Source organism: Tinamus guttatus, unplaced genomic scaffold (genome assembly GCF_059628265.1).
Source record: "Tinamus guttatus ecotype Peru unplaced genomic scaffold, ASM5962826v1 Tinamus_guttatus_pri_ptg000898l, whole genome shotgun sequence".
Lineage (NCBI taxonomy): Eukaryota > Metazoa > Chordata > Aves > Tinamiformes > Tinamidae > Tinamus > Tinamus guttatus.
The window spans coordinates 203,048-347,226 of NW_028289432.1; the positions used below are offsets into that span (position 1 = coordinate 203,048).

Genomic DNA, 144,179 nt, shown 5'->3' on the forward strand with positions numbered 1-144,179 from the left:
TTCCCACAGGCAGGCTTAGCTTCACTAGAGAAAAAGGCAACTTCACAGGCAAGGATTTCAATTTCCCTTCTCTAACTTAACATTTCAGTGCTATTTTCTGCTGATACATAATGAGAAGTGGGACAAGATACTGCCACGAGTCCCTCACAGTGTAAATTATTCTATGATTCATTTGGAAGAAAAAAAAAAAAAAGAAAAAAACAGCAGCAGAGCAAGGTGAACAGCAACTTGAGAGGAATCCCTTGCAGACACCAGGCTCTGCTCACACAAAGGTGCCTACTGGGGACCCATGGCAGGCCTGGCCTTTGCCATGCTTTTGTTTCTGTCTGGATGGCTGCCCATAAACTGCTACATGAGTACAATAACCACGGCAGGCTCTTCGCTAAGATCAAGCGCATCCCTGTGTTAGCGTTTTGTAAGGCTTGGGCTTCAAAGTGTTTATTTGTAAATACTTAAAAATCTTTAATCTTGCCCAAGGGTAGTAAAAGTGCAGCAGAGCAGATTCTGTGGTCTGAATTTCCCCTGAAAGTACTTAACCATCAGGGCAATTTTGTATACATATCATCCTTTCTCCATTACAGTTCTCTTTTTCTGTCATTCTGATGTGAGAACTGATAGAACTTCAAACGCAAAGAAGTTCTCAACAGTGTTTCTGCCTTTTATTTCTCCTTTTTCTCCTCCCTTCCTCTTATCCCTCCTCAAGTGATGGTATTATAGAGAACAGGGAGAATTTTAATGCTTAAAAATCTTAAATATTTTGTTAAATATGCAAAATGAAATAATGAGAACTGATTTCCATTCCTATTCTATCAAGTTATGCTGGACTGAGCTCTAGCTCCAGCTCTGCAGTGCACAGGGCCTGAAAGGAATGTAGGACTGCTCTTTTTAATTGTTAAACACCATTAAAAAATTCTACCATCCAAAAATCCATCCATTAAAATCCTGCCATCCAAAGAGAGGTCTCTTTACTGCCATAATGTCTAAAGAAGTGCTGCAGCACATACAAGCTCTACATGGAATAATTTAGAAGTTGTTAGAATACCATTACAGTGGCATTACCGCAAGTCTCCTGCTGCAAGACATTCCTGTTCCTGTTTGCACAGTGAATACAATAATTGCTGGTATGGCGGTCAGCCTGAATTACCCAGCACAGGCAAGACTGTGTGGGCAGTTTTCTATTTTATTTTGATGCAGCATTTTTTGATAGGTCTGGCTGAGGTCCTAATCTCTCTTCATACATTTTAGGAAGACCTATGGAGCTGAGAACCCCATAAACTTCTTAGCTACATAGACATTCCCAACAAGGCATAATCTAGGACTCAGGAAATTTAACTTGAAGGACACATCCCACAATCCACCTTGAAAACAAAGCATTGAAAACCTGCCACTACCATGAACTAGAGAGGAAAACTTCTCTTCTGGAGTAGATACTAGAGTGGATCCCACGGTAGGTGGCTGGCAGTCACTGAGTCTCCTGGGATTCCAGAAGAAAAAAGCTATTTCACACACTGATTGTGCTGCCTGTGCAAACATATCCTCAGACCAAGCAATTTAGTCCAAAGCTTCATGTTTGACAGAAGGCAACATGCCTTTCTTCAGTCTTGTTCCTGAAGCAGAGTGGATGACTTGTAGACAGAGCTGTGGATAGTTGGGTTAAAAAAAAAAAAAAAAAAAAAAAAAACCACTCCTCCAAAGAGGAGACTTCCCCTTGCATTACTAAAAGTATAGCAATGTAAGACTCCAGTGTTTTACAATGTAAAGCTCTAGTGTCCTGTTCTTATTGTTATGATAAAGCAATGAACATCTTTTATCCTGACAAACTAGGAAGTTTCTGAAGGCACGTAAAGGCTGTATGTGAAATTAGAAGACTACACACGCAGGCAACATTATACCTGCATTATACCTGCATCTCAAGTAGAAATAGTAGGAGAAATGTTACATTAAATAAGTAACAATAACTCTGGGTCTAAATGGAAAATTGAGTTATTAAGGATTTGAATCAGAGGCTCAGGACACTAGTCCTCCCTAGAGCAATCCAATATATAGCAACATTATATTGACCTTATCCCTTTCATTCTTGGATTTTACATGATGAATCAGATGAATTGAGGAAAAAGAACAAAGGTTGTTCTTGTTAAACAGTAGATGGAAAATACCTAACCACATTCTTGAACTCATTTCCAACACTTCAAAAAAAGTTTTGACACCAGATGATTGCTTACTTTTAGGTGACAAGTTCTCAAGGCTACTTCATTATGATTATAGCAAATCCAGCTAAATTTAGTGATTACTGGACTGAAGAGTGATGACTGGAAATCATCTTGCCTGTTTGTGCATATGATCTGTGCAATTAGGGAATTGGGGCAGACAATTAGGAACTCAGGCACACAGGTCATATTCTCTTCCATTCTTCCCAGTGCTGGCAGCAATATCGAAAGAAATAGGAGGATATGGTCCATCAACATGTGGGTCCATGGCTGGCATCATCACCACAACTTTGATTTTCTTCGGTAACAGGAAGCCTTACACAGTGGCAGGCATGATAGAATCTGATGGGATCCATCTTTCTCAAGGGGGGAAGAGAGCCCTGGGACACGAGCTAGCAGGGCTCATCAAGAGGGCTTTAAACTAGATTCGAGGGAGGAGGGGGGTATCATCGGGGTAGCAGGTTATGGAGTAGGCGATGGCCTGCCATGCCACTTGCAACCGCCTAACTCCATAGCCTGTATAGGGCGCCCTAAGCCTGAAGAGGCTAGATGGGAAAATAAGAGACCTTCTGAAGGCCCGCGTGGTCAAGATCCAGCTGCCCCAGCTAGAAAGAGAGGCGCATTGGGTGCCCAACTCAAATGCCTCTATGTAAACTCATGCAGCATGGGGAATGAACAAGGGGAACTGGAGATGCGTGTGCGATTGCAGGGCCATGATCTCATCGCAATTACTGAGACATGGTGGGATGGCTCTCATGACTGGAACGTGGCCCTGGATGGCTTTAGACTTTTCAGGAAGGACAGGCCAGAAAGGCAAGGTGGCGGAGTTGCTCTTTACATGAGAGAGTAACTGGAATGTATGGAGCTCAGCATAGTAGAGGACAAAGCACAGATCGAGAGCCTGTGGGTGAGGATTAAAGGGCACGCCAACAGGGGCGACACTGTGGTGGGTGTTTACTACAGGCCTCTTGACCATTAAGAGGAAGTGGATGAGGCCTTCCACAGGCAACTGCAAGAAGCCTCACGATCCCAGGCCCTGGTCCTTATGGGGGACTCCAATCACCCTGCTGTCTGCTGGGATAATCACACAGACAGTCCAGGAGGTTCCTGCAGAACATTGCAGATAACTTCTTGATGCAGGTGGTTGATGAGCCAACAAGGGGAGGGGTGCTGCTAGACCTGATACTAACAGAGATGGTCTAGTGGGAAATGTGAAGGTTGGGGGCAGTCTTGGCTGCAGCGACCATGAGATGATGGAATTCACAATCCTGTGAGGAGGTAGCTGAACGAAAAGTAGGATTGCAACCAACCCTGGACTTTAAGAGAGCTAACTTTGACATCTTCAGGGAGCTCCTTGGAGGAATCCCCTGGGCAAGGGTCCTAGAAGGAAAGGGTGTCCAGGAGAGTTGGCTACTATTCAAGCACCACTTTCTCCAAGCTCAGGATCAGTGCATTCCTATAAGAAAGAAGTCGAGGAAGGCAGGCAGGAGACCTGCGTGGATGGGCAAGGGTAAACTCAATGGTTGGGTAAACTCAATGAGAAAAAGAGCACGTACATAATGTGGAAGAAGGGCCAGGCCACATGGGAATAATATAGGAACATTGTCAGAGAATGCAGGGATGCAACGAGGAAGGCCAAGGCCCGTTTGGAATTAGAGTTAGCAAGAGATGTCAGGGACGAGAGGAAGGGCTTCTATAAATACATCAGCAGCAAGAGGAAGGCTAGGGAAAATGTTAGTCAGCTGCTGAATGGGGAGGGTGCCTTGGTGGCAGAGGATGCAGAGAAGGCAGAGTTACTAAATGCTGCCTTTGCCTCAGTCTTTACTGCTAAGGCCAGTCCCCATGAACTACTGAGCCCGGAGACAAGAGAGAGAACGATTTTACACTGGTCAAGGAGAACTGGGTTAGGGATTATTTAGGTAGACTGGATGTCCATAAATCTATGGGTCTGGATGGGAGGCACCCAAGAGTGCTGAGGGAACTGGTGGAGGTCATTACTCAGCTGCTCTCCATCATCTTTGAGAGGTCATGGAGGGCAGGGAGGTGCTGGGGGACTGGAAGAAACCAACATCACTCCAGTCTTCAAAAAGGGCAAGAGGGAGGAGCCGGGAAACTGCAGGCCAGTCAGCCTCACCTCTGTCCCTGGAAAGGTGATGGGGGCAGTGTTGCAGCTTGGAGCGGGTCAGGAATGCCAGACAACAACTTCATAGAAGCTGGAACTGGCTTCGTTTATTAGCTTTTCATGCAGTACATTTATATGATTCTTAACAATTAGTGATGTAATTACACAGGCTCCTAATTGGTAGACAATGATCTAACTCAGACCCTTACAGCCCCCCTTACTTGTTTAGCTCATCCTTTTAGTTCAACAGCTCTTTTATTCCCTCTGACCTTGGTCTACTTTCTTATCTCCTAGTTAGCACTCCCTTTGTTCTTTCACTGAAACCTGAAGGCTGGAATTGAGCAGGCCTGCTGGGCAGCCATGTACGCGGCTCTCTAGCCATCCCTCTACAATTCCCCCTTTTTCTTTTGTACCAGCAAGGCCTGCTTAGTAGTACAGGACACTTCTTCCTCTCATGATGTTCTGCAGGCTCACACTTTCCACAGCTAGAGTACCGGCTGCTTGCCTGCTACATCTGATGTATGCAAGTTTGCTTCCAGCCAGGGTTTCACCCATTTTGCTGGCACCCATCTGGTTCCAGCATCTGTAATGATACAAGCATACCCTTTTTCCCAGGTTATCAAGTCCAAAGGTCCCATCCATTTTCCCATGTTCCAGTCTCTCAGCATCATCTTACACGGACCCGACTTTACTTCTGTCAGGGCTCCCTTTAGCCCAGCCCTGTGTTTGACCATCAGAGGGACTAGGCTGTCCTGGGGTAATCTCAAAAATTTTAAAACATATTCTGCTCTTGCCAATTTTTCTGCAGGCATAATTCCCAATTCTCCTCTTTCTTTTTTTTTTCTTTTTTTTTTCTTTTTTTTTTCCTTTTTTTTCCTTTTTTTCCCCTTTTTTTTCCTTTTTTTCCTTTTTTTTTCTTTTTTTTTCCTTCTTTCCTTTTTTTTTTCCTTTTTTTTTTTTCCTTTTTTTTTTTCTTTTTTTTTTTTTTCTTTTTTTTTTTTTTTTTCTTATAGCTGGCATTTCAGCGTTTGGTTCATATGTTCCACTATGTCATGGTCCTCAGGATGCAATAGTATGGTGAAAAAACAATCTTTCAAATCGATTATTAAGATGTCCCAATCATTTTGAAAGGTTCTCGATTTCCATTTCTATTTATGTTTGCATAGCTTCAATTTGGTTTCCTCCCCAGAAATTGCTTGGGATTTCTGTATATTAAGGAGGCCCCCGCTCCAGTAGCATTGAGGCTTTTACAATTTGTAAGGACTGTTGCAGGTCCTTCCGTGTCAGTTGCACTGGAGCTTGGCCATCGCTTCATTCTTGTTTCCCATGCTGAAGTACTTCCCTAGTCTCTTTCCAAGGATACAAGTCAGAGTACGGCTCCCAGTCCTCCACTGGTTGGGGGGGTGGGACGCCATAGTCTGAGTTATTCCTGGCTTTCCCACTTTCAAATTCTGCACTTTCCTGTTGTGCTTATTCAGCCCTCTCTGCTGATACATATATTATACAATAAAGATCTAAAGACCACACATACAAACAGCACAAACACAGTTTCCATCCAGTGGCACGACCTCACGTAGCTGTGCACTCCACTCGTGAGTTCCACTGTCTCATTTGCCTAATCCCATCCTCGTTGCCAATTAGGTTGCGAATGGGTTTGGGATTCGGCAATAATCACACAGAACAAAGTGGCTACGGCTATTCAGGTGAAAGCACGTTAAAGAAGCAAAGTATGCCTAATTACTCGTGAGGTAATACTTGTCGGCAGGACACTGAGACTGAACATTCTCTCGAGTTGGCAGATTAGAGGGTTGCTGACAGGCTCCTAACGCGGCGGGCGTCCCCGCAGAGACAACGTGGGTCTCGGTGCTAGGAGTCTCACCCCCCCCCCCTTTCTCTCTGCACTGTCTGTTTATGCCCGGTGCATCCTGCCACGTAGGGCCAGTACGTGCCAGCAGGCAGACCAGGGGCCGGACAAACTCCGCCTTCAGTCACATAACCTTCCCTCCTGGCTGCGCAGGTGCGCATGCCAGTAAGTGGTCCCAGCCGTCAGTCTGAGGGTCCTGCCTTTCTCATCTCCCTCCCTCTCGGATGTTTTACCTTCAAATTAATTTAGAGGATGTTTGCAGTTAAGTTGGCTACAAGCCCGGTCGAGCAGCCGCCTTCAGCTGCTTTTGGAGGAGGTCGGCTCTGAGCCTGGCTGAGCAGCCGCCTCCATGCTCCTTATCACTCAGCCCGGGCAGGCAAACATCTTTTTTCTCAAGGTCTTGGATTCTATTTCGCACAACAATTTTATGACTCTACAGATCATACAAATTTCCACCTTTCAACCATACCTCGTTTCGGCATCAATATACAAAGGATACAACACATAATAAAGATGAACATAGCAAACAGAAATAATAGCCCTAATAACGGTTTCTGTCCTCACTTAAAGCATTACAATTCTTCAACCCCCACTTTAAAAGACGGATTAAACCCCCCTGCACCTCCCTCCTGGCTGTTGTCAAGCCCTCAGCAACGTAAGTCTCCTTGATCTCATTCGCCTTTTCTTCCCTGGCCCCCCTTTTCCTTTTTTTTCAAGGTGATCTAACAAATCCTGGATCCAGCCGGGCCGTTCTTCAGGCTCGCTGGGTGCGGTCCGGAAGCAGGGGCACAGATGGTGCAGGCGCCACAGGCACAGATGAGGACGCAGGCGGCGGGGGTTGGCAATGGATCTCCAGACACCAGCGGTTTTCGGTGGCGTGGCGGTCCTGGTCCTGAAGTGCTCGCAAAGGCCCTTACAGGTACACTGCTCGCAGCTTCGGGAGGCTCACGATCTGGCGGTGGCCCTGTGATGTCCTTTGGGCAACGGTGGGGCTCAGAACCCCCTCGCTTCAGCTTGGGTCTTTGCAAGTGTCCCTTGTCTCTAGCCCATTTATACAGCTCATACAGCTTCTTCATGCTCACTGCTGCCTCCCTCTTTGCTAATAAGTCCAGCAGCAATTGTACAGCAGCTTCTTGCTCCATTTTCGTACTCACTGCTGCTTCTCTTTTCGCCTGCAGCAGCTGTACCACAGCTTCTCGCTCTATTCTTGCACGTGCAACCTGGGTCCCAGCTTCTCGCCCCCCAACGCTGACTTTTCGTCCCGGGTCCCGGCTTCTCGCTCCCCGACGCCGTCTTTTCCGTGTGCGCAATCACGGCCGGCTTACCCGCTCCGGTCCACCTTCTTGGTCGGATCACTCGGCTGCACCCGTATGTCGTCCTCCGGAATCCCGCACCGTTGTGCCAGGTCCCTGTTCGGAATCTTGTCCCTGTTCAGAATCTGGTCCCTGTTCGGGCGCCACTTGTTGCAGCTTGGAGCGGGTCAGGAATGCCAGACAACAACTTCATAGAAGCTGGAACTGGCTTCGTTTATTAGCTTTTCATGCAGTACATTTATATGATTCTTAACAATTAGTGATGTAATTACACAGGCTCCTAATTGGTAGACAATGATCTAACTCAGACCCTTACAGCCCCCCTTACTTGTTTAGCTCATCCTTTTAGTTCAACAGCTCTTTTATTCCCTCTGACCTTGGTCTACTTTCTTATCTCCTAGTTAGCACTCCCTTTGTTCTTTCACTGAAACCTGAAGGCTGGAATTGAGCAGGCCTGCTGGGCAGCCATGTACGCGGCTCTCTAGCCATCCCTCTACAGGGCAGCTCATCCTAGAGACCATCTCTAGGCATGTCAAGGAAAAGAAGGTGGAGTAGTCAGCATGGATTCACCAAGGGGAAGTTGTGCCTGACGAACCTGAGAGCCTTCTACGATGAGGTGACCAGCTGGATGGACGATGGGAGAGCCGTGGATGTTGTCTGCCTTGATTTCAGCAAAGCTTTTGACACCGTCTCCCATAACATCCTCATGGGGAAGCTCAGGAAGTGTGGACTGGACGAGTGGACAGTGAGGTGGATTGAGGACTGGCTGGATGGCAGAGCCCAGAGGGTGGCGATAAATGAGGCCGAGTCTGGTTGGAGGCCTGTGGCCAGTGGTGTCCCCCAAGGGTCAGTACTGGGCCCGGTGCTGTTCAACTTGTTCATCGGTGACTTGGATGAGGGCACAGAGTGCACCCTCAGCAAGTTTGCAGATGACACCAACTTGGGAGGAGTGGCTGACACTCCTGAGGGCTGCACTGCCATTCAGAGGGACCTAGACAGGATGGAGAGTTGGGCAGAGAGGAACCTCATGAGGTTCAACAAGGATGAGTGCAGGGTCCTGCACCTGGGGAGGAATAACCCCAGGCACAAGTACAGATCAGGGGTTGACCTGATGGAAAGCTGCTCCACAGAAAGCGATTTGGGAGTCCTGGCTGACAACAGGTTACCCATGAGGCAGCAATGTGCCCTCATGGCCAGGAAGGCCAATGGGATCCTGGCCTGCATCAGGAGGAGTGTTGCCAGCAGGGCGAGGGAGGGGATCCTGCCCCTCTACTCAGCTCTGGTGAGGCCGCACCTGGAATAGTGGGTGCAGTTCTGGGCTCCCCAGTACAAGAGGGATGTGGAGCTTCTAGAGAGGGTCCAGTGGAGAGCCACAAAGATGACTAAGGGACTGGAGCATTTGTCATATGAGGAAAGACTGAGCGAGCTGGGCCTGTTTAGCCTGAAGAGAAGGCTGAGAGGAGATTTGATCAACATGTTCAAGTACCTGAGGGGTGATTGTAGGGAGGATGGGGGCCAGGCTCTTCTCTGTGGGGGCGGGTGACAGGACAAGGGGTAATGGATACAAGTTGAAACCCAGGCAGTTCCATCTCCATGTGAGGAAGAACTTTTCCTGTGAGGGTGACAGAGCCCTGGACCAGGCTGCCCAGAGAGGTTGTGGAGTCTCCTTCTCTGGAGATCTTCCAAACCCACCTGGATGCCACCCTGTGCCACATGCTCTAGGTGTTCCTGCTGGAGCAGGGGGGTTGGACTAGATGATCTCTAGAGGTCCCTTCCAACATTAACCATTCTGAGATTCTGTTAAAGTTTGCACTGCTATGTTCTGAAGAGCAGAGATGCCAGACAGGCTAGGAGAATGGTCTCCCTTCAGAGCTTTGATCATAGGCCATAAACCTGATGGGCCAAGTATGTATGGGGAACCAGGCAAAATCTTCCCAGATGGGTAATCACTGTCTTCAGTAGGGAAGGGACCAAAAAACAAGCCCTCTCAATTTGTAGAAGCCACTCAGCCAGCTACATGGCAGTGTGCTCAGAGTTTGAAATCTGTGTGCACTTCTCACAGGAGAGTAGGGGAATTTAAACCAGGATAGTCTGCAGCTCACCCTCCTGTGAAATAGAACAATTCAGGTTGGAAGAGATGTCCAAATGTCACCTAGTCCAAACTCCTTGGAGCAGGTCTAATCAGGTCAGGTTGCTCAGGGCCATGCAAATTCAAGTTTTGAACTCTCTCCAAAGACAGTCCACAACCTGAGCAACCTGTTCCCATGTTTAGCATCCCTGTGGTAACTCTCCCAATATCCAATCAGAATTTCTCATGTTCCAATTTGTGTCCATTTCCTCTTCTGTCACCAAGCAGCTTTAAGAGTCTAGCTCCATCATCTCTGCATCCCCTGCAACTCCCTCACAGAGCTCAACCCTTCCTCCATATCTCCACACCTTATTTTTTTCTGTCCCTCTCCATTGCAGCACTTGAACCAGATATCCCTCCACATCTCCACAGTCCCAGCAAAATCTTAGTTCTGCAACTGTGTGGACTTTAATTCCTCCTGCTTGTTCCTCATGCTATACATTTGTGTACAGGCAGTTGAAATGGGCCCCACATCATGCTACTTTTACAGGGAAGTGTGAAAGCCTTCCTTATGTTTTCCCAGGCATATCTGCTCTGCCCCTTGTGCTCTCACTTCTCTTCAGGTTACAGTAACTCTCCCCTCAAGTACCTACTGTAAAGCCCTCTCCTCACTAGCTTAACAAGTCTGACCAAGTGTTGCAAGCCTGCCTTTGCAAAGAAGTCCCATCCCTGCTCAGCAGGGCTCATTCCTCAAAGATGGACCTGTGGCCGCAGAAGTCAAAGCCCTGCCTTGCCAACATCCACACAGCTAAGTGTTGACTCACATGAGACCACTTCTGCCTGAGCCTTTCCCCCTCAGTGTGGGGAGTGAGGGGCCACCACCTGGCTCCCCTGCCTTTTACTCCCACCTCCAGTGCTCTGCAGCTACTCATAATATGCTTCAGGTTAATCCTGGCAGCATCACTGCCACACACCTAGAAGAGCAGCATAGGGTAGTAGTTCAAGGGCTGGATAAGGCAGCTCCTCAACAGCCTCCTAAGACATCAGGTCAAGTCATCAGATTGATGCCTCCATCTCCCATAGGGGGGACTTCCTGCAACTACCAGATACTTTTTTACATGAACATGAGGAGCAGGCTCAGCTGACTGACCAAAGTCCATAGACTTGTATAGGTCTGATTTGTCCCTACCTCAACCCTCCTCTTATCGGTGGTTCACTGTTTGCTTTGCATTGCTTCTAGGAATAGGGACTTGGGGGCTGCCCTTACCTGTCTGTATATGAGAAGCGTTGTTGTTCAGAGCATCAGTAGCTGCAATAACCAGCAACCTGTGCTTAGGGTGGTGACAATCTCCACTTTTGCTACAAGCACTGCTGGAATCGATTAGGATGTCCAGACAACTGCCCAGAACAAACACCACCATAAGCTCCTCAAAGCATTCCACTTTCTGCCAACAATTCCTCCAATTGCTGAAGAAGAAAACAGAAGTGTTGGAACCAGCGCAGGACAACTGCACGGGCCTTCCGGGAGTCAAGCCGGATTACAAGACACGGACTCAATATGAGGTTAGGTCTTGCTCCGTTTATTAGCCAAAGTGCGCATATATTTATACCTACAAGCATCTGAGGGATTTCCAGGCTAGTTATGATTGGTTGCTAGGAGGGTTGCTAGGTCCCGGCCGCATAGGCTCTTCTCAGTTCTGCAAAGTTGTTTACCTGAAGCAGCTAGCTCCTCATTCCCAGCCGGCCACAGACAATTCGCTAACAGTCCCCTGTACATTATCAGCAAGGCGAGGGTGGTGCAGATCCTCAGCACAGCATTTCTCTACAATTCCCCCTTTTTTCTTTTGCACTAATCAAGCCTTGCTGGTGAGCGAGAATATCATACATCTAATACATGCAAAAGCACAGCTAAAGATACAAAGCATAAACAGTAAAGCAACTAGTAACATTAGCCTCGATTTTACTAATACATGCACCCATCCCCAAGTCCATGTTGGTCTGCAAAGTCTTCCCAGCCGAAGAGTCCGGCATCATGCTGCGCAGCGTCCGTTGCTCATTGATCTGTTGATGGACAGTTCAAGGACTCTCGATCATTTCAAGGCCAGGGTTGTGCAGACCGCCTGGAGCCGTGAAGTGTCCTCGATCTTCAAGCCATTCCTCTATAAGTTCTCCTTTTTTCTTTTGCAATAGCCAGGCTTTATTAGTAAGGGAGAATAGCATTCGCCTTATGCATGCAAAGGCACAGCTGAATAAGCATAGGACAAAAAGCATAACAATCAAAAGCATCAATCCTGTCTTAAGCAAGGATTTTAGCCACCCACCAGTGCCCAATAAATCAGTTAACCCATCCAGCCCAAACCCACGTCTTTCTGTATCTTCTGGGTGTGTTCCATCAGCTGTTGGATTTGCTGGTGGATTGCCTTAGAGTGGTCTTGTAGGTCCATGCAGCACATCCCTTCAAAATCTTCACATCCATGCCCGTGGGCTAGCAGCAGGAAGTCGATTGCAGCCCTATTTTGTAACACCGCGTGCTGTACTTGTGATAAGTCCCGTGCTAAATCAGAGAGAACCTGGCTGGTGGCATTGGCTTGTTTTACTACCCAGCAGGACAGAGTGTCTAAGTTCCTATGGGCTTGCGCCGCTGCCACCCCCGGTACGAAGAGGAATGCGAAAATTATCTCCCACTTAGACCAGAGGCGGACTTCGTCATTACAGTCCTCCGTCTGGGTTATGCTACGCGCCATTCGCCGAGTTCTTCTCTTGATGCTGGTGCTGTTGGGATGAAGCCAGGGCAAAGCCATACTCACTTGGCCTATCGTACATGGACCCCCTATAGGCTTTGATGGAATTCTGGACCAAGCCCGGTTGCCACAGATAAGGAAATATCCTGTGGGTAATCTTCGGGGGAGCTTAGGGCCGGTGGCTGGGGCTGATGCATTTTTCTCAATGTTCTTGCACCATGACTCCCAGCTACTGGCACTCCCAATTGGGTTTAGAAGAGTTGGATTTGAAACATTTTTATTCCAAGTTGCCGATGCATTAATAAAGAGGCAGTGGGAGGCATTGAGGGAATCTAATAGTTCCAGCTCCTGCGGTTCAGGCCCTATAGGCAGCCTATCCTCCCACCAATCATACTTCCTAAAAACATCAGAAACGCTGCCCAGGCTCCTATCTGGTGGGGTGGGCCCTTCCCAGAATGGCGGTGGTGTTGGGAGCGCAGACCTACTCGTCACTATTCCAATCTGCTGTAGCCCTCCCTTAAATCCATCCCAGGTGGATTCATTTAATGGCACTCCTACCAAACAAGTCAAGAAGGGCGCACTGGGTGTAGCCATACTGGCACAAAAGCTGGTAGTATTTAAAGCATGAGCCAGTGTCACCCAAACATTTGTACGAGGATCGAACAACTTTGGCGAATAGGCATCCCGCAATGCCTTCACTCCAGGATTACTAGCTAGAGTCAATTCCACAAGGATCAACCAGGCCCCCCAGATCCCTCCAAACACGATTCCCTGCCTTGCAGTCCATTCTCTGCTTCTTCGTTCTCGACGCATGGCGTGGTCTCTGTCAAGGGGTGGCAGACTTTGGGATGGTCGTTCTGTCCTGGTACGGCTTGGGTCCACCTGCTGGGTACCCACAGTGGACCTGTTTGGGTGGAAACACACATATGCCCTCGACCATTAAATATGACAGTGGTGGGGCCCTCCCAGATCCCCGTTCTAGGGTTACAATAATTAACCATCATTTCTTTAGTGGGAGTGCCTGCATTAACACAGGTGGCATGGATTACAACAGGCAGATCAACATTGTCCCCGAAGACACAGAGATGATTTAATACAAATAGAACCTTATCCAAACGCTCTCTTGGGTCCACTATTGAATTGAACTTTTGCAAATAGTCCTTGAGTGTCCTGTTTGTGCGCTGCACTATAGCCTGACCAATTGGAGAGTTTGGGAGCCTGGTGGTATGCTTCACTCCCCAGGTCATCAGAAAGCATCGGACAGACTCACTGACATAGGCCGGACCGTTATCCGTCTTGATGTGCTCGGGCGAGCCCATGACTGCAAAACATGTGGTTAGATGCCTGCAGACATGTAGGGCCCTTTCACTGGTCTGCGCTGTGGCCCACACAAACTTTGAGTAGGTGTCTATGGACACGTGGACATCTTGAGGCGTCCAAATTGAGGTACATGTGTGATGTCCATTTGCCACATCTCTAATGCCTTCAGGCCCCTGGGGTTCACACCAATGCCCAGACCTGGCCCATGATGACTACATTGGGGACAGGCCTGCACAATTCCGCGGGCATCGAATATAGTTATATCATACATCCGGGTCAGGCCCTTGGCATTAGTGTGGAACTGTTCATGAGCAATACGGGCGATTTCAAAACGATTCAGTGGCCCATGCTCGCACACCAAGCTCACTAACTGGTCAGCCTGATCGTTACCCTTCCCCAAACCCAGTGTCCATTGATGGCTCCGGACGTGGATGGCACAGAACGCTGTCGAGCGCCACCTCACAGCTCTCTTGATTTGTAGAAACAGCTGAAACAATCACTGATTACGAGTTTCTTTCAAAAGAGCATCCTCAATTTGCTGTACTACTCCGACGACGTACAAGGAATCCGATCTGCAACGAGTCACCTTCCACTGCTTGTAGGGTGTGGGCCTTCCATAGGTCTTTCTCCTTTCCAGGTGATGGTCGCCCTTCTGGAGGTTTTCCCTGCGTCCGTGAATACCGTGAGGCCATCGCACAGAGGTCTTTCTACACACTTTGATCTTCCTACCCACGAATAGCTGGTGAGGAAGTGGCCAAGCTTTCCTGCGGGCCTTCCGAAGTCACCTCCCCAGGGAACTCCAAGAGCGCTAACTGCAGCGCAGTGGAGTGCCACAAGGCCCATTCCAGATCCACTGCCTGCAGGGGAAGGTGAATTGCCGTCGGCTCACCCCCCGTGATTGCCAGCACCCGAGTTCTCCCACGGCAGACCATGTGAGCCACCGCTTCCAACCGAGGGGTCACGCTCTTGCACGGTTGAAATGAGGAGAAGATCCATTCTAAAACCCCAAGGTAGTCTTCTCCCCCTTTTTTCTTTTGCCACTGCATGATGAGGGCAAACACTGAGATTGGGTTGGAGACGACCATGAGGTGCATCAGGAGTTCAGGGCATTCCTTCCATTGTGACATTCGCCTGTGTGCACTGATATGATGTATTGAGTAGGCTATATGGATTCAGGTCTGTCCCGTTGCTTAGAGGAATACCTAACACCAGTGCATCAAATTGATCTGCTGTCCCACAAAGCCAACAACTCTTGATTTGAGTATAATTAACAATACGCCTAAGAAGCATAACATATCCATTAGTGTTAAAAGTAGCATCAGCTTCTATAATAGCATTAAAAGCAACATTACTTCCTAAAAGCCACAATATACAGCTAATAATGACAGTAACACTTCTTCCTCTCATGTTGTTCTTCTGCAGACTCACACTTTCCACAGCTAGGGTACCAGCTGGTTGCCTGCTACAGCTGATGTATACAAGTTTGCTTCCAGCCAAGGTCTCACCCACTTTTTCTGGCACCCATCTGATTCCAGTATCTGTAACGACACAAGCATACCCTTTTCCCCAGGTTACCAAGTACAAAGGTCCCGTCCCTTTTCCCGTGTTCCAGTCTCTCAGCATCACCTTACACGGACCCGACTTTACTTCTGTCAGGGCTCCCTTTAGCCCAGCCCCGTGTTTGACCATCAGAGGGACTAGGCCGTCCTGGGGTAATCTCAAAAATTTAAAACATATACTGCTCTTGCCAATTTTTCGTTGTTGTTTCAGTGTTTGGTTCATATGTTCCACTATATCATAGTCCTCAGGATGCAATGGCATGGTGAAAAAACAATCTTTTAAATCAATTATTAAGATGTCCCAATCATTTTGGAAGGTTCTCTATTTCCATTTCTTTTTATGTTTGCATAGCTTCAATTTGGTTTCCTCCCCAGGAATTGCTTGGGATTTCCATATATTAAGGAGGCCTCCGCTCCAGTAGCAATGGCTCCCAGTCCTCCACCGGTGGGGGGGGTGGGCGGGGGAGGTGGCGGGGGGGTGCCGCAGTCTGAGTTATTCCTGGCTTTCCCGCTTGCAAATTCTGCACTTTCTTGTTGTGCTTATTCATCCCTCTCTGCTGATATATATATTACACAATAAAGATCTAAAGACCACAGACACAAATAGCACACAGTTTCTATCCAGTGGCACGACCTCACGTAGCTGTGCACTCCACTAGTGAGTTCCACTGTTTCAATTGCCGAATCCCATCCTCGTCACCAATTAGGTTGCGAATGGGCTTGGGACTCGGCAATAATCACACAAAACAAGGTAGCTAGGGCTATTCAGGTGAAAGCACATTAAAGAAGCAAAGTATGACTAATTACTCTTGAGGTAATACTTGTCGGCAGGACACTGAGACTGAACATCCTCTCGAGCTGGCGGATTAGAGGGTTGCTGATAGGCTCCCAACTTGGCGGACGTCCCCGCAGAGACAATGTGGGCCTTGATGTTAGGAGTCTCACCCCCCTCTCTCTGCTCTGTCTGTTTATGCCCGGTGCATCCTGCCACGTAGGGCCAGTACGTGCCAGCAGGCAGATCGGGGGGGCAGACAAACTCCGCCTTCAGTCATGTAACCTTCCCTCCTGGGTGCGCAGGTGCGCATACCAGTAAGTGGTCCCAGCCGTCAGTCTGAGGGTCCTGCCTCTCTCATCTCCCTCCCTCTCGGGTGTTTGACCTTCAAATTAGTTAGAGGATGTTTGCAGTTAAGTTGGCTACAAGCCCGGTCGAGCAGTTGCCTTCAACTGCTTTCGGAGGAGGTCGGCTGTGAACCTGGCTGAGCAGCCGCCTCTGCGCTCCTTATCGCTCAGCCTGGGCAGGCAAACATCTTCTTTCTCAGGGTCTGGATTCTATTTCGCACAATAGTCCTATGACTCTACAGATCATACAAATTTCCAGCTTTCAACCATACCTCGTGTCAGCATCAATATACGAAGGATACAACACATAATAGAGATGAACATAGCAAATAGAAATAATAGCCCTAATAACGGTTTCTGTCCTCACTTAAAGCATTACAATTCTTCAACCCCCACTTTTAAAGACAGATCAAATTCCCCTGCACCTTCCCCCTGGCTTTCATCAAGCCCTCAGCAACATAAGTCTCCTTGATCTCATTCGCCTTCTCTTCCCCGGCCCTCCTTCTCCTTTTTTCTTCAAGGTGATCTAACAAGTCCTGGATCCAGCTGGGCCGTTCTTCAGGTGCGACAGGGGGGGTCTGGAAGCGGGGCCACAGACGGTGCAGGCGCCGCAGGCACAGGCGAGGACGCAGGTCGGGGGGTTGGCGATGGATCTCCAGACACCAGTGGTTTTCGGTGGCGTGGCGGTCCCGGTCCTGAAGTGCTCTCAAAGGCGGACGTGGCTCCGATGGCCACTTTGCTTTTGGCTTTCACATTGGATTCGAATACTAGGTGGGGCTCGGCTTTGAACCCATTCTCTCTGCACCAGATCGAAAGCTTGCAGAGGGTCTGTTCATCAGTAGCTTGCTCTAGGGATTGCACGAGCCTATTCACCAAATTTCCGTAGGACTCCCACAATCCCTGCTTCACCATCGTAAATGATGGGGCCTTTCGTTCTGACAGCACTAAAAACAGTGCCTGCTTCCACGAAGCATTATACATGAGCATCGAGTAGGTTAGCTGTGTGGCGGGGTCCCCATAGAGACCCCGTCCCATAAGCATCTGCACAGTCACACCATGCAACGGATCTCCCACGATGTTATGTGCGTTCACCACCTTTTGGATTTGTTTCTCCCACTCCCGTTCCCATAACAGATATTGCGGGGAGTGAGGAGGACCTTCGCTATCATTACTTCTTGCCATGTACAACCCAAGTCCTCAGCCGTTTTACTACCCCCAATGGTGGCGTCGCAGAGAGAGTCCCCTATCTCCTGCCACTCGGTGGCACTAATCATAATTTCCAGAGTTTGCAGATGTCCCTTCTCTTGTGCCCATCGTAACAACTCATAGAGTTTCTTCATACTCACAGCCGCCTCTCGCTTGGCGAGAATATACAATAGCAGCTGTGTTGCCGCCCCCCAGTCCATGGTTAAGGCGGTCTTCGCGGAGGGGCCCCGGCAGCTCAACGGCCCCAGCCCCTGGACCCCGTGCCCAGCACCCGGTCCCGGCGGTGTGGGTACCTCACACCGGACGCCGCTTCCCAGCTCCTCGATCCTCTGTCAAGCCGTAGCGACCCAGGATATTCCCCGATCCTCCGTCAAGCCGTGGCGACCCAGGATCTTCTGCCCGCCGCAGCACCTTCCTGCTGTCGGGTCCCCTGCCGTCAGGTCCCAACGTCCCTGCTGTCGGGTCCCTGTTCGGGCGCCAGATGTTGGAACCAGCGCAGGACAACTGCACGGGCCTTCCGGGAGTCGAGCCGGATTACAAGACACGGACTCAATATGAGGTTAGGTCTTGCTCCGTTTATTAGCCAAAGCGCGCATATATTTATACCTACAAGCATCTGAGGGATTTCTGGACTAGCTATGATTGGTTGCTAGGGGGGTTGCTAGGTCCCGGCTGCATAGGCTCTTCTCAGCCCTGCAAAGTTGTTTACCCGAAACGGCTAACTACTCTTTCCCAGCTAGCTCCTCATTCCCAGCCGGCCAAGGACAATTCGCTAACACTCCCCTGTACATTATCAGCAAGGCGCAGGTGGTGCAGATCCTCAGCACAGCATTTCTCTACACAGAAGCACAGTGTATCCCATGTCAGTCTGTGACCAGTATCGCTAGTGGTTTTAAGACAAGCTTTCCCATTCCCTCTTCCTGCCTAAATCAAATACAAGCAAGTAATGCAAATGCAAGGAAGCAAGGTGATTTATTCTTCAAATTAGCCTGGAGAAGAGGAAAAAAAAAAGAAAAAAGAAAAAACAATCAGACATTTGTTGAGCCTAAACTATTATCCACAAACAGTAAAAGAGTAGGAAGAGTATATATACTAAGTATCTACTTTGAATGATTTGTAATGACCTTGCTAAGGCATATCTGGCCACAAAAGGACAGGCTACAGTCACAGCTTAAGCTTAAAAATACATACATTTAAAATTAAAAAAGATGATGCAAGGATGAAGCCTTAAACAACCTTGAAAAAAATAAACTTGAATGGCTGTAGACCTATATACTACAGATCTGCCTACCTTCTATAGTGCCGCAAAGTTCTAATGAGGTTTTTGTTTCAATATTATTTTAACAACCCTTGTAGGCAAACTTAAATAAGTCAGAACTCCTCTAGAGGCCTGGAAGCAATCCTGAGCTCCCCTCTAATGACTAAGAGTTTCACCTTCATTTTTATAGCTTGAAACAGAAAATGAAGTTTGAAGTTACATAGAGGAAGCAATCCTTAGCTACCAAAACTCAAGATGCTTGGTTAAAAGGGAAAAAAAAAAAAAAAGGTATTAATCCATGGAGAAAAGCAGATACACCTACAGCAGGAAAATAAAATATTTTGAATATTTTGCTGCATAATCCAGACCCTACCTGAAAGCAAAAATGAATACTTTTCCCATTTTGGTTGGAAGAGGTATCCCAGCTTTCTCTTGAATATACAGTAGGTTTAGCAAAGTATGCCTTTTAGACTGCCAGCAATATACTAGAAATACCAGCAACAGCCACCTTTCTCCTTGGTCACAGATTTGTATTTCCATACACTACTACAAGAACTAGGTTGATTAAAAAAAAAAAAATCCTTTGCAGTCATCACAACAAATGCATTAAATCTTTAAATTAAACACTGTAAACCTCTGGGTTTGCAGCCTATGGCAGTTACCAACCATTCGAGACTCTTGACCAAGACTCAGATTTTCTGTTCCATGTTTGTCAAAGTGGCTTGTAGTGAAAATACAGTGAAACTATGCCCGGAATTCATGCTGGTAAGAAAGCATGACCAAGATCACCATCTGCTGTTTCCCAATAATACTTCTAACACTTCCAGAGTGCATAAACAGGCAAAACCAATTTACTTGACTGTAGGAAGAGTATTTGAATGCGATAAACAAAAGCCAACCCCTTGCCACCTAAGTGTCCAAAAGGGCATCCAGGCCTTCATCTGAGCTACTTGCTACACAAACCTATAAGCAAAATTTGCTAGAAAAGTCTCTTGCATTGAAACCTGGGGGGTGAGGGGGGAAATAAAAAAAGGCGAAAAAAAGCATTTATTTGCTTTGAAATGTATGTGCCTTATTTTTCCAGCATGCTAACCAAATCCATCTATTATTAATTGAATTCCACAGCACCACAGCTCCTCTTTAATTTTATGGCTCATCCCTAATTAAAATTCCAAATAAATCAAGTTATTATTTCACTGGCATCAATATTATACCGCATATTCCTCCTCTCTGAGGCTGTCACCTAAGTGTGCTCTGGAAAAAACCCAAATTAAAAAAAGAAAACCCCAAATTAAGTAAGTCACATGGTTAAATACACTTAAGGCACATGGTTAAATACACTTTTGGACAAGAGCCAAAGTGCTCAGCACCTTGACAAACAAAAAGCTAACTGGATAGCATGCACACCCACACTTCCAGGCTTTCTGGATTATCTCCAGGCAACTGGGCAACCTGGAAGGGACAAACCAGTCTTGATTTGTAATCAATTGCATAGATCTGCAAAGGGCTGCTTTTTACTCTTACCTCTTTTCCTAAGTGAAAGTATTACCAGTCTTCCACAAGCTCTCCTGTGGGAGCATATCTAAGTAACGGAGGCTTCCCGATAGAAGACGGATACAATGAGCTGGACTAAGACCAAGGCGAAAAGATCGTGGGAAAGTCACCAGCTGGAAGAACACAGAAGTAGGAGAGGAAGAACCTGTAAACAAGCTTATCAGTGCAGGATAGAGGACTGTGTGTGGGCCAATCAAGTAAACGTGTGCCCCGATATCTACAGCCAACCTAGTACGGTAGAAGACGCGTGGACAGTAGTATGCAACCAATTACAATGTAAGCGTACGCGTGGCTAGATGACTTAACAGAAATGTAGTAGATAAATAGAGTGCTGTAACGCGAATAAAGTGATTTCTGTTAGACTCATATTGAAGCCTTCAGGAGTCGTGTCTGGCCTCCCGCAGATGGTGACCCCGAAGTGATGCCGATTTCAGCGCATTTGAAGAGGGACACCCCGACGGGAGCACCCGGCTGGGGAACGGCTCGGCGGGACCGAGGTCCGGGACGGATTGGGTGGCAATCCGTGAAGATTTGAAGATTCGTTGCAACGGTCACCTGGTGGAGGTGAGCAGCCAGGGCAGGAGATGGGGCAGTCAGTAACTAAGGAAGAAAGTGCAATTGTTAAGCTCCTCCTGCATATTCTCTCTAAGAGAGGAATTAAGTATGATGAACAGACCCTCTGCAAGCTTTTGATCTGGTGCAGAGAGAACGGGTTCAAAGCCGAGCCCCACCTACTATTCGATGTGGAGACGTGGGAGGATGTAGGGCGACAGCTCTGGGATCATATCGCTGACGGGGATAAGCAGGCCAGGGACCTTGCTACTACATGGCAGCTGGTCCTGTCTACCTTATCGGATATGAAAGCAGAAAAGAAAGTGGCTGCCAGAGCCACGGCAGCTTTTGCGAGCACTTCAGGAACAGGACTGCCACGTCACCGAAAACCGCTGGTGTTTGGAGATCCATCGCCAACCCCCCCTCGCCCGCGCCCCCGCCCGCGCCCCCGCCCACACCTGCGCCATCTGTGCCCCCGCTTCCGGACCCACCCCCAGCGAGCCTGAAGAATAGCCCGGCTGGGTCCAGGAGGTGTTGGATCGCCTTGAAAAATTAGAGAAGGGGGCTGGGGAAGGAAAGGCGAATGAGACCAAGGAGCCTTACGTTGCTGAGGGTTTGACAAAACCTGGAGGGGTGGTACAGGGAAAAGCGGATTGTGATCCCCAAATTCACTGGAGGGATATGAGACTATCACTAGCAGAGCAAGGAGCGTTGTCAGCATTTCCTGTGATAGCGGGCCCCCCGGGACAGCCAAATCAGTGGACACCTTTGCCATTTGATTTAGTGAAAGAGGCATGTAAATCGGTACAGCAGTACGGCTTACACGGTCCACAGACTGTGACTCCGATACTGAGAAAGAGATTTGATTCGTCTTTTAAAGTGGGCATTGGAGAATTGTAATGCTTTAAGTGAGGACAGAAACCGTTATTAGGGCTATTATTTCTATTCGCTATGTTTGTCTGTATTATGTGTTGTATCCTTTGTATAATGATGCTGACACGAGGTATGGTTGAAACTGCTATGAAAATGTTATCTGTTTGGGTTCTTCACTACAATAGATTGACCTCTACAGATCACAGGGTGGCATGTATTGGAGGTGGAAATTTGTATGATCTGTAGAGTCATAAAACTATTGTGCAAAATAGAATCCAGATCTTGAGAAAGATGTTTGCCTGCCCGGGCTGAGCGATAAGGAGCACGGAGGCGGCTGCTCAGCCAGGTTCACAGCCGACCTCCTCCAAAAGCAGTTGAAGGTGGCCGCTCGACCGAGCTTGTAGCCAACTTAACTGCAAACATCCTCTAAGCTAGTTTGAAGGTCACACACCCAAGAGGGAGTGAGAAAGGCAAGACCCTCAGACTGACGGCTGGGACCACTTACTGGTATGCGCACCTGTGCACCCAGGAGGGAAGGTTATGTGACTGAAGGTGGAGTTTGTCCGCCCCCCGGTCTGCCTGCTGGCACACACTGGCCCTACGTGGCAGGATGCACCGGGCATAAAAAGACAGTGCGGAGAGAGGGGGAGCGAGGATCCTAACATCGAGGTCTACGTTGTCTCTGCGGGGACGCCCGCCGAGTTAGGAGCCTGTCAGCAACCCTCTAATCTGCCAACTCGAGAAGATGTTCAGTCTCAGTATCCTGCCAGCAAGTATTACCTCAAGAGTAATTATTCATACTTTGCTGCTTTAATGTGCTTTCACCTGAATAGAGGCTCACCGTAGCCACCTTGTTTTGTGTGGTTATTGCAGAATCCCAGGCCCATTCGCAACCTAATTGGCAACGAGGATGGGATTCGGCAATTGAAACAGTGGAACTCACTAGTGGAGTGCACAGCTACGTGAGGTCATGCCACTGGATAGAAACTGTGTTTGTGCTGTTTGTGCGTGTGGTCTTTAGATCTTTATTGTGTAATATATATCAGCAGAGAGGGCTGAATAAGCACAACAAGAAAGTGCAGAATTTGAAAGTGGGAAAGCCAGGAATAACTCAGACTGCGACGTCCTCCTCCACCAGTGGAGGACTGGGAGCCGTACTCTGACTTGTATCCTTGGAAAGAGACTAGGGAAATACTTCAGCATAGGGAACAAGAATGAAGCAATGGCCAAGCTCCAGTGCGACTGGCACGGAAGGACCAGCAACGGTCCTTACAAATTGTAAAAGCCTCAATTGCTACTGGAGTGGAGGCCTCCTTAATATATGGAAATCCCAAGCAATTTTTTTTGGAGGAAACCAAATTGAAGCTGTGCAAACATAAATAGAAATGGAAATAGAGAACCTCCCCAAAAGAGTGGGACATCTTAATAATCGATTTAAAAGACTGATTCCTTACCATACCATTGCATCCTGAGGATCATGAAAAATTCGCGTTCTCTGTACCCTCCGTTAACAAACAAGCCCCTATGCAGTGATATCATTGGGTAGTGCTTCCCCAGGGTGCGAAAAATTCACCCACCCTGTGCCAGCTCTATGTCTCGTGGACATTAACTGCCATCCGTCAGATACACCCTGAACTAATGATCTACCATTATATGGACTATATCTTAGTAGCAGGAAAGCATTTGGAGGCAGAAAGTCTGCTGACAGAGATGGAAATGCTCCTAGGAGCGGGAGGTCTACAGATAGCGCCAGAGAAAGTACAACAGCAGCCAGCTTGGCGCTACCTGGGCTGGGAGATTACCAGAACAGTTGTTAGGCCACAAAAGCTCTTTCTACAAACAGAAGTCACTACCCTAAACGATGTGCAGAAGCTCCTGGGTGATATTAATTGGGTACGCTCGGTCTGCGGTATTTCCAACGCGGATATAGAACCCCTCGTACAACTCCTTCGGGGGGGAGGCGGAGTTGATGCCCCATGTAAGCTTCCCCCAAAGCAAAACTAGCACTACAAAGGGTATCCAAAAGGGTATCAACCGCATATGCCAGCCGCTGCGACCCTGATGAACCAGTGGGTTTGCTCTTGCTAAACTACAACCACTACCCGCTGATGCTATTAATGCAATGGTTTGAGGATAGAGATCCCCTTCATATACTTGAGTGGATTTTTTTGCCTATTCAACCCAAGCGTACGGTGACAACTCGTTTAGAAGCTTTTGCATAGCTGATAATGAAAGGACGATCTCGGGCAGTGGAAATAGCAGGATTTGAACCCAGTTTTATCGTTGTGCTATTGGCTGCAGAATACCTACAGTGGGCTTTACAGAACTCTGTGCCACTTCAAGTTGCCCTCTTGGACTATCCAGGGCAGGTTAGAATCCACCTGCCACCCCATCATTTTATGGCTGCGGTCAAACTTGGACAGTTCAAAGAGCGCCCTCCTCGGCGATCCCCAACGCCAGTTAAGGGAGTGACTGTGTTTACGGACGCCAGAGGGAGATCGCAGAAGTCAGCATTAACCTGGAAAGAGGGAGACGTCTGGAAGGAGGTGGTGCTATCGGACTTTAGTGGTTCCGCACAACAACTAGAATTACGTGCTGTCTTCATGGCTTTTCAGCGCTGGCCGGATCAGGCCCTGAATGTGGTCTGTGACTCCCTGTATGTAGTAGGTATTGTTCAATGCATGGAACGTGCAATTCTGAAAGAAGTTGGCGATGCAGCTCTGTTTGCCCTCTTTAAAACACTCTGGCTATCACTCGACATATGCGAGGCGCCAGTTTTTATTGCACATATTCGAAGTCACACAAATTTGTCTGGTGATCTGTCAGAGGGAAACCAACAGGCAGATCAGCTAGCAGCTCCAGCATGGATGGGCCCCACGCCGGAGAAGTTTCAACAGGCTCAGCGTTCCCATCAATTTTTTCATCAGTCTGCCAAGGCGCTACGACGACAGTTTAACCTGACAGACAGCACGGCATGAGGGATTATACAAGCTTGCCCTGATTGTCAGCAATTCACGGATGGCCGCCTGACTGGGGTGAATCCCAGAGGTACCAGTCCATTGGAACTGTGGCAAATGGACATTACCCATATACCAGAGTTCGGCAAAAGTTTGGTCCTTCCAGGGAGAAAAGAGTCAGCTACACCTTTGTAGCTTTCATACTGTCTTCACAAAGCACATGTCTGATGTTCATGTTTTGATGAGTACAAAATTAGAAAGACAAGCAGTTAGTTAATGCTCTTAGATATTCTTTTGCCTAGGGGCTGGTCTGCATCTATGTACAGTCATATCTGCTAAGCACCAAATTTTCTTCTTATGAACCACAAAAATCAAGTCAGATACATATACCATTTTCCTTCACATTCAGAAGAATAAAATCTGATTTAGGGACTTGAAGAATGAGACATTTTGATCATTCCATTTTGGAACAAAAAGAAATACCCACATTCATGACTTATTTTTGGCATGAAATTTTAAACATGGAAGCCATATGATACACATTTACGCTGCTCATGTGAAACCGTTTTAAGCAATTGCTCAGAGTGGAGAAAGGGAGAGGATGTTTTATTCAAACATGCTTCTAAGTGGTGAGAGGCCAGTTTATTTGTAGGAATAAGAAGAAAGGTTGGCCAGGGATGAAAATAATAATGCTGATTGCTTAATGGATAAAAGGATTTTCAGGCCAACCATTAGAGGTTAACAAGGAACACGTGTTGAAATATAAGCAGCACCTGGGAAGGTGGTGGGAAAGGTAGAGAGGTGAAGATATAAGGATCACCTTGAAGACCCCCTAGAGGAGAAGGGAGAGAAACTCTGGATGGAGAAGAGGCCATGGGGCCTCTCGATTGTTGCCTGCTCCCCTCCGTTTTCCCACATTTATTGTCAAAAATTGAACTACAACAACAGATCCGCGTGAAGTAGTTTAGCAGCTCAATAACCCAATTGCTTTTTATTTAAAAGCCTTGCATGATTCTTCTTTGAAGGAACCTGAAAAAGTATGTCATCCAGCGTGCAAGCAGTTATCCGTCCTGAAAATTGTAGTCTCAAATATCTCCTAAACTGGTAGGAAAGACAGGGTTTTCTTTCATCTTTTCCCTGACTGTAGCCAGCTAAGGAAGGGCAAATGACATACTGTTACATGTCAGCAAGCAAAGGCACTACACTCTAGACAAGCATTCACTTGGAGAGAGGATGAGGGGAAACCAGACAAAATAAGATAAAATACTGATGCAAAGGTACATAAGGGGTTTTTAAGCAGCACACATTACACACCACTAGGCAATTGCGCACACACAGTGGATACAAACTAGAAAGTTTATTAGGTTAAAAACTTCCTTGAAGTAGCACAGTCCTATTTTCAATCCTAGCACAGACCAGCGCAATTATCTTCTATTTAAATCCAAACAACTTAATTGCTTCCTGGAAGCTCTTCTCAGGGTCAGCATAATTATTTCTATTGTATTATCCAACATACTAAATTTGCAGTTCTGATGAAAGGAAGTCTTACTCCAAAACACTGAAAATGTCAGTAAATATGTCTTCTATACAGGAGCATGAATTCATGTATAACTGAATGTGTAAATATTGTTGTTCAACAACCTATTGTAATAGGAATGGGTTAAGAGTAATGTTAGGTCTTTTAATTTGAAAAAAATTGTCAAACAAATCGACATACAACACTGATACATGCAATATCTATTGCAACAGTAGGATGAACTTGGACACTTAAGTTCTGTAAGTGAACAGCTTGTATCCCTGATCTGTATGCATCATGGACAGTGTTTTCTATCCAATTCAGTTCATTATTGTATACTCACCACCTGCTCAGAAAACTCATTTTTTCCACAAAGAGGAGGGAGTATCTACACCCACTGCTGCCTCTGATGTCTTTACTTCTTCTTCTAATGAACCAGACTTGAGCTGGACAAGAACCTGAAGAATAAGATAAGTATTGTTCATTTGATGTGGATTTTTATCAGAAAGTTTGTTTCATAATGTGGTCTTCTAATACTTGAAAACAAAGCACACAATCAGGAACAAAAACATTTCTACATGCTGTGTTCATAAACCATTAATCATGAAGGCAAAGGGAATGACTGATTGCCACTGGTAAAATTAGTTTCTTTTTTACAGCTGAGATTGGAAAGGAAGTGCCAGCCTGGAGGCAGAACTCCTAAATAAGCTGCATTAACTGCTTCGAAATAGTTTTTTTCAACTCCTAGTGTAACTCGACCAACTGACAGAAATTGTCTGTCGGCAGACAAAAGTGAGTTCAGCAATATTACTGAAATAAGTACATGTTGCTAAGAACCCAGCAACCTTCTGCTACTTTGCACTTAACTTTTGTCCAGCACAGTACATTTCCCTGTACAACTTATACAAAGCAAGCATACTTACACTAATATTGTTGAATAATTTGTTTTCTGTTTTCATTATCTGAGAATAATAGAATTAGGCTTGTGCCACATCATTCTAGGAATGAATAAGAAATAAAAACAAATATAGTTATACATGTGTGACTTATAATAAGCTCAAGAAAGATGAGTTCTTACTTGTCAGTGAATCACAAAGCAGACTAAACCTTTAAACCCAGAGACAATGCAAAGAGACCATGGAATTAACAATAAAATAACACCACCACTTCATGCATTTACATCTGTGAATAACATCAGATCACTAGGTCTGATAGTGCCCACAGAGAAGACTTAGGAAAAAAAGCAGAGAGAATTTGAAACTTGCTCAAGACATACAAGCTAATGGGAAAGAAAAGATTAGGATTCCTTAATTGCTGTTCCACAGTCAATCTTTCACCCTCTACTGCCTTGGATCATTTTCATAGCATGTTTTAAGCATGAGTTATATGGAAAAACCTTACCCTGAAGCTACATGTTGTGGATACATCATCTCTCAAGCAGCATGGCAAAAAATATTACAGCCTTTAAATACACCTACCTAGACAAAGATTGAGTCAACTATGCAAACACTTTTAAAGTATTTTTATGGCATATAAATGAAGCCACCACTAAACACAGCAGCACCCTGCAGGACTGGATCCATGGGTACCTGCTGCCTCTCTTCCATTTTAGAAGAATGTCACATGACACTGTTGGTAGCACAGTGTGCGCCTGTGCGTTAGACTCAAGACGCTATTAGATTTCAGAATTTCCATATTCAATGTAGGAGTTACCTACAATACTACTTTCATAGGCATAAAAATTATAGCACTAAGTTATTGAATAGAGCATGGATTTCCTGTTTGCCTTGACTTACTATCATATTGCACACCATACAGAGATTCAGAAATAAGCCACAACAAAAAGCACTGTACCTGTTTCAGAGCAAAAGCCACAGCAAAGTAGAATGCTCATACTGGTAACATGTCACCTCTTAGCTGTGCCTCTTCAAGCAGCTTTGCAGAGATTTTGCAAGACTCCAGGCTATCCTATGTAGAAGTTTCAATCCAAGAGGCAGTTGTTAATCCTGTGATCCAAAAGGGCCCCAGGCAACTGTAGAAGCCTGTGTTCACTGCATTCAGAAGCCCATGCACTGCAAGATTAGCAATGCAATTACTTTTACATCTGAACTCAGCCAGCACTTCTCAAGAAATACAACACCCAAAGAGGATATTCAGAGCTAGAGTTCAGAAGAGGGTAAAGATGCTTCCATTATTTTAATGTAATAACTATGCCTTGCCCTGTTTCAGCTGCTAAAGGAGATTAAAAAAGCCCCAGCAGTCTAAAAGCAACAGATATTTTTGTTTCCCAAGTTGGAGGAAAGCTGACTTCTCTTTCCTTTACTCTAGCATTTACATTAACTGGTTGCTTAGCAGGGCAGGAGGTAGAAGAAAAAGTTTGCAATTGAATATTCCAAAAGTCAGGATTTATATGCACACTTAGCATCATAGTCCTAAATAAACTACGAACTGTTGTTGTGAAAGACATAACATAGTAACAATAATGTAATTATTTTCAATAGGGCTCCATAGTAAAATCCAGTGAGTTTGCTCATACGCTATCTTACAAATCAATTCATAAGAACAATGCTTTTCATACTGGAAATAAGCAGAGTGGTCTGGACCCCAAACAAATTAATACTGGCCAAACTTAAGAACCAGCAGCAGCAAGGTTTCCAAAATAACTGCTGCCACTGTTCTGGAGAAGAACCTTCATATTGCTTTGTTATTTGGTGGCAATCTTTGTTCTTACTGTTCAAAGTGTCACTCCTGCAACACACAAGCCTTGTCTTTAGTGACAGGGTCTTTCTTAGGGTGCTTATGGGATACTTCTCTAGTCTACTGCAGAAGAGTCTGAAAATTTAGAAATATTCTGACCACCAAGATATGGATCGATTAGTGATCAATCTATACACACTTACATATATTACATATGCATTTTGTTGCCATCAAATAGCCTGCTGACATTTCCTACACTAAAGGATGACCATCTGTTTACCTTAGAGGAAAGAAGTGCCTTACAATGATTTAAAATATCCCAATGATTGACCTCAAAAGCAGTTCTGTACAAAGATTAAACATTAATTCCTCTGTTTATGCACCAGGAATAATCCCAGCTTTAAGTTCTGTACATTTTTCAGCGTTGGTCCCAAAGACAGTCATTCAAAAGAAACCAAGAATTAACCGGCTACAAACACAGCACTGCAGTTAATGCCAGCTCCATTATTTCCTGCATTCAGGTAGTGAACGTTGAAGCTATTTTTCCTGAGCTTCTTACATTGCACCTTTAGCAAAAAGATTGAGCTCGGGGGTGTCCCCTCTTAGCTTGAGGTTTTAGCATTTACCACTAACAGCAGAATGAACGAACAGATTAGGTTTTCAAAAGATCTCCTTCTATCTATATTGCACAAAGGGTTAATGCAAATTATTCCCTTATCGGTAGTGTAAAAACAAATTTGTTGTGGCTGTTGAATAACTGGATGGGTTTTTAAAAATCATTTCCTCTCTATTCTTATCAACTCACTAAAATAACGATGGGCCAGATTCTCTGTTGAAAACAGACAAGGCCAGAAGCAACAGACAAAGGTCTCAAACACCTGCCTTTTGCATATACCATGGATGCTCTCAGACAGCAGGCTATAGAAAGAATCACGTAAAGATTTTAGAGATATGAAGAGATGCTACCACAGATGGAATGAAGTACACCCCCAGAGGAGCACAGCTGGGTTCTGTGAAAGCCTTTAACTCAAGGGGAACATAGGGTGGGTGGATCAAGACATCTCAAAGTGCTAAACTTTGACTCCTCAAGGCACCAACATTCATGGGCTGATTGTAACCATTGATCTCCAGCTGTTACTAACAGCAGTTTCCATAGCTGCTGCTCTTAAGCCTTCTCCATCTACTGTCCCACTCTCCAAACACCACAGCCACATGGCTATCCCTATTTCCCCAACCTTCTAAGGGCTGCCTCAATTCATTAGAGCTGAGGATTTCAAAAGTACCATAAAATTATGGATGTGCTATCATTTCAGGCTGTTACATATGCAGCATCAGTGTCAATTTGAGTTTTATCAGTGATATTTTTCCCCCCTCAGCCAACAACATTCATCTTTTGAATCAGTAGAAAACTGTTTTTCTTTTTTCAATTTGAAGAGGAAGAGCAAGAGAAAAAGTTCGGGGATCTCATTTGGCTACAAAAAGAAAACTGTTCTAGAGAAACAGCTGTAGAACCTGCATAGCCTAGTTTCTTACTCCGTGTTGTCTGATCTAACACCACAGCTGAGCTCTAAGGTCAGCCTGTCTCTTACTGAAGTCATTCATTTAGGTTTCTTTTCTCCACTCTCTTGAATAGCTTTGTGAGCTACTTGTGAAATTTAGGTGCAATTGCAGAAACAGTTCAAGAGTTACTTGGAGGGAGATGAAAAATAAAAGAGCAATGTCTAGCAAAAAACATATAATGTATGCCTTGTTTAAAGCAGTCAGGCAAGACAAACAATTGCAGCCCAAGCAGAGAATGAAAAAATACGCAGAGGTTCCAGAGAAAGACTGTTTATCATTTAACCAACTACCTTATCAAATTTGTCTCTTAGTGATTATATCTAATACTGTAGATGTTTGCTTTGTGACATTAGCTATACAGAAAGTTATACACATTCACTATATCATATATGACTTTAATAATGCCTAAAATTTACATTAGGTAAGCCGCAAGAGAAAAATCTATGGAAATTGAGAGAGAGAAGGCATTTCAATCACTTATCATGTGGCAATATGAAAATATTTACCAATTTGTAGCATACTGCAAATGCTAGTAGATACTTTTTAACAGAGAAACCTATACCTTGTTTTTTCATTTCTACAAGAACTTCCAGAGCATCTGTCAAAAAAGAAGCAGTATTATTTGACAGATTTAAGGTTGTACCAGTAGTGACTAAAACATGTATTCATACATACCCCTTGTATTCAGAAAAGGTCAAACTTTTGTTTTTGCTTAGATGTTGCAGTAGCCACTCTATGCCCACTAGAGACAAATAACAGAAGCCTCCAGCTTGTTTTATAAAGGGAAAATGAGTATTCTTCCCTGTTCTGACAAAAATATTGCTAGAAAAGTCTTATAGAAATTCATTTTTGAAAATCAAACAAACTTTGAATCAGGAAAACAAAAAGCTATGGGAAACTTCAAGTCAAAGAATTTAAGTCTTCAGAGGAAAAGTGCTAGGAAAAGAGAATCCCTCCTGTAGTACCACAGGTGTGTAGAATCACAACTCTGTACTATTGTGGAAGGGAGGCCACTGAAAGAATCAACTAGGTAAAGCCTTCCACTATTATACACCAGAGTGCAATTCTCTGACATCTTTGACATTTATGCTTTGCTTGGCCCTCCAAAACCACACACTCAGCAATATCTTTATATATATGAAATATATGCACATAAACATATATAAACAAATACAGGCGAGAAACATAATCAAAATGCATTGCCTTAAGCACAGTACTTTCATAATGGCCCCTTTTTAAATAACATTGTCATCAGAATATGGAATGATGTACTAAAAAAAAAACCACACACACACACAAGTTCTAGAAGAGCAAATGAACAGAGCAAGTTGAAAGAAAGTCACTACAGCGACTGCATACAGACTCTACAGTTACTGTACACAGCACTGAGAAAGTTCCCCTCCTAGAAATGAACTCCATCTTTACAAGCTCAGTATATAACTCTCCAGGTTCCTTGAACATCCATCTTAAGTAATTGCTAAAATACCACTGACTCAGGATGCCGAAAAGCTCACTTTAAAAGTAAACAGAAGTTTCAGAGCTTTCCACTATTTCTTTTAAAAGGCAGATAATATCATTTAAACTAATGGAAGCATAACTCTGGCATCTAGCAGCTCCAAAACTTAGATACACAGCTTCCAAATCATTACCAACAGGAATTTTTGAACACACATTATTATTGATAAATGATTAGATATTGGACATTATATATATATATATATATATCAGCATAATAGCACACAACACTTATGGCATTTTACCAGTTGCAAATATAAATGTTCAGAAACAAGTCTTTGTTATCATTTCTTCAGGATAAAAGTGGCAGGGTGCTCAAGCTGTTTAATATTACACACTCTCTACAGGGTTCAAAGGGAGTTTTGAGTAGTACAGTACATCTGTTGGTATAAATATTTCAAGGGACTACAGAAAACTGCCACAGAAAAACTCATCAGTTTTCATTTCTAGGAATGACCTGATGTAACAATGCAGGGAAACATGCATCAGCTCTGTTCAGGTGATTTTTATTCATTACTTTATTGAAATGATATATAAGTTCAATAATAAAAGCATCCTCCCTGTACCTCCTTTTTGAGGGCATTTTGGTGGGGAACTGTTTCACTTTCAAGTTTCTTTTTTAAAAAAAAAGTCAAAACCTGATAATTACATCTTTAAGTTAATATTTTATAGATATCCTTGTTACTGCAACAGAGCTGCTTCAAGAATCTGAGCTCACATATGTAGAATACCAGTCAGTCTGAACAAATAACAATTAAATCTTCAAAATATATAGAGGCGGTTACCTGATCTTTGATAAGTTCTACTGCAGATGTTTCAAGGTCTGGCTCATAACAGTCTCAAATAGGGGCCCAAATCTAAAATCATGTAGATATGTAATTCTATTCTGTTCATGGTACCTATTGGAAAAATTCCATAAAGTTAATTGTATGATATATAAAATTTATTAAGGGAAACCAGGCCTAAATAGCTAGTCAGATCTGCATGTGTAATGACAGATACAGCTTCTCTGTAGTAGGTTAATGTTAGCTCAATCAAAACAATATTTTTGATTAAAAAGAAATGTTAATATGTAATTTCTATTTCCAGTAAAGTAAGCTGCAGCAGACAGGTAGTAGAATGGCCTCTACCAGCAGAATTCCCAGCTATTTCTTTCCAGTCGCAAAGTACAGGAGGTAACACTCATCTCTCCTTGCTAAAATACCTTCAACTCTCTCCTGCACTTTGCTCTACAGAAAAGGAGGGGTTGTATTTTATAATCCTATTTTCTTGCAATTAAAGCCTTTCATAGCTTCTGTATTTTAATTCAGAAAGCCTCCTACCCTGCCATTGCTGCATCCAGAACAGTTTAAAATTGTGCATTGTGGTATCTTTGAGCTGAGATGTACCCACCTCTAGCACAGTCTCCAGTGACACCTCCTGACTCTCATAATCTGACTGTTCAAGACAAGAGTCTCCGAAGGTTTGCAAATCCAAGGTAAAGAAGAAAACAGACATTTTAAAGGATTAACTGTGCAGATAGCCAAAGAATTAGGACAAACTCTCAGCTGCAGGCATAACCTGAGACAACTGATAAAAGCAAGATATAAAAGAAAACAAAATGTTACCTGGATTGGTAAAAGTACCTGTAAATAACTTTTCTGACTAGTTCCACATCAGAAGTGGTTTGACATAAATGCAATAAAGTTAAGTCATGTTTGAGGATCATTCCATTTTTCTTTAATTTTCTTTAATACTTTTAAAATATGGATCTGAAAATAAAAGACACAGCAGTCCATAGACAATGCCATTATCTGTATTTCAGGTACCAAATATGGAACATGGAGATTCCAAAGTGGAGAAAGATTGTTTTTTACCACAACTAAAAAGGCATAAAATTTCCCAGAGTAGCATGTTTAGTTATTCCCACAGGGGGAAATTCCCAGACTAAAATTGCACATATCACCTGGCAGTCATACTCAAATGTTGAATGTTGCTAAACACAAGTAACAACCCTCAGCACCAAGATGCACAACTGTGTCCTGTGACATCTCAGAGAAGAATGCACAAGTATATGTATGTGCATATTTTTTTCATGTGTTCAAAGATGCACAGAAATTTGAGAACATTTGGGATCCAAACCATATTTGTAAAGAATGTAAGATCAGACTCATTACTTTTTTTTCCCCCATTTCTAAATCAATATTTATTAAACTTAATCCCTTTTCACCTGTCAAACAAGTACAAAAACCATGCACAAAGAGGCAGGTGGTTAATTGTTGTTATGCAACAGGAGTAAAATGTGACCCATAAAAGTTTTCTTTAGTTGACAATTGTCTGAAAGGATGTAGTTAAAGTGAAAGGCTTTGTATCACTAAAACACCTGCAGATAATTAAGCAGCTGCAGAAAGTTCTTGCCTGATTTCTCAGAGCAGATTTAAGTTTCCTCAAAGAAAGGAGTTTGCATACACTTAAACTTGCATGACAAAAGCCTCTGCTAAGAAGAATGTAAAGATCTTGCTCTTCTATCAGGCTGGAAAACCTTAACTTTTTTCATACTCTGAGCATAAACATCATCTGGAATTAGATGTACATAAATTTACAGAGCAGATTAAAAGGTAATTACCAGCATAAGCCTTCTCTGAAGAGCTAAGTAGCTGTTAGGCTTTGCATTAGCATTCTCTGATAAAGATTTATTTGAAGCAAGACTTACAGAAAACCAGTATTTTTCATTAGACCACCTAATGGATTTGTATGGACACAGGTACCTCAGCTGTAAACAACTCCTATACTTTAAAAGCCTTCATTTTCCAGTAGAGCAGAAGTATTGTTTCATTCTACAAAGCCTCAGACATTCTGAACATTTTTGCTACAACACACCCACAAGAGGAAGATATAAGTTGCTTTAAGTCTATTCTGCATCATATTTTGACAGCTTTGTCCACTTGTTCCCCAGTGCTCACACCAGTATTGAGATTGATGATCATCCAAATACCTTTGTTGCCCTGAATTTCATTTCTAATTGCCATTTTTGTCTGCTGAAATTCTTGCAGCTTTATATCATTATTCTGTTAGCAGATACCACTTTCCTACCAGGAGAAACAAAGATAAATGTTACATTTTGTATCACACTGTGTGCTTTAATACCATTGAACTTTGCACATAAATTACTAGTGTTATTTAGATTGCTGCTAGACCTCTGGCAGCACAGCACTTAAAACAACTGCAAGGATTACAGTTGCTCATATCAATACAAGCATTGCATCATAACTTTTCTAGTATTAATATATACAAAAAAAAAGCCGCATATCTTTACCACATGTGCAAAACAAACTAGAGATAGCATAACTCTCACACCTAGTCAAAATAGGAGATGACTCCGCACAGAAATAAGATTTTTCTTTCCATCTCACAGGGATTTTTCTAATCTCTTCACTCATTAGAATTCACAGCTTCCTCTCCTCGTGGCTGTTGCCACCATTACTGCATTATTCTGAGAGCTCTCGAGCCAATGAGGAAGCTAGGGGGAAAGAAGCAAAGAATTATTTGGGTGGCAAAAGCTCTCAGGAGATATTGTGAAGTCCTGGTGCTGTACAGCTGCCAGAATGGAGATAGGTTTAATGTCTATAATCTCAAAAATAATTTTGGATGCCAACTGCACTGTTTTGTAAGCTCCTTGAACAAAAAGCATCATGCAAACACCACGTGAGAAGTTCTTGCTGCCACACACACTGTATAGGAGGTGGAAAATTTTGTGATTATTTATGACCTCTACAGATCACAGGGTGGCATGTAAAGGAGGCAGAAATTTTTCTTATCTGTAAGGTCATAAAAATCTCCTGGGGGAAGCAGAATCCAGACCTTGGGAAAGAAGATATTTGCCTGCCTGGGCTGAGCGATAAGGAGCATGGAGACGGCTGCTCAGCCTGGTTCACAGCCAACCTCCTCCAAAAGCAGTTGGAGGCGGCTGCTCAACCGGGCTTGTAGCCAGCTCCAGAGGGGGAGAGGCTCCTAACACGGAGGCCTACATTGTCTCCGCGGGGACGCCCGCCAAGTTAGGAGCCTGTCAGCAACCCTCTAATCCGCCAACTCGAGAGGATGTTCAGTCTCAGTATTCTGCCGACAAGTATTACCTTGTGAGTAACTATCCGTACTTTGCTTCTCTGTTTATGTCTTTTCACCTGAATAAAGGCTCGACGTAGCCACCTCGTTTTGCGTGATTATTGCTGGATCCCAAGCCTATCTGGAACACACAGCTCTTCAGTAATAGAGAAGCTAATTGCAGCCAATGAAATTTAGCAGGTACAACTCCAGCTCAGCTCTGATGACAAACAGATATTGTAGGGATTAAAGAGTCAATATTGAGTGCACTAATAAGCTAGTCAATACTTAGTCTCAAAGTGCAGGAATTCTTGATAAATGGCAGGACAGGTGGCTCTGCATGGAGGGGTTGCCTATCTGCAAGGACTCCTGATATATGGCAGGTCAGGACGTTCTGCATGAAGGGGTTGCCTATCTACAAAGACTCCTGATATATGGCAAGACGGGATGGTCTGCATGGAGGGGTTGCTTATCCAGAGGTGTCCCAGTCGGCAATAAAATATAGATAACATTGACATGAAAGCAGAACAGGAAAACGGGAGGGGGGACACTTTTGGGGTAAGAACGGTATAAAAGAGGGACGACCGAAGCGGTCGGGGTCCGTGGTGTGACCCCTGCATGGGAAAGCCCGGACCCCAGCTAGCTGGTAATACTTATTATCTTTCTCCTATTATTAAAAAGCACAAAATATCGATGGTGTTTGCCTCTTTCTCTGTCGATTCGAAAACCGGACCCAACATTTGGGGGCTCGTCCGGGATTCGAATACGAGAAAGAAGGAAAAAATAGAGAAAGATAATAGGTCAGGGGAGACCTGTGGTGGTAAGCTGACGGTAATCCAGGTGGACGCACCGAAGGATTGTCAGCTGGAGCCCGAGGGAGATGTCCCTCGGACTCCCAGAAAAAGAAAGGGTGGTTGGTTGGGAATACCGTTTCTCCTTGACGAGGGGAGACCGGTTTGGGAAGGGCGAATTCTGTTAATAATCGCCCTTACTGGTTTACTGGCAATTGTATTAATTTTGGTTTTAAGTGATGAGCTTGATACAATGGGACAAGGGAAATCCACCCCTTTGTCATTAATGTTAAATCATTTTGGATATGATAAGCATCGGGCACATGATTTATCTGTAGAAGTGTATAAAAACCGATGGGAGATATTTTGTAAAAGTGAGTGGCCAAGTTTTGACGTAGGCTGGCCGAGAGAGGGAAGTTTAGATTTAGAATTGGTAAGAAAAGTAAAAGAGGTAATAATGAGACCTGGGTCGGAAGGACACCCAGATCAATTTACATATATAATCAACTGGGAGGATTTGGTTTTACATCCACTCCCATGGCTGAAACCTTTTGTGGGGGTGAATGGAAAGGATGAAAAGGTTGATATTTACTTAATGAAAAAGGAAGGGAAAAAGGCGGTATTATCAGATTTGACTTTATATCCAGAAATATTGGATGAAGAAAGTGGGCATAATTCCCCCCCCCCGCCCCGCCTTACACACCTCCACCCGAGGCACGAAGGGAGGTGAGTAGTAGTGATCAAAGAAGGGAGGGAGGGGAAGGTAGGGGCCCAGCGTTTGGGACTCGATCTCACCAAAGGGGAGACGAGGGAGGTGTGTCAAGCACCTCTCAAGCTTTCCCAGTTAGAGCAACTGGAACAACAGGGCCTCAGGGACAGCGTATGTATCAATACTGGCCATTCTCTTCTAGTGACTTGTATAATTGGAAAAGTCAAAACCCCTCCTTTTCCGAGAAGCCGGGAGCGTTGATTATTAGAATCCATCTTGTTTACACATAACCCTACCTGGGATGACTGTCAGCAGCTTTTAAAAGTGTTGTTTACGACCGAAGAGCGTGAGAGGATCCTGACCGAGGCACGAAAGTTGGTGCCGGGAGAGGACGGGAGACCCACCGAGCAGCAGAACCTTATCGATGAAGGATTCCCATTGGTAAGACCACCGTGGGATTTTGAACAACCTGAAGGTAGGGAGCGTCTCCGAACATACCGGCAAACGCTAATGGCAAGGTTGCGGGCGGCGGCGCGTAAACCCACTAACTTAGCAAAAGTAAATGCTGTCAGGCAGGAAGCCGAGGAAAGCCCTGCCGCTTTCTTAGAGAGAATATTAGAGGCGTTTAGACAATTCACTCCTTTAGATCCTATGAAGGAAGAGAATCGGGCAGCTGTCATCTTGGCATTTGTAAATCAAGCTGCCCCGGATATAAGAAAGAAATTGCAAAAGATTGATATATTGGGGGAACAAGCTTTACAGGATCTTTTAAAGGTAGCAGAAAAGGTGTATAACAACAGGGAGACTCCAGAAGAAAAACAGTAAAGAGTGAGAAGGGAAGATCGGGAATACCAGGCGAAAGAAAATCGGAGAAATCAAAGGGAGATGGCTAGGAGATTTTTTGAAGCAGGGGAAAAATCAGAGAGGCAAAGAAGGGGACCGCCACCCCCCAGAGGAGCAGGGGTACGGTTAGGAAGGGATCAACGTGCAATTTGCAAAAAGAAAGGACATTGGAAAAATGAGTGTCCGGAAAAAGGAGAAAGGGGGTCACCTAGAGGACTGGTGGCAAAAGAAGATAGAGACTGAAGGGGCCGGGACTCGGAACCCTTCCCCGAGTCTTAGATAGAATTAGAAATGGAAGGGAAAAGTGTAAAATTTCTGGTAGACACAGGGGCTGAATACTCAGTAATAAATAAAGCAGCGGGGAAATTATCGACAAGGAAAACTCGAGTACAAGGGGTAAATAGGAGTAAGGTGTATCGGTGGACATCAGAAAGGAAAGTAGATGTAGCTAATAGACAGATCACGCACTCTTTCTTGTATATACCGGAGAGTCCGGTACCATTAATGGGCCGGGATCTCTTAACTAAATTAGGGGTAAGGATATATTTTGAGGATGATGGAATAAAAATCAATGACCGGGAAGGACGACCGATACAGGTCCTGACCGCTAGATTAAAGGACGAATATAGACTGTATGAAGAGAGGAAGGAAGAAATTGGACCAGAAACTCAAAAATGGATGAGGGAAATCCCAGAAGTATGGGCAGAGAATTCGGGAGTAGGAAGAGTTAAAAGGAAAACTCCTCTGGTCATGGAATTAAAACCAGGAGCTCACCCGATTAGGGTTAAGCAGTACCCAATGACCTCTGAAGCTCGACAAGGAATAGCAAAGCATATTAAAAGGTTACTGGAAGCTGGCATTCTACATAAATGCAAATCTCCATGGAATACTCCTCTGCTGCCAGTAAAGAAGCCCGGAGGAGATTTCAGGCCAGTTCAAGATTTGAGAGAAGTTAACAAAAGAGTGGAGGATGTGCATCCTACGGTCCCGAATCCATACACTCTGTTAAGTACGATGCCACCAGATATGGGATGGTATACGGTTATAGACTTAAAGGATGCTTTCTTTACCATCCCCCTGACAAAACAGAGCCAGGAAATGTTTGCTTTTGAATGGGAAGATCCCGAGAGCGGATACAAGGGTCAGTTAACTTGGACCCGATTATCACAAGGGTTCAAAAATTCACCGACTTTGTTTAATGAAATACTGCAGGAAGATTTGAGTGAATTCAGGAGACAGAATCCTAGTGTGAAATTGCTTCAGTATGTGGATGATCCGCTGCTAGCGGCAAGAACGAAAGAGGAAGTGCGAGGAAGGTACGAGGAAGTTGTTGCAAGAATTGAATAAACTAGGATACCGAGTAAGTGCTAAGAAAGCTCAGCTATGTAATCCGGAAGTAACATATCTGGGATATAAGATACGAGATGGTAGGAGATGGCTAACTGATGCCATGAAAGAGACTGTTCTTCGGATTCAGGAACCCAAACCTCCAAGAGAGGTTTGAGGATTCTTGGGGACGGTGGGATACTGCCGTTTGTGGATACCTGGGTTTGCAGAAAAAGCGAAACCTCTGTATGAGGCGAGTCGAGAGAAGCGGACTGGCAGTGGACAGAAGCTATGAGAAAATCCTTTGAGGAACTGAGATTAACCCTGCTAGAGGCCCCTGCACTTGCACTCCCGGACCCAGATATGTGAGCGAAAATGCGGGAGTTGCCAAGGGAGTGTTAATGCAGAATCAAGGCCCTTGGAAAAGGATAGTGGCGTCCAGTTGCCGCAGGGTGGCCCTCATGTCTTAGAATTATTGCAGCCGTGGCGTTAATGGTTAAGGACGCAGACAAACTCACGTTTGGGCAAAAGCTGTATGTAACGACTCCTCATTATGCAGAGGCATTATTCAAACAGCCTCCTAAAAGATGGATAACAAATGCTAGGCTGACTCATTATCAAGCCTTGCTTTTAAACCCAGGAAGAATTATGTATACATCCCCAATGACTTTGAATCCAGCCCCTCTCCTACCTAACCTAGAGTATGAAACACCTATGCATAATTGTCAGGAGGTGTTAGCTGAAACTACAACAGTGTGGGAAGATTTGAAGGATGAGCCGATGCAAGGAGGAAAAGTGTGGTTTACAGATGGGAGTAGCTTGGTTGAGCAAGGAAAAAGAAGGGCGGGAGCTGCAGTGGTAAATCAGAAAGGAGAAATAGTTTGGAGCCAGCGTTTACTAGACGGCACTTCGGCTCAAAGAGCAGAACTGAAGAACAAAGTGCTGGAGAAGGAGATTACGATACAGGAGGAAGAATGTTAATTCCCAAGCGGATGGGACAGAGGATGGCGCAGCAGTTACATAGTACCACACACTTGGGGGAAAGAAAAATGGGACTGTTAATAGAAAAGTTCGGGTTGAGATTCCAAGATCAGAAGAAAATATTAAGAGAGATAATAGAAGGGTGTCAAGCGTGTCAGGAAATGAAGCCATCAAGGGTCAGAAAGGTACATGAAGGTATAAGGGAGAGGTGGTGAAGCTGGAAGGCATTGGGAAGTAGATTTTACGGAAATAAAACCAGGTAAATATGGGTATAGATATTTATTGGTATTAGTAGACACATTCTCGGGGTGGGTGGAGGCCTACCCCACTAAGCAAGAAACAGCCCAGGTGGTAGCGGTCCCATATATGCAAACGGGACATTCTGTGGGACAAATGGGACAGTCGACGGGTTACAACAACGATTCCCTGCGTGCGGGATTACCCTTAGGAGCATATGAGGGGGGATCCATCAGGACAGGTACATAAGAGTACAGATTTACTATGGAATAATGGTACCGCTAAGGCCTTGCCAGATGGAGTGTTTTTAATTTGTGGGGATAGAGCGTGGCAGGGAATACCTAAGAATGCCTATGGGGGACCGTGTTATTTAGGGCAACTGGCAACGATAGCCCCGTTGTTAACTATGAAGCAGGAACAAAGAAGGCAAAAGCGTTCCCTTGGTTTAACACTGGAATGGAATGATAATGTACAATTAATATCTGTAACTGTGCGGGTCGCCTTAGCTATCTTTGTACCAGGAGCCGCAGCAGGAAATGCATTAAGGGAACTTTCGAAGTTAGCCTGTTGGAGTGAGAAGCAAGCAAATGCGACAACCGAAGTATTAGAACAACTCCTGCTCGATCAGAACAGCCTGCGACATGCATTACTACAGGACAGAGGGGCTATAGACTTCTTGCTCCTCGTGCATGGACAAGGATGTGAAGAGTTTGAAGGACTATGTTGTTTTAACCTGTCGGACCATAGCCAATCGATTCACCAACAATTGCGCTGGCTCAAGGAACACACTCAGAAGATAACATGGGAAGAAGGACTGATGGACGGATGGCTAAAGTCGTTGTTTGGGGAACTACCTGGGTGGATATCAGGACTGATAAAAGAAGGATTGCGCATATTTGTCATTCTGTTATTACTATTACTGTGTATCTGTATAATGTGGAAATGTGTAATGGGGGTAATGGAAAAAGCTACAAATCGAGTTAATTCTACACATATAATGTTCATGCGACAAACTCAGAAGAATCGAGAAAGGATTCTCTGATATGAACAAAAGAAAAAGGGGGGAATGTAGGGACTAAAGAGTTAATATAGAGTGCGCTAATAAGCTAGTCAATACTTAGTCTCAAAGTGCAGGAATTCTTGATAAATGGCAGGACAGGTGGCTCTGCATGGAGGGGTTGCCTATCTGCAAGGACTCCTGATATATGGCAGGTCAGGACGTTCTGCATGAAGGGGTTGCCTATCTACAAAGACTCCTGATACATGGCAAGACGGGATGGTCTGCATGGAGGGGTTGCTTATCCAGAGGTGTCCCAGTCAGCAATAAAATATAGATAACATTGACATGAAAGCAGAACAGGAAAACGGGAGGGGGAACATTTTTGGGGTAAGAACGGTATAAAAGAGGAACAACCAAAGTGGTCGGGGTCCGTGTTGTGACCCCTGCATGGGAAAGCCCGGACCCCAGCTAGCTGGTAATACTTATTATCTTTCTCCTATTATTAAAAAGCACAATATATCGATGGTGTTTGCCTCTTTCTCTGTCGATTCGAAAACCGGACCCAACAATATACTCACTTATCTGGCATGAGGTTAACTGAATTACCCGGCTGTTTACACCACAGAGACCTTGTCAGCTGGTCTGGCACTGAACGACCACCCCAGTTCAGCCTCTCTCAAGCCAGCACTAGGATCACACAGATGTTTGGGATTGCATGCACCAGTCCCAAACAGAGCAGAACTTTCCCCCTGCTGTGTTCAGGTCTGCAAACGCTACCATTTACTCAGCTTCAGTTCTTACAAAGAGACAAGGCAAAGTAAGGAGAACATTTCTGCCGAAAGCCCCTTTCCTTCAGTGGTTCCTGCCGGAGGCAAGGGGGCACTTCGACCTTCAAACGCGTCAGATGAAACTGTCCTGGGAAGAACACGCAGCCAAAAAGCAGTACAAAAAAAAAAAAAAAAAAAAAAAAAAAAAAAAAAAAAACCACCACCACCAGGAGACAGGAGGCGCACGGAGAACTACATGAACTCACACAACACCGGGACAGGCAGAGCGGCCGGACCACTCCTTCGAGGCACGGGACCCTCCCCAACCGCCCAGCTCCGCCCGCCCCCACCTCAGCGCCGCTCGCCGGGAGCTCTAGTCTAGTCCAGTCTAGTCCCGTCCCGACCCGCCCGCCCAGCCCAGCCCAGCCCAGCCCAGCCCAGCGCCGTTTCCCGCTTCGCCGCCGCTCTCGGCACGCCACCTGTGGGCGGGCAACTCCAGCAGCCCGGAGCCGGCGGGCGCGGTGCCAAACGCGCCACGCACCTAGAAACGAATGCTAGCACCGCCGCCATCTTATGCGCCGGGACCGCCCCCGGCTTCTCCCAGCCCCTCGGCGCTCGCGGCCATGGTCGCCTTAGCGCTGCGCCGCGGCGCGTTGTGCGGTGGGAGGGCCGCAGCAAGTCGGTGGCCTGTGGCCAGAGATAGCGGGGCGTGCGGCGGCGGCAGCGGCAGGGTGCGCGGCGAGGCCGCGGCGGCGGTAATGGGGAGTGCGTGGAGACGCGGCCAGGCTGCTCGCGCGTGTCTGCCTGGCACAGAGGCGCCTTCCGCATGGTGGGCACCGAGCTGCGCGGTGCTGAGGCGGTGCTGTCAGAGCGGGCAGCGGGGCTGGCAGCGGGTGGGCCCTGCGCTCTGCAAAAGGTGCCTCTGCAAAAACCACCTCGCAAGTGTCACCTTGCGCCCGGAGTGACCTGCACGGAGGTGCAAACCGCCTTCCTCTCACCTACCTACCTGCCTGCTCTGCACAAAACAGCTTTTCAGGTGCTCATGCTTTCCAGTGCTATTCTTGGCTATGAAGAAACACATACACAAAACCCTTTATTTATTTTATTTTATTTTTTTTAAGAAAAAGACCTTTTATATACATCACTTGGCAGTGTAAAGAAAATTGTCTTCAAAAAACCCACTTCTTCTGTTTTTTGACTTTAAAGCTATTACATAATATTCTCATATTATGACTGTGGGACTCCGAGTACCAGGTCTTTTTTGGGAAAAAATACTGAAAAGATGTTCAGAAGCTGGGCATCTGTATACGTCAGAAAAATGGTAGAGGAAAGGAGGAGGATTATTTTGCTTTCAACAGTAGCAAAGCTTTACTGGTAGTAGATAGATTTTCAGCTAATGGTTTTAAGGTAGTTGCTAAGAATTCCAGATAGCATAATAATTATCATAGTAATGTTTGTTTTTAAAATGTTTCACATTTCTTAATATTAATTTTTGCAAACTCCAGATCCTCCTTCAACAAATTTTACTCTGATGTTCACCATGTGTTGTCTAGACCTCATTGTGTTAGGGATGCACAAGTGTTTTATGCTTACGCTTTTATGTCTGTTTTGCTAAATAGGAACATTTGACAAAATGAGTCCATATGAGGAAAAAAAAAAGTTGTTGTTCTCTATTGTTGCTTGTTTTTTTTTTTTCTACCTTTATAATCTTCTTAAAAATGGATTTCCATTTGGGGGAAACATGTCTGTTGCTGAAAAAAAACTACTAGGGGAAAACTTTTTGCTGTATTAAAAATGAAAAGGTAGTGGCTTGTCCTAATATAGGGAGTGCAGACTATTACAGTATTACAGTCTTCTAACAACTGTGCCGTAAAGGCAATTTAATGCATCTAGCTCAATAAATATGGCAGATTTTTCCCTTTAGGTAGAAGATCTCTTCTTTCTGCAGCATATGTGGACAGCTCAAAATGGGAAAACAGGAAGGAAAAAAAAAAAAAAAAAAAAAAAAAAGAGCATAGCCTGGGTGAGAATTTCTTTCTTCTTTGTGGGGAATCACAAAGAAGCAGACAACAACCTAAAGGCCCCGCGGCCTCTTAGTCCAGGGTTTTTCCAACAACCTTCCCAGGTGATCCTTGTTAACATCTAATGGTTGGCCTCAGAAAATCCTTTATCCATCAAGTAATCAGCATTATTATTTTCATTCCTGGCCAACCTTTCTTCCTATTCCTACACATTTTTTAACTCCATTTGATTAATTAATTGCAAACCTAAAATCATTTTACACTAGCTCATGATCCATGAATGCATCAAGGAGTGCATTGGAGTAAAACACTCCTGAGATTCTGTGTCAAAATCTGCATCATGTTAAAAATCTGTCTTTTGTGTTCAAATCTATATGCAGAAACAAGTCAGAATTTGCCCAGCTAATTAATGTTTGTTTTCTACAAGTTGATTTTTTTTTGTCACAAAGTCTGAAACTTTAATGATTGTCATATTTTGGGGTTTGAAAATTGGAAAACTATTCCCTGTTAAAATTTTAAAAGGTTTAATTTATAATTGTAATGCAGCATAAAAAAGCACCTATTACATAAGTATTATACGTCATTACTGTTTGAGAAGGGTATTTTAAAAGAACATTTTCTTCATAGTTGTGCAGGAGGAAATTTTGAAATTTTATATTCTTTATGAGAAAAATATTTCAGATAAGTTTTACTTTAAACTATGGTACTGAAATCCCTCTTGGGAATTTCATAAGTAAACTCCTCTTTGACTAGACTACATGTCAAATGACACTCTGCCATCTTTGTGGTGAATATATTGCATGGAAAGCATTGTGGCAAAGTTTTTCTAGGCTAAAGATATAAATATGTTATTTGGTACCATGAGTGAAACTGTCTTAGTTAATCTCTTAATACATAGGCTTTATCTCCCATTTTTCATTCCTGAGTTTTCTATACCCTTGAATGATATTTGTTAATTATAACACAGATTATGGGGCTGCAAAAAGAATTAACAAGTGGAATTCAAGGGCTTTTGTCAGGCAGGAAGACAGACAATGATCAGAATTTTGTCTTTAGCATTATATGCATCGATTTATTTCTGTTACTTGCCCATATGCTGATAGATTGGTACTGTCAACATGCTTTACTCTATGAGCCAGAACCAGCTTATAACTGTAGCCTGGATCCTTCAGAGATTGTTCTACATTGTAATGCTTTACGGTCAATGGGATTGCTCACCTCTGTGAAAGCCTTTTTTGGGCAGGACTCACAGACATTAATGACCTGGGATGTATTTGAATCAATCACCTCCAGATGAAAAATGATTCCTATTTTAACTAACTTCCTAGGGAACAGAAATCCATTGTAGAGAAAAAGTGTGTTGTGCAAGCACTTGTACAGTCAATTCCTGGCTTCCCCCAGGCTTGCCAAGACCTTTTGTGACTCTTTGGCTCGCAAAGTTTTAGCTGCTGCTCTGCTAAAGACCTTGGTCCAAAGCAGATGCCTGCCGCATGCTCTCTGAAGAACTACTTTGCATTTTCATTTTGTGTTCACAGAAAACAAGTTAACACAGTGTCAGCTGCATTAGCATTTTCAAAGACAAGACAGCACCACGGACATCTGCTCTGTAGCTGTCAGTTGTATGTTTGCACATACAATCCTGCGGATAGTAACCGGTGACTGTGGCTAGAGTGAATTCCTTCTGTTCAGGGGATCCCCTTTTCTTTGGGTATTTCAAACACTGTTTCAGAAATGTTATGAGAATATATCTGCAGAAAAAAAAATGTTTTGATTTAGATTCCATTCCATTTCTCTGCTACAATGCTGTGGTGCAGTCCTGGACTCATTTACCATGTCCATATAAGACACTGTTTATTCTTCTCTATAAGAATAAGTGCATGTGATTGCAGTCTCAGTTTAGCATGAGTGGCTTAGGAAACCTCAGTGCTGAAAAGGGTGTGGGAAAGAACAAGATCATGTTTTGTGTACAGAAGCATACTTGCTCAGAAAAGAAAGGGGTGAAAATGCCATAATTTGCTATTTGTAAACTGCTGATTGGTAGGAAGATAGCTGTCTAGTAGTAATTTGGATTCCACTTATGAAAAAATAGATATTAAGGAAACAGGAGGCATGGCTGGATTAGATTCTCCAATGTTGCAGTCGGCTTGCTGCTAACAAGTAAAATGAAGTGACAATAAGTGTCTTAATAACAAGCAGGGAGATGATCAAAATCCAAGGTGATGGCAAGAAACAGGTGAAAATAGCAAACATCTTTTTGGTTAGAAAAGCTTGTACCAGCAGTGTCTCCTCGGCTGTCTGGGAGGAACACCAGGTGGCAGTGCTGCCTTTGCAGACTTGAGGAATTTCCAGTCACGCATTCTTCCATACAAAGCTGTAGGTCCTTCCAGAAGCTACTAGGGATATGGGTATTGTGAGAAATACGGGACATAAATTTGTAAGGCAGAATAAGCTTTCCTTTACATTTTTCTTGTGCCTATGAAATAAATTAAGGCTTTTATGAAAGCTAAATGTTTTCTAAAAAGAAAAAAAACATAAAATCCTAGATGCTGCTCTAAAGACTGATAAGTCACACTCCAAAGTGAAGTGACCTCTGCTCAGACTTAAAGTTTGTTAATTTGTTTACATCCATGAGGTCCTGCAAGATGCAAAAAATATTTTTTTTCTGGAGGAATTGAAGTTTTGTGAAAGTTAATTTTGTATGCAACACATATCTATTAGAATGTACATAAGATTTTACTTTGGCCATAACAGCGCTTGTTTTCTACACTAATATTAGCAATCAAGTTTTACTTCTAACAGTGCTAAAAGACTCAAGCATTTGCCCTCTTGCATTCTAGTATTTCTATCAGGATGTTTTTAGTTGAGAGAAAGCAATAATATGGATTATTGAACAGCTATTTACAGAATAAGCTTGGTTCACAGAAGGTAGCTGAATTATTTCAAATCGTGAATCTGAGAAAAGCAATCTGTTCTTTGAAGAAAGCAACCTGGGAAAGGATTACCCATTGCAAATTATTCATATTTAGAAACTCCCAGCAGAAACTGCAGTTTGTGTGTCAACAAACCTAAATTTCCAATTATCTTGATTTGTCTTTTATTCTTTAAGGCTTAAGCAGCTTTCATTTTTATTGTGATTCTTATGCCAGAGCTGATGGATAAGTGCATGTTACTTTTCATGCTACAGTTTTGATGGAGAGTTCCAGCTTTTCAGACAGCACAAAAGGTCAATCATTAAAATTCTGTGCAAGTGCTCCTGGAGGAGGTCCTAGCAGTCTTGGGATCCTATATTCTTGACATTGTATTCATTTGGTTTATATTTTACTTCAGTCTGTCATGGTTTTCTGAGGTGGGCTCTTCAACTTCATGAGCACCTAGACAAAAGAAATCCTAGGTTCAGGGCCTGAGTGTGGCCCGTGTGGTCTGAAGTATCTGCTTCTGGTTCCCAAAGGGAGATGCATGGCAACTTGGTGAATTTGGACAAATGGTTCTGTACTAGGTAGATGTGATCTCAATCTATGCAGTTGTTCATCTCAGAGTGATGTTGCCATGTTATTAAAAAAGCAGATTTCTGTGTGAATACTTAATTTTTTTTTTCAGCTGAGTGAGAAGAAGCTAACTTCTGGCTTAGTAAGTTTATGCAAATATCTAGTCTTTCTTTCATTCCTGTCGACTTGGTTGCAACACTTATTCTCTCTAACTAATAGCATGACTGGTTGTGTTTCATGTGGAGTGGAACCATGCTCATCATGAGCGGAGGAGAGAAGGGCAATATAGAGTCCTTCTTATAAGGATATTCCCACTGAAAATCCTTTATCACTAAAAGAGCTGTCTGCTCTGTGTTACAGTGATTATGCAGTACAGAATGGCCTTGGTGGCCACCTCATCTCAGTATCTTGCTTTGTTTTCATCAGAGCTGATACTTCCTTGGTTTCCTTGCCCCATATTTCATTTCCCTTTCATGATCATGGGATGTTGTCTGCCTTCCCTCAGCCAGAGAGAACTTGTGCATGTCAGGAATGTTTTCTTTTGTGTTTTGAAAAGCACCCCAAATGCCTCAGGAAGATTCCATATAAATACAAAATACTGGTATGCAGTGGACAGCAACATTTACCTAGGATTTTAACACTTAACTGCAAACCCAAGACTCCAGCATTTTAGTACAGCAACAATCTTTGCATGAGTGTTGTAATTTGAGAAAGTACCTCTAAGATCACAGTAGCACTGAATGTCATTTTTACTGTTAAAGCTGTATGCATCTCTTAGTATTCACCAGTGGTACTGGATCGTTTTTAAAATGATGGATAGTGATGCTACTTTTAAAATGATGGATGGTGATATCGCTTGTTCTGTGGACAGCGCGTTCGCAGCCCGCAGCCCTCGGAGACACTGCCTCCTGATTGCGTCCGTGCCGGTTTTGCCGGAGCGCAAGAGATGCTCGGTCGTGATGGGCTGCTGCAAATTGCGCCCACCTCGTGTTTCACTGAGGTGACCTTTGTGGAAAATGAATTGCAAAGCTCACCAGCCCAGCAGTTCTAGCATGACCAATGGGGCTCATCTGGAGGTGTAAAAGGAGGCCATTCCTGCATCAAAAGCAGCTGGAGTCTCCATAAGCAAAGGGCAAAGGGAGGTGCTAGGGATGCAGGGAGAATACTTAGGGTCCCTACTGCTGGAAGGTGCAGGGCTTGATGGATGGCTCTAAATATTACAGCTGGAGTGCCATGAGCATGCGTCTCTGCAGCAAGGCACGCAGCTGACACTAAGCTTACAGCCAACAGCTTATTCTTCCTGGGCATCATTGTCTTCCAGGAAGAATGCAAAAATAAAACTCCAAATTGTATTCATTAAATTCAACGTTTGGCTACCTGTTTAACGGTCAAAAACTTCCTGCGTGGTAAAATTGCTATTCTTATCTGACTGCTGGAACATAAAACAATAAAGTTAATAAGGTACTAGGCCAGTGCCCAATTTGATTAACTGGATTTCTTTGGATTGCTGTTTGTGTCTGCGGGGTTTATCAGAACAGTACTGCTTGTTTCTATGTTTTATTGTTTTACCATAAAATGAAGGAGAAAACCACCCCAAAAGCACTATCTAGCAAATGCTAAGCTTGAAAGGAAGTGTGAATTTTCAAGATAACTACTCTTTTTTTTAGCTGTAGTATAAAATCATCATGTTGAAAGATCCCTCCAATATTTTCTGTTCAAATATTTGACAAATAATAAAACAGTAACTGATAGTATTGTTTTTATACAATTTCTGAATGAAAACTACAGAAGATGTTATTAGGGAACCCCACATTAAACTTCATGGATATAGTGTCTATTCTAAGTTATATGATAGCTCAATAGATTTTCCTATAATCTCAGCTGATTAAACATTCTTTTTTTTTTTTTTTTTTCCCTTCTGTTTCCTGCAGCTGAATTGGCCACCTTAATGGACAGGACCTATGAGAGAAAGCTGCCTGTCAGCTCTTTGACAATAGCCCGGGTAAGGAATAAATTCCAGTCATAAAGTGATAGGAATAGGATATGACAATAGAATGCTTATGAAAGAGAGCTCAGAGGGGATAAATGATATCACCTCTGCTGGGCATAGTAAATGTCTTGTTATACTGTTAAATTGCTGTGTAAAACTGCTTTATAGTTACTTTGTGCTCATTAGTTAGTAACTGGGCTGTAGGCTCTTCAAAAAGGAAATAGATTATTTTTCTGTTCGGGGTGTTCAGCAAAGTGGAGCCTCACTGTGTTACTAGGCTATGTATTTTCATAATATATGTTCCCTGCTCTCTTATGGTTTCTGTCTTTGTCAGTAAGAGCTTTAACACCCCGTGCCCTCAGGCACTTCATAGGAACCCAGCCTGCTAAGGGAATGCAGTGAATTAGCACACTGCCTGTCTGTGCGCATCTTCCGGTGCTTCCAGGCTCCTTTGGGAATAAGGCAGAGGTGATTACATTTTGCTTCTGCAGTTTTCTCTCCTCACCTCAGCAGACTTTGCAGGACAAATGCTGACATTGGTTATTCTTAACTGGAATTAGTAACCAGAGCCATCCTTTGGATAGTTTAATCTGGGAAGTGAAGGCAGAGATGCAATATGTGCTTTGAAATTCTCTATGTAATTTTTGTTGTTGTTGTTTTACTGAGAAAGCAAAATAAACATGACATTTTTAAAATCAAATTTAAATTATCCCCAAAAGCTGAGTCGCCACCCTTGCCACCAGTGGCAATTACAGTACTTGGTACCAGTAACTGCAGAATTGTAGAACGTTTTTTACCGTCACCAAACATTGTCGATCGTTTCTTCTGAGATACTGTCCACAAGGGAAATGGATTTTCCTCTCCCCTTTTGTTCTTTAATCAGTTTTATTCCTTTTCTTCCTCATAGTCCTGCATTGGGCTAATGCTGTTTTCTTGAAAGGTAGCATTTCCAGACACTCAAATAGCCCAATACCAGACACTTCCCAATACCTGTAGCTCACAGATAAGATTCTCATTTTCTAAAATACCAATAAAGCTCCCAGGCATGCTATTGCCATGCTCAAAGATGAGATCTACACATAGACAGTGTGTGAGGAGAATGAAGAATCTGGAGAGCAAATCATCTGGAACGACTGTTTTTTATCTTCCTCTTAGGATAAAGAGAAACACTGATCTTGAGATCCTGCTGTTTATATATTCCAAGCTAAAGGCATTTTATGGGGGGGGGGGGGCTGTTAAGTGTTGCAGCAGCTTTATGCTCATGTCAGTTAAATCGACAGGAAAACAGGATTCATTGTTAACATAAGACAAAGTCTGGTTGAAATTTTTGCTTTGATTTAAACATTTGGTAGCACTGAAAATTTAATAACATTGCCTGGTGTAGATGAGGATTTAAAGGGAGGAAAGTTGTACTTGAAGCCCTGTGGAGGCTATATTCTTTTTATATATATACTGTTATTTATTTGTGCTCTGAGAGATTCTAGGTAAGACTGAGACTAGTGAAATACAAGATGCAAGATAGTATTGCCCCTGTGTACTTCAGAATAGGCAAGACAGATAAATGGTACTGGATTATATGGACATAATTCTCAGATGGTTTCCATATTTGTAAGATATGGACCTTTTCCAGATCATTTTTAAAAGATTTTACTTTTAGCAATGCTAGAGAAACCTGACTAGTAGTAAACAAAGATTTGAAGACCTCCATTACTATCCAAGCACTTAAATATGCAATACAAATGTACTCCATTTATTCAAGTGGCATTTTATTCTAATATCCTTTGTGAATGCTCCTGCTGAAGCCTATACTTTTTGTTTTTCAATCAGTTTGTTGACAACATTTTTTCACAAGAGGAAGTGGATCGAGCTGAATATTACCTTTACAAGTGTCTTTCCTCCAGATGTGAACTTTGAGACATACAAGTAAATACTATGAAGCCTTGACATTTTAAGGCTCCAACTCTTTCCATTACACTGGCTTAGATTTCTGTGTTTCAAAACAGGTGCATCTGCTTGTCTTGTAACTCAGTGCCAAGGGTCTTTTGAAAACTGCTTTTGTTTGAGCTGTTCTCTTTCCTGACCTCTGGCATTGACAGCAGTGAAGCCTGCTAGTGTGAGCCACTGAACAGCTCATACAGCTGCCATAGATGACTTAAATTAGGGATGCTGAAATCATAAGGAATTTTGTCTAGTTACAATTTTTCCTTCTGTTGCTTTTTTTCCCCCTAAGTCACAATATAACTAAATTGGCACTGCATGTGTTTGCGTGTGTAAGTGTAGTACTCAGAGAAGCTTCTAAGTTTGTTTCCTCAGAATGAGCGGACCTGGGTTGCTGTGGTAATGATCAAGTCAGCAAGATTTAAGAAAGTGTAGTTGTTTATCCACAAAGAACTGTATGTGTTCCAGATAAGCTGTGTAGTCCCCCTTATGCAAGGGTTTGGGGTTTTTTTTTGCAACTCTTTTTATGATTATTGAAGTATGTTTGGTACCTTTTCTGCTAGCATCAAGTTGAGTGCTTGCTTGTGTCAGGTCAAAACATTTCAATATTGACTCTGAGAACCTTGTAACACTCAGTACCAGTATGTTCTGTGTTTGATTAAGGAAGGAGACCTGCTCACTGACACTGAACACCTTCCCCATCCCCATTCCTTTTTTCCAAGGTTGCAAGATCAGTAACCAGTGTCCTGCTGCAGACAGGACACTGCAGCCCTTATGGCTTTAGGGTCCAGCAGACTGCTACCATGTATTTTAATTTTTAGAGCTAAACCTTGGGACTGGGACATTCAACCAACAGCAGTTGTAATAAAAAAAGATTGTGCACAGCCCTGGTTATAGAGACCTTCCACTTTTTTACTACTCTGAACACTGCATAAACTCAGACTGGTCTTGGCTCTCCCCAGGAAGTTTTCTCTTGCCATTTGTATCTTTCTTTTCACTATGTTTTTAGCAATGGTATTTGTTTAGTCACTTCCATTTACTGAGAAGAGACTTCAGATTCTTGAAATCAATGTTTCTGTGGCCTTGAGAAATGTACTGTTCTATTCCACTGCCAAGCAAAATCCACACCACTCCCGTGGTTTTAGTCTACTTACTCATTGGGTCCCTTCTCAGCCATCAGAGCTGCTACTTCGTTCTATGCGGAGGGACAGTTGTACTCTTAATACCAGGCCATTGCTAAGTGGACACGCAGGGGTCTTGGCCAGTTGCATATATTACTTTTATGGTGCAGGTTTTGGTACAGAGCAGCCCCTGGCAGCATATTCTTCTGTCAGTATTTTCCTATTCCAGTGAAAAATAGTGTAGCTTGCATTTAATCACCACATACTCAAAAAAGTGCTTCCAGGAGAGAAGCCATGTAGTTTTGTTTTCAACAGATTTAGCGTGAAGCAATTGGTAAGACTTACAGCGCAGAGGCAGAGTTTGACCACTGTAAATTCAATGTAAATCTTTATCCCACAGGAATCACACTGATTGACTTCAATGCAGACTTTCAGCTGCTCACAGTTTATTGTCTTCCAAAAGGAATTATTCCTCAGCATATAAGTATACTGTTCCTCAGCATACATGTTCCTCAGTGTAGACTGATACTGTAGCTCTGAACACTCGACATGTTTAATGAATCTTTGTTATTAAAAAGTCCAACAGAAGCCGCATGTGCTATCTTTGATTGCTGCCAATTCTTGTTTGTCAAGCAAAACTTACTTGGTTTACATTTTTTGCAGTGGGAAGAGGAAAGAAATCTTGGCACGTCACTGGTGCTCGCTGGTCTAAAGCAAACAAGCACCGTGGGGTTTAGCTCCCAGCTGTATGGCTATGCCTTCCTTGGTAAGCTTTACCTCCCTCACAGTCATCTTTTCACATTACTGTCCTTGCTGGCTGAATTAATTGGTATCTTTGCTGTATTAAAATGTAATCAAGAAAAGACTAAGGGGAAAAAAAAAGGCAGAAATAGTAGAAGGAACAATTTCAGAGTTACTGAATCTGAAATCTATACTGAAACTGAATCTATTTTGTAAGGCTGGGATGTTAGTACCGATTTGAATGCTATGCCCTTTATCACACTGTTCCACAAGCTCATTCAGGGCTCCCCGCAAGTTTGGATTGGCTGTTGAATGGAGGGAGACATTCTTACAGAACCGTAGAGTTTGTTTGTGGACTAACCGTGTTTTCTGAAAACAAAAATATGGAATCCCATAAGACAGTTTTAAGATTATGGACAATAGGCTCTCTCTTTCTGTTTGTTTTTGTTCTGTTTGCTTGCGGTCTTGTTGTTGTTGTTGTTGTTTTTGTTTGTTTAGTTACAACTTGTGAGCTTCTAAAAGTAATCCTAAAACCCCAAACGTTCAGAGACCACAGCTTGAAAAACACTATTTTTTAGAATGTTTACCGCTCATTGCAACACAAGCGTTTCCATTGTTAACAGCAGTACCTTTATTTTGTAACTATTGTAGAGCCCCAATTGCTAATGATAAGCCATATTAAAGAACAATTAGATGATAATATGTCCAGAATTGAGGAGGGAAGAAACTGGGAGAAGGGGTTGGTAATTCTTAAACTTAGATAACTTTTTTTTAACCTTTAGAGGAGTACGGTGCTGAGACGTTTTTGTCCTTCCCTGCAAGTATTTATTTGAAAATAATTAATTCAGAATTAATCATTATGCAATTGTTTCATTGTTGCATTATATTTTATTCTAGATGTTTCTGATGGTTATAAAAAGTGGTCATGTTCTTAAAACATAGCTTCAAAATACAATGTGTAGTGGCAGAATAAGGATGCTGATTCTAATTTATCATGACTGTAACACAAAACCACATAGTCAAGAAGGAAGATAAATATGAAAGCTAAATTGAAAGTGGATTTTTCATACGGCTGTTGTTTGTCATCCTGTGGAGATACTGATACAGATAGAGGAGCTTTGCTCCCCACTTGGCATTCAATTTGGAATGTTTTTATGTCATATAGATTGGTTGAGTAGTGGCTGATTTCAGCAATGCACTTCACTGTTGTCTGAGAGCAGTATTACTTGTCCCATGACATTGACATTCAGTAGATCAAAAGCTATTTACTGTTATGTCACGCATTTCACAGTCTTGCCAACGCTAATGGAGCTGACCTCTGTAAGAGTGAAAGATGTCTACAGACACAGTGTAGAGTAAGCACCTTAGCTCTTTTATTTTAGCTAAAGCCCCTAATCTGTGTCTGCGCACTTACTACCCTGCTTTACCTGAACTCTTCTCTTTCGTATAAAGAAGAACAAGGTGTGTTTTCATGGTTTTGCATTATTACAGCCAGAGTACAAATCAGATTGAGAACTCAGATCCGTGACTTAGTTAAGCTACACTGGAGTCGTGTTGTTACACCCACAGTGACAAAATCAAGAGCTCACAGTGACGGTTATTATAGAACAGTACTTACCAACTGGCATGTGACGTGCATTTCTTCTGTGTGTAGAACAAGTGTTTCATGTTCTTTAGCATCTTCCTGTAGATAATCCACATTGTCAATGGTGCTGCGTATCTCAGTTCTTGTGAAAGTCGGTGAAAACCTTGTTGCACAGCATCCTAAATTCAAACCAAAGTTTCAGTCAGACCTCCAATATTTCCTCCCAGGAAACTCCAGCTAGAAATAAGAATACTGATCTGTACAAATAGCCAGAGCATCTGCTGTAAGTCTCATACAGTCTTGCCAACCTGGCCACATTTCTTTTCCTTTTGAACAAAGACAGAAAAAAATATGTAATAGTCCTGAAGATGGGTTAAAAAAAAAGGCACTTACACAAAGATTTAATATCTGTCTTTATATCTCCATCTGTAAGCTATATTGTTTAATACTTCCCTGGGTAATAGCAGTTCTGTAGAAAAGTTGTTTTTAACCACAGATGTCAAGAAACTCGCTATCATTTTTTTAAAAAGCAGTGCCAACCTTTCCTTAAGACTCAAGAAGTGTTGAAATACTAACATCAAAGTATTGCTTCTTCACGGGGAAAATCGAGCTGAATAAAGGGCTAAGAGCTGTATACAAACTAATGCCACTGATGTGGACACCTGGATACTTGAGTAGAGCCTTGCAAGTGATGGAGAATGTAGCTTCCTTACCAGGGGACAGCAAAATCTGCAAAGAAACTGTATTAGGACAGTAAGAAACTTAACAGAAAGAATTTCTTATAAGCCTAACTGCAGTGAGACCCATTAATTCCCTGCCCTGCTAATTATAAGATACCAAGCCTTTCCAGAGCCAGCAATTTTTCAAAGGTCTTGGGAGGGTGGGGGAAGAAATAACATTTATAACAGAACCATTGCCTCAGTTCTCAAGGCAGCAGTGATATTTACTAGCAGTTCCTTGGGCATGAGCACCCGCTGTTGCCACAAGCTATTATAGCATGTTCTTGAGCCTCCTTACCTAGGCACTGACTCTGTGTCTAGGCAAGAAAATGTCTAGAATAAGCTGAGCTCAGTATAGCAGAGGTTGGGGAGACTCTTTCGTTGCCCAAGCTTTGGGGCTTGCTCAGAGACACAGCAGTGAGGGTGAAATGGTACACTCTCTGTCTTGCCTGGCTACATGCCTGCAGCATGTGCCCTTGAGGTGGTGCCCTGTCTTGACTGATGATAGTCCAAAGGTGCTGCAGGGTGGTTTCTAGAAGGGCTCTGGTGCTGTCAGATGGGGAGCATGGATGAACTAAGGCTGTTTGCAAGGTCATTACTGACTAAGGGACTTGATGCTTAGGAGTACTCTAGGCTTCAGGCTGTGCCTGGAACCAGCCAGCATAGACAGAGTAACTTAGCAAAGCACCATCGCATGGGTTGGCCCACAGAAACAGCACTGATGCTCTTCTTCCCTTCTTGGTACATTTTACTGGAGGGCTGTCTGCTAATGGGGGTCTTTCCTTTGCCAGTACCACTACTAGGCATAGATTCTTTGCATTTCCCAGGGCTGAAGGGATGAGGAAGAGGACACTCATGTCCTCTCCCTGCTATCCAGGAGCTAGGGCACTGCTCAGAAGGCTCTCCTGGCATTCCCTCCTCCGAAGCAGCTCTGTGCAATACTGGAGAAGGCAAGGAAGGAAGCAGTGCTCTACCCGCCATAGGGAATAGCTCAAAGAGCTCAATCTCTCTTTCTAATAAGTACTTAACTGTTGTCTGACGTATGACACAACTCTGGGGAACACAGCTGAGCACCCCAAGGACCATAGACAGAGAGCTCACCAACCACTATTTGTGAACTATTTGTATGGGTGTTTAACAGAAAGAAAGCCAGAAGACTTCTCAGTTAGCTATTTTGGAGGACTTGACATTTGAGCATTACTTCTGCTTACAAACCCTAGACAACCTTCTGGATTGCAGACAAACATCCTAGTGCTGAAACTAGTTTGGGTCTTTCTGTGGTGAATCAGATCTAATCTAGTTTCTTCCTTCTGTGTCTGTACTGATGCAGTGAAATAGTGATCTACAGTAAAACCTACCAAAGCTTTCTTGGCAGACACACTTCTTATCTGTTCAGTAAGCTGTAGGGTTTTAATCTTATCTGTCATTCAAGAAATTATGAAATAAGGTTGTTACTGATTACTCATTGCTGCAAGTGTCACCATACAAAACTAGTATTAGTGTCCAAAAGGTAATAACTGTTACAACCACCTGAAACTGTTACAACTTCCCCGAAAAGATTTTTGGCCTGGTTTAGATTTTAGGTAGCAACGTTAAAACAACAGTGCAAGTCATGAAAGCTTCACCAGGACCAGAGATCTTGACATTAACAAAAAGGATTTTACTCCAAAGCATTTTTGTGACTCCAGTACAAAAAAAAATAAAAAGTAAAATATGTTAGCCCATATCCTTCTTTAGTATAAAGTAATTGCAGTATATTGATTTGCATCATCTGGTCTTTTCTACCTAAATGCTCATTAAGAGCTTACTATTAAAAAATCTGTACAGATATTTTTAATGATTACCTCAAACTAAAATACAATATTCCCAAGGGTGAAGGAATAATAGCACTGACCAGGTCAATACTGGGGGTCATTCAGTTGCCACTGAGGTTGCTAGCAGATAGGATAGAAACAATCTTAGGTGTCATAAACCTCCTTTTCCTGTAGTATTCTGGGCCTCTGTGGGTGAAGCTAAATAGACCACTCTGCAGTTCTTGTAAATCCATGTCATGGCCTTGATACACAGAAACCACTATGACCATGCATGCCTGCACAACAGCAGTCTCATTTGAAAAAACACACTATCCTGCTTTGCACACTTATTCTTTTTCAAAATGTGGCTTTATCTTCTGGTTGAAGAAACTGCATTATCTAAAAGAGAAGTTTCGGATAAACTTTCATAATCGTGCAGTTTTGGTGTCTGCATTTTCAAGTGATTTGGCACCTGTGGAGAGCCACCTTGCTTCCCTTCAGACTTTGAGCAGTCATGTACCTTTGGCTAGCTGTTTCTCTTCCCTGTGCTATTACTATCATAACAATGCAATGGAAGCTTTTTTATAGTGTTGTGCTATATTGTTTTAAACTGCAAACAGGTAAGTTAAGTCATACATTTGAGGGGAGGGGGGATTCTCTGAGAAACTCTCCAAATAAGACACTATGTATTTGCAAGCACACATTTAGGGCTTCGTTGCTTTTTTCATCCCATTTCACTATTAATAGCTTATTTTATATATCTGTATATGTATCCTCATTATAAATATATATAGATAGATATTTTATGGTATCATTAACAGTGGTATGATATACATTCCAGTGTAAAAAAAAATCTGTTATATCAAATCAGCCTTTTTATTCTTTTAAGCATTATATATTTATGCTAGGAAAATGAAACCACAGGTATCAAGATTCCTTTTTTTCCTCGCCCCCCCGCCCCCCCCCCCCTTCTCAGAAAGTGTCATAAGTTCAAAGGTTACAGTTATTTCATCCTACTGATAAACATGCAGAATTAGGATTCACGGAAGGATAATAGCTCTTCACATTAGTAAAGGCTGACCTTTAAAATGCAGGTAGAATGCATTCACTAATTTCAGTTATAAAAATCATGTTATTTCCAAAACTGCAGCAATATCCATATAGCAATTCCATCTTCTGTATCAATAATACATACGGAAATAATATACCAAGTATCTTAATGACACTAATGCATTATTTTGGTACAATTGCAATTAGATAGGAGAGGGTGGTTCTCTTAGTATCTTAACATGGGAGTAACATGAAGAGAAAAAGGATGTTGGAGGTTTAAAAAAATAAATAAATAAAAGCCTATACCAAGATGATGCATGCCTACGTTCCCCATTATCCAATGGACAGAAATTAATTTTATTATTGCTAAAAACATGCTTTCTCCTGCTTATTTTCACTGAAGAGGAACTGTGATGACCTATTGCAGATTTTATTGATTATATTGTTTTGAATTTATAAAATATAAAAAATAAAAGTAATATATCTGTAACTATATCAAGCTAGTGCTGTTATCAATGTAACTACCATTCAGAGTTGGCATTTATGGCCAGATATCAGGCCAAGAGGGATTGTTTGTCTAATGCCTGACACATGCAAATACCAGTCGCCTCCGAGTTGCAGAGTGTTTTACTGTTGACAGGAGATGGGGGGGCTGGTCTGACCCACGTACAGTATACAACACATTTCCTCCAATAGCAAGCTTATTTCCTTATTTCCTTTTAGAATTTGGTTTTCTTTTTATCGTATAAAGCAGTAACCTCAAAATACACGTTAACTTGTGAGCTGTTTGTAAATGTGACAGCATTATTATTCAGATTGTATTTCCAAACTTTGTGCTAACGATGACAAACACAATCGTTCAGATTGATATTGTGGAGACCATCTTGCAGTCTGCCCTTGAAGCAAAACCTGATCCAGAACCAACAGAAGAAGCTGAGAAGGCAGAGCAGAAGCCACAGTGGGAAGAATCAGAAGAAACTGTGCAGTCTAAAATACCCGATTACTACAACCGATTCAAGGTAGATTTTCTTTCATTTAACTATTACTAAGCTGTAGTAGATCTCCATAGTATGTATCAGTAAATAAATATACTCTCTTAACATGCTAGTAGACTAATAACCCCTTCAGTGCATCCGGAGCACTACCTGACATTTTTGAAACTGATGTCACATTACATTTTTACTGCCTTGAACAGGAAGCAGCCTTCAAAGAAATAAATGCTCAAGGCCACTCGTCTTTTGTCTGCCTGCTGGGATTTTATCTTCACTTTTCATACATCAAACTGATAAATCCAAATCCTCTTTGCTAAAGTGGTATGTCATTACAGATTCATTATCTGACCTTGCATAGGCTTTTGCTCATTAAAATAAATTGTACTGGGAATGAGATGAATTTATTGTCCATTTATGTATGTTATCATTAAGATTGTTGCATCCTATGCTTTTCAGTCTGGGGAATTAGTGATAAAAGAAAGGGGTTATAGCCTTACCTAAGTCTTCACACCGCTGCTAACAATGTGGAATACAAACAGTTGGTTATTAAGGCACAGCTGTATAATGAGACCATTTTATGCGATCGTCTGCAATTTTGTGCTGTGTGAAAGTCAGATTGCCCAGGTTTAATATTAACCTGGGCTGTAGTTCTAGGAGTAGTGCTCTTTCTTCAGCATATCACATTTTGTTGTTGCTGTCACAACCCTGGACAGTTATTCTAGATACAGACGGCTCTTCTAAAGAAAATTTAGAAGCTAGAACACTAGCATCCTGTGGTTTTACCTTATAAACAGACGCATTTCCCTTCTTCAATTTTTATTTACATGAATTATTTACCACTAATCTTCAGATATTAAACTTGTTTCAGAGGCACTTAGGAGTTTTTAATTAAAGTCTCTGGGAATCAGTGGGTGATCAGCATGTGATAATTAATGCCCGGGTGAATTGCTGTCAGATGGATAAACACAACTGCCCTTTGAAGGAAGGAGTGAGGCATTTTCATGAGTCTTTCATTGTCTAGCCTACAAAGAAGATAATTCAGAGTGCTCAAAACATGTCATGATGTGAAGCAAATGGGCACATGAAAAAATCCATCGAATTACACTGTTCAGTAGCAAGTGCCTTGACAGAGGGCCAACAAACCAGAGTATCCAGCCTTGGCTCTAACACTTTGCCAGAAGAGTCTGAATGGAAGGAAGACATAACCCTAGTGTGAAGCCTAGGTATCCAGCAGTAAGTTCCATATAAGCAAGATTCTTCTCATGTAGGCAACTGAAAAACTGAGATCTCAGGTCATTTCAACTAAGTCTAGAAAACCCCTCTGACCCCTCTCTCGTCTATTATGCTATGTGCAGCCAGTCTTCTGGCTGAGTCCCAGGACACTCACACAGTAGGTGTAGTTCACAGACCTGAGATGACTGTTGCCTAGAGATCCATCAGCTCTGAGGCAGGTGGCAGTTGTGAAGCAACCTGGTAAGATGGTGGCATTCACAGCCACTTTCCCAGCACAGCCCCTCCACCCCTCATATGAAGTAACCAGCAATGAAAGCAGGACTGCTGCTGTAAAGCAGTTTGTCCAGTCTTGCATGAGCCAGCGTGTCTTTCCTCATGTACAAGCAGGAGACAGAAGCGTTTGACCAGTTCTCCTTCACAAGTTATACAACTGGTTAGGATTATTACTGATCCCTCACAGCTCAGAAAATCTTTATTTTGCTCTCTCATATAACATCCAGGTCAAAAAAAAAAGTCTATAGAGGATAAATACTATAAAATACTCTTTCTTTACCCCCTCCCTCCACCCACCCACATTCTCTGTAATGAAAATGAGAAGACGATTAGGTTTTAGTGATGATTTTTTGCAGGGCAAGTTAATTCTTTTAACCTGTCAAATATGTGCTCTTGGTGCACATGTTTGGGCACTATTACTGTTTTCATGCTTCTTGCAGTATACACGTGGCTTAGTCAATAGTCCATATGTATAGAGACCACCTTTCCACTCCATGTCTTTCTTCACAGTGTAACTCGATGGATTTTTCATGTGCCCGTTTGCTTCACATCATGACATGCCCAGCTTTTGTACACATATTTTAACTTCATGTCTACTTTCAACTAAAAGATCAGCCATTTGTAGAAGTACCTGCAAGAAAACATGTCAGCCCAACTAACAAATAAAATGTTGCATGAGAGGCAGCAAGTCCTTCTTTTGCAACAAAAGAAATAGTACTTGAGAGCATTTGGCTCTTTTTAGATAAGCTCTGGAGCTGTAATTTGAACTCTGTGTCTGACAGTGTCATTCATGTTGTAATAACCTGTCTGCAGATACCATATACTTAGGCCTGTTATTCAGTATAACATTCCTCAAGCAATTCCTTCCATCTGTGTCAGTGATCAGTGGGCAAGCATTTCATCTCGTAAGTGCTGGGTTCATCTCAAGAACTGAGCTGCACACAAATGCCAGCTCTAAAAGCAGTGCTCCTTTGCTGACCATCTGCATGCAGAGCCCTGGAGTCTGCTTACAGAAGTCCATGATTTAGCCTTTGAAATGTGCCCTTTTGGCACCCTCAGAATGTACAGCTTGCCATCTTACTAAATTAGCTTTACTGATATTTTACAGTAGAGCAAGGAGTATTGCAGGAGTTAAGTGGTGCCAGTAAGGGTCTAGGAGAGAGGTCGTGCCAGTTCCCAGCCCGTTGTATTTCTTCTGGTTCAAATTCATAGTGCTTAGGTTCAGTACACTTTTTATCCACACGTCCTCAGTAGTGGTTGTAAGGAAAGTCTGAATGATGAGACAGTTATATTTAAAGCACGTATTTAATCTAGAAGAATGAGGATAGTTATCAGGAATTACATTGCTTTCCTAGACCCAAACTGCACTGTCTTTTCATATTTCTCACTGATATCTCAGACAAAATACAGATGAATATGCCTAAATATTATGAAGTTCAGTTTTAGTCCAGTAGCTTCAAAGCCTTTTCTTTTTCTCATTGTTTTCTTTCTTTATACATGAAATCAAAAAGCTGGCATAGCCAAAAACCAAGATCTGCATGCCTGGCGCTTTAGAGCCTTCTGTAATCTCCTGTCTCTGCAGTTTGAACCTTCTTGGGCCTAGCAATGCCCAACAAAACAGTGACTGTGGTTTTGGCTGAGACAGGGGGAATCAGAGAGGTCTCAAAAGGGGCATTACAGTTTCCTGTGTGCTGTGATGCTCCCCAAGGCAAAAGCTGAGGGGATAAGTGGTTAGAGCGCTTGCAGATCATGATTCCTGGCATGGGCTGGGGTAAGAGGAACACAGCACACTACCTGTGCTTCCAGTGGCAACTGAGGTGGAAGGCTTCATGTCAGACACACCCAGAATTGCCATTTTGTTTGGAAGTGCATTATCCCTATGCCCCCTTGCCATTATTCTGCAGCGCTAAACAGGCTTTATTCAAAGCATCCATGAAAGCAGCATGGAACGTACCTTTCTTTAGACCACCTAGTTAGTTAGTTCATACACTTCTGAAAGTGCTCTGCCTGGAAAAAAAAATATATATATATATATTATTTAGGGAAACAAGCAAAAAAGTGTGTTCCTATCTGATGAATGAGCAAGGGGTAAAGACTCTGCCCATGCCATGTCATCTTCCTCCCCCAGGAAGATTCTCCCTAGCTCTCTGTGTATCTGCACTTTTAAGGTAATTAATCAGTTTGTTAGTGAGGCATCTGGCTAAAGATCCCAGAAAGTCAGAAATAGTATCACTAGATGATTCATCATCTTCAGTGAATTATTTTTTTTATGTTGCATAAAATCTAGATCTGTAAAGCTCAAGAAAAAAAAAATCACCCTTGCCTCCCTCAAGCACTTCTCCTAGCTACAGTGGACTAATCCAGCATAGAATATCCCTGAATAAATATTACTTGCTTCAGTTCTATTGTACAGTCTGTGTAGGCACAATCAAGCTTCAGATCACATTACTTGTTGGGGAAAAAAATCCCATGGAATGTGGTAGTGGCTCACTATAGCTGCAGAGGCTTGAGGGGATCTGCTTAATATTCCATTAGCAAGAGACCATTTAAAGTCATTTGCATCTATTCAAAAGGATGCTAATGCAGGCAACACAGAGCAAATCTTTGCATCACTTTTGAGTTAATGCACACGCGCACACACACAAAGAAAGGCTTTAGAGTATATTTGTTATAGGTAACGGTCAACTAAAAAAAAAAAAGGTCTTTTTCATTATGCCATGTAACTGAACTTGGAGGGGGGGGGAAGACCTCAACTAAAATGAACCTTATTTCATATTTATTGATCAATTAAGACTTGATTGTGGAACATTTGAAGAAATGAAAAAGTTATCCATTACCACTGTCAAAACACTCTGCTAAATAGTTGTCTGGCACGATAGATGAAAGCAACCACAAATTGTTATAGGGACGTATTTTTTGGCCAATTATTTTTGTGACGGACTGTCTCTTTTTCCTCTTTCCTCACCAAATCTGCTTTTATAACAGGAGCTGTACTCTAAGCTGCATTCATTTGGCAAGGTTGAATCTGAAAGCCTAACCCTGACCACCCAAATTGTCAAGGAAAAGCTGCCAGCATGTGAAGTGGAAGACATTGCAAAATATGAGCAGAAGCTAAAGGATTGGAAGCAAGAACTCCTTACAGAGAGGCGCAGAGAGAGGCACAGAGGGAGGGAGGCAGAGAGAGAGAGGCAAAGAGAGGGAGAGGGAGGCAGAGAGAGGCAGACAGGCAGAGGCAGACAGACAGAGAGACACAGACAGAGACACAGAGACAGACAGAGAGAGAGACAGAGAGAGAGACAGAGAGAGAGACAGAGAGAGAGACAGACAGACAGAGAGAAGGCTAAGCAGGAACTGGAAGCCAGAAGCAGATGCTTTAGCCAGGTTTAACATTGGAATTCAGACTAGTGTTGCACATTCTTCTGTTAATAAACTCAAGTGCTCACCATTATTAATACTTCATTTTAATCCTGCTGCAAACATGTCTTTATGTGACTACTTGCTATACACAAATTGAACTATTTCCATTTTGCCCATTTCCTGAAGTATAGTACATGTGGTTTAGAAATCACCATCCTGTATATAATATCTATTCCTTCTGTCTTCTGCCAGGCAGGGGATGGGCTGGAGACAACACAAAGAAACAAAGGCATAAAAAGCAGCTTGCCTGTGGTGAAAGGTGTTGAGGGTAGAAGAAAAAGGAAGACGGAGCAATTTTGAACACAAGTTGTTTCACCAGACACTTCTCACAGGAAAGAATAAAGATCCCTTGGTTACTCTGAACTTCAGACACTAAGAGGATTAATGTATTGTTTTTTTTTTTTTTTTTTGGGGGGGGGGGGCTCCCAGCCCATTTGGAAGAATCATGCTACTATACGTGGAGCTGGAAGCCTTACTTTAGACTATTTTTAAAGACTTTTAGCTTAGAGAGTTAGCACGTGCACAGACACTTAGCTGTGCCTCTAAAAATATCTCCCTGGAAGGAAGCTAGAAATTCACTTGCACTACTTCTTTGTTCCATTTTTTTAAGGTCAACGGGGAGACATCCACTACCACCTCTGCAAACACTAAAGAGCTTCATACTACATTGTAGTTCCCATTTATTTTCTGGGTAGTTGTACGAGACTGTTATGGGTTGTGTTTGTCTCAACATTGTTGACACACCATTTACCTGGACAATGCCCTGGCATCTTATCTCTGGGAAGACTGTAATAGCAGCTATCTACTTGGCATTGGAAGATCAGCTCCAGACCTGAACAATGACAACAATGACAGTGCCCACCAGAGCAGTTTGCATGCAAATTGGGAGGGGGGGGGGGGGGCTACACTTAGCAGGAGCTTAAACAACACCCAGAAAATCCTCAGAGTGAAATGGAGGGCCAGAACAGGTCAAAACTGTGGTTTGTGTGCTCTCTGTGATTGCCCCCACCTGCAGGGATACAGCTGGTGAGGATTGGAAGGGTTGCACAGGAGCCACACACCACCTCTCATCAGCTGCTGTTCAAACAGGAGCCTGGGCACCAAGGGAAAATTATATCTGTGTGTGTATGTGCACATATAAAGAAAATGATTTTTGTATTTTTCTACACCTGCAAAAACTGCTCTGTCTCTTGGTCCTGGTTGCTGGTGCTTATTTGCTGCCAGCTCCCTCAGAGACTCTCAAGCTTTCTGAACTCTTGCTGCTCTTTGCTGCACCATTTCAGACAGCTGCTTAGATGTTTCCGCATGTGGATGGGACTGTCAGAGTGCTTTTCCTAGAGGGCACAGACTGAGCTCTTTCTCAGTAGTAACACTTTCTCCTTTTTTTGGATCACCTCTCCCTCTAGAAATGGTCCTTCACATCCTGTTTTATTTTGTGACTGCAGCTGCGATTTGGATTAAAGCTACTGTGGTTTCTCCATTGTCAGTTTACTTCTAAATCAGGAGCATATCTTTCATCATAACAGTTTTTTGAATAATTTCCCTACTTATTATCTAAGCACCTATGTGGCTGCAGGTACAGAAACCCTGCAGTGCTGGAAGCGAGTATGTTTGCGTGCACGGTCATAGAGCTGTGCATGCAGATGAGGTGACTACAGCCTGCCTAGCACCTTGCCCCCGCGACAGCCTTGGAGAAGCCAGCGGGGCTGCAGAGATTAAAACTGGCCCCTCTAATGCAAAAAGCAAATTGCTGATTGCAGTTCCTGGCAGACACAGAATATGCTGCTGATTAGGTAAGCAAATATGCAATGCTTCCTCCCAAAAGTGTCTCTGAGAGAAGATTTCTGCGGCACTGAAGGTCATCATCCATTATTCACAAGAGGAAAATTATATATTTATTCCCTTGCCATTCAAACGAATGTTGCCTGAAGCCTTTCCCAGGCAGGGGCCTATTTGGGGTAACACCCGACCCTTATCAGCCTAAAATTCGCCGGGGCGCTGAGCCAGGTCAGGTGCCATCTGCTGGGCGATGTGGTGGTGGCGCCATCCCTGTAGTGTGAACGAGGGGAAGCTTCTGGCTGCATCCATGGAGTGCCCGGACTCCAGCATGGCCAGGCCCTTTCTCCTGCTGCCCTTCCCTGCTGCCCTGCCAGGGCCCTTCTCCTTCAGCACCGCCTCTGCAGCTGCCCTGGGGAACGGCAATTCTGAGGCAGCCAGCAGCTTTGAACTTCAGTTTGGACCCAGGATTGTCACCTGAACGATCCCTGACAGGATCACACCAAGGCCGGAGAACCAGTGAGCTGTGGCGCTCTGTGGCTGTGCCTGATGAACAGGACAGCAGCAGAGCCGGTCTGGAGGACCAAGGGCAGGAAAAGCTTTAAGACTTTCTCGGCCAAATAGTTGCCATTAGAACAAGTGAAATGTTAGGTCTGTTTTCATTTCCACTGCTCCAAATGTTTGCAAGAGTTGTTACGGATCAGAACTCACTCCGTTGGAGTCAGTGACACCCTCTGGGGGGTAGCAGGGCAAGGCCTAAAGTAGATATAAGAATATCAGAGAGTTGGCTTCCAGACCGTTCCCATTTCTGTCAGTAAAGTTACTTGTTGCAATATTTACAAATCCAAAGCCATGTTTTATGAAAACAGAGCGGCCCTTCTGTGCTTCAGGAATGCAGGATGCAGCCCATTGAACTGCATCCAATTCTGCAAGTACTGCCAGGGGCTTTACTAGAGCTGCTTAAGTAGGAATATTAATCGGACTTTGGGAAATATATTTCTAGTGAATATTTGAGCACATTTGTGGAAAATAAACTTAACTTGCCAGAAATATAAGCATAGGAAGTCTTAGTATTAGAGAACAGTACTTTTCCACTTCCGAAGAGTAACTAACTCTTGCTGACGTAAGTGGCAAACAACCTGAGCCTGGGACAGCGACTCCTTGAAGTAAGACCCATGTGAAATTAAGTATAAGCCAAGAATTAGCCATTAGGCAATAATTCAAGAGCCATTTAAGATAATAAACAAATTCAACAAAACTGCGCTCTGGGTAAGTCTCTCCACACAGAAACATATGTCCCACTGAGCAATTACAACGTGGGCACCCAGATCTGCTAGCAGTTCTTACAGCACTAACTCTGTTGCTGCTCTTAAACTACAGCCCACCCAGCATGCTCTAAACTGCAGATGCCTCAGGCACAGGAATTGCATTAGAGACTCATTGACATGCACATTAGATTATCAAAACAAAATTCAGCTTTCCATATATCTTGTTTATTGCCTTTCCTGATAATTCTTTCCTTAAATGAATTTGGAAAGAAACTTTCAAGCCTATCCCGTTCTAATACACATGGTAACCACTGCTATAATTACATCTTCAGAAATTGTAAACACTTGCTGGAAATACTGACTTGCAGTCTAGGGGGTTCATATTAAGTATTTAAGTGGCTTAGTGGCTTAGTTTACATTCATCTGTTTAAGCTAAGAAAGTAATATAGCTGGGTTGGGATAACATGACGTTTCTCGAAGCTCAGTTAAAATGAGTTTCTGATCCGTAATGGGAATACAGGATATAACATCAATGTACACAATGTATAGGTTTATTGGTAGTAGGAGATACCAGTTAGGAGGTTTCACTTCTCTGCATCATTCACAAGAAGAGGTGACGACTAGGCTACCGCATGATGTGTAGATCATGGCAGATACAGTCATTTTGCCAGGGAAGTTGCCAGCAGATGCCCAGTGACTCTTTGTGGCCCTCTTGCCAGCTGCTCACAGCAGGACTGGCAGCTCTGCAGAGAAGTAGCTCAGAGGGCACATGGGTCCCTGGAAGGCAGCGGTGAGCACAGCTATAGCAGCTTGCAGCACTTACTGATTTTGTTCTTTAGTTGTCTTTGATATTAATGGGGAAAAAATCATTTCTGGTGGAAAGATACTGAGCAGATTCATTTCCTACTGCAGTCAAAAGGCTCCAGCAAGTCCTCCTGTAACCCAAGGGCATTCAGGTTTTCCCCAGAGACACTCAGGTTCCAGGAGATGCTGAATCTGAGGAAAGCAGACAATGAAAGGGAGGAGGATCTCCTTGGCCACCCCAGCCTGCTCTCACGTGCGAGGGAAAGGCAGGCACCCAAGCAGCGGTAACAACAGGGATGACTGCCGTGATGGATGCATGTGGGAGCTGAGCAACCTGCCCAGATGCCAAAGTAGGCCTTGCTGCAACGACAGGGTGCCACCACCCACGTGACTTGAGGGACCCTCACATCTCTCCTAATTCCACCCTAGGAACCATGAAAAATACCATTTCCTCCCAACCCTAAAATAGTAAAGATCAGTATTAAACAGCCTCCAGGTCTTTTGGAGGTGTTCTTATTGAACATTTTTTTTTTTTCTTTTCCTCATGCTGCTGAGGAAAAGAAAAATGAGAACAAAAAATAAAAGCCATGTCATGGTACATCACGATAATGTTTTATACCACAAGATAAAAGTCATCTTCTCCATTTATTGCCTGATAACTAAACAAAGATTGGTTCTTACCTAGCATTTAAACAGAGTCGCTGATCTTTTATGGAAAACCCCATATATTAGATAATCATGACTGAAGGAAAGGGCAAACTTACTTACAAATACATGCATACACGAAGACAAGGAACATGTCAACGCCACTTTACCACTTTTGTATTTTATTGTGGAACTGAGTTTGATTCCTTTACATCAAATATCCTCAATGGAAGAGGGGATATTGCACACTAATATAATAAAAGCACTACATATTACTTTCACTGGAAACTAATTTTCTACATTAGATATGAGTGGATAGAAGTGATGCAGGATTATAAAACATAATACCATACACAGCTGCAGACCGACACAAACACCATTCAGAACAAGAGAGAGGAGGTGTGAGGTGCTTCTCAGCCAGCAACAAGACTGTTTCTTTCCACAGTTTGGAAGATAATGGCTGCATGCAAATGTGTGAAAGCAGACTTCAGATTTGCTCTTTTACAGTTGTGATTACAGCCCAGTCTTGATGAGGTAGCTCCTGCCATCTGGAGCTCCTAGCTAGTCTAGTGCAGAGAAGCTTTTTCTTTTTTCTTCTTCTTTTTTTCTTTCAATATTTTTATGCTATTGTTTTATTTTGTTATTTATTTTTTTTTTAGATTTTTTTGTAAAGCCACAACAAAAATTTAAATTGCAAACATTTTTAAACCAGGTGAATAATATAATTGCATTCTAAGAAATGCTTACCCCTAGTTGCTTTTAGTGTTTTGTTCAATTATTAAGTGAAAAGATGAAATCTTACAGTTTCTTTCAAGTGTAAACATTATACTTTTTCCTTTTCTAATAAATCCAGACCAACAAAATTACTATTTCTCTGAAAACATCATCACTGAGCAAGAACCTCTGGCAACAGATGAACAAAGAGAAGCGAATGACAGAAATGTCCCAAATGCACAATAAGCGCTCATCAGAGCTGACTTGCTTGTGGTGGGAAGGACTGAAAATTCAATTAAAAAGTTGATTAAATCTTAGCAAATCTGACTACTGGGACTCTCCTAAAATGCATAAGCTATCATAGACAATTGAAAAAAACATTTATATACAGTTAGCTCCATTCACCACAGTTTGTCAGGTAATCAAAAAAAAAAAACCACAAAGGTGATTTCTATGAAAGATGGCGTGAAGAGTAGAGGTCAATGAAGCCAGGCCCACCACAAGACTTTTTGAGGCCTGCAGGAGAGGCCCTGTTCAAGTTCAGGAGTGGGATGTGGTCTCTTAAGTTAATTCTTCATTGAATTTTATTAAGCAATATAGTAATAGCACAAAGATCATGACTGGGTTTTTAATAATTTTGTAGCAGCAAAAATCAATGTACATCTTAAGATGGGCTGTAACTGCCTTTTTTTAAAAAAAAAATACTTGAGCCATCACAAACTTACTTGGGGAAATTTAAGGCTTGATTCAAATTTCATTTACAGTAGAACCAAATAACTGCAGCTTCGCTGACTGCAGTGAAGTTGTTGCTGATCTACAGCAGTATAAGCGAGATTATTCTCTGGACCACTGCTATACTTAAAACAGATTTTTTTTGCCAAAGCAAAGGTACAAACTATTTCAATTTGTCAGAGAACCAGAAAATTTGTTCCCACCCACTCAAAAAGTTGAAATCTTACCTATATAAGTAAGTAGACAAAGCAGAATTGTAGAAATAATAAAACTATTCTGCCAAATATTTTGCCTGTAACTTTGAAGACTATGTATTACAAAAGCGATTTTAAATAAATGATTATGAGCCCAGCCAACATGCTTGTTTTCACAATACATTTCCATCTGTCTTCATGCCATAGTCATTCTAAGTTATCCTTAAGGACTTAAAAGGTATAGCAATAAACAGCATTACTAGAGATACCTAAGAAAAGAAAACATTTAAAATAAATCAAAAACCCCAACAATTGACAAACAGTAATTCACAGCATTAAATGGGCTTCAGGAGCCCATATTTAAAGGGCCCTAAAGCAGTATAAAAAAACCTTCATAAAAATGTGCAAACATATACCTATTAAAAATGCTATCAATGTAAATTTGAAATAAATTATAAGCAAAGAAAATAAAACGAGGTCATAATTCACTACTTCATGAAACTTTATACCAGTCATAATGGTGAATCATAGAGATAAGCACGTATCTCTTGGAGGTCTTTACACCTTCGTCATATTCAGATTCACAAACACCCCACAATGTAACAGTATTTTAATTTGGATAAAGCTTCTGAGACTAAAAAATCCAAACTGTCCTAAATCATGGAACTGTTATATATGCTGTTCCTCTGAAAGTGAGCTAAAGAGGGTGGAAAGGAAGACGGAAGGAAAAGAAGGAGAGAAAGGAGAGAAAGAGGAGGGAGAAGGAAGGGGAGAAGGAAGGGAAGGGGAGATGTGACTTGTTTTAGCTGATCATTGCTTATTCCAACTTATTCCAAGATCTTTACAAGGGTTGAGAATTTAGGTTACACCCTTGTAAACACTTGGCAATCAACTTTTCAAATCCCATTTTCTGTTATCATCAAGAGGCTAATTTTATCACCAGGGTGCCCCCCGCCTCCCCCAAGGTATTGGCAGTTGTCTATTTTCAATAAATGTTACCGCAATATCCATTCTCACCAGAACCTTAAACAGCATTATTCAGTTAACTTATAAAACTACTAAAAAAAAATGCCTTCACCTGAAATTTTTTTTCTTTGCATTTTCCTGTAAATGAAAACTTTTGTTAAAAATTCATCTATTAAAAGTTCACGCAGCACTAAAAAAAAAAAAAGGATCTGTACATTTATTCCCATATTCACTCTTAAATTAAACAAAATAAGGTAAGACAAAGGAAGATTGAATACTGTACAGACTCGCAGATAACCTTTTTCATCATCCTGAATGTTTCGCTAAGTTTTGCAACTTTGATACTGGACACCACTTCAATCTTGCTTCCAGAGTACAAAAGAAGCTTTCAGAAAAAGTGTTTGTCTTGCCTTGTTGAGCCGTCCAGGTGCATCAAGTGATCACACAACTAACACACATGACTCATAGCACCAAGACGTTTGACCAGTCAGATAGGCTTCTAGTACCGCACATGCACACGCACACTTCTTTACTGCTGTAACTATGATCCTGCACAGGTGTTTTATAAACTTGCTGTCTCAACATTAAAAAATAAGTGCATCAAGTTTCTTTGTACATTCAAGTCACTTTCTAAGGCAAATTGTCTACTGTATGTACTCCCAACTGCTTTGGTATTTTGCTTCAGTTAATCAACTGTTGATGTGGGTGTTTAAGCATGTGGACTGGTCAATTCTGAGTTTGGGAGGTGGATTTTCACTGGGAGCATGCCTTAGACCAACATGTCTGCATGTGGAAAGAAAGGTTTTCAAATTCTGAATGGGATTCAAACTACTTGCATCTTTGGTCTAGAATTGTTATGGCATGTCAGTATGCAGAGTTCAAATTAAAGTGTGATAAATGCTAATGAGTGTTTAGTTGTATGTCCCTTCCTAGCCACATTCTGTTTCCTTTTATTTTCCAGCTAACAATTCTGTAACATAAGGACCCCCTTTGCAATAGCTCAGATGGATATAAATTTAAAACTTTCTTTTCATGTTAGAGCATAAGCAGACTGCAGTAAGTGATACATCCATTGCCACGAGACTAATGCAGATCTAATTATTTATTACACTCTCTCTCTCTCTCTCTCTCTGTGTGTGTGTGTGTGTGTGTTTCTTTCGAGGGCAAATGCCTCTACCTGGCAGAAGTCAGTTGGGGTTGCTAGTGCATGGTTTCCAAATGTTCAGCAGAGATGAAACTGGATCTGTTTTTTTCGCAGCAATTTGAACCCTACTATGGGAATACTGTTATTTCCCTTAGCAATCAGCAAAGACTGAAAAATATTTGCATCACCTTGACACAGTATAGCATTTGGCAGGCATATAGGTCAGCAGTTGAAATAGATGGGTTGAATTTTTAGAAAAGGTATTTTCAAATTGAAGAATTTCTGGAAACAAAGTTTAATGTTGTGGTGCATGGTCTTGTTCTTACAGTTCAATTTTGCATGCAGGAAAAGATTCATCTTGCATAACAACAGTGCTGCTGCTTGCCAAAACCATGATGTTCAGGTCCTGCTGTTTCTCATGGGTCTCTTGGTACCATTCCCTCATCATTTCTGAGTCGTGGGTTGGGATTAAGGTCACCTACAACACAAAACAGGAGAACTCCTGAGGAATTTACACAGATAAGAAAAACATCTTTTAAGAAGTCCCAACCAGCAAGCATTTCCCTTTCGGAAAGAGTGGATCTTTATGCAACAAATACACGAATAGGTGGATGGATAAGAGAAAATAATTAATTGCATGGATAGGATAAAAATAACCACAAAGAAGGAAAAGAAAAACTTGTTTCTGTAAGGTGCTGAGATGTAGCTTTCCAGAGAGGTAGCAGTCTGCATTAATATCTCTTCAGATTATGACAAAGATTTTTTATTTATGTATTACTTCAGCAGGGTATGTGAAGTTTCCATCTGTACATGATAACTGTATAAACCGTGAGACATTCACTTTTTCTCTCCTGTTTACAGACTGCAAGGTTTCTAAACTTGGATCCTGTATGCTAGAGCAATAAGATCAAACAGCATTCAGATTCAATTAAGCCAAATGCTGCAGTAAACCCAACCCTTTTGGATTCAATTAAGCCAAATGCTGCAGTAAACCCAACCCTTTTGGATTGCGTTTCGCTCTCATTTCCTTCCTCAAATTTCTTGTTGAGGTCCCTGGTGTTTAAAGGGCAGACGCTACTTCTGAGATGTTCCTGGGACTGATGAGGGAAGGCTCAGGGTCGCAGCTGTTGGAATCAGTGCTACGGGTATGATAGGGCAGATCAGGAGGATGATTTGGAAGGAGCAGTGGAAGGAGGTGATGCGCTGTGGATAACCGCCCCTTCCTCTCCCTCCTGGTGGTTGTTTTTGCAGCGCTCGCTAGCTAAGAAGGGACAGCAGCACTGGTAGAGGCCCAGGACAACAGGCTGAGCAGGAAGCTTCAGAGCAGGAATGGTGCCCAGCATCAAACCATGCGAGTGTTGCCACTGCTGTGAGGAAGAGGCAAACCTCGGTCAGATCTGCTGTTTTATTCTCCAGGAGTAGATTAGAAGAGTCAGAAATGGGGGCACTGCCAGGTAAGATCCACTCTAAGCTTCACCCATGCATCCTCTCCCATCACTAGTGAACAAGACAGCCTGTCAGCAAAGGCCTGCTCTGAGCAGTCGCAGTCCACTCCTGCCTCATGTAATTGTTTCCCAGAGAGGTTTTAATTTCCAGGCAGAGACATGAGAGAAGAGCATACCTGCATGTTGCTCTCCCACTGGGCCTTGCCCTCCAGCAGGGAGTCTAGAACAGCCCTGCTTGGCTCCTCAGCAGCAGCATCATTCCCGCTCACCACATAGTAGGATGACCGGACCCTCTTGAAAAACTCAACATCGACATTCTTGCTGTTGCTGTGGTTAGGGATGTACACCAGATCCAAATACACTGGAGGTCCCGGAGGCACAGAGGCTGATTTTGTCAACTTAGTATTTGCAGGTCCTTTGGAAATGAAACAACAAAAGAATATATCACAGATTGCTGAAAAGATGCATTTATTAATTATCATTATTACCATAAGGTGATATCCCTAAAATAGTTCCTGTTGGTTAAGTGTCACATACATGCAGCTCTACTTCTGTGTTCTCTGAAACAATCATGCTGTTACCCTCCTACATCTAATGACATACTCCAGTTTAGTTGTATCTAAATCACGTCTGTATACTGGGAGGAAAAAATATCTGAATAAATGTAACTAATTATATAATACAATAAAAATTCACTACCACATATAACCACCAATTGACTGAGCCTTTCCCAGTAATATGCTACTATCATTCAGTAATTGCTGTGCAGGGCTGTGATTACTGAATTACCATACAATGAATTTGAGTACTATTTTCACAGAATCACAGAATGGTTGAGGTTGGAAGGACCCTAGAGATCATCTAGTCCAACTCCCCTGCCCCAGCAGGGACACCTAGAGCACGTGGCACAGGGTGGCATCCAGGTGGGTTTGAAGATCTCCAGAGAAGGAGACTCCACAACCTCTCCAGGCAGCCTGTTCCAGTGCTCTGTCACCCTCACAGGAAAAGTTCTTCCTCACATGGGGTGGAACTTCCTGTGTTTCAACTTATACCTGTTACCCCTTGTCCTGTCACCAGCCACCACAGAGAAGAGCCTGACCCCATCCTCCCTACAATCACCCCTCAGGTACTTGAACATGTTAATCAAATCTCCTCTCAGCCTTCTCTTCTCCAGGCCATTTTGCATAAAATGGCAAAAGTCCAGATAGCTGAACAGTGGTTTGCTTCCATTGAATCCTAGATCTGCTGCTCGTAGAAAGGCTTCGACAGAACTCAAATTATCCTCAAAACACTCTAACTAGACCTTCAGGAAACAACATATTAGGACAATGCCTCCTTGAATAATCTAATTCATATTTTATTATTACTTTAGTGTACACATCAGTCATTCAAAATGACATTAACTTCCGATACGTTTAGTCATCACTGATGGCATAAGACGTTAACTGGATTATGTGATGTACATGTGTTTATTAAGGAAAGTGCTCTTACTACAGTTTTGGTTAAAAAAAAAAAGATCCAATAAAGTAATGAAAACACCCAATGTCTATAGAATTCTGCCTCTCACAATATTAAATTGTATTTGCTTTTCTTAAGAGTATTGTGTCTAGATGAGTCTTATAATTAAAAATGCGGTTCATTTCACTGAACATTACAGCAGTACTTTCAATTATGTATTCATTAGCCTAACAATTTAGGCAATTAGTACTAAGCTTTTCATATTTGATGCACTTCCTCTAAGTCTTCACTTCTGAGCAAACTGACACAACAAGTCTCTCATTATAAAAGATAATCCAGTGAATTCCAATCACTTAAGTGTGTTTGTTATGTGCTGGATTTCATTTAAAAACAGACTTTTTGGTAGGAGGTGATTATACCATGATCTCAGCTGATATCAAGGTAACCTAACCTAACTGCAACCACTAAGAAAAACTTAATACTAGGGAACTCCTATCTGTCTTTACCTGTAGTCGCAGTCTTCACCGACTTGGATGTTATTGAATTTGCTGCATTCTTAGTGTCCTTATCTTTCTCTTCCACTCGAGACTTTACTTCTGGATTTGAGATATTTTTAGTTGCCTTCTCAACAGACTCCTTTTTTGGGGAAGCCATTTTGGAAATTTTGTCTAAAGCTTCTTTTACAGCTGGCTTTGGGGAAGCCACTTGTTTTGATTTACCATCACTTTTTTTAGCAGGAGATGAAGACTTGGTCTTAGTACCTTGCTTTTTTGTTTTTGTCTTTTCTTTGAGGTCCTTCTTCAAAGGTTTGCCCAAATTCTGGTCAACAGGCAAAGCCTCTGGATCAACCATAGAGACATCAGGGTGCCTAGGGGAAGGGCTGTAATCTTGCATTGGGACAGGTGGAGGGTCAATGTGTTTGTATGTAATTGTCTTGTCTGTTGGAATGGTTTCTGACTCATCTTCAGAGTCAATGTTAGCATCTGCAGTGATGGAAGGGCATTCTTCAGTCTCGGGAGGAACATCAGAGTCAGTCTGAGATGGGGCAGACTCGCTTACTGACGTGGGGGGTGTTTCATCACACTGCCGTGCTGGCAGTTTTCCACCAGAAGGAGGCCGGGCTCCTCCAGATTGAGTTAATGGCTTTTCTTGATCTTGAGACTGTTCTTCACTTGCAAACCACTCTAGGGGATTTGGGTTGATAAATGAGGGTGAAAGTTCTGTTTTAGGGTGTTTATATTCGCAGGAGGACACAAGACATAAATCAACATCTTGACGGGCTTCTGCTAATGAGTTTGTTGGAGTAAAATGTCCACTTGCTTCATAGGAATAGCTAGTAGCATCAGGTGACCTGGTGGCCTTCCCTGTTGTCTCAAATGAGTAATCTGTAGCATCAGGTGACCTGGTAGCTTTTCCAGTTGTTTCATAGGAGTAAGCCATGGCTTCAGGTGACCTAGAGGTTCTCCCTGTTGTCTCATAGCAGTAGCTAATGGCTTCTGGTGATTTAGTGGTTTTCCCTGTTGTCTCAAAAGAGTAATCCATGACATCAGGTGATTTGGTGCCTTTTCTAGTTCTCTCATAGGAATAATCTGCAACCTCAAGTGATTTAGTGGTTTTCCCTGTTATCTCATAGGAATAATCTGTGGCCCCAGGGGATCTGGTAGTTTTTCCCATTGTCTCATAGGAGTAATCTGCAGCCTCAAGTGACCTGGTGGTTTTCCCGGTCATCTCATAGGAATAATCCATGGCTTCAGGTGACCTCACAGTTTTCCCAATTATCTCATAAGAATAATCTGTTGTTTCAGGTGACTTTGTAGTTTTCCCTGTTGCCTCATAAGAGTAGCTAATATCCTCTGGTGATCTTGTAGCTCTCTCAGTTGCCTCATAAGAGTAACTAAGTTCTTCTGGTGACCTGCTGCTTTTCTCTGAATCTTTTTCTGGAGTAGCTAAAGGTTCTGGACTATGCTTTGTTAGTGGCTCTTGTAATGTGCCAGCCTGATAGCCAAATGCTTTGTCAGAGGATACTTGCAGTGACAATGATGATGCGTGAATTGCTGACATTGCTTCTGTGGCTGCAGGAGGTGAATCTGGAAAACTAGGAGAGCATAGAGGAGAAGACTCCCTTGGAGTTAATGGAGATAGGTCAGACTTTGGTAATAGCTTTTCTCCTAGGCCCTGCACCTTTTCTGAGGTAAAAGAATGTAGTGACATATCTCTGGGTGGAACAGCACCTGAAAAAGTTTCCTCTGGCAGTGGTGAAGTTACCTGGGAAGGTGTATGAGCTGATGAAGGTGAAGATGAAGCTTCAATTTGAGAAACAGAAATAATTTCTGAAATATCCTTCTCCTGAGAGTGAGGTGTCTGCTCAACAGGGGAAATCTTCCATGCAAAAGTAGGCTCCTGTATATCTGAGGGGCTATAATCTACTTCAGTTGGTCCATTTTCAGATATATGATGAATACTAGTGCCTACAGTAGGATATTCTGGGGACTGTCCACTAAAGTCCATTGCTAAAGACTGCTCAGGATACTCTTCACCAAATTCTACTGACATAGTTGACTGCTCGGGAGACCTAAGATTGTGCACTGGTGTTCTTGATTTTGCAGTTTTAGGTGAGAAATCTGGTGGAGAAATTGACATTGGCCTTGGGCACTCTTCCTTAGATGGAGACATTTCAGTTTCCTGAAACGTGGTTGATGTTTGTAGAACGGACACTGAAAGAGAATCGTCAACTTCTGTAGAGTGAGGAGATCCAACCTCAGCATGCAAAGAAGGAGATACATCATCAGTAGTTGGTTCTGGAAATGAACTAGTAGCAACAGATGCTGTAGAGACAGAAGCAACCCCTCCTATATGAGAATAGGTATCTTCTGCTACAACCTCATCAACAGGTGTTGCAGACTTGTCAGAGACTGTACCTTCAGAAATTGACATTTTGGTATCTTCTTTTAAGGAACCAAACTGACTGATATCTATTTGTGTAGGTGAGAGATCATCTGCTAACTTCCGCTCATCCAAGACCAGTGAAGACTGAGAGCTACTGGGCTCTGTATCTTCCATTTTCCTTTCTAGGCTGAAGCCTTCTTTAATTGCCATGAATTCCAAACTTTTTTCATCTTGTTTTTCTTGGAAAAGGCTGACAGAGCTGGCTTCAGAAGTTGGGCTAATCTGAACAGGTGATTTTTCCTTTTCAGCTTTCCCCTCAGAAGGGCTTGCATAATCTCTGGCAGGAGACTTTAGGTCAGCACTCAGAAATGTATCGTAAGAGGTTTCTGAACCTATCAAGGGTGGACTCCGTAAAGGTGAGAGAACTTTTTCAATAGGAGATTCTGAATCTGGCACAGGCTCATCCATGGGGCTTATTCTGTGTTTTGCAGACTCATCTTTCTCTTCACTGAATTCAAAGTTAACTGGAGCTTCTCCTGACTTTTCAGTGATTTCAGAAGAAAGCTGACTGGATTTTTCATCAGTGGGAGACTGATAATAAGGCGTGTGGCCAGCACTACCAGCAGCAGACTGTGAGGGAGATGCTACTTCTAATGTTTTATCTTCAGGACTTGCACAATGCTCTTCAGTTACTTCTTGACGTGCATCAAGCAATGTTGCAATGGGGACAGACTCAGCTGAGACCTTGATCTCATTGGGAGTGAGTGAAAAGTTCACACTCCGTTCACTTAGTGGTGTTTTCGCAACTGGTGATGGAGGGGACAGACTCTCTGCTGGACTCTTGGTTGGGCTGTGTTTTCCACCAACATCTTCTGCATAGGTTTCTTTGATTTCTAATTTGGCAGTGACTTGGATTTCACTTTCTTTTTGCCAGTATACTTCTTGGAAGGCAGATTTGCAGAATTTGTCTTCCTCTAATGAAGAAGGTGGTGATATAGTAGAAGCGGAAGCATTATAGTCTTTACCTTCTGTGGCTTCTGTTTTGGATCCTTCCGATAATCCATTGAAAGCATCCGGAAGCGGAGAGAGTTTAGGTCTACTAAATTCTTGAGAGTACAGTGCTGTCTCATATTTGGTAATGTTCACATACTCCTGAGAAGGTGACTCACTTTCCTCATTGTTGGTTTCATCACTCATAACATCCCGTGGTGTAGACATTTCATCCATTGGAGTTGGCTCACTGGATATTTCAATGGTAGACTGTGTATAACCTGAAGTAGCAGTGAATTCTTCAGGTTGATCTTCTCTATTTTCTTCATCAGAAACAGTGGCTTCACTTTCTGAACCACCAGGTAATGTCTCATCATGGATAGAAGAAGCTGGCTCAACTGCTGGAGACTGAGGTTTGGAACGTTTAGTTGGTGTAATTATGAGGAGGCCATATTTATCTTCAACTTCACCAGCTTCTGCAGCTTTGTCTACCACTGCCATCACATAATCTTCTTCAGCTTCTATCTTTTCAGTTTCTTCTTCATCTCTGACATCTGCTTTGTCTTCCTCTTCAGTTTCTGCCTTTTCCACTGCTTCTTCCCTCTCTTCCTCAACCCGTTCATCTGATGCCTCGTAGTCTGCCTTTTCAATATATTTTTCATCCTTAATTCTAGCATCCACTTCAGTCAGCATATCTTCTGAACTCCCTTCCATTTTTCTTACTTCCTCTATATACTGTTTTGTGGTGTCCAGTAATGTCTTTTCCTCCTCATCTTCTCGCTCTTCAGCTTCTTCTGTCTCTGCTTTTTCTTCATAGTCCCCTGCTTCAGATGATTCCTCCAAGCCAGTTCCTTCATCTTCAAACTTCTCATTGTCATCAACCCTGTGCTTTTCCATGGGTTCCAGTTCTTCAGGTGTCTGTTCACATTCACCCTCAGCTTCTGTGGTAGTTATGCCTTCATCAGAGGATTCAGCAGGTCCTTCATTATCTAATTTTTCTTTTTGGACTATGCCTGTGAGTTTCAGTTCATCCTCTATGAGGGTAACTTTAGGTTTGGTTTCTTTTATTGTTTCTACTTCTTCAGCTTTTAATTCTTCAAAGTCCTTTGTTAAATCTTCCGGTGAAGACATTAGGGACCTCTCAGTTTCAAGTTCTTTTCCATTAGCTGCAATTTCTACAGCTGCTACTGTTGCTACAGTTGTGGCAGCAGCTCCAACTGCAGCAAGGGCAGCTTGCGCTTCATTGACTTTAATCTCCTTCTTCACAGCCCTAATCTTCCCCTTTTCTTTTGGCTTTCCAGCAGGTACTGGTTCTTTCTTAGCAGGTTCCTCCTTCTTTTGCGGTTTAGGCTTTGCTGCTGTTTTTTTGGCTTCAGTTGAAGTAGATGTCTTCTTTGTCTCTTTCAAGAGCTTTTTGATGTCCTTTTTGGCTTCTTTTTCTTCCTTCTTAATTTCCTTCTCTTCTTTTTTAACTTCTTTTTTAACTTCCTTTGGTGGAGCTTCTTTCTTCACTTCTTTTTTAGTTTCCTTCTCTTCCTTTTTCACCTCTTTTTTAATTTCTTTCTTGATCTCCTCTTTCTTGGGTTTTTCCTCTTTTTTGATGGGTGTTTTCTCCTCTTTTTTAGAAACTTCTTTCTTTGGTTTTTCTTTCTCCTCCTTCTTCTCTTCAGGTTTTGCTTTGACTTCTTTTTTCACTGGCTTCTCCTTTGCCACTTTTGGTTTTACATCTGTAGCTTGCTTTTCAGCAGTTTCAGATTTCACTAACTGCTCTTCTTTACTTGTTACATCTTTTTCTGCCACTACAGGTTTGGTCTCCACTTTTGCTGGTTTCTCTTTTTTAACTGGAACTTTTTCTTTGCTTTCTACTTTCTGAGGCTTTTCTGGTGCTGGACTAGGTTTTGGTGGTTCTGGTGTTTCTTCTTTAGATTCTTTTCTGACTGACTTTCTTGGTGGTGTCTTTGCAGCAGGCTTAAGACTCTCCTTGCTGTCTGTTCGGTGTTTCAACTTTGCTTGTTTCACAGCTGGACTAGCAATGTTCCCAGTTAGGTCTTTCTGTGTAACCATTGGTTGCTTAAGGAAGTCTAAATGTTTGAGCTTTTCCAGTCCTTCTAGAATATTATATTGGGTACTGTTTCCAGGAAACAAAACTCGAATAATTTTTTCTGTGGGATTAGCTGGATGCCATACAATCAGGGATGAGACAGAGGTGAAATGGGATAATGGAATATCTACTTCTTGGCCATTTGGTAGCAGGAATTCAGCTTTATCTTTATTAGTACCACTCCACTGTTGCATAAAATATTGCATCTCTTTGCTGTTTTTGACAGGATTAAGCACATACATCTCAAGTTTGCCAACGCCCATTTTCTGAAATAAAATGATGGGGTCAATGGTATTTCCTACATTTCTAAAAAGAGGCTCTGGTTTCATAGACAACTTATTTAAATACTGGAGAGTAAAACAAACTTCTTCTACATTCCTTTTTACTCTAAAGTTAGGATCAAGGTTCTTCAGGTTTTCAGGTACATTGAGGAATACAACTCCTAAATCAGGTGAGATCAGATTTTTCATCCAGTCACTGTTGGTCGTGGACCCTTGGGACTGTTCCTCTTCTAATTCAGCTATCTTTCTCTGGAGCATGCTATTGATTCCTGGCAGGTTATCATCTCCAATGTGAGTGAGCAGAATGGAATCGACTCTGTCCAAATGCCGGATAAGTTTCCAGAAGCAAGATTTTCTTTCAGATCCTCCATTGATAAGCATGTTGAATCCATTCACTGCAAACAATGCAGAGTCCCCTCTTCCACCTGGAAAAATATAACAGCAGGGTTTGGAGAGTTTCAGAAAGCCTCCTGAGGTTGGAGGTTCCAAAATGTCAAAGGGTGATGGCACTTCTACTGATTCTGACAGATACTCTGTGAATTCAGAGAGTCCTTCCATTTCAGGCAATATGGAAACTGAGTTGAGCTTAATGTTAATGAAGTCTTGAAGATTGTGTCTGTCAAGGTTGGAATTTTTCCAGTCCCCTTCCTCAGGGCAGAAGAGAGTTAAGCTGGCTTTGTTGGCAGGGTGTGTAGTACTTAATAACTCACCGATCTATGGATTTAAAACAAAAAGACAAAGAGATGCAAGTAATTTTTTTTTCTGACAATTAATGTCAAAATATATATTATCTCCCATCCAGATAAAACCTTTTTCATTCACCTTTGCAGTGGCGAGTACCAGTCATAGAAACTAAGGGAACCTGTTGCTATAATTAGTCCACTACTGTAATTTTTAAATACAAATGAGCAGCTCATTTGTGCTCCCTTCCTCAATACCCAAAGCACAAAAGTACCCCAAGATTTCCCTCTCCCTCCTCCATCCTTTATAGTAAGCTTTTATGAGGACTACGGAGTTAACGCTATCAGCAATGCTGCTGCCTTTGCCCTTAGCTCATAGGTCTCTACACTGCCCCAGAGCATCGAGAAAAGCTGGCCCAACACCTAAGGGACACAGGGCACCCTCAGGCAATACCTGCAGCCCAGGGAGGCAGGTGGCCCCTGGGGCAGGTGCCTTCCTTGCCCCTCCTGACACAGGCTCTGCTCCACACCACCGCTGTTCTTTCCATTCTTTCTGCAGCCTGGCTCTCGAAAAGCCATCAGGAAATTAGGTAAATGAATCCCACTTCTGTTTGCTTTCAATAAAGACACCAGCAAATTATGTAAACCTCTTTAAAAAAAGTAGTTCTGATATAAAATGTCAGTACAACATATGCCTACACAGCATCTTGCAAAATACTGCAGCCTTCTTTGCAGAGACTCAGTTGTCAGCTCAAGCTATAAGAACAGTTTCCATAAAGATGATTTAGATTGTTACAACTCAATAATTTGAAAGTCTTGGACCACAAACTGAATCTTTGAAACAAATGCACATACATAAAATTAATTATGTTTGATTTCACATGGGCCTATACATTGTGTGTCTAGTGTATCCAGGTTTCCTTTTTTTGTGTGTTACATAATTTATTTTCAGCATTTACCAAAAATAAAACTCAATAAAGATGCAGTGGCTGTTATCCAAACAAAAAAAATTCATCCAATACCAAAATAAAGCAGAAAATAAATATTTAACCTTATTTAGTTTCCAAACCATTTGACAGGAGTATAAATAAATCTCACCCAAATGTCAGACATGGCTTTGTCTGGGAAAAAAAAAGCAGAGGAAAAACAGAACAAAACAAAACAAAGTAAAAGCAGTAAATCCAGCATAGGATAAAAGATAAGGAAAAAAGGAGAACCATTCCTATTGTTTATGACAGGATAAAGGATAGAGAGACAGTTCGGTGAGGATAGACATCTTCTGTTAATGCTCAGCCCAGACAACAGCTCTGAAATGGATTTAGGGTCTTGAGCGTACTCCTTATGCTGTATCTCTGGTCAGGGTTGAAAACATGTTATTAAGGAGACACAAAAGCAGGACCAAGATCTCTTCATTTGAATGAATAAACCAAAGTCTGCTACATAAATAAGGAGATAACGAGTACAGATCGTTTTTCACATAAGGCCAATTTTCCAGCAAAATGAAAAAATATATGGTAATATATTACAATACTGAATATATTGGGCCGAGGTTTATGGTTAGTTCTATTCCATTTATATAATACTGTACTTGACTTTCTGCTTCATGTCTCTAGATTCTAAACTCTGTTTTCTCCTAGATGTTGGCATTCATAATACAGACTGTATTAAGGTACTAGCAGTACAGGCCATTGAAAAATTGGTGATACGGCTGGTGATAGCCAAAAGCAAGTCGGCTGCACAGAGAAAAGACAAAATTATTTCATATCCTGGGGACCACGAAGGGAAAAAAGACTGGTTTTCATCTTTAAGCTGTTGCTGCAGATGAATGGGACATCTTCACTGTTCTGGCATGGGAGTAGTTGGAAATTTTTAGGCACTGCTAGCAGGGAGTTGAGGAAATCAGAGATGGAAATCTCAGTTGGACTTCATGAGAGAATCCCCCGATGAAGGGCAATACTTATTTTCCTCTATGCACATTCCATGACCATAGTTCAGGTTTGGTCCAGGAAAATAAAAATGAACAGGGTGCAGAAATATTAGCTTTAAGTAACATTCCACTGCATTAATGGGTCATCAGAGCACAGGAATTTATTCTTCTAACCACTAGTTAGAAAACCACTAACCACTTTTTTTTTTTTTTAGCACTCATTTCTTGTTTCTTATTTGTGGTCTCCTAAAAATTCCCCACTAATGACTCTTTAAGAAATGTCGCATAAACAGCCTGCAGCACAGCAAATATAGTCTTCGTGTGTGTAGCTGCAGTCTGCAACTTTTTTTTAGAGAATTGTAACTCTTTGAACTGACGGTGACTTTTAAGGGTCACATCCCTTTCAGAGACCAGGGATGCAGCTCTTGCCTCAGCTGTAGTACTATACACTGAAAAAAAAAAGGCTTTGAGACTAGAATCAAATAGGTACAATAAGGTTACATCGGGACTCCTGCAAACTCTGCATTTTCAGCACTGAATTTTCAAATCTCACTCTCCTGAAATGCTTGTAATTAAATTTGGATACAAAAATCCCAGGGATGTAGCCATACAGTTTGTTTAAATATAAACTTTACACAGCAGCCAAATTAAGTGTGACAGCTTGTTTACTATGGGTTCCTGCCCTATGGGAGCTTTCAGACATAGTACATTAAGCAAGAAAACAAAATAACAAGTCATTAGCAAACGGCATTAAATACTGGTAGAATTCATGGTTTGATACTTATATTCTTAGCATGTGAAAATCGCAAGATTTACAGAGTCAAGCAGGTAGGTGGTGAAAAAACTACAGCCATTCCAACAGACAGCCTCTGTCTTATTTAATGTCACATAACACTTAGCTGCTATCAGGCAAGAACTGGTGTCAGATTCAATTTGGCTGCTTTGTATGTGCACTGTTGTTCAGAGGTTCCTTGATTTTCTGTTTCTTAAAGTTACAAATTAATTTCCCAAATTAAGATGTTATTCTTTCGTTAAGCAAATTACCTCAAAACTAAAGTAAATTAAAAGAATGTTTTGAAGGGAATTCGATAGCAGAGTAAACGTCAGCATCAAGCTGTTAGTGCTAACTCCAAGTTAGTAGAGATGGCCAGTGTTAGTCTCACAGAAACTGTGCCACCACATGACAAAGTATGGAAGACACTTTTTGGTACACACCTCTTGATCCGTGAAGATCTCTATGAAGTTCTGGAAGGAGAAGAATCCTGACTGGAGAATGAGTTCTCCTGTGTTTTCAAAGCACTGTCCAGTGAGCACAAGTAGCTTGTGTCTTGCAGCATCTGTGATCATTAAACGCACCTACAGTGAAGAGAAGCTTATCAGTAATGGGAGTTACCATGTGTTGCTATATTCCTTGGAGAACATGCAGTTTACCTTGCCTAATTTAAAACCCATTTTCCGTGAGAGTCTCCCGGGACTGATGAAATATTATCTCGTTACAGTGCTGTTTACAAAAGACAGTAAGAAAGGAGCAAAAGGGAGAAAAAGGGGACACAAAAAGTGACTAGAGAAAAGGCTCAATGAGTAAACCAAACTAACGACACGGAAAAGAGTAAGGAGCAGAAGAGAATAAAACCAGAACGAAAAAATATTAATTACAATGAACAAACATATTTCTTGTGTACGTAACTCTTAGTGGATTTTAACATCACTGTATCAGGGCCACCTAGGCCAATTGCCCTATATAGTAATGAGGGGCAACTGTGCGTATCAGCTGCAGAGCTCAGTTATTGGAAGGCTGCTGTTCTTTTCCCAATGTGCAGCATTACTTGCCATTTGGTTGCAAAAATGTCAGTGAAAACAGATACAAATCAAACAGAAATGACACATTTGGACTGTTGTTCTATTGTAACTGGAATGATTTACAGAGTTAAAGGACAATCCATCTTCACCACAATCATGGATTTGAACTTCAAGCACTCGGACAGTTATATATGTACCATTTACATCTCATGATATCACTATGAACGCTTTAACTTTTTAAAATGTTAAAGCACAAGATCTTTTTTTCAATATATTTTAATAAATTATGTCAATGCATGATGGCTCTGACCTTCTGTATTTTGAAATAACTTCTAACTATTTCAAAGTGTATTTTCTTTACTTTCCTTGAACCCCACTACAGATAATAATTCTTGCTTCCCCCAAGGTGAAACTTACTTGTATGCTAAATAAAATCTGTATATCTAGAAATCTACTGTTGGCTGAATTAATCCTAAATCCAAATAAAAACTTTGCAAGATTTTGTATCATTAAATAAACCTTTTGAAAATATTTCCAAGGTCTTGTTCAAACTGAAAATCACTTTTAGATAAGGTATGAACTTCAAGTACAGTAATTCCTCCATTCAAGGAGGATTATGTAAAACCAGAAGATGATTCCAGAATAAGACTATTCATGTATTAAGCCAAATAAGAACAGTTCAGTGTGTAGATACTGCATCCAAACTCCATCTCCATAGAGACAACATAATCACCTCAGCTCTCCTAGTAAGCCATTCTTTCAAATGTATATATTGACTGTTAAGCAATCAATTGTTTTAAATAAATCTCTCTCATACCAGGAAGGCTGAGCCAGGAAAGCTTGACCTCAATCCTTGCTCAACAGCTAAGATTGTTGTACAAGCAGAAAAGAGCCACTGAGGAATATGAATCTTAAAGATGCTCCCAACTCTACCACATCTTCATTTTTATTTTATTAAATAAATGGTCTTAACTTTGAGCATCGGAAATTTCCTTTAATTAAAAGCAGACCTAAATGCTGGTTTATCACCAATTGTTCTAGATTATTAGAAATGCAGCAATATCCTTGCTGAATCAAGTCAATATATTTCTATTTCAAACAAGAACATAGATAAGTGCAGCTGGCTGTCTGATGTGTGTTGCTGAAATCTTGTCTGTTTTAGTTGTATTAAAATCATAAAGAATTGGCTTCCCCTTCTATTTTTTTCTGGTTGCTGGCAGCAGTTCTAGGCAGTGCGCCAACCTATGTATAATATCACCAGCTTTTCCAACTGCAAAATTACTTCCTGACTTGTGAATCATCGATACATGACTACCGCATAATTCCCCTTCAACTTATTTTATTAATTCATGGTGAAATAGACTTTGCAGAGCTAGAAAACTATGTTAGGAAAGAAAAATAAATAAATGCTTGCAGATTACAGAGCATAATATATGATACATATGAAAGAATTTCAAGAAACACATAAATTGTGTATCTGAGTATAATGAAGGCTTCCTGGGAGACTACCAGAATTTTGTCTGTTGATTTCAAGATGATTACATTTAAGAAGAAATGTGCTAGGTGATCATTCTGCTCAACTTTAAACAATTTGGGACTTCAACCAAGGGTAAAGTAAGTGACAGCAAGATGCAGCCTCAGTCAAAACTGAGTTAAAGACAGAGAGCATGAACAGAGACAGGAGAGTAAGGAGATCAGAAGTTTCCAAGATTTATGGTATAACATCTTAGAGCAATGGTGTGAAATCTTCTAAAAAAGGAAGTAACTGTTCATGGGGTTTTCAGAAACTTGCTTTCTTTGGGCAGCTGTGATCTCTCTCCCATTGGCTTTCTCTTTTGGGAAATATTTGGTAGTTGGCTGAACAGGACAGGAGCCTTGGGTAGATTCATGCTCAGAAAACCAACAGTATGACTATTACCAGCCACATTAGCAGTACTGGAATTTCTTTTAACATCTTTGCCTTTGTTTTCCCTGAACTGATAGATTCAATTTCCTCTTCTGATGAAGTAATATTCATGGTATATCACAGTCTCCCCAGATGCAACCTGGAAAACTCTTGAGATGAGAAACTAAATTTCCTATTTGTCTTAATGGGCAAAGCATCTCTCTTCCAACCCCTAATTTAATTCCTGTCTCTTTCCTATCTCTTTTTTGGCTTTTGTCCAATGAGAGTCTGGATTAAGCAGCCAAGGTAAATCTCAGCTTGTAACTTCTGGCTGTGATCAGTCTGGCAGAATGAAAGCAAAGCAAAGATTGCCTCCCAAAGACTAAGTGGAGGAAATTAACAGTAACCTAGCCAAACATCTCCCAGAGCCAAAGGAATAAAGCCAGGGTTCAGAAGTCATTAATCAGCTTCAGACCATGTACTTCCATGTGGTCATCCACCAAAGGAATGACAAGCAACGGCAACAGAAACAGCATTTCTGTACTTTTGGACATCCCTTCTGCTCCCCCCAACCCATTTGCAACCTTTTTTTCTGAAAGCTATCATGAATGCGCTATTAATGAAGAACTTCAGAGCTGCTACTTACTTTGTTCCAAACCAAATACCAATGCAATGCAATGTCAGAGATTTTCTAATTCAGTGTTGCAGTGAATGAGCTGCTGCTATGACTTGCTTAATTATTAAAGCTTTACACCTTTCATTTGTTTTAGTGAACTTTTTTGTCCTGTTTGTGTTTAATATTACTAAAAGTTGATAAAAATTATATTTTTAACAAAGTACTAGAAGCAGGGCCGCTTCATTTTCCAACAGAAATCTTATCCTGCTAGTGCTTTACAACACTGGCTAGCAATGCAATTATCCCCAGTTTTTCAACCTTCCAAATCTTACTGGCTAAATTAATCTGTCTTCAAACAGAAAGCTCAGTTCTTTGAATCTCTTCTGGTTAGTTCATGAGGAGTTGCAGACCTTCTCTGGGGCATTCCCCACAGCCCATTTATCATATCATTTTTTTTTTTTTGAGAAAAAGGTAGGTCACAGAGATCTATCTAGAATGACTATCATATAGATGGCAATTCTTCTAAAATATCTAAATTTGTGACCTGCTTTCTTTGTAGGCACTTTTCCACATTTAGAATGGACATCCTGAGCTACCAAGCAATAGAGGGGCAGAAGAAAAGCAGAAGCAACCTCACTGCAGCTGCCTCCACTCTGTTAGAAAAGGGGTCAGCGGGTTACAAGGGAAGCAGGGCTGAGAACAGACATGCTTGTCTGTCCTTCGCCTTTGCTGTTCTATCATGAGGCAGGGAAACCAGAAAGAAAATCAAAGAATGAGGGTTTTCATTATGCTCCCTCCTAACACATCCTTCCATCCACTGCCAGGACCTGCTCTCATCTTGTTCATGTAATGTGAGTTTTTGTGACAATCCAGTGAAACTGTCTGACTTACCTCAGTGCTAACGGCTTCATCTGAGGGATTGATCAGGACTACAGTTTCTAAGACATCGCTTCTGTGGTGAAGGATTTTTTGACCTGTAAGCACAGAGAGGAGAGAAGAAAACAAATTAAACAAAACCAGCAACTCAGTGTTGTTTAAACCAGTGCTTTCTATCAGACAAGCCTCAGCCAGGTTACACAGAGCAACGGACACCAATTATGGTAATTGCTACAACCAGTATTTGTCCAGCAGGGCAGAAATGCCCCTTTAGAAATTCAAGGTAATGAAACCCAGCACTGGGGCCTGCGCTGTCCTCCTGCCAGGGAGTTCCCAGTTCTTCTCTGACCTGGTGTGGGCCAGGACAGGTGTGACTGGCGCCAGCTGAGACCGTGAATGTTGAGGGACTTACGCGCACCAGGGTGCAGCAGAGGCTGCAGGACCAAATAGCATGCCCTGCTGGTTTCACACAAGCATCTCCAGGAGCCGTTAGCCACTCGGCTAGCCATCTGCAGCAGCAGGAAAGCCAGCATGGGCAGCACGCATCCCCCATGAGAAGCACAGCGGTGCTGGGGCCTAACACTGCCCCATCTGTCACTGCCTTGAGGGGTCATCTGCTGGGCCAGAGCAGGGGACCGCAGCCATCTGGGGACCTGGCACCGCAGCGCAGTGAGTGAAGCTCAGCACAAACTCAGCCTCACCCCAGAGGAGCCTCTGGAGCCAAACAGCTCCCTCACAGCACCAACCTAACCCACTTAACCCCCCAGCAATAGGTGCCCACCCTATCAAAGCGCCTCTTCCAGCCTTGCCAGGGCGCTGTGAGAAACTCCCTAGCATGACAGCAGGACACTTATCACATCCCTCTACAGCGCCACTTGATCTTTCTGCCTCTTAAAAAACTGCAGCAGGCAATGTTGTACAACAAGAGCACGCAGACACACAAAATACGTCCAGCTCCTAAATGAATAATGTCTGGGTAATTTTTGGTGTAGCCTTGCAGCCCAGTGGCTTTCCTACTCGGTAGTTAGTCTGGCTCTGTATTTAATAGTGATATTCATCTGACTGGGAATGGATGCCAGAAAAACACAACAGGACTCTTGATGTTTTTTTCTTATGGTAATTGGCAAGTTCTTATCAGCATCTCTCTCTGTGAGAACTGAGGCAAGATTAATTAGCAGCCGCATTGCCATACAGGAACCCACAATAGTAATTAGCCCCAAACCAAAACTGCTGTCTCTTCCAGGCAAATGGCTTGGTGCAATATTAATTAAAATAATTGATTGCACTTAAAAGGAAGTATGTGGCATACAGAACGAGTCACCTATTTGCCAACTTAGAAAAATCCTCCAGTTAAAAAAAAAAAAAAAAAAAAAAAAAAGACTTAAAATAGTACCACTGATAATGGTAGTCATGAAAAGAGCCCAGCATTCCTGTAAGCACAGGGGCAGGGTGGCTGCAGCCTGAGACCGCAGGCCCCAAGCCCTTCCCACAGTCCCAGTGCTGCCGCTCGCCACTCCACAGGAGATGCTTTCTGCCCTGGGTGGAAGATGTGTCGCGTTGTTCCCCGCTCGCTCCTTTAGGCTGGTGCGTGGCAGGTTTGTCAATGGCTTTAAGAAAAGCTGTTCGCATCTTCCATCACTGCAGGGACGCAACACGAGAGGCCTTCAGGGAGTAGGTGGCTAACACAGAAATGAGGGTGACTAGTAAAATTAGTCTTTTAAAGTAAACAAGAGGGCATAGAACAGCAAAACCAAAGAGAAAAAAAAAAGTGTCTTCATAGCAGCAGGAAGAAAGAAATATTCAGAAGAGATTCCGAAAGAATTATGAACCTCTGACTATGAGGGTGAAGGAAGAAAGAATGCTCTAATGTAAAATGTGAGATGGGCTTGTCTCCTCTGTCGTGCCCCTGACAATGTGTGGAGGCTTCTGGCTAGTAAACTATGTCACTTAAAGAAATCCAGCTTTCTTAGCACCTATTCTTTTTGGTGTTTTTTTTCCTTTATTGAAAGAAAGAGACAGACTGTCTATTAATGACAGAGGGGGAGGGTAGGTCTCACCCTGCAACATCCAGTTCTGGTATTACCCTTGTAATTCAATTTATTTTAATAGCTCTGCTTCCTTGCCTGACAGGAATGCAGATATATAGCTATATTCAATAAAATGTCTAGATGGCTCTGTTAGCACAGACTCCTTCAGAAGATGCCCTATGATCTGATATTTTACTTATTTTGCAGGCTTCGCTCCAGGAAAGAGATTAGGCAGAGTTGACTGAATTTGATCTTCAGTGCTGGGAGGGAAATGAAAGAAACCACCACCCTTTAGATGCCATAGAAATTTCTTGTGTAAAAAATTGTGACAAGGAACTTTGCTTTAGGCCAAACAAAGCCTGCCTATACAATAGGATGTTAATATGCTAAAGAAAGGTAAGAAAGAGCAACAGCTTTCCCCCCAGTAAGATAAACAAAGATGTGTGACACAAAATATCAACTTTGGGCTTCACTGAAGCTGCTCCAAGTCCTATTTGAGTAGCTTGACCTGTGGTGTGGCAGCTCCTGCTGCCCAGCACTGCCCAGGGTTGTGTACACCCTGTACTCGCATGGGGCAACAACCAGCTCCCATGCCATGGTTAGACCATTTCCAGTGACTCAGAGCTACTGCTCAGCTACTCAGAGCTGTACTGTGTGGGACTGACTTCCTCCCTCACTGACTCCTTGGTGCGAACACGTGCTAATGCATATTGTACAGGGCAGGGACTGAGCTGTGCCAATGTGAGCCACTATGAGCACTTCCATTTCATGTAAACTTCAGAAAAATCTCTTTGCTGCTCTTGGTAACATGGTCCTATGACACTGCTTGAGAAATAAATAAAGAATACATCTTTCATTAAAGCTGTTGATAATGTTATAAGAGCAGCACGGACTTACTGCTCGCATCGGCGCTCTATAACGCCCCGTCAGAATGGAGGAAAAGCTCCCACTCCCATGGGAACGATTTTATGGACCAGAAACCAACAGCAGCAGTGCAGGAACAGAAAGCGGTAACAGCATTTCAAAAAACAGAAATTGCAACTTATTAAGCAATACGTGGAGCTGGAGAACCTGAAACTTGTGAGAAGATTTAGGGTTGTCTGAAACAAACCCTTTTGTTGTGATAATCAATACTTTATGTATTTGCTAAAATATTTTTTCTGAAGTGCCAGAGTAAAAAAGGAAGATGCTTCTAGGTTGCATGGATGTGACTAGATCTTACTCTCATTTGGTTTCTGTAAGGCAAATAAATTTTAGTTAAGGAATTCAAGAAATAAAGATTAATTCTTTTTGGAAGAAATCTAAGTATCTGCTCATCCTCGATTTAATTAAATAAAGCTTCAAATTAAAAACAGATATTCATAAAGAGCCTTGGCAGCTGTTTGATTCAGAAACAGTCCAACATAATGAGAAGTAAATACCCTCTGACAGATGCTTAAAGGGTGAATCCCATGAGTATCATCCCTCTTTCTATGGTCACAGGATCACATTGCTCATCCACTCAGCCAAATATCGATGTCATTTGCACTAGGATTATTGAGATGAGGATGGTGCTAGCAACACTTTATACAGAACCAGCTGAAGCTTCCTTACTCGTACAGTTGATCTTTTCAGGCCAATCAAGCAGCACAGGCCTGATGAACACTTTCAACAGCGATTGTATCACAGTTCGCTTTGTGCAAACATAAAATGTAAATGGATGGCTAGGGACTGGAAACAAGCCCTGCTACCAATCTTGGTTAGCCCAGGATCACTAGTGGCACGCTTCTCATAACAGGGTACTCCATTGGGGTGCACACTGTTGGCAACAAGCTAGTCAAAAAAGGGTTTCCATCAGCCCTTCCTGCAACCAATGCTGACACCAGCGCCTGCCATTCCCACAATAATTGAATTCAGGACAGTCCATGTGTAGAGGAAGAAGACAAATTGCTTCTGTGATGTCTCTAGCAGAAAGGGACAATACCTCCTCTCTGAAGATGAAGACTGCTTTGCACCTGAGCTCACATTCAAACACAAGCCTCTGGCAATTTTAAGCATCTATTATTTCACTGGAAAGAACTTTAAAGCTTCATTTGCCTTCCAGAGGCCGTGACCGCAGAGCTAGGCCAGCAACCATGTCAGGCAGCAGTCGCAGCAGGCTCTGCATGCCAGGCTGCCTAGTGAAACCTCCCACTCGCCGGCAGCAAAGCCTCTGTGGCAGGAAGCCCCCCGCTCTGCACTCCTGGATCACATCAATGCACAAAGCCCCCAGCACACTGGTGCCTTGTGGAAGAGTTTCTGGATTACTACACACACTGAGGTGAAGAAACCTTTGAAATGAACCATAAATATGCATTTCAAAAGTTATTTCTTCCAATCTGAGATGTCTTTAATAGAGAAATACAATCACAGAGGAAAATACATTTTCTAACTGGGCAATTAAGATGTGGTACAGATGGAAGCACAGGGGAGGAAAGAAAGAGAGGAGAGATTTAACACTCAGCTTTCAAATATGCAAGCATTGATGATCTATGTATGGGCAAGTCAATCACTCCTTTACATTTAATTCAGTAGAAGAAACTACCCCCTTCACAAAAACACAAGTACTAAGTGGCCTGAGGCACACAGCAAAGATTTTCACCTCTGAACAAGGTGTCAGGTGGAACATGGTTTGGAGCTGGGACACAACTGATAATGGTGAAAGACAGCACTGGAGCACATCAGCCACTAGCCTGACTACATCTGTCTCAGATTGACCATACGTCATACAGAGAACTTGTTGCATCTTTTGCATATAATCTACTTAAAGCATTAAATCCCTTTGAAAAAAAAAGGCATGTTTTTGCCTAGTAAACGATAGTGTAATAACCCTTAAATTTTAAATAGGTTCAAACTTCTGGTGGTTTTAACTTTTTTCCCATGAAGATTTTGAATTTGGCCCTTGAAAAGAACATGTTAACCTTGTTATCAGATTAGGATGGTTGCTGTGTGTTATCAATAGGGTATTTAAGCCACTGGTTGACCATGTCATAAGAGCTATATATGCTGATATAAATCTGAGCATCAGATTATCAATTTTTCTGAAGAAATCTTGTGCAAATGATACGCAGCACTCCAATTCCTTCACCTTCTCCACTGAGCTGTACATCAGAGTACTTTAAGCTTCCTGCTGACCTAAATTGTAAACTGGAGAAATAGGTAAATCTACAGCATTAGGCAGAGTAGTGGGTTTCATATAGCTACCAAATTCATATAGCTACCAAAGCAAATTATGACTTCATAAAAATGTGGAGCGCTCTGTGTGCAAGTGAGAACAAAAAGAATTGCAGACTTCATGGAGAAATGACTAGGTAATGTTCAGGCACTGGGCTGCGAGAGTAGAACTTCAAAAAGCACCTCCAGGCACACTCTGAGAAGCCTGCAGGACATGCCAGGGAGCTGTGGAGGCTAATCAGTCACTCTTATACCTCGCTGACATGGTGAGGCACGTATAACACAAGCATAACTATTTACATCAGAGAAGATGTATTCACTGCCTCAAGGGTTCAATTTGACTCAATGACTTCTTAAATTTAAGCTAGGTGCAAGGAAAAAAAATAATCATTTTTTTTTCCAGCAATAACTTATATATATGTATTTATGTATGAATATCAGAGTACTCATTTCTACATGAGAATAAAACCTGTACCTGCTAGAATGCTGAGTTGGCATGACAGCTGTGAACAAAAAGTCAACTCTACTAAAACATTTCTGAGCCCCCTTTGTTGACAGCAACAAAGATTTGGCAGACTGAGACTGACTGTAAAGTATTACTGCTTCCCTTGCAATTACTGGAACTTTTTGCACTCTGAACAATTGTTACTTCAGATTCAAATCTGACATAACATGCTTTTTATAGAGAGTTATGTGTCTCCTGTAAAATGTTAGGTTAATCCTTCTTGCTGTCTGTTGTGCTGGAGCTGCAGGCTGTGCTGTGACTCTGAAAGAAGCATAAATCCCCTATCCTCCAAAAGGACATCTCTAAAATTACCTTATCCTCCCTGCATAAATGCAATTCATATTCAAGTTTCACATCGTTCAGCCACAGCCTGGTGATTGTTAAACATTTTTCCAACCTACATCTGTCTTGCAACAATTGTCAATGTCCTGCAGCATACTGTATTTTAAATAAATGTGCATTTAAAGATCTTAATGAAATAAGACTGGTTGTATACGAGTTTACTCTAGTTCTTGGGTAAGTCCTTATCTGTCAGATTTCATTTGGGTTTATATGTCCAGATAAGTCTCAGGGCCCTGCAAATGGAAGGCTGGACACAAGATGCTGATGAAGCCTGAGGAGCTGCTGCCAGATTGAGCCTGTGGTCCCTGTACGTGTTCCCAGGCCACTCGGCCTCCTTCACAGCTGAACGGCAGCGAGGGAAAGCAAGGAGACCCACTGCTCCCGATATGCAGAGGTGTACTGATATCCAAACTTACCTCTGCTCCTTGCAGATCTATGAAGTGAGCTGTGCTGGGAGAACCACCCCCATATCAGGCAGTTGCAGGGGATTCTACAGCACAGGGAGTGATTCCCACTGGAATCCTTTAAAGTAAATTCAGTGCATTAAATCACAGTTTCACACACCTCATTGATCTAACCAGACTAATTGTATCAACTTTTCACAATAAGTGATTGTGAAAAAAAAAAGTGATTCCTTGCACCACTTGCCAACTTCACGTGACAAGCCAAGATAGCTAGAAAGCTAAATAAAATCTCAGCCAAAAGAGAACAAGAGCACATCTCTGCTTATACACCGTACTTGCAACACGAGTGCAATCCCATGCTCTGGTAAATTGGTTCCCCTTAAGAAAAAATATATCCAAAACTCAGTCAAGAGCACTAATCTGTTTAACATATTCAGCTTCAGGTTATTGCTAAATAGCATTAAAATATGCTACAGACAGACAAAAAGGCAAACTTCTTGGAAAAAAAAAAGTCTTTTTTTTTTTGCTGGTTTTCTTAACCAATATTTTTTGCAAGGAACACTGAAATATTTTAAGGAGAAATTTAAGATAGAGAGATTGCTCATCTGGGTGAGTGGTCACCTTTAATTATTGAAATCTTACTTTGATTAGGGGATCAAACATCTCTGATTCCTTTTCCATCCTCGGATAACCACTTACTCCCAATATGTATGGTTTCATATTTCTGGGGGAACAACTTAATCTCCCAACCAGCTGTTGAAGAGAGAGCTGGTTCATGGCAGGGGGTTTTGCCTTCCTGTTCAATGTCTAATGGTTGCTCCACCATTATTTGCACTATAAATTCAGTGATAGAGTGGCAAGCGAAGGACAAAAAGCTGAACTGGCACAGCTGGGATTATGCTTTGCAGACAGCTGAGTGCAAGAAATGATGTCCTGTAATTACAGGCATAAAATAGAGAGGAAGTGACTGAAGAGCAGGGCAATTTCATACCTGGGCAGAAAGAGAGGGGAAGGGCGATGGCTGCTTCCTGGAGGAGCTGCAAACAAAACTTAGGAACTTCCTCCAAAATACCCACAGTTCAGAGTGGCTTACAGAAATGCATGCTTCAATCTTGCTTAGGAATATTTCCACACGTTAGTCTTGCAGAGTAGATATTTAAACTCCCTGGAATCTCTGAACAACTACTTTCATAATGACTACTATCTTTAGAACAAATCTGGTAGGCGTGAAAGGACTTTTATTCACAACATATAAAGAAACAACTTCTCCAAGGTCAGATAGAAGCAGAAACCTGAGACTTCAGATGCCAAGGAGAAGGGTGTGGCTACACAATCCATTTATTTCTGCTAGGTGCATCACTATGTAATGCATTAGAAAATACTAAATATTTTAAAAATACATACATAATGGATTTTTTTTTTACAAGGATTTCCTAAGTCACCTTTAACTACTTTGCACTGTTCAGTGGGCAACAAGACAGTATTCAACACTGAAATACTTCCATAAATCACTGCCTAGTTTTTAAGATATCTATATAATCTAACAAATAATAATTTTATCAGTTCATACATTGAAACTAACCACAAATGGCAAACAAAACCCAGAGCCCACTAAAGTCAGTGAGAATTTGTCTAGCAAAAGCACACAAATCTGGTATTTCAGAAACTTGACGCAGCAGGGTGGGCAAGGGCGGTCACCTCGTGCTGCACATCTCCTTATGAGCATCCGCGTTACAACCTGCCTGCTCACGGCACGTTGGTAAGTCAACAGCACACGTGTCCTGGCCAGCCCTGTGCGTTTTGGATGCAACCCTCCTGTTGTCTCATACCACTCCCTCTCCCCCACCCTTGGAAAACGACAGCTCCAAGGTCTTTGCTCGGAGATAGAGTGCAGGCCCATTCCCGGACACAGAGTGACGGCTTTCACCATGCAGGAGCCAGCAGCTCGCAGGCAGCATATGCGGATGCCACAGTGCTGCAGAGCTGTCTCATCCCTCATAAAGGTCACCAAGCATGCTGGCTGGGACTGCACTTGGGAACGCTGCTAACCACAGAAAAGAAAGAACGGCACGATGTCAGAAACCATCCTCTCTGTGCAGGAAACAAGGAAATTTCTGCCTTCACCACCAGAAAACATTTTGGACGCAGCAACCTGGTTTCCAATGTAGTTTATTCTGTATGTCCCAACAAAGCGATATTTTAACCCTGCTCAGTTATTCAGAAAAGGAAAATCTGATCTCTTTCACATGCCAACTTGATCTAACTGCCAAATAGCCAAACAAGGCCTTATTTGGGAAAACTACTACTTTCTCAATATGCCCAGAGGTCATTACATCACATTCCAGTGTTTATTCACCAGCACCATACATTACAAGTCACAGGAATGGTTAGAAGCAGAAGTTATATTCTGTTATACTGAGTGACCAGTGTGACTATTCATATCACAACACTGCAGGGAAAACTATTTTAATGGGCTGTATAGAGATGCAAAGCAAATTTCTGCATCAAAGGAAAAATACCTGGGATTTTCTTCAAAGGCTACTTTATGGGGGGGGGGGGGGGGGGGTGCAGAATAAAATAAAAAACAGATTTATCTGAATTATTTCTTACAACGAAGTGTGATTGGGCCCATGTGTGTGTAACTCAAAATCAAGGGAATGCCATAGGACAAGTGCCACCGAGCTCAATGGGGGAATGAAAGTGGTTCTTGGATTATAAATACCTGCTCCTGCTGAAAACAAGACTTAAGTAGGAAATGCCAGCTTTGTGCTTCTCTTCATTGGGACTGAAGCAAGGAGTCAAGATCCTTACTGTGCTTTCAAAAAACCTCAGTTAAAAGGTACTTTACCTCCCTTGCAATGTTGTCTTTATAAAAACCTCCCCTTCCCGGCTGTCCATTGGCCCCGGTGGCCTTGCTCATGCAGGGTGGAATAGCTCGTGGTGGGCAGCTGCTCGGCTCCGGGGCCAAAAAGACTGGTATGAGTCAGGCTGCGTCACCTTGCTGAGAAGCTTTTCCCTTCTCCCTGCAGCCCTCTGTGCTGAGGTTTTCTTGGACTCGTCTCCCTGGACTCATTTCCCTAACACCACACAGAAACACTCAGGAAAAGTGGGTAAGTGCAAAGGGGTAAGCACAAAACAAATATTTCAAAAAAGCTTTTTTTTTTTTTTTTCCTCTCTCCTCAAAAATCTGCTTCTCAGACAGCTCACCTGAACACATTTTCAGTCTTCCACCCCTTCTCTTCAGGGAAACATCTCTGAACTCTGATTCTTTGGGAAGGTCTCCAGTAACATTTCCCAGTTGCTGCAATCTAGTTGCTAATGGGCCCCCATCACAGTGGCAGCTGAAGCCAAGCCCAGAGCTCCAATTAATGCCCTCTGGGGGATACTTTCCATCTTGAGGTCGTTACTGCAAATGGGGCTTAGCTCTAAATTCATCTGCCACCTCTGTGGAAAGTCAGAACAATCCAGAGGAATTTCAGACAGGGGGAATCCATTCCTTCCCTTAAGGAGGATTTCTTTGATATGTATTCGTTACAATATTAAAGTTTCTTGGTTAATATATAATTTCTACCTTTCCTCCTGGTCCAATGCAAAGAAGAATTTCAGTGGCATGGCAGAGTAAGGAGCAACAGACCTGCTGCTGCGGGGCTTGCCTTTCAGATTAGCTGCTTAACTTTGCAAAATATAAAATTATTTGTGGTTGAATCCTTCTATAATTTCACATCATTTTTTTTGTAAAAAAAAAGTTTTGCAACCTACCATTTATAAAACATTATATATACCTTTAGAAAGATATATACAACATTCACTATGTACCATAAAAATCCCAGCTCTCTCCAACTCACAACCAGATTGTTTGCCAAAATATCTCCTTAAACATAATTTACCTAATGATGCCCTTTGAAAGGACTTTGTTTTTGTGAAGCTCTTCTTTCACAAGTACCACCACAGCTCTATCCTTCCTGAGAAAATCACACAATTACAATGGTTGTGCTACAGGGGTAAAGTTACATTTTGAACACTTGCTTTCAGTTTTATGTGCTTTACAAACTTCTTATTCTGCCAACCATATATTATTGCTATCAACTAATTTACCATCTGTGGAATACACTTGAGCCCTTGCAACCACTGCAAAACCTAACAAGGCTCTCTGTAAGCCTTTAATGAGAACTGAGCTTAAGCTTTTCCCCTGGCAGCTATCCAGCTTCCCCGTTCCATGGGAGAGCTTGACCAAAGCTCCCATTTTGCTTTATATATAGTCAGTGAGAAGAAGAAAAAAAAAAAAAGGCAAAGATAAGCAGCATTACTAATCGATTGCTGGACTTGAATTCACTGTCATCTTCTAGGAGCACAGGCTTTCTGGGTCTCAAACAATAGAGCAACTGTTTTTCCAAAAGCAGAGATCTTGCTGTGCCAACCGAGAGACCCACTAAAGCCTCAGAACCATCCTCTGAAGCTTTGTGGGATGTGGGCAATTCTCCCCTGTGATGGTTTTACACAAGTTGCAAATATAATATGAAATAAGCTGCCTCTGCCTACAATACAGGCAAGTACAACTAATTAATTCCAGGTTTTCATACAGAAGAAAATAAGAAGGTGAACCTGCCAGGTAGCTGTTTCAGCAGAAAAATAGCATCATTAGTTTTCATTTCTCGAATTAAAATAAGCCATAAAGTGGTCCCTCTAGTCTTTGTCCCTAAATTTGCCTATAATGTGTTTAAGTACAAGCAATCAGGCTATATTGTAAGGCTGAAAAAGACAACAAGAGCCTGTAATTTGAACATCAAATACAAGCAGGGAGGGGGGGGGGGAAGGCAAGGATCTTCAGGAAATATAAACCCATTTCCAAATACTACTTTGAAAAGTCAGTTTCATTTAACATGCAAACTCCTATATTTTCCAAAGCAACTTCCCTAATCAGTGGTGAAACCTGTAATGCCACCAAGCTGTGCATGAGCAACAAAACCTAGCGGCTCACATGCACTCATATGCCACAAGAAAAAAAGACCCATCATTAGAAATCAGAGTCTGATTTTTTTTCCTAGTCCACCATACACAGAACAAAGTCAGTGCAATACAACACCCTCACACACCACTACACACTGCCCTGTAACGCTCTATTCCTTTAACAGAACTGCTCATCAGAGCTATTTAAAACTATGTTTCTGCTGGAAGCCTGAAGTGACATAACAAGGTGATCAAACTGCTCTAACATGATGTTCAGTATTTGCCAAGTTAGATGAAGGTAGTGTGTCTGCTTGTACAAATTCTCATGAGCTGTCTCTTTTTGCAAAGAAAAATTTCACAGTTATTCAGAATTTCCTTATCTATTGTCACCTTTAACCTAAAGTATCTGGTACCTGTGTGTTTTCCTAAGCTAAAACCTTTGTTTCTGCTTTGTCACGGAGGATGCTGGCAGTGCATGGTGCTCGAGCATCTCTCCTATACCCAACTAGAGGAGCATCCTGCCCAGGCCTTACAAAGCAGCCACCACCAACAAACCGTGCTGGAGCTGTGAGGATTTACTCTTCTGTACGATGCCGCTGAAAACAGCAACAGTCACAAGTTCTTCACGAAATGCAAAAAGGCCACCAAAGGGCTGGGCCGCCCCTGCTGACGGCCCCACAGTAAACAAAGCCGCTTGGGTCCCTCAGAGAGTGCAACAATTTAGTGGCCGATATGAGAAAATCCTAAATCCATGACCCAGTTAGCCCAAAGACAAGAGCTGGCCATCTACATAGCAAAAGTGGGTAGACTCCAGAGGTTGGTCAATGGCCTGCAGTCAAAAAAAGGTGAGGAACACCCCTGGTTCTGAAAAAATTGTCATCCTTAACAAGTTTGAGTTATCATTTCTGGTATCTGTTCTCCCTCCCGCTCTTCTTCCCCAGTGTACCTTCTGCACCCTTTCAAGCAGGGCTCCTCATCTGCCCTCCATGAAACCAGCTTTTCTTGCACATACAAGAACTGCCACAGAGAACCGTCTCTAACTAGACGGATGTTCAGCAAACTCAGAGGAAGTCCACTGAAATACTCACTACATATCAAAACCATTTACCTTAAAATGGAAGAAAGTGAAGGCTCACGCTGCCATGAAAAGGAAGAGCATTTTGCCAAGTATGAGCCCTCCCTCAGCTTCCATCTCTTGCATCTGAGTCTGCTCACCTTTTCCCAAGCCCTCACTGATATTTAATAACCACTGATCATCCATTACACCTCGAAAATACAAATCTCTGAAAATACTTAATGTCCTCAGTGGGAATACTCATACAATTTTGGCCAGGTCCTTTGTGAAATCGCTCAGAAACCTTTAGTACACCATGATTACTAAAATTTTTAGGTTTTTTTCTTCCCCTTATATGCATGCTTAATTCCTATTAATGCCAACAGGAGTTATGTGCACACAACAAAGAAAGATTAAACTCTTCATTGTTTAAGATGTGGTGATCGACCTTGTGTTGCTTTAGGAAAAACCTCCAGGATATTGCAAGTACTGTGGGGAGTTAATCTAATTACACACTGCTAATAGCATTTGCAACAGTGTTTGCTGCTTAAATCAACCATAGGTGACCACCTGGTGCCCTGCAAGGGGAAAGCTGCTTCCACAATGCATACAGGGACCCATCTCTGCTTAGCAGATTAATCTGTAAACTGCTGCGACTCTATTCTCCTGACACTTTCTCCCCCACTGAGAACAACATGTGTTTTTACTTTCAGTCTAAATATTTGTAATTACATGATAGACCATTTTCAAAGAAATTTTAACTATACAGATATGTCAAACTATTTTTTTTTACTATTCTTTCTTTTTTTTTAATTTAAAAAACATGGTTTCAAATACAGAGATGCTTAGGAATGACCATGTCCTGATGCGCTTCACTGCAATCATCACACAGGCTAGTCTGCTTGAGTTACCATATGATCAGCCTCACCTAATAATTTTCAAAAGAAAAATTGCTACAAGGCTAATTTTAAGTACTCTCTAAGACACTTAAATTACACTAATTTGAGATTTCCTTTATCATTTTTTAAAATGTTTTCCAGTGATTATTAATTGGATGTTTATTGGTCTGGTCAGCAGCACCTAGCCAACAACCAAGTTACCTAGATGGTCTAATGAAATAGAGTTGTTCTAGTCCTGAGCCAATAATGTGAGTGACCCACCTCTGGCAGAAAGCATGGGATGGGACAGGGAGTAAATATTTGGTGGGATTCAAAGTCTACCTGGTCTAAGTCTAATCTGATCACTGCCTTAATTGTGGTATTGATCAAGGACAGAAATAGCAGCCAGCTCAGGATGATTTTTTCTTAATATATATAAAAATCTCAGAACATGCAATTAAAAGATCAGATTTTAAAAAGAATGTCAGAAGCAGCCTCTAATATATTTAGTGGCAGATGGGAGCCAGAAACAAAATGAGGAAGGACTACAAAGTGTCATTTGTGAGCAGGGAAAATCATAACGACAGCTTTTCCTAAACTCATCTCTTAAAACAGGGGTCCTCAAACTACGGCCCCCCAGGGTCCTCAATCCGGCCCGCCGGTATTTACAGAACCCCCCCGCCCCCCCCCCGCCGGGGGTTGGGGATGGAAACCAAGCAGTCGCAGATGACTTCCTGCCACTTAATCCGCACGCCGGCCTCCGCAGCCCCCAAACACCCGCCGGGACTGGGCTGAAACCAGCGCCCCCAGGGGGCGCCTCTCAGCTACAAACCGCTCCTCCCCCCCCCCCCTCCCTCCCCCTCCTCCTCCTCCTCCTCCCTCCCCCCCCCTCCCTCCCCCCTCCTTCCCCCCTCCCCCTCCTCCCTCCCCCCCCCTCCCTCCCCCCTCCTTCCCCCCTCCCCCTCCTCCTCCTCCCTCCCCCTCCTCCTCCCCCCTCCCCCCCCTCCCTCCCCCTCCTCCCTCCTCCCCCCTCCCCCCCTCCCTCCCCCTCCCTCCCCCTCCCCCCTCCCTCCCCCTCCCCCCTCCCTCCCCCCTCCCCCCTCCCTCCCCCCTCCCTCCCCCTCCCCCCTCCCTCCCCCTCCCCCCTCCCTCCCCCTCCCCCCTCCCTCCCCCTCCCCCCTCCCCCCCCCTCCCCCCTCCCCCCTCCCCCCCCCTCCCCCCTCCCTCCCCCTCCCCCTCCCCCTCCTCCACGATGCGCGGCAGGCGAGAGGCATGGGCATCTCCTCTGCCGGGCAAGCTCAGTCGGCAGCCTCTGGACTGCGAGGTCCAGCCAACTCGGGCGAATCGCCAGAGCCCCGGTGCGGCAAAGTTCCTTCAGCCCCTTCTGGCCACCCTTTCCGGACTGCGCGGCCAGGCTGAGGAGGGGGGCGGCAGCATCAACCAGGTGAGCGGCTCCCCCGTCTCTCCCTCCCTCCCGCTCCCAGGCAGGACAAGCAAGCCAGCACCAGTGGGAAGCACGCGCACCATCATGTCAAAAAAAGGACAAATTGACTGCGAGTGCAGGGTATTCCAAGAAAAGTGGACTTCTGATTATTTTTTCACGGAGTACAAAGAAAGAGCTGTTTGTCTGATATGCCAGAATTCGGTGTCTGTGTTCAAGGAATACAATTTGTGTTGACACTACGAAACTCAACATAAATATGATGCTTTGGTCAGACAAGTGAGAAAAGATAAAATATTAAGACTGAAACATGGATTGACAACTCAGCAAAATACTTCTGTGAAGCAAAAGCAGCTCAATATATCATCACTTTGAGCAAGCTATCAGGTTGCCAAGCTCATAGCACGCACTTGCAGAGCATTCATAGAGGGAGAATTTATTAAAGAATGCCTTCTTTCTGTTGCCAAAGAGCTGTGCCCAGAGAAGGCGGATTTATTTAGTACAGTGAGTTTTTCAGGACCTACAATTACACGAAGGATTGAAGAAATGGGGGAAAATTTGAATCTGCAGTTGCAAAACTCCTCAAAAAAACTTTGCTATTTCTCATTGGCACTCAACGAAAGCAATGATGTTCATGATTCTGCACAACTTGTAATTTTCATTCGTGGGACAAATGATTATTTCGAAGTCACAGAGGAGCTTGCTGCACTGAAAAGCATCAAAGGAACAACTACAGGAGAGGATATCTATGAGAAAGTTCGCCAAACTATGAGTGATTTGGAGCTGGACTGGGGTAAACTACTCAGTGTGACAACTGATGGTGCTCCTAGCATGGTGGGGTCCATGAAAGGAGTGGTTGCATGCATTAACAAAGAGATGGACAAACGCAACCATTCACATCCAATAGCCATACACTGCATCATCCGCCAACAAGCACTGTGTTGTAAATCACTGAAGCTGGACTCTGTCATGAAAATTGTAGTTTCTTGTGTTAACTTCGTTAGAGCTCATGCACTAAACCACAGACAGTTTCAGGAATTTCTGTCTGAGCTAAATGATGCCTATGAAGATAGTCTGTACCACACAGAAGTCCATTGGCTGAGTCGAGGGAGAGTTTTGAAACGATTTTATGACTTACTTCCATAGGTTTATGATCTTATGCTTTCTAAAAACAAAGAAGTACCAGAGCTCAAAGATGCAGAACGGAAAAGGCACCTTGCGTTTCTGACAGATGTAACAGAGCTACTCAACAATTTCAATGATGTCCAACTTCAAGGAAAGGGGAAGCTCATCTGTGATATGTATTCACATGTGAAAGCATTTCAAGTCCAATTAGACCTGCTCATTAACCAAGTAAAGGAGGAAAACTTCTGCCATCTCCCCACAACTCAAAACCTGTCTGCAGAAAAACCAGCAGTTGCATTCCCAAACAAATAATGTATGGATGTACTAGAAATGTTACAAAAGGAGTTCCAAATTAAAGAGCTTCGTCTCCATGAACAGGACATACAGCTTTTCCGGAACCCATTTTCTGTTGACATTGAAACTGTTGATCCGATTTACCAAATGGAATTGGCCGAACTACAGACTTGTGACTCGCTGAAAGATGCGTTCAAATCAAGCAGCCTTACTAATTTCTAAGCATCTCTCCCCTCAGAGACATATCATAATCTCAGGAATCATGCACTCAAAATTGCAACCATCTTTGGCAGCACCTATGTCTGTGAGCAGACTTTTTCCCAAATGAAACATCTGACATCTCCAATCGGATCCAGACTAACCGATGAACACTAGCATCACTTGCTACGACTAGCAGTGACAAATATGGAACCTAACGTTGACCACCTCATTAGCCAAAAGCAGGCCCATAGTTCACATTGAAATATTATTTGTTTTTGTTGATTACAGTTGTTCTTCATTTTAAATATTGCATCCTTTTTCCTTTTTGTGCACTACTACAAATAAAATGTGCAGTGCGCATAGGAATTCGTTCATTTTTTTCCAAACTATAGTCTGGCCCCTGACAGTGTCTGAGGGACAGTGAACCGGCCCCCTGTTTAAAAAGTTTGAGGACCCCTGTCTTAAGGGATCTTTTTTTTTTTTTTTTTTTGGCAGCTGTGATGCAGCTCCAAGAAAGGGAGCAAGCCTGAACATCCCTGTGCCAACAAGCTGTCACTCACCTTTTAGCTTGACTCACTGTGGCATATAGGAAGACTAGAGGAAGAACAGGAAAGGGAAAAGGAACAGGAATAAGTGTTATCTAGTATGAAGGTAAGGTTCTCTGTAGTCTTATAGACATCTGCTAATATCAAAACTCAGCACTTTATTTATATGCTACTCTCTTCTGCTTTCCTTATTTTAAAAGTAAACTAAAGGAAGAACTGACAAAAGAACTCATCAGGAAAAGGGGAAAAGATTTTTGGATAACACCATCACAGAGGGGGAAGGAGAGAAGAAAAAAAAAACAAAACAAAAAAAAAAAAACCACACACACACACACCACACCCAACAACAAACAACCCCACACACAACTTTGGCCTGTCTTGTCCATGCAGTTATTGTCCTTGCAGAGACACTAAAGCCATCTCTGAAACATGGCAGTAGTGCCTTGCCAACAGGCTGTGGCCACACAAGTACAGATGTGACCAGGAGGCCTGTCTGTCCTGAAGGTCTTTTGATAGGCCCCATCACTGACATGATCATTTTGCTCCCAGAAACTGAAGACTGGTGTTGCCTTGCGCCTGACTCACATTAGGATTGTATTTGAAGAGCAAGTCTATACTGTTTGAGGAAACCCAGACTTTGCAGAATGCTTTTTAATCATATCACTCCTGTGCTTACTGCTACGCAGTTGCGGAGGACACAGACCTGCTGAGTACAGCATAGCCCAGTAAAGGGGTTCGTCTTGTCTCAGTGCAGGGAGAACAGCTCCTCATCTCCTCCTAGTCCATTAATATAACCAGATCTTCCTGATTAACATAAAGTAAAAACATCAGCAAGGTCTCCTTCCACATGATAATCCTACTTGACATGCAATGACATTATCCCACCAAAGCTGGAAACAAATTGTGATTCCTGTTGTAATTACAAGGTTTAATAGGTACAGAGAGTTGCTGGGTACACAACAACTCTCCCTGCAAGGGACTCTTCTGGAATACAGTCAGTGCAGCCAGACTGTTTATGCAATTGAGACAGTGCCAAGATCAAAGCAGCCCTTCCTTACTTCTACAGAGTACTTCAAATGGATACAGAGTACTTCAAATGGAGTCGGTATATTACTTATGTGGAATTCCTTCAGTGACTTCCCTATCTTCCACACATCCCATGGCAAGACTGCTTTTCATTTGATCCAGCAACTCATATTGTAGAAACAGATTAAAGCAGACCAAGCTTCTTATACAGAGGATTGAAATGTAAACATAACAGCCTTCTGTAACAGTTATTAAAAATTCAGACATATTAAGACTCATGAAATTGTTAAGAAATATTGAATGCACAAAAAATAGTATTTTAAAAATGCAAATCCAAGTCTAATGAACTTTTAGAATTTGAGCTTTGTAGCTAGCAATAAGTTTAAGAAAATGAATAGAACTAGACAAATTATTATGAATAATGCCATTAAATTAGTACCTGCAACAAGCATTAAATCCTATCTGGATATACTCTTGAAGATTTTTGTCTTTGATACCTATTCAAAGTCCTATTCATATAGGAAATAATTCTGAATTAACCTTTTTAGTCTGTGTAAACTCAGTGCAGTCTGAGAACTGTGCAAGATTTTGTGACAGTCTGATGTTAGGAAAGCATCCTGGATGGCCATAATGCACCATACCAGGGTAGGCACCAGGCATTTCAAAACCCCAAGATTAGAAGGCAAGACCATTTAGGGGTCTTTCTAGGGGGATCAGACCTCACCCCAGAATTAGTTCCCAGAGGGGGGGAAAAAAAAGAGAGAGAGAGAATAATTATTTATGCAGGTCATTTTGGTACATTATTCAGGACCATCAGATCAACACCATCATGCTAGGAAGACATCAGGATCATTGTCAACAGTGTGTACTACATCATGTTTTGAGGGATAATGAGTATTATGATACATTTCATCATCTTCACCATACTTAAGTGACATTTCTAAGGCCAGAATTTATAATTCGTCAATACTATACTAGGTTAGACCTGTCAATGTGCTCATATCCATAATGATTCACCACTGAATGTAACCTATACTATTTCAAGAAGGCTACTTTTTTTTTTTTTTTTTTAAACCTGAAAGGCAAAAAGTTTCACACATGCTCGTTCAGTATTTGCATAATGACTTTCCAAACATCTGATTCCCTGAAATCAGAATAAAACCGAGTTTTACACAATTTTATTGGCATGATTCCTTTAAATGGAGGACAGGCTTGAAAAGAAAGAGAACAGAAGACAGACTCATGAGCCCTGGAAAATTTTAATTTCCTCATAAAAGCCAAAGAAAGGTCTTGTGTTCACAGTGGCTCACCCCTCAGCTTTACATACCAAGAAGAGCTCAGAATCATCTGAGCAGAAACACTGGGTTTCAGTCATATTCACATAACAGCAGTCATACCAGTTCTGACTCTACCAACACTATGGAGCAACATTCTAAGGGGGAAAGGGCCCTTTCAGCAAAGGAGGAATGAGTTGTTTAGATAAACCAGAAGGCCAGACAACTGTCTGCTCTTTGGGACTCCCATGGATAAAGGTAGCAAGTGGCTCTGGGTTAGCCCAGAGTCACAAGGTTTCTACTGAATTCCTTTATGGCACTTGCAGACCTTGCAGTATCTGTGTATTTTGAGGGACTGAACAGCCTAGGCATCCAAAGAATATGGGATGCAATTTTGCCTAAAGCAGATACACCAAGGTAGATAACCCACTGAAGAAAACCTGCAATGAAATGCTTGAATTACAGAAAAATGCTTGCTTAGGGTTCTCCACCAATACCGCTGAGAATGGAACACAGCAGTCATTTATTAGAGGGCTAGTTATCACTTTCTTCATCATCTCAGTTCCTAACCCTGAGGTCACTACTGGATAGTTTTCAAGCAACCCATGGACATGAGCTGGTAAGGCTGGTCCTAAGTGACAACTTTCCACCTCAACAACCATTGCTATAGAGGCAAGACAAGCCACAAATTGCCATCAGTCTGGGGGCATGGAGGATAAGTCACTCTTACCTCCTAGAGGATGTCTAGCAAAATGAGAACAAAGGAACATTGTGCGTGCATGTTACATGGACATCAGGAACAGCTTCAGTCCTCAGTGCTATTAGACTGTTATTACACAAACTGCTTGCTCAGAAACCAAGTTTCACTTAATCTCAGTGGGGCCCTAATGCTTACATCTGCTGCCAAAGCAATCATAGCAATATACACGAAGCTAAATTAGAAGTCTAATCATTTTCAAAAGAGTTCAAACATTTCCTTTTGTCAGAAAGTTAAAATGAATGATAATTTTAGAATAAAATGTATTAATTGTGAAGAATTGCAGGAAAAAAGTGGGCCATGCCATACCTGTCCATATTTATTTTACTTTTAAAAAAGAAAACACCAACACAACCAAAAAAAAAAAAAAAAAAAAAAAAACCACACACACACCACACTGACAAACTTGTAAAAAATGAAGAAACTCACCTCGAACTTCAGGAGAAAATCGAGCTGAATGGCGAGACACAAAAAGTTTAAGTTCTTGATCCAAGTTGCATTCAACTAAGTTTGTGTCCCATGATCGGATGCCTAAAATTCAAAATACAAAACACATCTAGTTTGATATATGAGCACTGGAAGTTTTCACTGAGTACTTCTGAATTTACATTCATGTCATTTACATGTTTCTAAATTTCAAAAACAGCTTCTCTTCCTTTTGTGAGGCACGCAACTATTTTTTCCCCCTCCAACTTTGTATTCATTCAGGAAGAACACTTTGGACAGGGATCAGACAAAGGCAAGAGGAGTTCAGTTTTTCCAAAAATAAGTGGGCTTTCTTTTGATGTCCCTAAGTTGACTTTAATGTAGCAATACACTAACATACTGATCAATATCTACAAAATTGGAGAAGAATAACTTTGATTATTTTAGCCATATTGCAAGACAATTGTATTTGTCCCCATGGGGGGGAAGAAGAGAGGGGGAAAAAAAGCCATCATCTAGCATATTGCAAATTAATATTTAAATACAAAGTATTAAATTGTTGACTCCTTTATTCAAAAGCTTTGAAGCATCTCATTTTAAATTAAAATTAAAGTGATATTTTATTTATGAAGTATCAAAACTCTAGTTTTCTTTAAGATTTAAAAGTACTATGCTTGATCTTTCTTCTTTTAAGATAAGAATAAACTCCACAATGCTACTCCTTACAGTAAAGGACTTGACACACATGCTCATAAGCTGTATGATTTTTAAGGACAGTAATTTAATGGAAGAAAAATTAGTTTCCTAGCATAACAAATTGATGGCTAAATTAAAAACTAAAGTATGTGAGCATGCTTTAAGATTTTTTCTATAATTTTCTGATTATCTTTGAAAAATGATGAGCAGGCAGCTGCAGTAGAGGCAAGTCCAGGTACTGCTGCCATTTTGAACACCAACTTTAGCAATACTCTTTTTCCAGGGGGAATGTCAGCAGATATATACAAATCAGCGGGCACATACAGGAGTGACTGCGGGCTTCTAGTGGCCCTTTCCCATGTCTGCCAATGTCTTTCCATGCAATTGAGTCATATCACTTTTGGGTTTGGTAGACATGGGACCAAGGAGAAGCCTGAAGAGCATAGTCAAATCCTCTCTCCAATGCACACTAACTCTTCTGCTAGTTAACTGTCAGGATTTGGGGCCACTCACTTCATTGTTACCTCCTCATCTTTGTTTTTCAGATGAAGAGAAGCATGAGGTTTTGTGTAGAAGCAGCCATGCTCTAGGGTTGAAGGTGATGAGGGGAAGAAGGGGAAGAGCAGAAAGACCAGACCTGCACTGCAGGTCACCCATTGTAGATCTCAGTACTATCTTCATGCAAAGGAAGATCCACATTTCAAGAGCCAAAAACCTCTTCAAAGAGGCATAAGCAGCAAGTCTCTAAGTCTTATTTTCATTTCTCAAAAAAATATCTTGGCCATACGGTACACTTTTGGGGCATAGTTTTGGCAGACAAATGCAGCTCAGTAGGCTTTAATGTTTTTCAGGTGCTGGAATATTTGAGAGCAAGAAAGTAAAGATAATGTAATAGCATGCAGTAGAGCGCATATGAAAGCCAGGACTTTCACAAAGCTGAAGTGTATTGAATAAGTGAGTGCTGAACTTCAAGAAGCTAGAAGATAACAATTCACTTGTCTGACAGCAGGCTCATGAAGGGAGACTAAAAAGCTTCCTGACAGCCAGTTAAGTGATGTGGACTATGATTCAGCAATGTCACTAATGACTGGGGCTGATCCACCACCCCTAGGCTGCTTTTGTTGCAGATCAAGTTCGTGGCAGGGATAAAATTGTGGTTAAACAAGTCAGACTACTGAGCCAGTTGATATCCAAAATACAGGACTCAAAGAAGAGAAAGGAAGCAAAGAGGAAAATAATAAAAAAGATCCTGGACATATCACACACACATAGTAGTCCTAAACACTCGAGCTGGGGTTGGAATAAAATATCCCAGATCTGTAGCTTCATGATTCAGCATTCTGGATGTAGAAGTTATGCAAATAATTCAATCAGCTTGGGAGAGAATGAAGGTAAAACTGGAAACAAAAATCCAAGGTCAACCCAACAATGCAAGTCTTCAGCAGCATGGAAACAACTAGAGGAGATGCAACTGAACAGGAACCATTTCCTTCTGCAGCCTTAGGAGTGCAACACTGCTAGACACAGGACTAGACAGCAGACAGGGCACATGCAGCAGCATTTGCTAAGACAGTGAAAAGATCTTGAAGCTTTCTCTTCACTGCCCCCCCCCCTTTTTTTTTGGTGGATGGTAGAAGATTGCCCCATTAAGGAAATGGCTCCTCAAAACAAATTTAATTTTTGAAAAAAGCAGCTTGCTAAGCCATTGCCTCTTCAGGATGCTTCAAAAAATGACTCTGTACTTTGCCAAGTTGCATAGCATCATGCTACTGATGTGTTATCAGCAGATGTTGTTGGCTGTGACATGTTGGTCTGCAGTTTAGCACATGAATCCACAGTTTTCAGTGATGATGTTTATGAGGGACACCAGAGAAGATACTGAGGCAAAGGCATCAAGAACCCTAAACACAATTAAGACCCTGTTGAGAATAATGGTTGAAAGAAGCCAATTTTTCCAGACTACAGCATGCTTTCCAAAGAGAAAAGGATGAGTCAAGGCCATCTTTACCTTGCACACATACAGCTTCAGATGCCCAATGTACTAATCCAGAACAATGCACCTCTACATCTGATCAAGTTCCCCCCCCCCCCTTTGCTAGCAGGCAAAAATCCCAATGAAATCATCTGACACCAGGAGCAGTGAGGTGATTTCTAATCCAGAAGGATGAATAAACAGGCCACAGCATTCCCTGTGAATAATACCCAACCCAGCAAGTGGCTGTTTGCTTTGCGACAGGAGGTAGCAACAGCAGGGCTACGCAACAGGGACCGCACAATAGAAGCTTCAAGAAGAGTGAGGAGCGTTTCTTCAGAGGAAGGGTGGCACCAGATGTCTTGAGAGCAGAAGTTCTACCCATTTTCTATATATTTTAACAATTTAACTAAAAGGCAGCCCAATCTGTTTTGGCACAATCAGAAGCTAGGCAAAAAAAATAGCAGGGTGCAATGCTGAAAGAGGCTCTGAATGACAAAGCATCTACCTCAGTCCATGGGAGACAATGGCAGCGACAAAGACAAGCAGGTCACAAGGAAGCTGCCTGGCTGGGACCAGGCCGCCCCTTCCCAGAAATATCATGCAGGAGAACCAAGGGAAAGGCAACTAAAGCAGGGCTGGTTGAGGAAACAATAGGGAGCCAGAGATCAAGTCCTAGCAGGAACCACACCTACACGGCAAGGCTGCCACCAGCTCCCCCTTGCAGGGTCTCTCCTCTGAAACGATAGCATTTTCCTATATCTCAGTTTTTATCAGCTCAGGACAAAAATATATGCTTCAAAACCACATCTCCATTGAGTTCAGCAAACTATGGGGCTCAACAAGTGCTCCCTTTGTGCATCATGTCCCTGTTGCAGCACTAGGGCTTTCCTACTTCTCCTCCCTATATGCGCCGTGATTTCCCCTCCCTCGCCGCTTAGGGATCCCACCGAGGACGTGGACAACCACCTCCTCGCTTGCAACCCCTCCTCGCCTCCAAGGGAAAAGCGAACAAACCGCGAGCCTGGGCAGGACAATAACGACTCCGAACACGCACGTATCAGCCTTCTGCGTCTCAAGCACTTGTGTTTTTTTCCAATACGCGTGGATTTATGCAAAAAATAAACAAACACAATACGCCCCAGTGAGGGGCACGTCCGGCTGCCTGGGGCCGGACACAGCTGTGCAGCGCAGTGCCCTCCGCAGGAACGCGCGCGGTACGGGCGCGGCGACGCAGGGCCCTCGCGCGCCCTTTGTCCGCGTGGAGCGGGCGCGGGGACCGCAGTGCAGAGCGCGCCACGCCCACCCGCCGCCGCTCCCGCTGCGGCACCGCGCCCGCCGCAGCGGCTCCCGGCGGGGCGGAGCGCTACCTGCGGAGCACTGCGGAGCTGCGGGGCACAAAGCGCCTCGCGGCTGCAAGAATAGAAATATATATACATATATAAGTTAAACAAATTAAAATGAGAATTAATAAAGACAAATCAGGCGCTACCCGCGCCAGGCAGGGAGTCCCCGGAGCTGCGGCGCGACCTGTGGCGGGGCCTCCGCCGGCTGCCCCTTCCCTCCCTGCCCCGGCCACGCACCTCGCTCGATGCTGCTGACGGCGCGGCGCAGGTGCTCCTCGGTGACGAGCTCGCCGAGCACCACGAGCAGGTAGAACTTCCTGTCGAGGAAGCGGTGCGAGAGGCTGAACGCGGGGCCGGCGGGCGAGCTAGGGCTGCAGCCACTTTCCGCCTCTACCTCCAGCTCCACAGCAGCCATCCCAGCGCGACGGCCCCACTCCCCTACACTCCAGCGGCTGTACGGTGGTAGTGGCAGATAGGCGGGCAGGTGGGTCGGCACGGCCCCTTTTATACGGAGCCGGTGCGGGGCCGGGGGCTGCGGGAAGGAGGCGGGCGGGAGGCGGGGAACTAGCACATCCCCACGCCGCCGCTGTTCCAGCATCCACGGTTGATGTCATCTGCCGCAATCCCCCTCCCCCCGGCCGTCCCGGAAGCAGGAAGGGCGCCGGGAGCGGTGGCGCCCCCGGGCAGCGCGGAGGGGGACTCTCGGAGACCCCCCGACCCCGCCACGCGCTGCGGGGGCAGCGTGGCCGCCCCGTCCTGCTGCCCACCCGGCCCTGCCGCAGGGCTGGAGGCTATTCTCCAAAGCAGCCATATTTTCTTTTTTATTATTTTTCTCCCCCCCTTTTTTTTAAACCTCTCCCCAAGTGGCATTCTAAATATTGGTGTCACCCCATTTTCTCTTTTAAAGCATTTCTCCCAGTAGCATGCTTCTCACAGAGGCTCCCTGCATATATTGCAGGCCCATGACTCATCCCAGAAGAGCGGTGTTTCTGGATGGGCTGCAGAAACCCGTCGTCTCCAGAAGCACAGAGCAGATCAGGTATCTAGTGCTGCACTGGAGCAACTCCAGGGACCAGCGGCATTGGAAAGCATCTACAGTTACCAAAACAAAGGCTGCCTTCCTCTCGGTCGCCACCTGAAAGTTAGGCATCTGAGGCCCACTCAGGAGATAAAGGCAATCACCTCCTAAATGTGTTTTATCCTCTCCTAAAACGGGATAAATCAGCCTGAGATAAATCAGCCTCTTGGAGATGTTCCTCTCGCTCAGCTGGCAGGAGCTAGGCACTGGCTTACACTAAGCATCTTACTCATGTGGCTGCAGTAAAATGGGAGAAATCTCACTGTGATCTAGGAGGGGATATAAACCTTTATAACCTGGTTTATAAAATAACCCCTGGCCCCTGACTGTGAAGACACTTCCTTTGCTGGCAGCTCCTTCCGTTAGCGATTGCGGAGGTTCCCCACCTGATCCTCCAAAACGCTGCCTGCTGCCAGATGCAGGTGCTTGCCTAGATGGACTGACACAGCAGTCCTGTTTTCTCAGGCTGTGTCCCTTGCTTCTGGGGACTCTGGGCCCGTTCTAACTAAAGCACATGTGGGATTATCTCTGCTAAGTTATTTGTTTTATAAGACAGTGCCTAGAAGCATCCACAAAGATGGAAACACAGTTGCTGTAGGTGTTGGTTCATAACATTGTATCTGCCTATAGCACCTGCTGTTTTGAATATAAGTAATTCTTCCAAATAAGTACACCATGGAGAGCAAATCTTGGCTAATGCAGTGTGATGTGTTTGGATGCTGCATCAAAACCAGACTGTTTTTCTGAGCTACTCTTCCAGTGAAGGTTGTAGGCTGCAGACAAGCATTTTTAGAGCCATGCCAGGTAGCTGAGATGAAATTGCGATAAAGAGCGACGGTGCTCGTTCATCATGAGAGCTGACACTGCTGGTAGAGCAAATGCAATTGCAAGTTAACACCCAAGTTAACATGGATGCATAGTCTGTATTATAATTCCCGGAATCCTCCAGACTTGCCACATAGTGCCAACTGGAAGAATCCAAATTTCAAGGTATTCTCCCACTGCAGTACATGGCTCTGCAATAGGCATTTGTTTCAATCACCAGCTGGCATCTGGAGTGTGAAAGCGGCTCTCCAAGGGGATTTCCTAACAGGTTGTGAAATAGAGGCATAGAACTAAAACATTTACCTGCCTCACAACCATAGTAGGGTAAATACATTACTCCAAGAAATGCACACCAGTATACAGAATGTTTAGCACTTTCTGATTTTAAGAAAATATAGAAACATGTATAACTGTGAATTAATGCTGGTGGATTCGAAAAGGTGAAATGAACGTGCTGTGTCAAAGAAAAAAGTCCTGGCATACAGGTAACCTAAAATATACCTCAAGTAGCTTGCTGCGGTAGTCCTCTATTTTGTATTGTGCTGTAGAAGGTGGCATTGCAGCTAGAAGAATGTATGGTAGAAGGTGAGCTGTTACAATCATATGATGTTGTGATGGGAGGTGTTCCCCATGTTAGACCCCTAAGAGGCTCCCTTTCAAATAAAATTGCCTTGCTCTTAGAGGATGCAGACCTCTGCCTTCATATATTCACAAACATATGCTGTTCATCGGAGATGGGAGTGAGGCAAGAAAAGGTGCTTTAACCTCATAGCTGTGTCTCTAGGAAGGCGGCAGATTCCCAGCTCCATGGTCAGTGTTCACACTGTGTCTTGCCCCGGTAGAATCTCTCTCCCGTGGTTTTGTTTATCCTCAACTGCAATGCCCATTCCTATGCTGTGGCATGGAGCAAAGCCCCGGGTCCCAGCTAGACGAAATGTGGAGATGTGCAGGGCAGAGCTGACTCAGTGTCATGTGACGCCCAGTGCCTCAGAGTGATATCAGCTTCCTGGCTGCAGCAGGGCATGCAGTGCGGCCCTTCTTGGCAGGGAGCAAATAACCAAACACACGCAGACTTTGGGAGTAAGCTGTGCTCCTTCACAGAGACACTTACTGATTGAGATCCACTGCTCTCTGGCTTTTTGTTTGGGTTGGGTTTCCTCTTTTACTTTAAAACATCTAATACCAAACTGCTATCCCCACAATTGAATGCAGTCAAACATTACACATACAGCTGTATTTTACTTGTAGAACCAGCCATTTTTAAACTAAAGTTTTAAATAAAGTTCTTGAAGTCTAAAACTAGAGCATCTTTTTTTGGTGGTGCATGCCATTTATTATTACCCAGTGACACTTGGGGTTTGTTCAAGTCCTATGTTAAAGTTTTAAATGAGGTTTTAGTGACACATAAATTCTCTGCTGGTGCTTTGTCCAAGGCCAAGTGTCAGCCCTGCCATAAAATAAATAAAAATCCCCATGCATTGCTTCAGACTATTTAAGAACTTTAATGAAAGCAAAGTGGTAGACATTGTCTTTGCAGAGGGGAATGTCAGCGTATGGACAGCAGGGTGTGCATGTAGTAGTGCTTCTGCCCTGGAAGTTTCCTGAAGCAGGTAGATTTTGATAAGGAAAGCTAAAGAGACATAACATATCAGAGGTGGAGCTTTGCCAACCTCCATGGGAGATGTGTGCAGAATGTGCCACCAATCCTAGAGCAAGCCTTGTATGTTTTGGACCTCACCCGATGCATTCCTGGTGTAACACACTCTCACTGCTCCCTTAGATGTGATCCTATATGCTTCATTTCCCAAAGTCAGCAGCTCCTCCATCCCCACGCAGTGCAAGCTTTGCCCCCCAGGACCTCCTGGGCACAATACCCCCTTCCAGCAGAGCAGAGGTAGGAGCCAAGACCCTATGTGTCTCTGCAAGCACTGGGCTTAGGGATACTACTCCTTTGGAAATAGGGAGGCATCCTAATGAAGCCAGGATACAGCAAAGACCAACAGCTCCAGAGGCAGCCACCTTGGGGGGACAGCGAGGGGCTCAGGCTCAAGGCTTGGAGGGAAAGAGGTTGTGAAAGAGGTTTTAAGAGAGGAAATGTATACCTCTTGGTTTAAGATTGGCCAGCTTTAACCATTTAGCTACATAATAAATAAAAATTAGTTCCCTGGCATTCAATTCGAGCATTTTAAATTACAGTACTTTTCAAAAAAAAAAAGTAAATAAAAACAAACAGCAAAAGCAAGAAATACTGTTTTTCATTTGCTTGTGGTGAAATACCTGTTTACAGTCAGCATTTCTCTGCTTCCCACTCCTCCCACTTTGTAGAAAAGGGGGAGCTTTTTATTGTTTTTAAAAGTGAAGAATGGTAACACTGTTTTTAAAAATAACACTTTCTCTCACTTTCAACTTTCTCGCTTGAAGTGATAGATTATAACACAAAGTAACATTTTGCTTTAGTTTCCCTTTGGAAAAAATAATTATTTTTCTTTAGCATTATTTTCCTATTTTTGTTCAGTGCAAAAAGCAGAAATTACAAGTAAAGAAAAGAAGTGGGAAAACACTTTACTACCATATGGAATGGGAGGAAAAAAAGGGGGGGGATTCCCTCCTGACTTAAAAAAAATGAATTTATTCTGAAATTTGTTATGAAAAATACATACTTTTGAAAATAAAATGACTGATTTTCTACTCCATTATTGGAGAATAAAGAAATTTTAACAAATTAGATCCTGTTTACTAATTAAGACACTTAAAATTCAGTGATAAATGATAACTAAGATATTGGAAGCAATGCGACCCATTGTACCACAAAACTTGGTGTATAATTAAAACCTCACCATCCACCAAGCTGATGGTAAGAGGTTGTGAATCAGCACTGTGTTACAATAGTTTTGCACCTTGCGTGAACTGTTTTGAGCTCTCCTGAGCAGGAAGGAGAGGAATGGCCTGTTGATGTGGGAAACAGCTTAGATTTAAGGGAGTGGGTCAGGCAGCTCCTCCGCTGCCCTGTATATCAGTCGTTACCCTAGTAACATGTTGTGAGGATGGAGACAGGCCACTCAGTCACCCACTGCTGCATCCTGTCTGCTCGGGTGGCAGAGCACCCAGGGGTGCTCTGGTTTTCCTGCTAGGTTCAACATCTATAGCTGCCTCTGGGGACACAACAGCAAGGAGTTATTTTACATGCCTGGCATATTTGGCTTCCCATCTAGTTGCAAGATCCGCCTTAGTAGAGCTAGGCTACCTAGCTCTACTGGTTCTGCAGGATTTCAAAATAAATATTTTTATAAGGGTCCATTTCCACGTCCCCTTGAGCAGGCTGCAATAGAAATGCCATATTTCTACTGCATGGGCAGAATAGGAAGCACAAATCCCTACAATCACTGTTTCACAGCGTACACTGACAGGCTTGTGAACATGGAAATGAGGTCACTACTGGGTCCATGTGTTGCATAGGCCTGCAGCCTTGCACCAGGAACAGCCTCGAACTTCCAGGCCTCAGCAGCTCCCCATATCCTGCAGTTGCAGCCAGGGCAATGCATTAATCTGAGCCCTTGGCCCAGGCTTTTTTAATGCATACAAGCTGTCCTCCTGCTAGGATCTTGATACGGCCTTTCACTCCAGTCCTCTCTCAAGGACTCTGGATTTCACATAAGTTGCAATGAAATGTGGTCTCTTCCTATGAGAGTGATTTGTGACTCTCCTATTGCCTGAAATACACTTTAGCCATCCTACTAACATGCCTCATAGTCTTATTGCCACAATAATATGGTTTAACCATTTCAACCAGAACAACACATATTTCTTCCATAAAAATTGATATGCTTACAGAATAGACAGGGGGATGTTTATCTTCATTTCAAATGTCACTCACACCAGACTTGCTCATTCGGACCACCTATGGGACTAACCATCTGCTTCCTTGCCACTTGCTGATATATGCTCTTGTGGCTTAAGAGCAACATTACTATCAGTACAATGTTGCAGTATCATTTTGGCTCTTTTTTTCCCCTTTCCCTTTGGTTTCTGTCTAGTGTTTATCAGCCTGTTCCAATAAGCTGATGGTTTAAGGATGCTTTTCTTCTGATCTTTCCTATTATATCTCTTTTTTTAAATAACTCCTTCCCAGTCATCAGTATTTGGCAGTGGGTTGGGAACTGCTGACTAAGGGTCACGCTGCAGAAGGGACTCAATGGTCCGAGTAGCAGCAGTGCAGCAGGGCTGCGATAGGGCAGTGAGCAGAGGGCTTTGCCCCTCAGATGCTATTTTGAGAGCACTTAGGGAAGACCACAACAGTACATCTTCACAAGTGGGGGTTCCCAGACTCAGCATCTGCCTCTCACCCATCAGAGTGTCTCTTGGCTTCCCCTTTGCCCTTGCAGGGCTGTAACCATGCTGTGGCAACCAGGCCTTCTTAATTTTGTGTTCTTCTCCAGATATGTCACTCAGCTTCACCCAACCTAGCCTGAACTTCTGTGGATTTTTTCAGCCTCTGTTTATGCTTGTTCCTAGGACTACTTCAGTGGCTGCTTAAACAGGTGTTCTAGCTATTAAAGGCAACTTTTTAATTTCAATTTTAAAATGGGTTAGTTACAGTTTAGTCTTGGAAGCCCAAGGAAGGCAAAATTTACATTAGCCAAATCTGAAGTATTTTACTGTAGTCACAATATACACACTTCCAAGATAGCAACAATTAGGTTTTCATTATATGGCACAGTAATGCATATTTAAACGCCCTCATATATGTAAAGCCTCTTTCTCCTCCCAGTAATCCTACAACTATAACTTCCTATGTATGAGAACAAATTTGTCCAGTCCTGAAATGCTGCTCTTTCTGAGGTAAAATACAACATGTTGCAGTAGCATTTACCTCTTTTGTGAAAGAACATGAAGAAATCTCTCTCTTCCATGCAACACCATGGAGTAACATTGCACAGGCAGAACATAATTCCCCTTTTTGGGTAATACAAAGGCTCTGGATTTTAGCAACAGGTGAGCAGAGCTATCTTTTCTCATTCCACCAATGAGAATATGTTAAATTAGAATCATAGAATCATTAAGGTTGGAAGGGACCTCTAGAGATCATCTAGTCCAACCCCCCTGCACACGCAGGAACACCTAGAGCACATGGCACAGGGTGGCGTCCAGATGGGTTTTGAAGATCTCCAGAGAAGGAGACTCCACAACCTCTCTGGGCGGCCTGTTCCAGGGCTCCGTCACCCTCACTGTTAAGAAATTTTTCCTTAAGTTCCTGTGGAACTTTTGGTGTTTCAGTTTGTGGCCATTACCTCTAGTTCTGTCAGTGGCCACCAGTGAAAAGAAGCCGGCCCCATCCTCCTCACTGCCTCCCTTGAGGTACTTATAGACGCTGATCAGGTACCCTCTCAGCCTTCTCTTCTCCAGGCTGAACAGGCCCAGCTCCCTCAGTCTCTCCTCATAGGGCAGATGTTCCAGGCCCCTGATCATCCTTGTGGCCCTGTGCTGGACTCTCTCCAGCAGCTCCACATCCCTCTTGTACTGGGGTGTGGGGCACTGTAAAAGTAGGTAAAAGGTCGCCGGGTTACTCCCGGGCAAGCTAGCTGGACAAAACTGGCCAAGGAGATAAGGGAACCTGAAAAACAGGCACAGCTCCTGGATGCGTCAGCCTCTGATTGGCTACCTTATGGCCATTAACAGGACTGGACCCAGATAACAATAGAGTCAAGGGATTGGCTGATGGCGGGGAAAGGGAGCATGCGAACAGCACAAACAGCACGGGGACAATGCATGCTTGGGGGCTATATATACGCTTGTAAGCTACAATGAAGTTGCTTCTGGTTCTTAACCTTGAGCCCCTGATCTTCAATGCATCCACACTGGGGGGCCCAGAACTGGACACCGTACTCTAGACGTGGCCTCACCAGGGCTGAGTAGAGGGGCAGGATCCCCTTCCTCAACCTGCTGGAGACACACTTCTTCATGCACCCCAGGATACCATTGGCCTTCTTGGCCACAAGGGCACACTGCTGCCTCATGGTCACCTTGTCATCCACCATGACGCCCAGGTCCTTCTCTGCAGGGCTACTCTCCAGAAGGTCAGTCCCCAGCCTGTACTTGTGTCTGGGGTTATTCCTCCTCAGGTGCAGGACCTTGCAGTTGGCCTTGTTGAATTTCATGAGATTTCTCACCGCCCAGTTGTCCAGTCTGTCCAGGTCCATCTGGATGGCAGCGCAGCCCTCTGGGGTATCAGCTACTCCTCCCAGCTTTGTATCATCAGCAAACTTGCTGAGGGAGCACTCTGTGCCTTCATCCAGGTCATTGATGAATAAATAGAACAGGACTGGACCAAGGACTGACCCCTGGGGGACACCGCTAGCTACAGGCCTCCAACTAGACTCGGCACCACTGATCACTGCCCTCTGGGCTCTGCCATCCAGCCAGTTCCTAATCCACCTGACTGTGCAATCATCTATCCCATACTTCCGGAGCTTGCCCAGGAGGATGCTGTGAGGGATGGTGTCAAAAGCCTTGGTGAAGTCGAGATAGACGACATCCACCGCTCTCCCCTCATCTATCCAGCTGGTCATTCCATCATAGAAGGCTATCAGGTTAGTCAAGCAAGATTTCCCCTTGGTGAATCCATGCTGACTACTCTTGAGCACCTTCTTGTCCTCCATGTGCCTGGAGACAACGGCCAGTATGAGCCGTTCCATCACTTTTCCGGGGACGGAGGTGAGGCTCACTGGCCTGTAGTTGCCTGGGTCCTCCTTCTTACCTTTTTTTGAAGACTGGCGTGACACTGGCTTTCTTCCAGTCCTCGGGCACCTCCCCCTTTCTCCAGGACCTTTTGAAGATGATGGAGAGTGGCTTAGCTATGACATCTGCCAGCTCCCACAGCACTCTGGGGTGCATCCCATCAGGGCCCATGGATTTGTAGATGTCAAGTTTCCCTAGGTGCTCTCTGACCCAATCTTCCTCTACCCAGGGCGAGTCTTCCTCTCTCCAGGCACCTTCTCTGGTTTCTAGGGTCTGGGATTCCAGAGGGCTGCCCTTGGTAAACACTGAAGCAAAGAAGGCATTCAGTAGCTCTGCTTTTTCTGTGTCTTTCGTAACCAGGGCACCCATGCTGTTCACCAGCGGACCCCTGTTTTGCCTAATCTTCCTTTTACCATTGATATATTTGAAAAAGCTCTTCTTGTTATTTTTAACATCTCTTGCCTAATTTAATTCCAGTTGTGCCTTAGCTTTCCTCGTCACATCCCTGCATTCCCTGACAACATTCCTATATTCCTCCCAAGGAGCCTGTCCGTTTTTCCACTTTCTGTATAGTGCCTTTTTCTGTTTGAGTTTTGCCAGCAGCTCCTTGCTCATCCACGCAGGCCTCCTGCCCCCTCTGCCTGACTTCTTAATCAAAGGGATGCACCGCTCCTGAGCATGGAGGAAGTGCTGCCTGAATATTGACCAGCTCTCTCGGGCCCCTCTACCTTCCAGAGCTCTAGCCCATGGGATTCTTCCAAGGAGGTCTCTGAAGAGACTAAAGTTGGCCCTCCTGAAGTCCATGGTTGCAAGACTACATACAGCCCTGCTTCCTCCTCGTTGGATACTGAACTCCACCAACTCATGGTCACTGTAGCCGAGGCTACCCCCTCACCTTCACGTCTCCAACAAGTCCCTCTCTATTTGTTAGCACGAGGTCCAGCAGCCCACCTCTCCTCGTTGGCTCCTCCACAATCTGTGTCAAAAAGTCATCATCAACGCACTGCAGGAACCTCCAGGACTGCTTATGCCTGGCTGTGTTGTCCTTCTAGTTGATGTCAGGGTAGTTGAAGTCCCCCATGAGAACCAGGGCCTGTGACTGTGAGGCTATTTCCAGCTGTCTGTAGAAGGCCTCATCAACTTCCTCATCCTGGTCAGGTGGCCTGTAGCAGACATCCACCACAGTGTCTCCCACATTAGCCTGCCCTCTAATCCTTACCCACAAGCTCTCAACTCGCTCATCATCCACCCCCAGGTTGAGCTCCATGCATTCCAGTTGCTCTCTCACATAAAGAGCAACTCCACCACCTCGCCTTCCCAGCCTGTCCTTCCTAAAGAGATCATAACCTTCCATGGCAGTGCTCCAGTCACGTGAGCTGTCTCCATGTGTCACCATGTCTCTGTGATTCCAATGAGATCATGACTCTGGGACCGCACACAGATCTCCAGTTTGTCCTGCTTATTCCCCATGCTTCGCGCATTGGTATACAGGCATTTCAGGGAAGTAATTGAGCCTGCAGGTTTCCCAACACATTCCTGTTGGATGCCTTCTGGCTTTGGCTGCATGCCACTGATTGCCCTGTCCACGTAACATTCCCCCTTCATGCTTAGTTTAAAGCCCTCCTAACCGGGTTGGCCAGTCTTTTGGTAAAGACGCGTGTGCCCATCTTGCTGAGGTGGTTCTCATCGTTCCCCACTAGCTGGTGGTCTTCAGAGTCCCATGGTCATAGAAACCAAAACCCTGTTTCCAAGACCAGCGGTGCAGCCAGTTGTTCACCTGTAATACGTGCCTTTTCCTCCTCATATCCATTCCCCACATTGGCAGGATAGAGGAGAACACAACCTGGGCACCCGGACCTTTGGTTGCTGTCCCTAGGGCTCTGAAATCTCACTTGATGTTACTCAGATTCCCCATGGCATCGTTAGCGCCCACATGAAACACTAACAGGGGATAATAGTCAGACACTTGGACAAGTCTTGGCAGTCTCTCTGCAACATCCCTTATCCGAGCCCCTGGCAAGCAGCAGATCTCTCTGGACAAGAGGTTGGGTCTACAGATCGGTGCCTCCGTGCCCTGCAGCAGGGAGTTGCCCACGACAATCACACACCGCTTCTTCTGGGTGAATTCTCTAATAAGAAATTGCTTTACTAATAAATTCAGGGAACGGCACTGTTTATGCAGAGAAATAGAGCCCAAATGATTTCTTATGACTCGCAGGCCATAAAATAGTTTGTTGTTGTATTTCTACATTCATGCTTTCCATTTTTAATAGTACTGAAATCATTGTAAATAAATCATACAATGAAAAGTTTGCTCATCTCCAGAGGAGTCTCTGGCTGCCTTTTCACTTCCTGCATCCCAAAGCTCTAGGCTCAACTTCCAGCTTGACCACATCATTTTCTTCAGGATCAATTAGTCTCAATCTCATCTGGTATTAACAAACTCAGGGGGGAGTAGTAAGCAGCTGCCATAGCCACTTTTATGCAAAACTAAATTAAGATGGCAATTGAGTAAAACTATATGTAGAATAAAACTAATACCAGCTAAGGGCAGAAAGCACTGAGAAGAGTCCTGAACAGAGGAAGAAAAGACTGGGAGAAAAAGTACAGAGGGATTTGGAATTATAACAAAACAGACAAAGCACTACTAAGAATTTCTATCTTGGCTATGTTCTCAGAGGTCTAGGTGTTGGGTTTTATGTTCCAAGTGAATAGCAAGAGGGTCATGGCATTTGGAAAGTAATTACATGCATAGAAGATGGACAGCTGTAGAAAGAGATTGGGACAAGTGTTATAGGAGGAAAATAAACAAGCATTAAATCTGATCCCTTCTCTTCCCATGCTCTCTCCTCAGGAAAGCTGTGGGATGAGAAGTCACTGTTTGGGAAGGAGTTGACTCGCACAATGTCATTTCTGTCTCTCTGCCCTGTGAAATCCCAGGGGCTGCAGAGAGGGAAAGTCAGAGCAGGCATGTCTCACCCTGCAGGAAAGCAGGAAGATCCCTTGCAGCAGCAGCAATCTGCCCTTCTGCTGGAGATCAACATGAAGGCAGCTGCATGACCCATCCCACCATGTCCCTGTGATCAGGACCTCTGCCATCTCCTGGCTCTCAGGATCCCTACAGCAGCATCCTTTTCTCCTCTGGGCTCTTGTGAAACATGACAGACCGTTCTCATTAACCAGCTCCAGGATTTAAGGAATGATTGAACAGCACTCTACAATTTCAATCTAATTTCACTTTTTTTTTTCCCTCCCCCCAATGCACAGACTGTCTGATGGAGGTGCAGGTTCCCATAGAGATATTTTAAACCTACTGACGACAGACCAGATTTCCCAGGCTACCTTCCACATAGCCCTGAGAAGGCACAGGCAGGTGTCCTTGGGCCTGCAGACCACACAAAGCGCAGTTACGGTCAGTGGGACCATATGTCTAAAGGAGGACAGCATCGCCCCCTCGGACTGCTGTACAGCATGCTGCACTGCTGCTTTTTATTTATTTAGAGCAAAGCAAACATGCTCTGGCTCCAGGTCTGAAAGCTAATGGGGACTGTGCTTGTGAGTAAGCATTTTCCAGACTGAGTATGCTGTGATCTCACCAAACGCGAATCCCTTTGGGGAGTGATCTCTCCAGCTCACTTCCAGACCCCTGCCCTCCCCATCCACGGCCACACAGGCGGTCATCAGCCTCACCGAGGCCAGCTTCATCTCGGCATCGCCTCACACTCTGCTTAGGGGCAAGCCCCAGTTTCATTCCATGCAAATTGTTTTCTAAAACTTCCAGACAAATTGTTGTTCAAAAGCTGTTCTTAAGGTTTGGTCTTATTTACTTTTTTTCCTGAGCATGAGCTCTCTGAAAACACTGAAAACGCACACTGGAATCTAATAAACACTGAAAGTCAAGCTAGACTATTTGGAGTTGATGCATCTACAGTGATAGTTTGCACTGAACATTTGATTAACAGTTCTTTTGATGATAAATAAATCACAATACAATCCAGCTCATCTTCCGAGAGCTGAGTTTGCTCTGAGCTGCTAATGGCAATAGACATTAATAAAATCCTATTTTAGTGAGTAAATTAAGTTGAGGAAATTGGGAAAGTATGACAGGAGCCTATCTGCTGAAAGAAACAATGCATTTTACCTTTCTCACAAACAAATGTATATAGAATCACATATTTGATCTTTGCTATTTTCCTGTTTCCCTATTTATAAACTGCAGGTAGTAACATGTGCTTAATTTTGGAAAGCTCTTTGAAATCTGTGGGGGGAGGATTAGATGGTTTCAATTTTGCAGGCTGAATTTGGCCAGAAGATATCTTGTTCTTACAGAACAGCACAATCAATCAGAGGCAAAATAACCCTCCCTGGATTTACATCTACTTTCCCCCCTTCCCCCCCCCCAGCTTCCTACATGCATATCTTAAGGAATTTTCTCCTAATGTTACTCTTTACTGTTTTCTTTACCTTAGCACTTCTCCTCCTAATTCCAGTGACTAAAAAAAAGGCAAGATGTTGTCATTACGCAAACGAGCGAAGGCAAGATTTCACAGCACAGGAGAAGGACCATTCCCCTTTAGCTCTCCTTGTTGCTGCCTCCCAGCCTGCAGGATCTGCTCATCTATTCTCTGGGTACCGTCCAGGCATCTAGTGATAATATTAACAAAAGTAGCTTATATTTCAGAGAATTTAAACTCCAGTTAGGAAAGAAATCTACAGTAAACAGATTCTCGTTTTTCTCCTAGGCACGGCGTATGAGATGGGAGAAGTTGGCGGTGTTTGGGTAGCCAAGACACCGCAGAGGTACAGCTCTCTGTGCTCACAATACACACACCTGTGGCTCAGTATAACCTCATTATGCAATATGTAGACTTTACTGAGATGCTGAAAGGCGATCACAGTAATTAAGCAATAAGGCATGACAAGTAGTATTTTATTATGCAATCCCAGAATGCCTAGGTGAGTTGTTAGGCATGCAGCCAATTGCTTTGAACCACCTGGAAGAATTATTTTTATACAGAGCAGGGATAGTAGATGGGAAGGATCTGCTCTGCTTGCAGCTATGCAGTTATCATATTCTAGCCACCTTGGTAAAAACTCATCTGCTTAATAATGAGACCGGTATTGACTTAAGTAATAATTATCAGAGATGAACACTGCTGTGGTTTAATGACTGACAGGGAGAAACACATGGCCCAAGGCATAGCAATAGGCCATTATGCCCAAAGCAGAGCTCTGAAATGCATCTGGGAGTGTTATTATAAGCTGAAACTCACTCCAAGCACTTCAGGTTTGGGTGATGGGCCAGAAAGAGGCAGCCTCCATGGGCAAGTATATAGTATATATAGGGAATAAGGTGCCCACAAGTCACATTATTTAAATGAATGTTTAACATTCGTTTGGGGTTGTAATAATATATAGACTGCCTTGAATAGCCTCTAGATATCTTAAAAAAAAAATGGGTATATTTGTATTCAATTGACCTACACTTTCTTACAAGGCTACATTTCCAGAAAATAGTGTGCATTAGTATGCACACTGTGTCCCTTTATATCCTCTGTGGTCACTTATTCCCTTCATTTTCAAATTTGTGGGGTCTTCAAGCCTTAGCTCAGACCTGATGACTAATGAAGTCACTGCAAAGGTCTCACTTGTTCCAACGGGAAGAGAATTGAAGCCTGGTGGTTCGACAGCTTCAGTACACGAGCAGGTTAAGAGCTGTAGCATTGCTCTAGTTCATACCACATTAGCTGCATATCTTGTCTTCACTTCAGACTTAATAACATAAAAGTCTGTCCCTGCTTTGTTTTTGCTTACACCGCCTTCATGTGCACTGGCTAGTCATAGTTTAGGATTTCTCAATAATAACAATTTCAAATCTGAAGCCCACACCATGAATACTGGAAAAGTCATACTATCCCAGTACTATACTATCTTATACTATACTATCAAGTAAGATATTAAATCTGGATTTCCAGGTTTGGAAGCAAATCTCTGTCTGTTCCCTGTTGAGCCAGGAGAAGAGGACATGGTAGTTTGGAGCAGAAGCTCCAAAGGTGGTGTGCAGGATCTCCCCTTTCCCTCCACTCATGAGCTGCAATGAGCTCGGCATCATAGATGTCACTGCTCACCTCTCTAAGGTTGGTTGGCTTGTAAAGGTGGAAGATGAAGTCCTGCTGCAGTAAACAGACACTTCAGCTAGTTCAGTGGACCCATTGCTGAGTTTCATCTAAACTTATATATCCAAATAAAGTGGTAGCTAATAAACTGACTGGAGACCAACCTCTTGATTTTGCTTCTTGACAAATCTATTGATCTCCAGGGTGTCAGAGGGAAGAAAAAAAATATTATGTTACTTTGAAAGAAAGCTCATTTATTTTGCCTTTCTCCTCTGCCTCCATGTCACATTGGTAGATGGCACCCCATGATCTCATCCTATAATACTGATGTGAGTTTGTTCTCACCAATCACCTGCCTCTCCAGCAGCACACAGCCATTCTGTAATTCCAGTCACTCTATAGAAGGTTCATCTCCCATCAGATAAGCTTCACTGGTATCAGAACCAAAATTTCATGAAATAATGGAAGGGACCACAAACGTACAAACAATAATACATCAGTGCATGAACATCACTTAGAACATCCCATGCTTTCAGCTTCAACATGCTGAATTTCTAAAAATCCCAGTCTTGAAGCATGGAAGGAAATGTTAGCCCAGTCCCAGAAGAGGAGGAGACTGTGCCATGCGTTTTTACTTTCTCAATGAAAAAAAGCTTGATAGGACTTTGAAAACTTTCAGAGCTCTCCAGACCAGCGAGTCACAGTCAAAGTCATTAACACAGGCCATTATTAGGATGCTCACAAGTGTTCTCAAACAGTGTATTCAGAGAGAAAATTGATTTTCTTTTCTTAAGTTAGTCAAGGCCCTACAAGAAGTTTCACTTTGAGCACTGACACTGGAACATATGATTTGTATTATCTTCTACAATTCAGAATTCAAATTCATTAAATGTATTAAGACAAAACACTAGGTAGCAGTTATGAACAATCAATTAAAAACAAAGCTTATTTTCTTTAATAACATCTCTAAAATGGGAGAGATCTTATACAGAATTCAGGGTCAGGCAAATATCTGCACCTCAGATCCTTCTCCTATGATGTTATCGGAAAACTCATTCCACTGTTTTCTCCTTTTTATGCTAAGTGTGAACTACAGCACTGAGCATCCTTACCTGGGAGGCCTGACCTTGCTCAGTACTGACACGATTGCCTTTGTGAGTCTGCGGCTGGTGGTGAACGAGGCAGATTCTTTGAAACAATATATTGATCAACTCAACAGTAGGAACATAGCAGCATACAAGAGAACAGCAAAACCACTAGACCAGAGGTTTAATTCCTGAATCAGCTTCTAAACAACAACCAGTCACAGCAAACTAGTCACTTTTTACCCAGCCAGGCTCTGTCTTGACAGTTCCTGGGTTCTTTATCCCTCACCAGCGGTTTGCTGAGCTCCACAGGAGGCCAAGCCAGACCCCCTGGGGCAGCTGTTTGACAAGTCATCTTCAAATAAATTCCCAAGAGCTTGTGAGAAGGTGTTTTATCCCCATGGCATTATTTTGCTTTATTATTTTGCTTCTGAGAGTTCTGCTGACTTGCACTTATACAGGTACATATTCCAAAGTCACAGCACAACATGAACACATTTCAACGCTCCACATACCAAGGTTAACCCAGACCCACTCCCGGGCTGAGCGTGCTGCATTCAAGCACCACCACCAGTGCCCCAGCGGCTGCACCCGTGTTTCCTGCACATACCTTAATTTGCTCTTCGGCAGCTTGTGCGGTGCCAGCCTGGCCACACGTATGCAAATGTGTATTTCTGTTACAGACCATGAAAGCAGGAAAGACCACATATCCAATATAACCTGCTACCAACACAGTTGTCTCCTGCATTGCATTCCCTAATCTTTTTTTGTCCTTGGAGTCTTGTAAATCTGTTATAACAGCACTAAGCACTATAATGATCACTTAATGCTGTGTTTACTAGATATGCTATACAGATCCACAGCGGACAAATAAAATGTAGAGAAATTTAAATCGCTACTAATTACACAATGCAACGTAACTGAAATGCAAAACAACTTTTGAACCCCCCCATGTCTCTGATATCTAACCCACATCTCCCATACAGCAAGTACTTGGTGGCTGACTTTGGCCCTGGTTGTTTAAGGTTTCCTTTCGGTGTTTAACTGTCTCTGTGGTCAGGGAGGCCTGGAAGCTCAAGGGAGAAAATCCCGTGTGCAACATGGACAGTCTCAGACAAAACCTCTGCAGGATCACGACTGCGAAGGAAATATCTGGGACGGAGGAGGGAACAGCTTTGTGTCCATGTGATCTGGGCACCTGCAGGGTTTGGGGATCTGGCTCAGCTGTCACCAAGATATTGCTAAGAACTTCACACTTAAACTCTACTGTCAGCAGAGATAATAAATACTCTACATGGTTCCTGCTGCCAGCAATGCTTTTCCTATAATTTTATTGCTCAGTTTGACGGGGTTTTCTAAATCTGAATTGCATGACAAAATTTGTTCTTCTAGTAAAATTATTTTAAGTAGCAAAATCCAGAGGGAATACTGCTGAAAAAAATGAATATGAATGTCAAGTGGAAACTCTTTCGCTTCTTTTCATTGCTGCTAAACTTGCATACTCTTTGCTTCTATCAGTCAGCATTGGATTCCTATTTCTAAACTCTATAAACTATTTTTTTCCTAATTTGCCTTTTGAAACCTCAGAGGTCCTGCTTTCAAAGCTTTTGTCAAAATCATGCACCCTAGAAACTGTTTTAAATGAAAGCAGAGATGCCCATATCATGAATATGAGAGTTTGTGGGGTTCCAGGAACAGACACTTCTGTTTAAAAGTTGTTAAATATTCTGCTACAACAAACCCAGCTTTCCCTGCCACGTCTTCTGTGGCAGCACTTGCTGGGACTAACCCAGCGCTCCGCACACAGCTGGGCAGGCTACGGCCACTGATGAGCTGAGTGGGCTGCAGGAGCCACATTTTACTGCCTTCCTCTTAACAGACATGCCAGCTAAGCACTCTCTACTCTGCCACCAGCATTCAGAATATATTCAGGAGCTTAATGATATCTGACACAACATCCGCCCTGCCAAGCTTGATCAAGACTTGTCAATGACTCGCTGAAGCCCAGCTAGGAGCATAACCACTTATGGATCTACAACTAGCTGTGAGCCAGAGGGCAGCTCATAACGTGCTAAGGAGACTTTGGTTGCCCATCAGAGCAACAGCCCCATCCAGCGGCCAGGTGCTTGCTCAGCCCTGATAAATGTTGAGTTTTGCACAGGCCTTGGGAGGTGGAATCCACCAAGGGGCCGGCTGAGGACAGAAAGTGCTGTCTGACTTCTCACCTCATCCCCTGCTAGTTTGCTTGTATTACACTTGATTTAATGTCTAGTAAAATTATTATATGACAGAAGAAAAAGCCCATCAGTATAATAGTGACCAATAACTAGGCTGTAGTAAAAATAGATAAGTACTGCAGGCCAAAATTTGTGAATCAACATACAGATCAGGGCAAAACAGCATTAACCTGTCATTTAAATCAATCAAGTGAAAAAATCGATTCAAGCAGAGCTAACAATGTGATCTAACACACAAAGTAGGGTTTTAATTTTCTATTCCAGTCTCCAGAAAGTGCCATCCATGGAGCTTTCCATATAGCATAGAGAAGGGAAGGAGAGCAAAGGAGAAGACAAACTAAGGCTTTGCCACTGTGTTGCTCTCCTTGGTGGTGTGATGGGCTCCAAGGCTGGTTGTCACTCCAGGCACTGTGTGGGCAGCTGCAGAGGGCAAATGCCGCCCATGCCACTCGGCTGGGAAGAAGTTTCCAGAGTGAGCACTCGGATGCAGGCTGCCCTGAAAGGCACTGCGCCACACGCAGCTGCTGCGAAGCTGGCCCTGCTCAGGCAGGCTCAGGCTTTTTGCTCCAGGACCGCGTCCAACTGGAAGCTCAGTGGCGATGATAAAGCAAAGCTCACAGTCAGCTAAGCTACGTGGGCAGTAACCTCTTAAATGCACGCGAGGAAGGATGCTCGTCTCAGAGCAGCACTCCAGGCCACCTCGGTGCTCCTTGTCTTTGTCACTCTATTCGGACCAGTGCGGTGGAGGACCCTGAGGTCTGATCCTTCCCACACGCATCCAGCTATCCAAATATCCTGGGGCTCCATTCCATTGCCAGCCACACACGAAACCAGGCATGACATATTGCTGTCTTCCATCCTTCACCCCCTAAAACACCTCGATATTTCCACCTCCTCCTGCCATAGCATGCTCAGTCCTCAGCCTCCACTAGCCCAACTGGCAGCCAAAGGCTGCTCGTTGCTGTCAGCATCCGTCTGTGACCTGCTAGGGGAAACAAGGAGCCAAGCTCCAGCCTCTCTCTGGAGCACAACACAGTGAATCGCTACTTTTTTCTCTCTTGGAAAATCTAAATAGTTAACAGATTGTATATTGCCATTGCCTCCTACCCCCTTTTACCTGCACTGGTTTTATCACCGAGGATAAGCTAAAAACACCTCCATAAAAAGATCACATTTCAGCCCCTGTGAAATATCTCTTAGGGTAAATTAATTTAGGTGAGCCCAAGTAGTGACTAACTTCCCAATATCCTGTACTTCAAACTAAAACAAATGAACATAAAAACTCCTCCCGACTTGTATATTTTCTACCACAAGAGTTGCTTTCTTCAGCCCTTTCTCTTGACTTTTTCAAGCATAATTCACTGTTGGTAAAAATTTCGGAGATATGCCACAGCAGTGGTAAATTTTAGCACCTCCTCCAGTGTGCTTAGGAGACTTGACATGGGGTTGGTAGCCCCAGGTTGCTTCTGAGCACAGCGCGGTGCCAGGCTGATGAGATAGACATAAGGGTAACTTCAAGGGGAAGGTCCCCCGGAGTATGAGAACAGACAGGCCACTTCCACAGCAAAGCAGAAATCTTAAAAGTCAATTAATTAGAGGAAATTTTGAGGAAGGACAAAACAATACCAGGTTTAAAAACAAAATCTTAACATTTCTTTCCGTTCTTGTTCCCAAATTTTTAACTCAGTGGAGTTCTCTGAAGAACATGGACCTGGGACCTTTTTAGTGAGCTTTTTAAAGAAACTAATAGTTCCTTCATAGTGACTAGCAGATAGGAGCATCATCCATCTATTTCTGCATGATAAAAAAAATCAAAGCACTTCTGACATCAGTCACCAACCCATAAAGATAAGCTCATCTCACACTTTCAGCAGTGTGGTTTTTGCCATAGAGCATTCGCAAAGCTTAGAGGAAAGATTTTCGTTGTTTTTCTCTACAGCTAGGGTGGTCTTCAGTTTATTAACCTGCTTCACCAAAAACAGTTGACTCATCAAATTTCAACAGTCACCAGTTGCAGTAGAAATCCCTGCACCACACTATTATGTTATTCCATGAAATCTAGCATTAGGTGACTCCTCCGCTCGCACATGCCTTTCATCTGAACAGCTTTATTTGGATTACTGCAGCCAGCACAGAAAGAACAGATAATCAAAATGTCTCCTCGACAGAGCATGCAGCAGGTAAAACACACTGCACAGTGTCAGCTCCCTCCAACTACCTGGTATGTAACACACCAAGGACTGGATTTGCACCTCACTTTATGCCAAAGAGGCAGCACACGGACAGCTATGACCTTGCAGAGCTTCATGTGCTCTAAGCCACAACTAGCAGTGCTCCCACCAGAGTTAGGGACTGCGGGCAACTGAGCAAAAGACTGGAAAAGCTCAGCTTCCACCCAAAACTCTGCTCTCAAGACTCCCAGGCTTTTCCAGGAAAGATCATCACTTGGGAGCATCCTGTCTGTTTGGGACCAAACAGCTGTTTTCTGAAATGCTCCTGTAACTTCTTGAGTTAAATGGATAACCAGGGGCCAAATTATCCCCAGATGAACTGGAGAATGAGAGCAGACACAGTTGACCATACAGCCTCTTTTTTTTTCTATTGCCGTGGGCACTTTTATTCCCAACAAAGAATGAATAATCTCTTTAATCTCTTTCGCTCTGACCCCTGATTGTTTCACATAGTGGCCCTTTTTTTTTTTTTCTTTTTTTTTTCCGCCTCCTCTCCTAATCAAAGCAGAGCAACCACTTTGATGAATCAACTTTTGGCTAAGAGTCAACTTCAGTCAAATAGCAGCTCTGGGTTTTGGAAACACAGTTCTTGTAGGCTTAGGTAAGTACAGATATAGATGAGGGCCAGACCTATCCCCAGGTCCATTAGAGAAAATAACAATAATGCTAGGGTGATCAATTGAAGTGTTTTGATTCAGATGAAAGCAGCCTGGCAAGGACATTGCAAAGGATCATTTACTGAAATCTTCCTCCTTATGGGATAAAGGATTAACATAGATGTGGGAGCATATCTAAGTAACGGAGGCTTCCTGATAGAAGACGGATACGATGAGCCGGACTAAGACCAAGGCGAAAAGATCGTGGGAAAGTCACCAGCTGGAAGAACACAGAAGTAGGAGAGGAAGAACCTGTAAACAAGCTTATCAGTGCAGGATAGAGGACTGTGTGCGGGCCAATCATGTAAACGTGTGCCCCGATATCTACAGCCAACCTAGTACGGTAGAAGACGCGTGGACAGTAGTATGCAACCAATCGCAATGTAAGCGTACGCGTGGCTAGATGACTTAACAGAAATGTAGTAGATAAATAGAGTGCTGTAACGCGAATAAAGTGATTTCTGTTAGACTCATATTGAAGCCTTCAGGAGTCGTGTCTGGCCTCCCGCAGATGGTGACCCCCGACGTGATGCGATTTCAGCACATTTGAAGAGGGACACCCCGACGGGAGCACCCGGCTGGGGAACGGCTCGGCGGGACCGAGGTCCGGGAAGGATTGGGTGGCAATCCGTGAAGATTTGAAGATTCGTTGCAACGGTCACCTGGTGGAGGTGAGCAGCCAGGGCAGGAGATGGGGCAGTCAGTAACTAAGGAAGAAAGTGCAATTGTTAAGCTCCTCCTGCATATTCTCTCTAAGAGAGGAATTAAGTATGATGAACAGACCCTCTGCAAGCTTTTGATCTGGTGCAGAGAGAATGGGTTCAAAGCTGAGCCCCACCTAGCATTCGATGTGGAGACGTGGGAGAACGTAGGGCGACAGCTCTGGGATCATATCGCTGACGGGGATAAGCAGGCCAGGGACCTTGCTACTACATGGCAGCTGGTCCTAGCTACCTTATCCAATATGAAAGCAGAAAAGAAAGTGGCCGCCGTAGCCACGGCAGCTTTTGCGAGCACTTCAGGAACGGGACCGCCACGCCACCGAAAACCGCTGGTGTTTGGAGATCCATCGCCAACCCCCCCGCCCGCGTCCCTGCCCGCGTCCCCGCCCCTGCCCCCACCCGCGCCTGCGCCGTCTGTGCCCCCGCTTCCGGACCCCCCCCGGAGAGCCTGAAGAACGGCCCGGCTGGGTCCAGGAGGTGTTGGATCGCCTTGAAAACTTACAGAAGGGGGCCGGGGAGGTGAAAGTGAATGAGACCAAGGAGACTTATGTTGCTGAGGGTTTGACAAAACCCGTGGGGGTAGTGCAGGGATCCCCAAAGTCACTGGAGGGAGATGAGACTGTCATTAGTGAGGCAAGGAGCGTTGTCAGCATTTCCTGTAATACCAGGTCCTCAGGGTCAGCCAAATCAGTGGACACCTTTATCATTTGATTTAGTGAAAGAGGCACGTAAATCGGTGCAGCAATACGGCTTACATGGTCCCTTCACCCAGGCTATTGTTAATTCAATTCTATCAAATCACTTGCTGACACCTTTTGACATGCGCCAGCTCATGCAGACAATTTTGACCCCTATGCAAGAAGTCCTATGGCGCTCCCGCTGGACAGAGGACTGTGACATTGCAGGCCTCAATAACATGGAACGGCGTGACGGGGATCCGTTGCGCCTAGGAGGGCCTGCTGCCTTAACGGGATCTGGAAATTTTGCTAACCCTGCAGATCAAGCACAGCTTCCGCCTGAGGTGCTACGCATGTCAGTGGACTTAGCCAGGGAAGCTTTGCGATCTGTACCTGAGGACGGGAAACCGATCCCACCTTACACAAAGGTAAAACAAGTAAGCAGGGAGTCGTATATGTCTTTCTCAGACTGCTTGCGAGAGGCCCTAGAACGCGTCTCTGACTCCAGAAGCGAGAGAAGCCATACTGATGTCTTTAGCAGTTGAGAACGCTACTGTGGAGTGTAAGCGAGAGCTTAGAGCACTACCACGGGATGCCTCGATCACGCAAATGATGGAGGCTTGTGAGCGTATTGGCTCGGATGAGCAAAAGGCGGATTACATGGCACATGCATTTGCAGCAGCCGTATGACCTTTAGTTAACAAAAACAACCCGCGCTGCTTTAAGTGTGGACGCCCCGGTCATCTCAAAGCCCAGTACCAGTTCAATAAAAGGGGCGGCGGATATGTGTTTAATGGAGGTTGCAATAGATGTGGGAGGTTTGGTCACCGGGAGAAGGAGTGCCGCTCCCAGGCACACGCAAACGGAACCAGGTTGGGAAACGGGAAGGCGAGCGTGCTGGGATCTCATGTGCCGATGAAAGTAAGATCCTGGGGAGCTTGGATAGCATCACCGCCACCACAACAGGGAGTGCCGGAGTGGACATTGCCCTCGCAGTAGATGCAATGCTCACCGACTCCAGTGTACAATGCCTCCCATCCACTACTTGCAGCCCGCTGGGAAAAGGATTAAGTGCACTACTGTTAGGTCGCTCATCGGTTACGCGCACAGGCCTTTTTGTATTGCCTGGCGTGATCGATGCGGACTTTACGGGTACCATTCATGTGATGGTCTGGACCCCCAGTCCGCCGATTCATGTTCCAGCTGGGGAGAAGATCGCACAGCTAGTGCCATTTTTTGCATGCGTTCCCAAATCTAAATCAAAAATCAGAGGGAAACAGGGTTTTGGCTCAACCGGGACCCCTGAAATACACCTGGCAATGGACATCTCAAAACGACAACCAATGGAACAGGTAACATTAAAACACCCATGTGGGCATCAGACATCAATTTCAATGTTAGTGGACACTGGGGCGGACGTAATGATTGTCAGTGTGGCTGCCTGGTCTCGCACCTGGCCATTGGAAACTCCATCGATTCCTGTTATGGGGGTAGGTGGAGTGCAAACAATGTCTGTTATTAAGCAGCTAGTTCAATGCTGTACAGCAGATGGCGGATGTTGCAGTATTAAACCATATGTCACCAACGCACCAGTATCACTGCTAGGACGAGACGCGCTAAGCCAGCTAGGTGCGCGATTGGTTACTGATCAACAGGTTTTCTAGCGGCGGTCACTGGGAGAGAGTGACCAGTGATAAAATTATTGATGGCTATTATGGGCGGCTAGTACACCTGTCTGGGTCGACCAGTGGCCACTGTCTACAGAAAAGGTCACTCATTTACAAGCATTAGTACAAGAGCAATTAGAAAAGGGCCATATACAGCCTTCAACTAGTCCCTGGAATACGCCTGTCTTTACTATCCTGAAAAAATCTGGGAAGTGGCTATTGCTGCATGATTTGCAGAAAGTAAATGCAGTTATGAAAGATATGGGAGCATTGCAACCAGGCTTACCATCGCCTGTGATGATCCCAAAAGACTGGGCCATCTTAATAATCGATTTAAAAGATTGTTTCTTTACCATACCATTGCATCCTGAGGATCATGAAAAATTTGCGTTCGCTGTACCCTCAGTTAACAAACAAGCCCCTATGCAGTGATATCATTGGGTAGTGCTTCCCCCAGGGTATGAAAAACTCGCCCACCCTGTGCCAGCTCTATGTCTCGTGGGCATTAACTCCCATCCTTCAGATACACCCTGAACTAATGATCTATCATTATATGGACTATATCTTAGTAGCAGGAAAGCATTTGGAGGCAGAAAGTCTGCTGACAGAGATGGAAAAGATCCTAGGAGCGGGAGGTCTACAGATAGCGCCAGAGAAAGTACAATGGCAGCCAGCTTGGCGCTACCTGGGCTGGGAGATTACCAGAACAGTTGTTAGGCCATAAAAGCTCTTTCTGAGAACAGAAGTCACTACCCTAAACGATGTGCAGAAGCTCCTGGGTGATATTAATTGGGTACGCTCGGTCTGCGGTATTTCCAACGCAGATATAGAACCCCTCGTACAACTGCTTCGGGGGGGAGGCGGAGTTGATGCCCCATGTAAGCTTCCCCCAAAGCAAAACTAGCACTACAAAGGGTATCCAAAAGGATATCAACCGCATATGCCAGCCGCTGCGACCCTGATGAACCAGTGGGTTTGCTCTTGCTAAACCACAACCACTACCCGCTGCTGCTATTAATGCAATGGTTTGAGGATAGAGATCCCCTTCATATACTCGAGTGGACTTTTTTGCCTATTCAACCCAAGTGTACGGTGACAACTCGTTTAGAAGCTTTTGCATAGCTGATAATGAAAGGATGATCTCGGGCAGTGGAAATAGCAGGATTTGAACCCAGTTTTATCGTTGTGCTATTGGCTGCAGAATACCTACAGTGGGCTTTACAGAACTCTGTGCCACTTCAAGTTGCCATCTTGGACTATCCAGGGCAGGTTAGAGTCCACCTGCTACCACATCGTTTTATGACTGCGGTCAAACTTGGACAGTTCAAAGAGCGCCCTCCTCGGCGATCCCCAACGCCAGTTAAGGGAGTGACTGTGTTTACGGACGCCAGAGGGAGATCACAGAAGTCAGCATTAACCTGGAAAGAGAGAGACGTCTGGAAGGAGGTGGTGCTATCGGACTTTAGTGGTTCCGCACAACAACTAGAATTACGTGCTGTCTTCATGGCTTTTCAGCGCTGGCCGGATCAGGCCCTGAATGTGGTCTGTGACTCCCTGTATGTAGTAGGTATTGTTCAATGCATGGAACGCGCAATTCTGAAAGAAGTTGGCGATGCAGCTCTGTTTGCCCTCTTTAAAACACTCTGGCTATTGCTCGACATATGCGAGGCGCCATTTTTTATTGCACATATTCGAAGTCACACAAATTTGTCTGGTGATCTGTTGGAGGGAAACCAACGGGCAGATCAGCTGGCAGCCCCAGCATGGATGGGCCCCACGCCGGATAAGTTTCAACAGGCTCAGCGTTCCCATCAATTTTTCCATCAGTCTGCCAAGGCGCTATAACGACAGTTTAACCTGACAGACGGTGCGGCACGAGGGATTATACAAGCTTGCCCTGATTGTCAGCAATTCACGGATGGCCACCCAACTGGGGTGAATCCCAGAGGTACCGGTCCGTTGGAACTGTGGCAAATGGACATTACCCATATACCAGAGTTCGGCAGACTAAAATATGTCCGTGTGTCGGTCGACTGCTTTTCTATGGCCGTCTGGGCCACGGCACAGACGGGTGAATCCAGCAAATATGTCCAACGCCACATGCGGGTGGCTATGGCAGCATTGGGGGTCCCACAAAGGGTAAAAACTGATAATGGGTCTGGCTATGTCGCACGAGGGACACAAGAGTTTTTCCATCTTTGGGGCATAGAGCATGTTACAGGCATTCCACACTCCCCTACTGGGCAGGCCATAGTGGAACGTATGAACCAAACGCTGAAACGCCAGCTGCAAAAACAAAAAGGGGGAGAATTGGGAATTATGCCTGCAGAGAGATTGGCAAGAGCAGTATATGTTTTAATTTTTTTGAGATTACCCCAGGACAGCCTAGTCCCTCCAATGGTCAAACACGGGGCTGGGCTAAAGGGAGCCCTGACAGAAGTACAATTGGGCCCGTGTAAGGTGATGCTGAGAGACTGGAACACCGGAAAATGGACGGGGCCTTTGGACTTGGTAACCTGGGGAAAAGGGTATGCTTGTCTCATTACAGATACTGGAACCAGGTGGGTACCAACGAAATGGGTGAGACCTTGGCTAGAAGCAAACTCGCATACATCAGACGTAGCAGGCAACCAGCTGGTACCCTAGCTGTGGAAAGTGTGAGTCTGCAGAACAACAACATGGGAGGAAGAAGCGTTACCGTTATTATTAGCTGTATATTGTGGCTTTTAGGAGGCAATGCTGCTTTTAATGCTATTATAGGAGCTGATGCTGCTTTTAACGCTAATGTGTATGTTATGCTTCTTAGATGTATTGTTAATTATACCCAAATCAAGAGTTGTTGGCTTTGTGGGACAGCAGATCAATTTGATGCACTGGTGTTAAGTATTCCTCTAAGCAACTGGACAGACCTGAATCCATATAGCCTACTCAATACGTCATATCAACGTACACAGGAGAATGTCACAATGGAAGGAACACCTTTTACACTTCGATTGGTTAGTAAAACAGTGCCTTATATATATTATAACTTATCAGGCCCGAATCTAGGCACCTTTCAAAACAAAACAGGCCATTGGACGACCATAAAGCTTAAATTGAACCATAGCGGGGATATAAATTCTGCAAGTAGCTATTCTGTGGGAGTAGGACACCAACACTGGAAGAGCCACCATGAATACATATCTAATATCGATCAGTCCGGAAAAATACTCACGGATGTCCAAGACATTTGGGATCATGCAAAGATTTTTGCATGAAGTCACAGAGGATGAGGGTCTGTCATGGTTGGACAATTCATTAAATGGATGGGGAATTTCGGAATGGTTTCGCTCGTTATTTAGAAGTGCTGGAATGATGTTGTTGATTCTATGTTGCATTCTACTAGTTGTGCCTTGTTTATTGAAATGTGTATCCAATATGATTGAGAATGCTGTAAAGAAGGTTTGGCTGGTTCAAGAACAAAAAGGGGGAATTGTGGGAGGATGCCTAAGTAACGGAGGCTTCCTGATAGAAGACGGATACGATGAGCCGGACTAAGACCAAGGCGAAAAGATCGTGGGAAAGTCACCAGCTGGAAGAACACAGAAGTAGGAGAGGAAGAACCTGTAAACAAGCTTATCAGTGCAGGATAGAGGACTGTGCGCGGGCCAATCATGTAAACGTGTGCCCCGATATCTACAGCCAACCTAGTACGGTAGAAGACGCGTGGACAGTACTATGTAACCAATTACAATGTAAGCATATGCATGGCTAGATGACTTAACAGAAATGTAGTAGATAAATAGAGTGCTGTAAACGCAAATAAAGTGATTTCTGTTAGACTCATATTGAAGCCTTCAGGAGTCGTGTCTGGCCTCCCCCACATAGACTCAATACTGTTTTAAATATGTTTGTTCACTTATGTTTTCCAGTGTGATACCCAATAGGCACATCTGTAACTACTTGCCCAAGCATAGCATTTGAAAACCAGGATGTGATATCCAAAATAGCTATTCAATAAACTGTCTCTCACTACTGGCATCAGAAACTGGAAAATACAGGAGCAATATAAACAGAGAAGAAATATTCTATTCCTTTTTTCTGGCAACATTGAATTTACCAAACAAGAGACACACCATGGGTATCGTTTTGCCTTTGCTTATACCAGCCTAAATCACTCTCCCCTCTTTTCCCCACACAAACCAAAATCAGTGGGCTATGCCAGTCATAACTAAAATATGGTTTAAGGCTGTCTGTGCACTTGATACATGCATTTGATAGCATTCAATATTTGTCAAAAATAAAGTAACTTAAAGTTGCTTTCATACAAATAATGGTTATGATACCATAAGGCCTTTTTTGATGCTTAATCTGTAATTTACAACCTGGCTGAGGTTGAGGCTGTTGGATCATCTGCATGACCCTAGAAATTACTATCCAGGCCATTTTGATTTTGTCCTTAATCAGTTTAAGGATATTCCAGGAGGACAGTGATGGGATTTCTTATGATAATGGCATGTCACTCCTTGCAATTTTGAATTTTATACCCTGCAGTCATGAGCCTGTGATCTACGGTCCTGTGAAGAGATGCTCCCATACTCCTGCTGCTACATGGCCCTTTTTTCTTTCCAGTTACATCGTTTTAAGACAGAATCATGGCCTTTGCATTGTCATTTCACTTGAGCTTTTGCATGTCATTTAGCAGTTTCTTGCATACACGCACTGGAATGGATAATATGCAGTGCTTGACAATTAACAAATAACTCAGATGCCATGCAGGCTCACTATTTGTTCATTTTTGATAACAAGGTCTTATGATAGTTCAAGGTTATTTGTGGTCCCCTCTCCCCTCTTATTTACTTATTAACATATGCAGAACTACTTTGTTTTCCTTCACTCAATAGCTCCATTCCATTTAGTACTAACACAGCAAAGTCTATCACTTGATTTGCCAACACACACATCTTCATTTCGCTAGGGCTCACATTTTTGGCTCAACTGGAAATGTTGGGAATAAAGTGTTAGAAGTTAGATGCATACAGAGGTCTTCCTATAAATAGGAGACTTTCCTTGACTGTAAAGATGGAAAAATTATATTCTGTTGTACCAGTAAAGGGTGTTTGCCTTTCACATTTAAGGCATGGGACACAAATAAGATTAAGTGCTAGAACTGACAAAAGGAAAAAACCTACAAAGGAGCAGTGCTGTCTTTCAAAGTTCAGGCACATATGCTTTGTATCACAGTTGTGACACATTGATCCACAGTAGCTACAGCTTCTGTGCCACACTTCAGACTGAAGGAATACAAAACAACTGAAGTGATGAAGTCCAAAAAGATGGGCCAGTTTCTTAATTAATTTTCAAAAAAAAAAAAGTTTTTCAGTAGACACAAGAGAACGAGGGGCACATAAATGCACCAAGGAAGAGTGTTGAATCTT

General features: G+C 43.3%; 1 protein-coding gene, 1 long non-coding RNA gene and 1 pseudogene across 3 annotated transcripts; 1 reads left to right on the forward strand and 2 right to left on the reverse strand.

The window, feature by feature from the left end:
* Window positions 1-25,673: 25,673 nt before the first annotated feature.
* On the reverse strand, window positions 25,674-35,671 carry LOC104573377 (pentatricopeptide repeat-containing protein 2, mitochondrial-like; annotated as a pseudogene). Its single transcript, XR_015914102.1, has 10 exons — window positions 35,576-35,671; window positions 34,976-35,048; window positions 33,627-33,752; window positions 32,786-32,900; window positions 31,704-31,779; window positions 30,993-31,084; window positions 28,084-28,197; window positions 27,153-27,227; window positions 26,573-26,687; window positions 25,674-25,864 (listed from the first exon to the last, which is right to left on the reverse strand). The product of XR_015914102.1 is annotated as a pentatricopeptide repeat-containing protein 2, mitochondrial-like (transcript).
* A 20,542-nt stretch (window positions 35,672-56,213) lies between these two features.
* LOC104573378 (uncharacterized) lies at window positions 56,214-64,786 on the forward strand. Its single transcript, XR_015914103.1, has 3 exons — window positions 56,214-56,358; window positions 60,042-60,197; window positions 64,662-64,786. It is a non-coding gene; the product is annotated as an uncharacterized LOC104573378 (long non-coding RNA).
* Window positions 64,787-72,333: 7,547 nt separating this feature from the next.
* LOC104580202 (microtubule-associated protein 1B) lies at window positions 72,334-115,148 on the reverse strand. Its single transcript, XM_088537922.1, has 7 exons — window positions 114,971-115,148; window positions 110,723-110,824; window positions 90,297-90,379; window positions 86,320-86,460; window positions 76,746-83,211; window positions 74,958-75,196; window positions 72,334-73,814 (listed from the first exon to the last, which is right to left on the reverse strand). The coding sequence occupies exons 1-7, from the start codon at window positions 115,146-115,148 to the stop codon at window positions 73,659-73,661; spliced, it is 7,365 nt and encodes a 2,454-aa protein (XP_088394048.1). The 3' UTR covers window positions 72,334-73,658.
* Between the last annotated feature and the right edge of the window lie 29,031 nt (window positions 115,149-144,179).

Coding starts and splice junctions, on each gene's coding strand:
- LOC104580202 (XM_088537922.1), bottom strand. CDS start 115,148: ATGGCTGCTGTGGAGCTGGAGGTAGAGGCGGAAAGTGGCTGCAGCCCT. Junction 110,825..114,970: donor CGTCAGCAGCATCGAGCGAG/GTGCGTGGCCGG, acceptor TTTGAATTTTAG/GCATCCGATCATGGGACACA. Junction 73,815..74,957: donor AGTGGGAGAGCAACATGCAG/GTATGCTCTTCT, acceptor TTTGTGTTGTAG/GTGACCTTAATCCCAACCCA.